Source organism: Ixodes scapularis, unplaced genomic scaffold (genome assembly GCF_016920785.2).
Source record: "Ixodes scapularis isolate PalLabHiFi unplaced genomic scaffold, ASM1692078v2 PGA_scaffold2__306_contigs__length_199485367, whole genome shotgun sequence".
Classification (NCBI taxonomy): domain Eukaryota; kingdom Metazoa; phylum Arthropoda; class Arachnida; order Ixodida; family Ixodidae; genus Ixodes; species Ixodes scapularis.
In genome coordinates this window covers 88,822,926-88,967,104 of record NW_024609857.1, presented here as the reverse complement: position 1 = coordinate 88,967,104, position 144,179 = coordinate 88,822,926, and the positions used below count along the sequence as shown (strand labels likewise).

Sequence of the window (144,179 nt, the reverse complement as noted above, 5' to 3'; positions counted from 1 at the left end):
TGCTCCGCCGTCACGGTGAGGACCCGGCCACCTGATCTGGGGATTCGCGTCATTGGCTCCTGATGAAACTGGCCATTTAAGGCGGGGCAAAAGGGCGGTGTGTCAGTCGTGGTCATTTCACACGGAGCTTTAGTCATCGGGTGCTTTCGTGCACCACCCGATCGTACATAGATCATCAACATTCTGTAAAGCGGTCTCCTTCGTGGAACTTCGAAGTCCACTGTAATAAGTGTTCATGTGATCCTTTACTGGATAAAATACAGATTCCGGGGAAGTAGGAACCCAAAACAGAGGAGAAATTTTTGAGGCGTTCAAAATCAGTGTAAATGAGTATGACGGTTGCATCAGTGCGTTGTCACTCGTTTCATCAAATAAGGAATTCAGGTTCATTTGGGGTGAGGTATAATAAAGTGTGTAATATGTTAGTTTTTTTTTTTTTCAAAATAAAATTTTGTTGCTTGTAGCGCTCCGAGTGTACATGCCTACTTCTTTGTGCTCATTTTCTTTGCGTCTTTAAGTATAATAGCGAGTTCGTTTCACAACACTCGTGTCCACGCGTGCCCACTCGCGGCGTGAAGCGAGTTCGTTTCGGCAGGCACTCCACGAGTGGTTGCACTCTCCGAGTTCGTTTCAGCGGCGGCACCCCACGCGTGCATGGACTCGCTGCACCGAGAAAATCGGACGTGCGCCAAAATGCAATCCCGTCATGCCTCGCTCCGGCAAGGCCGGCGAGGAGCGGGAGCAGACGACGGAGGGTTCGTGTGCTACGATGTGTCGCGGAACCGAAAAGAAAAAAAGTAGATTTTCTGATAGAAATCGCGTCCCGCGTGCAACATAATCAAACGCGAGCTTGAATTGTGAGTGTCTGCTATTTTATGAAGAAGCAATTAACAACCCGTGCTTTATTTGCAGGTTTTAACTCGCTCTGTTGCCGTACAGACGCTGAAATACCAGTGTGTCAAGAAATGCTCAGAACAAACGTATGAGCGGCCCCCGAGATGTTTTTCCCCATCCGTGTGCGGATGAAAAAGTGAACATTATTTGACAAAACTCTCCCAACAGATACCTCTGACTGCCCAATAAGCATACGAGAAAGCTAAACGTAGTGACTTTACTCGAGGCTTGGGTAACATCATCATGTTTAACATTTACCTATGTCAGCAAACTTGCCCCGTCGTATTTTGTTCGAGAAAGCTCTCATTCTCGGCTGATATCTGATCCACTTGTAATGACGATCGAAATCGAAAGTCCCACGAAAAGCTTTGCTGGATATTCCCACAGACTAGTTTCAAGCCACACCCTTTCAGTGGTTCACGCATAATACCATGCTCGAACGGATCAAGCTTCTGCTGGGACAGCCCCCCCCCCCCCCCCCCCCCCCCCCATCATCAGTTTTCTTCACTGTAAACGCAACCAGCTGCTTTGTAGACAGCTGGATGCGGAAATTTACGCCGTCTGTAACTATCTCTACGACAGCCGAGTTACTTGAAGTCATCGCAACTATAAACCACAGGTTGCAGCGTTCAACGTTTGTAGATAAACGTTGGTAGTGACTGCACTCTCGCATTCCCACCCATCACTCTGAACAGAAAGGCGCTAGTTTCAGTTTGAGGTCGGTACTCTTTCTGCAACATAGGTGGCGGCATCATCAGTCTTCTGCACTCGGTGCATTTGGCGTGTTCGTTGGAGTCCAGTTCTCCGGGCAACACTCTGCGAGTGCGATCCATTCTGGGGATTCTGGGAGAGAACTCGAACGGTGCCAGTGCGTGTGAAACGAACTCGCTATTAGAGTTTGCACCTGACGTCACTTCCGGTTAGACTCGAAATCGAAACGATCGAAACCAACATTGTCGTCTGCTATCAGTGCCTTGACGCCATGTTAAAGGCATTCTGCGTCTTATTGTGGCAGCGGTAGTGCCGTAGTCAGAGAGCCGTCTTTTAGGGCGCAGCTCTTAGGGGCCCGTTTCCAGCCTGAGCGGCGTCGGCGTCGCCGTCGGCGTCGGCGTAACCGGGGGGGGGGGGTGGTCACGTGACCCCCGAGGTCACGTGATTCCCCGAGGTCACGTGACCCACCCAGGTCACGTGACCTCAACGGGGTCACGTGACCCCAAGAAGTCGCGTGACCCCCTGAAGTCACGTGACCCCGTTGAGGTCACGTGACCCCCTAAGGTCACGTGACCCCCTAAGGTCACGTGACCCCCCGAGGTCACGTGACCCCCTGAGGTCACGTGACCTCAAGGAGTCACCTATCCCTCAGTACGCTTCCATCTTCCTCCTCAAGAGCCGCGCTCTAACCGGCGTTACAGGGAATTGTAAACGGCTCCCATTTTTTTTATAATCACATTTCAGAATATATTTTTCCCTGGTCAATCGCAAAGAGGTTCCTCATCTGACCCGAAGTGTTGTCCATAAACCTGTAGGTGGGGTACGAAGCTTGTCTGTCGGGATTATAGAGTCAACATAATAATCTAAAGCGAAAGTCCCATGCATTTGGCCACGACGGAATGGCGAGGCATAGACGCGTGGACATAACGGCGGCCCTAGTTGGCGGTCCCGATGAACCCATTTTGGTTGCAACGCCTTAATATGCACAAAGAAACAGCAAAACGTATATAATTTCTATATCATGCTATTTGCTTTTTTACTTTGCAAAAAGAGACCTGAATCGCGCGTTGACAAAATTAAATAAAGTTTACAAGTGCTCGAGCAACTTCAACTTCTCGTGGCAAAGCTAACACGCCTAAACCAGCCTAATTAAGCATGCTTCCAGTAATAAGCTAAAGGTATTTCCAGACTAACATTGACCGTTATATGCCACTGTGCTCTTGCAGTGTCGATGAGTTGACTCTGCCTAACCTTTATGTGAGCGTTTAGCGTGACGTAAGAACATTGAAAAAGCGAAGTTACCGAAGGGTGACTTCACTTCTTCGGTCACTCTTCAGGTTTAAAAACTTCGGTTCACGAAGTTCCTTGGGCGTGGCACAAGGGTGCTCCGGCATACCTTGAGTTAAGCAAGCTTGATCTCATCAGCTCAACTCAATATCGGTGACCTAAATTTTGGTCCTAAATCATCGCTTCGCCTGTTATGGCTTATCTGGTTACACCTTTGTATGGTATGGGGTACCAGTTCTCCAGCCTGGTAGCCAAAAAAATTAGGTGAGCTTTTGTCCGGTTACCTAGTGAGCTCGTGCACAAATAGAAACTCATGGTATATTCGGCTGGTCACTTTCGAGCATTCCAATCATCCGAGTCGTAGCTACCAGATCCCGGAGCGCCTCCGCATCGGAGCGAGAGAATCGGCGCGCCCAGCCGAACGTTCTTCAACTTTTCAGAGCGGCAAGCCGAGCGGATAGAGGGTGGCGTGCGCCACTAGAGGACGGCGCGAGCCGCCCTCTAGCGGAACTTTTGCTCTTTGGATTCAAAGGGTTGAGCAGTATTCAGTGATCCATCCATCCGTAAAGCCTTGAAAAATGGCAACCGTCAACGCGGACGCTGATAAGGTCATCGCAAGTCAGCCGTGCCAAGCGGAAGTTCCTGCGAAACTATCAAAAAAGACAACATTACAGCTTGAAAACTCTCGTACTTTTGTACTTACCGCTTTGTCCGAGTAGGTTCGCACTATAAAAAACATAGGCCTTGACCTTGGGCACCGTACAAGGCAACGTTGGTACAAGACAACGTTAGGTACAAGGTGCGTCAAACAACTCGGCAAACTTCGCTTCGCAAACACGGTCCTCGTCGTCGTAGTCCGAGCTGCTGGTGTTGTCGCTGTCTGTTAGCTTCGCCAGCAGCACTGGCGGTGCCACCACTAACATTAAACGTCTTCGTTTCAACGACATTTCACCTCAATTCGGGGAGCACAACACAACGGTGACGGCGTCGAGACTGACGGCTGTTTTTCGCAGCCCTCTTTTTGCGGAGTAGCTGCGTTCTCGCCGTCCGCTTCCGACACAAAAGCAAAATGGCGGAATGGCTGGAGTCACGTGACCGGTCGGCAGCCAGATCTCTCGCGCGCTCCCACTTCCAAGTCAGAGCGCCTCAAACCGCTCCGATTCGGAGGCCGGCGAGAGTCGGAGCTTCGAGAGCGCTCCGAAAGAACCAGGTGAATATACTTGGAGCGCCTGGCATCGAGCAGCCGAATGCACACCGGCTTTTCAGAGCGCTCCAAGAGGCCGAAAAACGACCGGCCGAATATACCATCAGTGCGACGTCAATTGCTTTCTCACAGAAACGCGGTTAATCAATCTTAATTCTTTTTTTTACTCCCCTCGCAATTTTTTTACATCTCTTTTAAGCAGCTCTGATTGTTCTTCCCCACCATGGTAATTCCGTCGCTTTTGCTTTATGACATACCGCCCCCGACTACGTAATCTTTCAGGATTTTCTTGATAAAATTCATACCTGAACGTTAATCCGGGGTCACACTGCTCATAAATCCTACGAAGGACGGTCTGCAGACAGATTTGAACGCGAGTCACCGCGAGGTCCGTGCTTCGAATGCTGCAGGGCAATGGGTTTGAAGAAGAAACATGGCACGCGGCATTCGAAACACGGATCTCGCGGTGACTCGATCGTGTCTGTCAGACTGTCTTTCGTATGAAGTGTGAGTGATGGGACCCGGGTTTCGATATAGAATTCCACGTCGGGCCTTTGGATCAAAAAGTAACAAATCCCATTCCGTCACCTGATTTGTTTTGTATCCAAACGTTTGCTTAGTAGACGTTTTCTTTGCAAATTACCTAGATCGGTCGCATACATAATTCGGAGTGCACAGAATGTGTAATATGTGCGATAGGCTTAGCTGCCCTCGTAGGAGTATTTTGCACCTTTGTTTGGCCACCTCAGACACCACACATCAAGTGTACTCCGAATTTATCCGTGGGATCATGGTAAGTTTATTTTTCTTCTGTTGGCAGGGATGCAGAAAAAACTTCGAGGTTTTGCCTCTTGCTTTTGACTGTGAGGGCTTATAAAGTCGGAAGTAGTTGTACGCGACGAAATGAAGCTTCTGACCATGCCGCGTGAAGACACTGCGCCAGTCAGCCGGGGAGGAGCCAAGAGGCTTCTATTCAAACATAGCTTGTGCCCGCGCTCTATGGTGCAAGCACGTAAAAGGCAAAGATGTTGAGACAATTTAGGAGCCCCGTGTATTATAGCGAAGGCTAGAGCACGAGTTCACAGCACGGCAAGATGATCCGGCTGTACGAGAGCTCATGCAGCGGGATTACGTTATTTCGCTTTTCCGGACTTCACTCTGCCGTGACAATCGCTCGCTCGGTCGCTCAAAATGTGTGTTAAAAAAACAAACAAAAAAATGAAAGCCGTTTACAATTCCCTGTAACGCCGGTTAGAGCGCAGCTCTTGAGGAGGAAGATGGAAGCGTACTGAAAGTAGGTGACTCCTTGAGGTCACGTGACCTCAAGGGGGTCACGTGACTTCAGGGGGTCACGTGACCTCTGGGGGTCACGTGACCTTAGGGGGTCACGTGATCCCCAGAAGTCACGTGACCTCAAGGCGGTCACGTGACTTCTGGGGGTCACGTGACCTCAAGGGGTCAGGTGACCTCAGGGGGTCACGTGACCTAAGGGGGTCACGTGACCTAAGGGGGTCACGTGACCTCAAGGGGGTCACGTGACTTCTGGGGGTGACCTAAGGGGGTCACGTGACCTCGGGGGTCACGTGACCTCGCGGTTACGCCGACGGCGACGCCGACGCCGCTCAAGCCAGAAACGGGCCCCTAAGAGCTGCGCTCTAAAAACGACAGGTTTTTAGGCCACGGTGGAAGAAACACATTTTTCTTCCACCGTGATCCACGCCATACTCGTCAAACCAAACAGGTCTCCAAGCAGAAAGGAGCGAAAACAGGGCGCGCCATCTATCGGTTTTCTTCCCAACGAATTCCCAAGACGACGAAGGAGCCACTCGTGCACTGATCGCTCTAATCCCCACCCCCGTTCTCGGCCCTTACGCTTCCCTTAGCATTGCCGCCGTACCCGGCCTTCCCCCCTCTTTCGGCCTCAACACCCCTCCCGGCCTTTTCGCAGTCGTCGGCCTAGCCCCCGCACTCGGCAGTTCCGGCTCGCTCGGCCCTAATCCACGCTCGGCCCTTCCGCGAGGGTCGGCCCAGGGGGGATGCTGCCGCACCGGGTCTGCTGCATTGTTCATGTAGGCTTGAGTGGTAACAAAAGAGACCCTTCCCCCCCGGGAGCATCCCGCTAAGGCCGATAGTCGCCTTACGGCCGAGAGTGCATGAGGGCCGATAGGGACTGTAGGGCCGGAAGTGGCTCTGAGGGCCGAGAACTGCATTAAGACCGATAGTCTTCGAATGGCCAGGTACAGCCTCCTTCTCGGGGGTCGCGTTGTGGGTGACAACCTTAATAAGATTGGTGGCGCCGCGCCGAGCATGACGGATGAAACGTCATTCTCAGTGTCACAACCCAAACTTCATTTTTAAGCTTAACATATTTTCAATCTTGCCATTCGTCGACGACTCTTCGCAGAGCGCAATGATTGGCGCTCTGAGTATTCTACGGGAAAGTAGACGAGTGGGCATTTTTAAGAGTGTGTCTGTCGGTGACTGCAAATACTACGGTTTTGGGTTTGTTTTCACTCTTCACGGCCGGTACCAGTTGGTACTCCAGCCTTGCCTAGCCGAATTTTTTATTTATTTATTTGCTTTTCCGCGCTTTATCATTCCTTATTTGTTGAATCACTAGTTCTGCCATCTGCATATTTGGAATATTTACACACACACACAAGCGTATTTCCAAGTACTGTAAACGACTTATTTTTCGCGGGCTCAATATTTCGCGATTTAGTTGAAAGCTGAAATTTTGGAATATTTCGCGGGTTCTAATTTTCGCGAAGCGGTGGGATCTCAATGCAGATTCCAATGTGTTTACATTTTACCGGAACTGTTCGCAGGACGTATTTTTTTGCGAATCGTAGGCGATTCGCGAAAATTAGGTCCTCGCGAAAGTTAGGTCGTTTACAGTATATGCTATGAATTTAGGGCGCCGTTTGGGTTTAATATTCCTATATTCTAATAATCGGCTTATTAAGAGCTCAGTGAAAAATTTAGTGCGTTTTTTTTCAATTTCCAGCACTCCAACTAAATTAGTTAGTATGTCTCTGGTTCTTCCGGGCGGCTACGAAAACGATGAGTGACGTTGATTTTATAAATTTTATTTTCAATCTTTCTACAGCGAAACGGCTTTGATGAAACGGCTTTCGTTCAAATGTCCGGTCCCACTCCGAACGCTAACATATCTGGGCAAGAATCAGCGTAGCCAACCACCAGTTTCGGCATGAATCTTTTTTTTCCCTTCTTGATGAAGGTATTGGGCATTGGAATGTAAGCAGTATCTTTGCTGTATCTGATGAGTTTTGTCATATAATTTAACCATCGGTGCTATGAAAGAGCTTGCAAAATAACTGTCGTGTACTTAGTTATGACTTGCTAAAAATAAAACATACAAATTTCCACAGAAGATGGCCGCCGTGAGAGCAAAGCCAGCATACCATGGCAAGCAGCAACACTTCCTGCAGTGCAAATCAATCAGAACCTGAGAACATGACAACTCACCATAGGAGGGCATTCTTGCCTTAGAGGAGTGTCACGTGCTTCGTTCTGTCTCTCTAATTGGCTCACGGGGGCATAGCCTTCGTCCCTTGCCAAATAATGTTAACACGGAGTGTAGCAAAAAAGAAAAGCTAGTCGAAACTGTCAAAGTACTACATGTTTAATTAACCGTAAAGAATGAAGCAATAAAACCAAAAACGCAGTATTTGCCGTCGCCGAGAGAAACAATGTGCACTTACCAATAAAATAAATATGTGGTGCCATCTATCCAATATGGTGGCAACTACGGTCGTCAACCACAACGCAAATGCCGAGGCGGCGGCCACACCAGCCCATTCGGAAACTATCGGCCATAATGCAGTCCTCGGCCGTTATACCCTATCCGGCCTGAAAGCCACTCCCGGCCCTTCCGCCCCTCTCGGCCGTAACACGACAGTCGGCCGAAATGACAGTGACCCTTCTCCCCTCACCGGAGAACACGAACTCCAGCCGAACGCTGACGCCGCGTTCGGTTATGTCAGCCGAGTGCTGAGACATTGTATTCGTTGTCCCCATCCGTATAGTTCTAAAGTTAACCGCTTGGGGCGCCACGGTCTGATCTCCTCCCCAATAGCTAAAGCGACCTCTTGTTGTCCCAGAAATGTTTTGCAACATGTATCAGTATTAGGAAATTTCAGTAGGCAGTTTTTCTCCTCTGCTACGGTATCCGTGAAGAAAATGACACAGCTGCGCACGCGCGCCGCCAGCCTTGTCTGCATAGTTCAAGGTCTTATGGCAGATTACGGAGTGCTATCCGGGTGCTTAGCGGGCTGCGGAAACGGTCTACTACAATTCCCCATTCCTACGCACGTTGCCAAATAAGCGCATGACCAAATTAAAAAAAAAAAAAAAAAAGCGTGGCCGAATGCCTATCGCGCTTGGCTCTCGCGCGGAGGCTCCGGGTTCGATTCCAGGGAGCGGACTCCTCTTTTATTTATTTTTTCAACTTGACATTCTCGTATGTTCCAGAGCCTTGTCGTTTGATCAAGCTACGAATGTTATACGCGCCGACCTTTCTACGCCGAATGTTACAGAAACCCACGCAGGTACGAAAGGTGCTCCGCGCGGCGATCCGGAGTCAGACTCGCCCCGGCGCTCGATCCTGCTGTTTCGCCGACATCTACGCCTGCGACGCTAGCCTTTCACTATTGGTTTGGGCACAAGTTCGCCCGATTGAACGTTTAGTTTTTTCAGCTATTCGCTACCTCATCATTTGTCATTCGTGACAATATCCCGCTTCTTATAGTGGGACTACATAAAATAGCTGTACGGTACTTTTTTTTTTTCGTTTTATGTTGTTGCGTGCTAATAAAGCATTGTGGTAAACCAGATTTGCGCAGCTGTAAAATTGTCATTGTCACTGACGTCGATACAGATTACGCAATGCGGAAATATCTTCAAAAGTAACTGAATTAAATTTCTAAGTATTTGTACTGTACTCAAGATACTTTACGGTGAAAGTAACCTGAGCAGTATTTTAAATACTTTACGAAGCAGGTATCTGGTAACTTAAATACTTTTATCGAGTATTTTGTCCAACACTGCTCTGGACCCACAGTGCCATGACCCCGGTGCGCAGCCACTACATGTGGTGGGACGCTGACCCCGACTGCCAGGCTTGCGGCGAGTAGGCCGACACCGGCCACCATCTCCCTGAATGCGCCAAACGCGATGGTGCTCAAGCGGTGCTGAAGGCTGCCAACGCCGAACTGGGGTTCACCTGCGGAACCAAGGAAGAGGCTGCACGGATCAAAACAGACCAAGGGGCGAGCCCTCTAAGCCATGCTTATCTTCCTGGTGGAAACCAGTCCGCTAAAGACATCCACGGCGATGTGGGTTGCTGTTCGTGTGCTTTGACGACGAAAAGAAAGGACGTCCGACTTTGGGGAAAAGCAAAATGGTTCTATTTATTTTCTTCTTTTTGGGGAGCGTCTCCCGCGGAGGAACCGGTTCCCGGAACGGGTCGCTGCCTCTTCCCCCTAGCCATCTCCCCCGTGTCCCTGTTCCTAGGTAACGCGCCGCTCTCGGCTTGTCCGCGGAAATGTTGCATGATGCTTCGCCGCTCGGAGCCTGCTGGCCGTTTGTCGCCGGCTGGGCGGTCACCGGCGGAGGCCACCACAGCGGTAACATCAAGCAAACCGCCCACGAGCGGAGACACACAACACTCCCTCCCGCGGACCGCTAGAGAAGGGCCTGGTGGCCCTGCATTTTCTCTCCATCGCCGGGCGGAGAGAAGCGCAGCACTCCTTCGCCGTGCAGGCTCGCGCTAGCTCACACAGCTGTAGCCTTGGCCATTGAAACGCGCTCGAGGAGTAAGGGAGAGAGGAGGAAGCAAAAAGGGAAAGTAAGAAGAGAGTGTGCGCCACGGTAGAAGGTGGGCGGAAGGGCGGAAGGAGAGAGTTTTGTAGGGGCCAACTTAATTTATACACCACGCCTGCCGCTAGGGGCGCAAATAGTCGAAGGAATGCAGAGCATGGACGAATAGACTTATACGGCTGGCTCCTTTGAATTGGGCGTTGACTCGCGCCACCTAGCCAGTGTTCTGTGGCGAACGGGTGGCTCCGGTGGTTTGCGCCCGCTCGCTTCCCTTTCTCCACTTTTTTTTCTTGTATCCCTTTAGATATGTATGCGTAATTTTTTTTTTTGCGTGCACAAAAAAAACAGAAGCAGGTTTTTTTTTTTTTCACGTGTATTACAATGTTTTTATTTTTTTCGTGAACATGGTAACACAGAAATGATAGCACTGAATTACTTACACACCACAAGGTACAGCAAATGAACCCAAATTTACATATTAATACACTGATTTATATAGCACAATATTCCAGACCCTTTCAAATAAATGTTTAAAGAACAAAAAGACGAGGGGTTAATTAGGCGGTGCATTTGTTTGCAAATGTTAAAACTGCCAACTTAATTAAAAGTCACATAGAAGGACGACACTTTTTGCAAACCAAAAAAGATTTTGTTCTCCTGCCATTGAAAAAAAAAAAACTTTTTTTTTTAAAGACATGGTTCTTCGCAACTATGTCTTAAAAAAAGAAGAAAAAAAAAAAAACGGGAAGGAAGAAAAGCTGAAAACAGCCTTATCTCAAGTTCGAGTCCTGCTTAGCCAAATGCCAAAAGTGTAAACGGTAAAGTTACGGCGTTGTTTTTTAAGCGCTTTTCGTTTATAAAATCGTCCGCCGAAAAATGAGCCAAACAGAGATAGCGCTCTTTTGTTCTCTTGTGATCTTTTAGCAAATTGGTGTACGGTGCCCATGTCTCGTACCTTAAATTAATAATAATAACATATACAAAGAACTTACGTTCACCAGACTTCCTAGTAGCAAAGTGAAGAACTTATTAGAATTGCCGCACCATCTCGCAGAGCAGTACCTTCCAGGCATGATTGACACTTCGTCTATCACCAGACGCGCCACCGCGACTTTCTTCACACAAACCAAAACTAGCCGACCGACACTGGCGACCCGTCTCTGCCGTCACCGTACAACCAGCAGAACTTCGGCGAGTTGGGCGGATCCGACCGACGAGTCAGTGACCGTTGCTCCCTGTCAACTAGGGATGCCGCGAACTTTTTTCGAATCGAAGTTTCGATGATCGAATCAAGCGGTTCGAAAGGTTCGAAAGATTTCGATTTTTCGAATTGTCTATATCGTAAAATTCGACGGAGGTCGAATTTTCGAACTTGTTAAGCTAAGAAGTTCGACGCTTTTCGAACCGTCGAACTTATTAGGCTAAAAAATTCGATCTTTTTCGAACTTTCGAATTTATTGCGCTGCAAGGTTCGATGCTTGTCGAACTTTCGAACTTGACTGACCAAAAAATTCGATGAATTTCGAACTTTCGAACTTATTTATCAAGAGAATTCGAAAAGTTTAGAACTTTCGAATTCTGCAAAGTCAGAAGTTCGATGAACTTCGAACTTTTAGGGTAAAAGTTCGATGTTCGTCGAACTTCGAAAGACCGGCGGACGGTTTCATTTGATTTCAAGTAGTGGGGTACATTCGTAATTTTTTTTTTCTCGAACTTTTACTCGCGGTGCTGCGTTCCTTACGAAAGACAATGTCGTTTATTTCAATGTTCTGGTATGCTTAGGTTTAAAGAAATAAATCCCCGAAGGGGCGAGGAAGGACGACGGGTTTTTGACGATTATCGTTTGTGCCAGATTTGAAGCACGCTGCAGCCGGAGCTATTGATGGTAGATAAGTTATACTTTTTTAAGAATGATCTATGTATAGCCTAGGTAATTGCCGTCTTAAGATGTGATTATTGTTATTCAACGTGAGTTTCGAAGAAATGTCCAAACATGTATCTGCATGCAATTATGACCTAAACTTGATATTTATTTTCGTCTCAGTTGTTTGAGGTATCACATTTAAATTAACACCACAGAGAGTACATATCATTGCCATCTGCAGAATACAAAATAATATATTTATTGTTTTTTCACGTTAAGGAATAAATTAACTCATGGGAGAAGATTTCTAGTAGTGTTCAAGCACGTCATTAAAAGAAAACTTTTTTTTTTTTTTTCGCTTCACGTTCCTGGGACGTGTTTCTTTTAGCCTGTACACATTTTGGTAAAAGAAACTTGTTTCGAAGTTCTGAACCTCTGAATATGCAAGAAAAGAACACTTCCGACGAATTCTTGATAGTTTTTTTTTTCTCCTGCTTTTTATTCCCACATTTATTCTTTTTTTTTTTTTTTGTTACTATCGGCACAGGTGTTTAGGTCGAAAAGACAGCTTTGAACTTCCGAACCACTAAGCATGTGACGAGCAGTGCCTTCTGACAACGAGTTTCTAACAATGACCATCTACGCTACCTTTTATGCAGTGAAGAGCGACATTAGCTATACATATGCATAAATAATTTCAGATTAAAATAAGCTTGACCACGCCCTCTTTCCCCGTATTGTTTTCTTTAACAGTCCGAAATATCTGGAAGGGGGGAAGGAAACCGAAGCCCCCCCCCCCCCCCCCCCCCCCGCTACCCTCTTTCCCCCGTTTTTCCTCTTCCGACGCCACTTGCATGGTAAAACGCTCCTCGACCTCGAGTTGTGTCGGCTTTTTGCGAGGCGATTGCTCCGTTCCTGAAAATAAACCTCCAGAACAATTACAAACTTAACTTACTATATGCCAGCGTCATTCGGGTGGCGTTCGATCGGATTACTACCAGCGTGCAAGGGGTGGCGAGGTAGTTGCCAGGTCGCTACAAGGTTTTTCTGAGCCTCAACCAACTGCTCGCCCCTGGCCGTTTCGAACTGGATGAGTCTCGTAAAACAGTCTGTTCGTGTGATCACTACTGCGTGATGCAGGTTAAAGTCCCCCCTCCGGGCTGGCGGTCACAATTACTGATCTATGGTCACACGTCACTCTGCACTGCCAAATATTCCAGCACCATCCGGGACACTCGTCGTCTCATTTAATTGCCTGACCAACTTCGCAGAATCTAGATATCACACCCTAACTTTTCTAAACTTGATTTTGTGAAAACCAGTGAGTCGTGAAAACGTTACTTGAAACTGAAACTGTGGAAAAACTTGAAAATCGGACTTCGAACTTCAAAAACTTGGATTAGAAAAAAATTCAAAATCTTCGAAGTTTTTTTTTTTTTTTTTTTTAATTTAGCGTTAAAAGAGAATCGAAACCTTCGAACTTTTCGAACTTTATGCAAAAAGAAGTTCGAAATCTTCGATTGTTCGAACTTCATGTCTATAAAAATTCGAAGCGTTCGAAGTTTTCGAATTTTTTTACAAATAATTTTGAAATCTTCGAATTTACCGAACCTGAAGTAAAAAAATATTCGAAATATTCGAATTCGAAATTTTAGAAACCGTGAAAGCTTCGAACTTTTCGAATTCGAAACTCCGCTGTGGACAAAAGTTCCGAATTTTTCGAAATCGAACCTCGGTCGGTACGAAAATATCGAAATTTTTCGAAATCGAACCTCAGTTCGCTTCGCAAATATCGAAACCTTTCGAAATCGAACCTAGGGTGGTTCGCGACATCCCTACTGTCAACCCGTCTTTGCCGTCACCGCCGTCACCGTAGAACCAGCAGCACTCCTTCGAGTCCGTCGCATCCGAAACTGACGAGACAATGACCGTTGCTCCCCACGCGACAAAACGCCACGACAACGACGTGTTTGTAGGGGTGCTGTTCCCATAATCATTTGCACGACGGTGCTGGCCCCTACGGTATTTCTCCGAACGCCGGGAGCTGCGTTCGCCTGGCCGTGCTATGGTTGGCGCGGGGAGCGGGGGAAGACCGAGCGGAAAGGATTGCGTTCGCTTCCAAACACCGCTCGGTCCGCGCCTCGTCAATTCTCCACAATGGCCGGTCGTCCCCAGTGGCCTCCTTGGCGACCGAACACCCGGGAAGTGACAGACGGGTTCAGGAGCGACACCCACGATTGCCTCTGTTTCCTCTTCCAACTACATCGGCCGATTTAAAAATGGCTAAGCGGCTTCCTTGATGCACCTGTTCTGAAGGGTCACGCGATCTCTACCACAAACCCGTTAAAACAATTTTAAATGGGTGGTGTGGTTTCACGGACAGGATCGGGACAGACCTCACAGGCCTCTCTAAAAGCTATGACGGGTCTCTTACACCTTTTACGGAGTTCCTAAAGGGTACGTCAGGCTCATTAGAAAACTTTAAGGGACATTTTAAACACATGAAACATCTTTGATGGGTACGTCAGAACATTTCAGATATCATGATGGGCCCCATAGATGGATCTTCAATAGGGTGTGCACGCAGCCCCAAAAAGCAGTACTGTGCTATTTTGCCTCTAGAACTAACAGCCCCAAACAAAAGTACAAAAATGGACACGCAATTGTTTCGAAAGGAAATATGTACTGTAAAGGGCTTAATTTTTGCCAGGACCTAATTTTTGTGAATCTCCTGAGTCGTCTACGATTCGCGAAAAATTGGTTCCGCAAAGAGCAGAAAGAAGGATGTGTAATGCGTGGCGAGGGATACGGCCGGCATCGTAGTTGCGGATCGCCTGTTGTGAGTCACTGATGACGACTTCGGTAATAGGGTCGGTTAGCGCTAGCGCAATGGCGACTTCCTCTGCTACGGTGACCGTTTCTGCGTTGCGAATGCTGCAGGCTGTGTGCCAGCTGCGGTGAGGGGCGAGGGCTACCGCCACCATTGCTGGCTTCGAGTGGTGGTAACAAGCGTCGGTATACGTGACGTCCGGATGTCCGCTGAAGCATTTCTCCAGTTGACGTGCACGGTCGGCCCGTCTCTCGGCGTGGTGTTCCGGGTGCATCCGTTTGGGAATGGGAGGAATGCGGAGGCTTTGGCGATATTCCGGGGCAAGGTCAGCGTAACTGGGAGCCGCCCTCATCGGTGATATCCCCACCTGCTGCAGTACCGCTCGGCCAGCGTGTGTGAGTGAGAGCCGCTCGTATTGGGCTGTGAGGGTAGCTTCGATTAATTCGTTCACGGTGTTGGAGATGCCGAGAGCCATAAGCTTGTGAGTGGCTGTGGACATAGGAAGACCCAGGGCCGTCTTGTAAGCTTTGCGAAGTGACGCCTCTAGCCGTTCGCTTTCGGCACGAGTGAGACGTAGGTAGGGTGCAGGGTATGTGACGCGGGAGCAGATGAAGGCTTGAACGAGGCGCAGGAGGTTGGACTCTCGCATACCTAGCTTGTTGGAGACTCGCTTAACGAGGCGTCCGATCTGTACCACCGACTGGTCAATGCGTTGGAGCAAGATGTTGTTGCTGCCGTTCGCTTGTAGGGGTAATCCCAAGATCCTGATGTGATCCGTACGAGGGATGCAGTTACCTTGGACCTGGAGGGTGAGTTCCGGAAGTATCTTTGGTGGGCGTCGTCCCGGGGACGGGATGATTATATATTCTGATTTAGTAGCCGAGCAGGTAAGGCCAACTGTATCGAGATAGTCTCCGACCCTATCGATGGCGGTCTGGAGGGTCCCTCCTATCTGGCCGTCACTGCCGCGCGTGATCCAAAGAGTGAGGTCGTCAGCATATAGGCTATGGTGTAGATGGGGAATGTCAGCCAGTAGCTTGGGCAGGCCTATCAGTGCAACGTTAAAAGGGCGTCGGCGAGAGCACGGAGCCCTGCGGCGTGCCACGGTTTCCCGGAGAACTGATGGATCTCCGGTGCCGGCGCTGAGTTGCACTGTGCGGCCGGTAAGAAAGCCTCGGATGTACGCGTAGGTGCGATGTCCGACGCCAAGAGTTTGTAGTTGCTGAAGAGTCGCTTCATGGAGGACGTTGTCGAAAGCCTTGGCAACATCGAGGCCGACAATGACTTTCGTGTCTAGTGTGCGGCGCATGACGACCTGGTGATGAAGAAGAAGCATAATGTCCGGGGCCGCTAAATGAGGGCGGAAGCCGAACATCGTGTCTGGTAGGAGGTGGCTGTCTTCGAGGTAGCGAAGGAGTCTGGTCTGGATGACGTGTTCCATCAGCTTCCCAACGCAGGATGTAAGAGAGATGGGACGAAGGTTGGCCAAGGTGGGTGGTTTGCCCGGCTTAGGGATGAGGACTAGATTGGCGCATTTCCATTCCTGCGGGATGGTACCGCTGTACCAGCACTTTTGAAGAAAGTCGTTGAGGGCTTGAATTGAGGCGTCGTCTAGATTCCTCAGCATCTTATTAGAAATACGGTCGGGACCGGCCGCCGAGGTGGTCTTAAGGCGATTAAGTTCTGCTCGTACCTCCGCTAGAGTGATTGGAGCGTCTAGACCGGGTGTTGTCCGGGCCCTGATAGGAGGGGAGGGTAGTTGCCGGGCCGGGGCGGATGTAAGTGTCTATAATTTCTCGTTTGAGTTCCTCTGGCGTGCCAGGATACCGGTGGACGATTCGCTCGAGCTGTTGGCGTGCTTGGAGTTTGCCTTCAGCCGGGTCCAGTAGATGCCGGAGGAGTTTCCACGTGTTACGAGTGTTTGGAGTCTTGTTCATCTGGTCGCAAATGTTGTGCCAGCTCTGGCGAGTTAGTTCAATTGCGTAATTCTCGATGGTCGTGTTGGCGCGCGCCAGTCGACGGCGGATATTGCGGTCCCATTTCCGAGTGGCGAGGAGAGCTTCGAGTGATTTCTTACGCTCCCAAAGATGGGCATAATGGCGGTCGCAGTGAGGGACCGTGTCCTCTAACTCGACGGTTTGCGTGGCGTGAGCCACTTGTTTGACAATTTGGGTTGTCCATGCTTTGATGTCAGTAATGATGGGAGGTGTGTCCTGCTCTTGCCTATGCACCCTAAAGGAGTCCCAGTCGATCACCTGAGCCGGCCGTGTACGTTGCCTCGTGGGCTCTTGTATAACAATTTCGAGCATTATTATGATTGAGGTTTAATGGCGCAAGAGCGACTGTGGCCATATTGCGCCAAGAAAGTTAATTTAAAAAGCCTAGCATGCAGTTATGTCTAAACTTACTTGTCTACTTATATCAGATGCAAAAAGCCAATTGCATGTAGGAAACTTAAAACGCGAGCAAATGGTACCAAAGGTCTATCTCCAAGCAAAAAATAAGGATGAAATGGAAGGTGGTTTCTGAAAAGTTCAGGAAAATACCTTCGACGTTGATGATCGAGAAATCTACAGTTCCAAAGGATGTGAAGGACGGTTAACACTTTCCCACACTTTTCGCAGAGCTTTACATCTTCACCGCAGAGCAAGTGCAGGTGCGTCAATCGAGAATGACCGATTCTCAAGCGGCACAAAAGGACTTCCGAACGGCGGTCCTTATGGGAGGAACTCTCCCATACTTCTAAGTTGGGCTTAATAATGTGGAGTTTGTTATCGATCTGTGTATCCCAGTCCAGCTGCCATAACTTAATAATTGACTTGTTTAAGGCTGGCTTGAGGTCTTGGTGTGGCAGGCCAAAAGACGTTTCCGTGTAGTTTTTGCACTAAGTGCAAGGTGGTCTGCATTCTCGTTACCAGGAATGCCCACATGACTGGGCACCCAGCAAAATTTTATAAGTTGTCCTAGATGGAAAGCTTTGTTTATCTGAAAGCGAACCTGTTGCACAAGGGCGTTCTTGCTGTCTGCTAAAGATGAAATGGCTAAGAGAACGCTTTGGGAATCAACAAACAGAACCGCTTTGTTCATGTTATTTTTTAGAATATATTCAACAGCTATCAGGATACCATACAATTCAGCAGTAAAAATAGTTGCTAGAGGGTTGAGTTGCCTGACTTCACTGAAAGCGAGAGAACAAACTGCACAGCCTACGCAAGTCAATGTTTTCGAGCCATCAGTGTAAAAGTGGAGATAGTCACTATATTCCTGCTCTAGCTCTGCGAACTCCCGCAAAAGAACGAAAGGAGGAACAACCTTTTTGCTGTACCTTGAAAGGGACCAATCACAAGAGATTGGCACCAAGTCCCAAGGAGCAACCCTATAGGCCTGTCTCAACAAAGGAGGCTCATCAAAAGAAAGGTGCAGCGACTTTGCCATGCTCTCAGCCCGAAAGCTCAAGGGCCGAACAATACTGGGCTTATTCTCAAAAAGGCGCAGTGATGCAGAGGTCTGCAGAGCGGAGACCGAAGGGTGGTGCAAATCACTATAAACTTTGTAGACATAACCGAGACTATAAGATATTGTCTGCGTCGCTCAAGCGACATCTGATGCGTTTCAGCATACAGACTCAGCACGGGCGACGTGCGAAAAGCACCTGTGGCTAGACGCAGCCCCAAGTGATGGATTGGGTCTAACGTCTTCAAAGCAGATGGTCGTGCCGACGCATATACCGGTGCACCGTAATCCAACCGGGACCGCACTAGAGAGTTATAAATTCGCAGCAGACATCGTCTGTCAGACCCCCAAGTTGTGTGTGACAGCACTTTAAGAATATTGGAAGATCATAGGCATTTTTGTTTTAGTTCTTTCAAGTGGGGTATGAATGTGAGCTTTTTGTCAAATACCACACCTAGGAACTTATGCGCCTCCTTTACAGTAATGGCATGATTATTCAGATGCAAGGTAGGATCTGGTGATAACCCTCGACGCAGTGAAAAAAGAACACATACGGTTTTGTCAGGGGAAAAACGAAACCCATTTTTGGCTGCCCACTTGCTCATCCTGTTGATTGTCACTTGCAGTTGACGTTCGCAACTACGCAGATTGCAAGAAGAAACTGAAATTTGCACATCATCCACATAGAGAGAATAAGATACTGTCGGTGGTATCACCTTAGCCAGGCTATTGATTTTAACAGCAAAAAGTGTGACACTCAGCACCCCTCCCTGAGGGACACCACATTCTTGAGAAAACACGTCCGATAAGGTGGAGCCCAGACGCACTTGGAAGGTACGTCCCATTAAGAAGTTTTGTATACATCGCAACATGCGACCCTGAACACCGTAAGCATAGAGATCCCGTAGGATCCCATAGCGCCAGGTCGTGTCGTACGCCTTTTGCAGATCAAAGAACACAGAGAGACAGAACTGGCGGTGTACAAATGCCTCCCGAATAGAGGTTTCAAGGCGGACTAAGTGGTCAAGGGTGGAACGTCCAGCCCGAAAACCACATTGATTATTGTCAAGCACATTCTCGGTCTCCAGGAAATGAACGAGACGTCGATTAATCATTCTTTCGTAGGTTTTTCCCAAGCAGCTTGTGAGTGCAATGGGGCGGTCGCTAGTTGGTTGAGAAGAATCCTTACCAGGCTTCAGAAGAGCGATTACATGTGCTCTTTTCCAAATCTCGGGGAATGAGAGCAGTGCCATAATGAGTTATAAAAAGTCAGCAAACTGCCTAGAGAATCAGGTGACAGGTGCCTTAGCATCTCATAATGAATATTGTCTGGTCCAGGAGCAGACTGCTTTTTTACACTGAGAGCCACTTCGAGCTCGGAGAGTGTAAAAGGGCTGTTGTACGGAGCGTCACGAGCACCAGACAGAATGATCGGCTGTTTCTCTGCTGTCGAACTAAACTTTTTAAATGCTTCACTGCAGTTGCGTAAACTAGAAACGTCTTGGAAATGTTCCCCAAGAACATTCGCTTGATCTTTCAGGGACGTTAAAGATGATGCAGGGAAAAGGGGAATTCTGAAGGGTAAGTAGTCACCCCTAACCTTTCTAAGCCGATCCCACGCTTCTTTTGCAGGTACAAAACTACTCAAGGACGTCAAATACTTCCTCCAGGAGCTTCCCTTCGCCTGGCGTCTTGTCCAGCAAGCTTTAGCTCTTCTTTTCTTAAACTCAAGTAGGTTCCTAGAAGTTGGATATCTACGAAAGATGCATCAAGCTTTGTTCTGGGACTTTCGTGTTGTTTTACAGTCATCATTCCACCAAGGCTTGCGTCTTTTAGGAAGACGACCAGACGTTTGAACAATACTCCGTGTGGCAGCGCTTATTATAACCTCTGTGACATACAGTGTTGCTTCCTCTGGGTTCATGTTCGAGATTATAGAAGAATCGATTAGTGCCTCCAATCGAAAGATGGACCAATCTGCCTTGTCTACCTTCCAACGGGGCATTCGCGTTAAAAGAGTCGGAAGAGAGACAGTACTCTCTAAAACGATAGAGAAGTGATCGCTCCCAAAAGGATTATTAAAAACCTTCCATGAAAAGCATGGAAGTAATGAAGGTGAAGTAAAAGAAAGGTCAATAGATGTAAATGAATTGTGAGCAGAACTGAAAAAAGTAGGTTCTCTCTCGTTAAAAATACACAAGTTAGATGATAGTAAAAACCGCTCGATTACTCGGCCTCGAGAATCGAGGCGAGTACTGCCCCACATAGGGTGATGGGCCTTAAAATCTAAAATTAAAAAGGGTTGAGGGAGTTGCCCTACAAGCCCTTGGAGTTCGTGAAGTTGCAATGGAACGTTTGGTGGCAAATAAATGGAAACAATTGTTATGAGGCGGTCTAAAAGAAGGCGTACCGCTACAGCTTCGAGCGGTGTGCAAAGAGGAACCTCCGAGCAGGCAACCCCACTCTGCACACCGCCAGAACTGGAGTTCGAACGGTCTTTGCGGAACACTTGATGATGTCGCAAAATTTGTGTGTGATGTGTTTGAAGATGAGTTTCTTGTAAAGAGAGGGCAATAGGCCGAAGCTCATCCATAAAATAATTAACATCATCGATGTTGGGTAAGAGACCTCGACAGTTCCATTGCATAAAATGCAAGTTTCTCATTTAGGTAAAAAAGTATACGAATAAATTAATAAAAAGGAAAGAGAAAAAGAAAATTAATACTCGCGATTAAAGGGGTAAATTGGTATAATCTATTTGGGAGCAGTCACAGGTTTCTTCCCTTTCGATTTACGGTTTGAGGTTTGCCACTCCATGTCTTCATGGTCGGACGCAGGAGTAGCCGGATCAGTAGCCTCGTCCATCGCCTCTACCTCCTCGGACGAGACTTTTCCTAGAGTTTTGGGTAGGTCCGCAGCACGGGGTGGAAAACCCCGTCCACGACCACCTCCCACTGAAGAGGCAGGGGAGATACTGGGCGTGATATTGCCCGAGTCTCTCTGTTCCTGCCCCTGAGATCCTGAAGGGGCAGCCCGATGCTGCCCTTTGGATGAGGAGGACCTCTCCAGCGAGTTTTGGCGAGAGTGCCGCTCCTCACCAGAGGAAGTCCTCAAACCACGGACAGGCATTGCCTGCCCATTCTGACTCCGGGAGTCAGCTGGTGTGCTTCCCCCCGAAGCCGGAGTTTTCTTGGGTGAGGAAGTTTTCTTCTGAGAGGAGGAGCGAGGAGCTCGCTCGCTCCCTTTCGAGGACGACCTGCGAGTTGTGGGCAATGGAGTCACCTCTATTGCCTCAATGGCACCCGAGTCTTTGGAATGACCGGGTGCCTCGGCTGCCTTGGCAGCCGAGAGGGAATGCCCAGGAAGAGAAAGCTTCAACCTGGGCGTAGAGGACTGGAGTGGTTTCCCAGGGTTCCCAAGGGACACCTGGGTTGCCACCGATATCTTGGACGGTGCAGGTCCCCTGCTGGACACCGCCTCGGCAAAAGAGCCCCTCTGGAAAGCGGAAAGGCGACGCTTTGCATCCTGGTAGGTTATGTTCTCTTTAATCTTAAGTGCAAGGATTTCCTTTTCTTTTTTGAAGTGCTCACATGATCTGGAGTAGGCAGGATGGTTGCCACCGCAATTGGCACATTTGTTTTCAGCTTTGCAGCCATCAGCGGTATGGTCCCTGCCGCCACACCTGGCGCATGTCTCACGACCGCGGCAAGTGCGCGATCCGTGACCGTACCGCTGGCACCGAAAGCAGCGGAGTGGATTCGGGACGTAAGGTCGCACCTTGCAATTGATGTAGCCTGCCTTAATAGACGGAGGCAAAGTGTGCCTCTCGAAGGTCAAAACGACATGTTTAGTGGGTCGTTCCTCACCATCTCGACGGATTGTGATGCGCTTTGCAGCAACAACTCCTTGGGATTGCAGGCCTTCTACAATTTCTTCCTCGGTACTGTCTATCTAATCGTCTTTCGAGATCACACCGCGGATGGTGTTCAGTGTTCGATGGGCTGACACTGTCACTTTGAGATCGTGGATTGCTTGGAGATTCATTAAAGCCGTAGCTTGGTATTTCTCGTAAACCTCCCCAAGAAGGTCACCTGAGAAGAGGTTTTTGGCGTTATACTTCGCTCCTAGCGTGCCTTGAAGCACTTTGGCGACAAGGAACGGAGATATTTTTGAAAGTGGTTTAGATGCATCGTCAGAGTGGAGAACAAAAAATCTTATAAAATGGTCATTTACATTGTCAGTGGAGAGAAATGTTGGCAGTGCTTCGGTGCGGGTCCTTTTCAGGGCCCGATCAGGTAGTTTAGTTTTGGTACCCATAAAGATGGGAAAGAAAGTTCAGTGCCCGGGTGCACCGCCCACCACGGAGCCCAACAAGGGGGTAGGTAATGTACCATAACAAGAAAGGCTTGGCTGACACAATTACTCTACCAGTGCTGCCCGGGCACTATAACCGAGTGTGGATGCAGGGACAGAACCTGTTTCCACTCAAGGTTAGCCCTTGCCGCCTAAGAAGGTGAAACAGGAAGGAAGAGAGTGCAGAAGAAAAGAGAAAGAGGTGGGAGGAAAAGTGAAAGAAGGAAGAAGAGGGTAGAAGAGGCGACTGACTGAATCATCCTGGTCGGGCCAAGCCAGGACACCCGTCTACGAGAAGCAGGGGTCGAAGCGGTGTATTGCCTCGCCCGGGGGGCCCCGAAGGGTCCAAACATACCCCGGGCTCAGCTCAACCACCAGGTTCCCCTTTTCCCCGGACACGGGTACGCCACGCACAGCCAGACGTGGGTGGGCGAACCCACATGGCTCGGGGTTCGTAGTGACGCCACTCACCAAGCACCTACAAAAGTAGGTGCCCCCTGCGTGCGGGTATGGTGGCCCACGTGGCTGGGGTCCGTGGTGACGCTACTCACCAAGCACCTAGCACCTAAGGTGCAGGTGCCCCCTGCGGGGCCCGGGGTCCGTGGAGACGCCACTCTCCAAACACCTGCTTTCACAGGTGCCCCCTGCGGGGCAATTTCGAGCATGAAGTGGTCGCTTCCAAAGTTTTCGTGAGTGTGGCACCAGGTAGCTTTGACTCCGGAGCTCGTAAAGGCGAGATCCGGCGTCGTATCTCGGTGTAGGCCCGTACCAAGCCTAATGGGGTAGGAGACGTCCGTGATGAGGGTAAGCTGGTGCGTATGCCAGTCATCCCAGAGCCGTCTGCCTTTAGCCGAGTCGTAGTGATAGCCCCAAGCGCGGTGGTGCGCGTTACAGTCACCGAGGATGAGGAGGGGTTGCGCCTGCGCTAGCTGCTGGGCTTTGAGGAAGAGGGGCCCGAAGACGTCTTTATGGGCCCGGGGAGGGCTGTATATATTAATCGCAAACAGACTAGTGTGACGTTTGCGCGAAGGTCGAGGCAATATTTCTAAAAAAACGTGTTCGGGAAGAGTGGGATCTAATTTGTGGTGGAGAACAGTGAGGTTTCGTTTGACAAGAGTGGCTACTCGAGGCTTTTCTCGTTCCGATAAGTAGGTAGTGAAACCGGCGAGTTGCGTGTTCTTGCCACCTCCCTGGAGGACTATTAATTCAGGGCGATCGCGCGCGGTGAGGAACTGTTGGAGGACCGGACGCTTACGCGCAAACCCGCGACAGTTCCACTGCCAGATGGTGGTGTTACCCGACCTGATCGCCATGATTGAGCTTGGAAAGTTCTGGCGTTGGAGCGAGTGCCGGCGGAGAGGCCGCGAGTACAGCGACAGCAAGGAGTTTGCCCTGCGCTTCTATAGCTTTCCTCAGGGTCTCGAGCTGTTGATTGACTTGTGAGCCGAGTGTGTAGAGTGAGCGATCGATTTGTTCTTCTAAAGATTTGATGCGAGTGTGGCTGAGTTCGCATCTTTCCTCGACTCTGGCGAAACGTGTCGGTCAATCCTCCACCGGGGAGTCGTTATCTGCTATGGCTTTGCGTTTGTGTGTGGGTCCGTTGGAGAGTGTGATCTCCATAGGTTGCGCCAAAGTTGAAACCTGTGGAGCAGAAGGAGACGTAGTGAGTGTAGCGGTTGGTTTTTCGAGAGCCTCTACTCGGAGTATGAGTTGTTGGATGACTGCTGTCAGTTCCTTAATCGCTTTTTTTGTGTCTGGAGTACTGGGAGTCCCTTCCTGCGTACTTACCGATTGTTGATGTTCTCGTTGGACTGGCGTTGATAGTAATGGCTGGGGTGGCTGCAGCAGTTGAGGAGAGGCCCGGGTCTGCTGGACGCCTGCAGGTGGCTCGGGTCTGGTCCGGAAGGTATTTCGAGGCCCCCTCCGTGTAGAGGGAGACTCGAGCGGTGGAAAAGAGCTCGATCGGTCCCGGGGCTGCCTCTGCTGGCTATCGGAGCGTTGCCGGTCCCATCGGCTGGTGTGCTGGAGCGTGACCCGCCTGTTGGGCTCTTGGGTTTTGAGTCTGTCTGCCTCGGCTCTTTGAGTGTGCTCCCATGCACTGCCTGCGCTTGACCGTGTAAGGGGTCCTGAAGATTTCCTTGCAGCGACTATCGCCCGTGAGATGTTCCTTGCCACACAGGCGGCAGATTGGTTTGCACGTGTGGTCGTTTGGCGGATCGGATAGCAAGCAGCCTCTGCATTTGGTAGTTGGGCTAGCGCAGACGTCAGCTCGATGACCGAGCTCGCCACAGCGATAGCACACTTCGTACTTCTTCTTGAATAAGTTGCATCTGTGTCGACTGTTGCAGAAGTAGACCCAGGTCGGCACTTGGGGCTGAGCGAACGTGATGAGCACTGCGGTGGTGTTCCCTAGCCGCCGAAAGTCCACGATGGGTGGGTTGCGGTTGTCTTGTAACTCTGCTTGAATTGTATATCGATCCAGGCGGAGGTCGACGCCGCGAATCACACCGCGACCCGAGCTATCGTCTGGAACGCAGTAGACCGAGACCTCATACGTCTTGTTGTCGACGACGATCGTTTTGAGTCGTAGGACCCGTTCAGCTCTTTCGACGACTGAGGTGCAGTACGCGAAGGTGTTTTGAAGCAGGTTAGCTTGTATTAGGTCTTCGTGACGCACGGCGTCCCTGGTGAAGTGAGCAGCCGTGCAGGTCGCTTCAAGTAGTTGGTAGGTTGAAATCTTGGAAAGTTGCAGTCCGCCGCGTGGGCGCACGATCAGCTTGAGAGCGTCGCTGGGTAAGCGAGGCTGTTTCGAAGCTACAGAATTCTTGGCTAGTAAGCGTCCTCGCTGTTGAGGAGTGAGTTCGGTTTCCATCTTCCTCGCAGGTACACTCGAGGCCCGACCTTTGTTGATTTGGGACGGTTGGTCCGGTCCTGCTTTGTCTCCGGGAAAATCGGGTACGGCTGGCTCTGGTGTTGTTCGCGCTTCCCGGAGCGTGTTAACTTTAGTCAACCATCCACTGGCTGCTAATTCTTCCCGAGAAATGGGGATGCCTTCTACGGCGACCCTCATGGTGAACAATGGCGCGCGGGCTCAGTCGACGGCGCGGCGCAGCTGGCGAATGCAACCGCGGCTCGGAGCCTTCGGCGGAGCGCGGTAGGCCTAGCGAGGCATCCGGCGTGCTCGCGGGGAAAAGTTGACCGAAAATGGTGAAAAACTTGTCGTACGTACTTCTGGTTGGTGTCTCTGGATTCCTCTCGTTGTTAGGAAGCCGATGATTTCAATGAGAGTAATCTAGGATCCGAATATGCGGGGTGAAGGCACGAAATCAGCGGAGCCCAAGTGAATTGCGTCCGTTGTCGCTCGCGCTCGCAGCGCCTCCTCTCATAAATTCCCGGCACATAGAATAATAGCAATCTGGCATTGTCCACACAATAAAATCTAAAAATAAACATGATCACAAGGTATACAAGATTTGTAATAAAAGCGGATGCACGAAAAATGCTGGTTAAAATATTTAAAAATGTATTTCGACTTATCTATAGAATTATCAACTCGATGACAATCAAAAAGGAGCGTATATTTTTTTTAATGTAGATTGGTTAGCAGTAATTATGAAATTATTACCGACTGCAATTAGGAGCTGGGAAACCTGAAAATCGATCATTTGTTTTTCGTAGTTAGCCCTTACAGATGGTAGCCTGTATCTCATTGTTGTCCTTAAATTATATTCAGACAAATTTGCAGGAATGAGGTCAAAGCCGCTTACTCCGTTTCTATGAATAAGCTACCCAAGCTTATAACGGTAAAGTTTAGAAAGTGGAAGGATATTTAATCTGTCAAATAGGCTTTCTGCTTCACTGCTGTGATTCGAGTTGGCCATTATTCATCCATCATAGTCCATGTCCATCATAGTTGGTTTTAACCGTGGTGCCCCAAACTAGTCAACAGTAATAACATTTTTGATAAAAGAGGGTGTAGTATATTTGTACCTCCAACCATGTCGGTAGCGAGAAGGAATTTATTAGTTTCGAACTAGAGGCGCAACATCTCGTACACAATAAGGCCCAAGTAGTGGATCCTCTACGTCATTGATCGGAGGCCAGGGCGCGGCACAAATTGAACATGACTGTCTTATAAATTATTCCTATTGTTCTAGAGAGGTCACTTTTCATATGCTCAGTTTGTGTTGTCCAGGATAGTTTGTCATTAAACCATACCCCTAGGAATTTGCAATCAGTTATACGATCTGTAATGCAGTTGTTTGTTGTCAAACATGGCAGTTTATAGATCTTTTTATTTTTTGGCGTAAATAACATATAGTTTGTTTTTGCAGCATTTAATTTCTTTTTATTTATGTCGAGCCACCTGTTTAAATCCCATAGGTAGTTATTAGCTTCTTGTTCTATTTCATCTACAGAGGTACCAGGAAAAAAGACTAGTATCATCAGCATACATGACTAAGTTTGGAGAAACTGAGATGTTTACAATATCGCCTAAATAGATTATAAAAAGCAGAGGTCGTAATACTGATCCCTGTAGGACCCCATATTTCACGGTCTAACGATCAGAATGGATGTCATTGATTTGTACGAACTGCTCGCGATTTTGTAGGAATCTCTTTATTAAATCCAATGCTTTATCCCCAATGCTATAACGGGGAAGTTTTTGTAGTAGGATATCATAATAGATACTGTCGAATGCTTTTCGAAAATCTAAGTATATGCCAAGAGTGAGAAGTTTATTTTCATTGTTATTTAAAATTTTATCTTTTATATGTAACAAGGCATCTTCTGTTGATTTACCCTTTTGAAATCCGTACTGAGCTGTGGGTAGAACTGAGAATTTTATTAAGAAAGCTTGAATTCGACTCTTTATTAATTTTTCAAAAACCTTCGATATATTGGACGGCAATTGCTAATATCCTTTTTATCGCCATTTTTATGAATGACAGTTACTCGCAGTTTTTAAGACATGTGAGAAACTACCTGTTTCAAATATCGGATTCATGATATGTTGCAAGGGCTCGCTTATAATGTAAGGCACGTATTGGATCGGTTCGGCTTTTATGTTATCACCCCCGCAAGCGCTTTTATTTTTTAGTGATTTTATAACAGCCTCAACCTCAAAAGAAGTGACAGGATTCAGTATAATAGTATGTTCTAGGTGGGCTCTTGAAAAAATGCTCGATGACGTGGTATTCAAGCGATTGTATGCACCAACGTTTATAAAATAATCATTGATCGCATCGGTCATGTCACGTCCACTGGAAACGTCTGACCCAATCTGCAGTTCATTAAGGGGCGTATGGTTAAAATTGGGCTTGATGATAGAATTTAAAGCGTTCCAGGTGCGCTTAGGATCATATTGAATGTTATTAAACTTGCTAACATGGTAATGCGATTTAGCTTTTTTTTATGTCACGGTTCAGCGCATTTCGAAATTGCTTATATTCTAGTAGTACGCAGTTATCCCTAGAGTTTTGGAACTTTTCGAACAGTCTGTTTTTCTTGTTGACACGTTGTAAAGATTCTATCGATATCCATGGTTTTCGACACTTATATCGCCGTGTTCTAAATTGTTGTAGCACTTCAAAGCTGTCAAGAAAGCGAAATAGGATTCATCAACATCGCGACGAGTCATCACAATATCCCAGTTAGTACCAGACACCATTTTGTGAAGTGCCTCTAAGCTATGTTTATTGATCTTTTAAAACAAATAGTTCCTGGTTGAGGTAAATTATGACTATTTCTAAAATGTCATAGAAAGCAAAATAAGGGGGAATGATCGCTGATATCAGCAAGGAATACTCCTGGCCCAGCGTGCGATTGGTTAATATTTGTGATGCAAACATCCATAAGCGTGCTGCTGTGTAACATTACTCTTGTTGGGACACTTATCAAGTTCTTGCACCCATAGGACTCTATTATATTGTTAAGTTGACGTTGATTGCTAGTGTTGAGAGTAAATCAATATTGATGTCTCTCATTATTATTTTCGTGTTTTGATGCAAAAAATATGATAGCATGCTTTCAAGAAGGGAACAGAATTTCGCAAACTTTCCGGTGAGGGGGCGATATACCACTACGAAGCATGTGTCACGGTGTTGCGCAGCGAGACACTCAAGATCAGCAGTAGATACAGAGCATTTATCAATTTCGGTCATTTGTAGCGCTGACTTGTGATAGATAGCAGCACCGCCACCGGGCTTGTTATCTCGATCGATATGTAGGCATGTATAGCTGGGGAATTGCATTGGTAATGCTTTCGTTGAGTATCATGTTTCTGTAAACATTAATACATCGAACTGAATTTTTAGGGGCGTCAAAAATATCTCGATATCGTATTTTTTTATTTTGCAAGTTTCTTGCATTCATATGAAAAGTGGAAATGCCAATTTTATCAACAATGTCAAGTTTAAAGGTGTCTGTGTTGTAATACCCAGAGGGCTCTTCTGGTTCAGGAAAGTTGAAACCTACCATTTTTTAGACCACCTGAGACTGGTTGGAAGCAACACGATGTCATCGTGTTTCTTCCACCCAGTCTCAGGTGGTCTAAAAAATGGTAAACTTACACCAGTTCGCCTGCGCCCTGACTGTTTTTTGAAACCTACGTCTGCCATGGCGTACTAAGTAATTTTTGCAATGTCTGATACAGCTTTTATATCTATAATCCTAGAGTTTTCTGCTTTTCTAGCATGCACCTTTCCATTCCTTGTCCATACAAATTTCTAGTTCTTATTCTTTCTTGCCTTGATCGCTTCACTCAAGAGCATCTTGTTCAGCATAGTGAGATGTTCATTTACAAGTATTGGAGACGGTTGACTAGGAATATCGATCATCGTGGATGTTAATCGTTTCTTTTTAGCAGCATAGAACAGTGCGTCTCTTTTTTGGCGTGTGGTAAACTGCACTACGATATGCTGCTGGCCGGGTTTTTTAGTGGGCACCCTGTGACAGGTGTCCACGTCTGGCAGCTCTAGAGGAACCGACAGTGCTTCAGACACCCGTTTCACCACACCACGAACATGTTCGTTTGGGCTGAGAGAGATACCTTTTATTTCTAAGTTCTTTAGTCTCCTGTACTGCCCCAGCTCAGCGATTTGATTCATCGATTCCTCTAGGTTGCTCCTCGGTTCCTTGTTCTCGCTGAGTAATTGCTGATTTCCGGTATTTAGCTGGCATAACTGTGCCTTGATGCTTCTTAGCTCTCCGATGGCGACCTTGAACTCATGAAATAATTTGCAGCAAAAATCGGTGCTCTCCTTTAGGTCGGCGATTTCTGATTTTAGTTCCTTCTTCAGCTCATCTACGGCAGTTAAGACTGTGCGCGTATCCATTCTTAGACTTTCCTTTGGGAACAAGCGTGGGTTAAGAACAACAAAGATGTATAGACATACAATCAAGAATAAACAAAAGTAAAACAGTTTGCTGTAGTTCTGCAGTCCAGCGGTTACATAGAGGTAAGCATACTCGTGCCTCTTCGGGTCAACATACATGACGGCAAAAGACAGTGTTAGCCCTGTTGCGTTGGCTGCTGGACTGCGCCGCTCTCTGGATCGGTAGCTGCTTTTGTGCCCACGAATCGTCAGTAGGTGTCGTTGCAGTGGAACCCGTGAATGCTGACTGTGGCACCCATATCTGGTGCGTCACGCTTGCTGGCAGGGTCAGAGTGGTTGGGCCGCCTCCGCTCGCAGGTGTGAAGCGCTCGCGGATCCACTTGTAATCAGCTCCTGACGGCAAAAAACAGTGTTAGCCCTGTTGCTTGGGCCGCTGGACTGCCGACACTACGGAAGCTATATTCCAGTCGCTAAAATTACAACCCGCGAATAACTATAAACTTTCAGCTTTGGCCCGATTGACGAAAATTCTGTCATTTAGAGTATGTCTAACCAGTCTGTTCCGATGACAACTGTCCGATTCAGACTGCTGCATACTGCCTAAGCTTAAGAGAGGTGGGGGAAGGGACCTACGTCGGCCTATAACAAAAACGTTTTTTTTTTTTTTTTTTTTTGGTTTTTTCTTTAGGTTTTTGGAGGCTCGAATATGTATCGCTGGTATATTGTCATTCTACCTGTTTCCGAAATTTGCAGTCGACGTTAAGGCCTGCCAGTACATTTCAAAAAAGATATGAGCACCGACAAAACTGTCTTATCACAAGCAGCCTTCTAGATGCTGAAAAAACCTCTGCTTTGAGTTTCTGTTGACAACAAATAACGTTGAACAGTTCTACCATGGAGTGATGTCCTGGCGAGTGCTTCCTCACAGCACCTGTTGCGCATTAAAATTGCTCAGTTTTAAAGGGGCAGGGAAACTAAATGATGTGAGCGCAAGCTCTCTGCCCCTCGCTTCAAAGCGGGCCAGCGAGAAGCGGAATGTGTATCCCGCTCCTGAGGTTAATAATCCTGCACGGCCAAGTGTTCGTATAAAACGGATGAGTGCGTGAACCGAAAAAAGCAGACGAGCTGTACTCGTCCTGAACGGTTTAGGGACGGCTCCACGTTGTTGAGCTAACCTCGTCCAAAACGGTGAATGGGTTAACATATACAACATAGTAAACACATTAGCATTCTCTGTCCAGTCCCATTTAGGACTAAGTAACTCAGTGAGCGAGCCTTACTGCCACGAACTGGCACTCCTTCTTAGCAACTTCTGACGTGGCGGCATTTCAACGAAGCTTAACAGACAGCAACCAGACGCAATTCGAGATTTGTTAATTTGTTTTAAAAATAGTTTACTCAAATTTTCTGTCCGTAGCTCAAAAACACTAGCCTAAAGTAACACCTTTTGGCGGGCTAGTTCGTTCATGATTTGTAGAAATAAATGAACTGCGCAAAGGACGAGGACAGAGGTAGAAACGAGTACGACACACGGAGCGCAGACACAACAGTATACATAACAGCAGTAATCAGTTTGCGGTGAAATAAGGTTTAAACATGACCATCCAAAAAAGAAAATTCCTTGTCTGATAGTGAAACAGATTGCATGCTTATGCAGTCGTGACCTTTCTTTTTAATGAAGTAGGCTTCTACGAGTTTTCTTTCCGTTGCCTCATTTGCTCTTGCGAGAACACGTGTCCTTTGCAAATCAGGATGACAGCCGCATTTCAAACAATCTACAGGCAGATGTCCGCCTGTGTTGTTTTTTAAAACAACACAGGCGCACATCTGCTTTGAAATGCGGTTGTCATCCTGATTTGCAAAGGACACGTGTTCTCGCAAGAGCAAATGAGGCAACGGAAAGAAAACTCGTAGAAGCCTACTTCATTAAAAAGAAAGGTCACGACTGCATAAGGATGCAATCTGTTTCACTATCAGACAAGGAATTTTCTTTTTTGGATGGTCATGTTTAAACCTTATTTCGCCGCAAACTGATTACTGCTGTTATGTATACTGTTGTGTCTGCGCCAAATAAACAGTTGGAAGTCTGCGCTCTGTGTGTCGTACTCGTTTCTACCTCTGTCCTCGTCCTTTGCGCAGTTTATTTATTTCTACACTAGCCTAGACTACTGTTTCTGGGCTGCCGGCACAACATAGACCACATCTAAAAAAAAATAAGTGAAGAGATCTAAGTTTCCGTATCCCTTTAAAGAAGGCTCAGAGAGTTGTCCACTAGAACTTCTAGGTCGTGGATCGGCAGTAAAGCACATATAATCTCAGAATTTGGGGTAAAATATTGACTTGAAAAATACCCTTCGATTTTGCACAAAAAATAAGCTCCGAAATCACAGAATCCTACCTATAAGACATTATCTGTTAAAAATGCAGAACCAGCAGAGGAAAATCACTTTCCGTAGCTGCTGGAAGCATATGTTGTTGACGAAGTCATTATATAGAGCGACGTTCACACCTACACAATTTTTTTTCTGGCAAAAACCTGCATGCGAGTTGAACAGATGGGCACTGCCAGCATCGAAGCTGTCCTCCTAAATGCCGAAACAGAGAAGACGTCCAGCAAGTTTAATACTGTAGAAACATGCAAAGTAAGGAATGATCTCAAGATGGTTACTGCAGACATACAGGAAAAGTTACTTTTATCATGAACACCCTGAATATAATGTGTATGGTCATGATCCATATATGAGGGTAAAGCGGCACCGTTTAACGCTTCATACTGCTACGCCACAAGCACAAAAAGGAGCGATCGACAGTGATATGTTCGCCTCTTACGAATAAGGAATATACGAGAGGCATTAAAAAAATATCTTACCTAAATTTGTTCCGCGAAAACAAATGAAGCGCGGACAGCGTCCTCTAGCGGGGAGGTGGAGGGAACATGAATGCGCATGCACGATTTTTAGCGGGCTTGCAGTTAATGTGAGCAGCTGGCAATCAGCCTGAGTGAGGAAATGTAGTCAGTGCTCGTCATATTTTTTTTCTTTTAGGCAAAATGGAAAAAAAAACAAAAAAAAAACGAATGGCTTGCGGGCCATTCTGCAAATTGATGGAACCGCCCGCGACTCCCATTTTCTGCTGGCTTGATAAAATTCATGCATGCGCATTAATGTTTCCTCTACCTCCCCACCAGAGGATATTGTTTGTGCTCCACGTATTTCTGAGGAACAAATTCAGGTCACATGCTTTGTGAACAACCTCGTACTGTCGTCAACTGCAGCCATACGACTTCCCACAGTGGAACGCTAACAGGGGTCGTGAAAATACCGCATGCTCATGGCTCACCAAGGACGAATTGTATGGTCTGCTGACATGGTGAGAGCTGAACTCCTCGAGCTTCCCAAGAAGGTCAACGCAACCTACACTGTATACCGGATTGACACCCTGCCGGCTCCCCACGGCCACGAAGTCCTGCGACTCCCTCAGAACCACTGTGAATTCAACCCCGTTGAGCTGGTATGAAGCAAGGTGAAAGGCTACGTGGCGAGCATGAACAAACTTTTTACGCTGCGAGAAATAGAGCATCTTCTGCCAGAAGCATTGCCATATGTCACCCAAAATGGACTGGCAAAACTGTTGTACTTACGTTGAGCGTGTTGAACATGAAGCATGGGAGCTGGACATGATTGTCGACAGTGACATTGAGCCGGTGGTCTTCTCAATTGGAGACATCTCGTCCTCCGACAAATCCAGCGCATATTTCAGCGGCATCGTGGAACTTGAATAACGTGCACTCTGCCAGTGTGGAATATGTAAAACAACGGCCCTTTTCAGGGCCACAATAATTTGTGTAAATAGGGCATTTCTCAATGTCGTCTAATTCCCTTGTTAAAAAAAAGAAAGAAATTGCGAATGTAGGAGGAATCGATTGTCATCATTGCAGGTGTTCAAGAAATCCCCGTGTTAAATATAATTTTTTTGCGAGCTATTACTCCAAGAAAGACTTGCAGGTCAAGCAGGAACCCAGAGAGCAGGCAACGGCACACATTTGTTTCGTTTTTCCACTGCATTCGTTTCGCACTGTAAATACTTTGTAATCAACTGTGAACGAGTATTGTAGTCTTAGCAGTAAACTACCTGCCAGTGATGTAAAGAAAAAAGCCCTCTTTTGTCCATAAAATGTCACCCCCAGAAAGATGTCTCTTGCTTGGTGGTGTTTCGCTCCAGTATATACTTGTACTGCACTTCGTATGTTTAAGTATATACAGGATGTTTCACAAAAAGTGGACAAATCTGATAAGGCAAACACTACGCGTCGCAAAAAAAAAGGCCTGTTGTGTTTTGGTTTTTTGGCCAGGGGCCTATTTAGAAAAATTACTAAAGTTTGGGATATTTAAGTTGTTAATTAGTGCAACCAGCCTCTGCTGCGTTGCGCGAGGACAGCACAGCAGAGGTTGGTTGCACTAGTATTTCGCCACGGGGTGCGGTGCCGTCGGTGCCGACAGGCCTTCCGATTGCAAACCGAAACTTAAAACCCGTCGAAGTTGTGCGTTTTTTTTTCAGAAAACCGTAAAATTCTGTGCGTACCTTCTATCGTTCTGCAATTTATTGATTTAGTGTTTTTCGATAATGCTTAGCAATTTTCTCATTGAAACCATGCCCTTGAACAGAATATTAAAAAAACTAATTACGCAAAAATAAATAACCTAATTATCCCAAACTTTAATAATTTTCCTAAATGGGCCCCTGGCGCAGGACCAAAACAACGCAATCCTTTTTTTTTTTGTTGCGACAGTTTTCGCAATGTCGGATTTGTCCACTTTTCGTAAAATACCCTGATTATGACTCAAATCCTAACAAGTTTTATCATACTACCTCTTGGAGCGCGTGACATATGCGCGTCCAAACTGTCCGATCGGACGTGCGAACCGCCGGAACGACGTTCGGTGGCGAGGGTTTTCGTCGCACCGGAGCGTCGGTCGGACGGGGGCTCCGTCCGGCGCCGGCGTGCGACCGACCAACTTGCCAGATATCGCCGCACCGTTGTCCGATTTTCGGAGGGCCGCAGCCAATGGCAGCACGAATGGCGCGAAGGTCATGTTGCCACGTGACTTTCGGACCAATCGGGCGAGGAGGCGCTACGTGGCTCGGGGAAGCGGTCCGGATGTGGCGGTGCCGCGGTGCGCGGTGCGTCACGCGACGCGAGTCGTGGTTGTGAAGAAAACAGACGCCATCGAGTTTTCCCGAGCTCAAAAACGAGCTGCTGACTTCGCGCGCCAAAGCAAGCCGGCCTTCTGGGACCGATCGAGACCGCCGTAACCCGAATATACTTCGTTTCACCTCACGATGGACAGCAGCGGACGCTACGAGCCATTCCAATGTCATGTGAGTGTCACGTGAACTTCGGGAGAGACGCAGCAATGTGCGCGGTACGTAGTCACGTGATTTGTACGCAGCGCTCGCTTCGCTGGGATGGCTCCTAAGGTCAGCTGCGGTCCATCGCGATTAAGTGATGTTGAGCAGAACAGTAGCCTCACGGAAAATCTTCACACACGCACACTTTAATAGAATGTAATAAAAATATTGTGTTTGTTTTAAAGTCAGAAAAACCAAGAAGGGCGAGGGAAGTATTTTAGTTTTCTATGCTAGGTGGCGCGAGCTACCGCCCGTTATAAATATAGCCATTAGCATCCAACCATCCATTCGGTAGAGGGATACCCGAAACTGGGCGGAGCTGAACGGAGCGACGCAACGATGCGTCGGAAACCACGTGTCGCGAACCGTCCGCAGCCATCTTCCCGACAGTTTGCACGCCGGATCGGACAGTTTTGACGCGCATGTGTTTCGCGCTTTAGGCGTCCGTTTCCGGCCTCAGCGGCGTCGCCGTCGCCGTAACCGTGCGTTGCCTTATCGGACGTGTCCCATAATGACGTCACCACGAGGGCAAAAATTTCCCGCTAAATTTGTCGGGAATTTTTTCCGCTAAACTGAGTGAGAAAATTCCCCCTCTAAATTTAGCGGAAAACTTTTTCCTCCAAATTTTGCGGAAAACTTTTCCCGGGTTGAGTGCGTCACGAAGTTAAAACTTCCCGCTAAATTTAGCGGAAAAAAGTTCCGTCAATTTTAGCGGGAAAAGTTTGCCCACGGGACATCACACGTGACGCACTCAACCCGATAATATTTTTCCGCTAAATTTGGCGGGAAACATTTTTGCTATGTTTAGCGGGGAAAAGTTTCCCACTAAATTTATCAAAACAATTTTTCCTCTATATTTAGCAGAAAAAGTTTACCACTAAATTTAGCGGAAACATTTCCCGCAAAATTTATTAAAAACCTTCCTCGAAAAATTTAGCGGAAAAGTTTACCCTCGTGACGTCCCGTATGACGTCACACGTGACCCTTCACTCCGTGCCTTCCCCTCCTCCTCCTCAATAGCTGCGCTCTAATTCGGCATTACGGAGAATTGTAGACGTCTTTTATTTTTAATTGGTTTTTCAAATTCTTTTTTACAGTGATGCGAGTGGAGCTATAAGATTGTGCCTCAAATTTGAGCATATTGGCTACTCCAGCGAAATCGACGCCGCGTAGCGGCAACACCGAGAAGCTCAGAAGAGGAGGTGGTTTCGACTCCTTCGTCTGCTATCGCTGCTTGGTTCTCGTAGGCAACATAGAAACAAACATCGTTTCCATTAATTATTATTATGCTTCCGCCGTGTCGTTCCTACGCACTGACTATACTGCGTTTCAAACATCGCGTGCAACGCTGGGAAAGCTACTGAAGTAGTGCGCATGAAAAAACACACAAAATTGTGTTACTCCGCGAGATTTCGTGGACGAGCGGTACAAGGCGCTGCTCTGGCGATGCCGGCGATGCCGGCGATGCCCACATCTCGGTGGCGGTGGTTCGAATCCACTTAGGGCGCAAAGGTTTTTTGTTTTTGTTTTTTTTCCTCGACCTATTTTTTGTGCAAGATTGTGCGTATTGCGGAAGTGCATATTTCAATTCCTCTTTTCTTGTTGATTTTTATTTATAAGAAGGTAGACTAGTGGCTTGTGTTCCGCTCGAACTTGCGCCGGCCTCGTCAAAACGGAAGAACGGTCGAGATCCAGTGCGTCTCTATTTAAAGCCGTTTATTTAGATGGTAGCGTGAAAATCAGAGAGTACCTTGAGAGTGTGGTGGACGGTCCTTTATATAACGAATATTGTGATTAGGGGACCGCACTGCCATTGTTCAGACGGCTTGGCATTCCCTCACGTGATGTGACTTCATGGAAGTTTCCTTCAGAGTCAGAATACTCGCCGGTGTATGGAAGAAGTCATCCAGACGGCAGTATCTCGGTGCTCTGGTGCCGGCGCCCCCATGAAGCGGGAGTGATTCACAATAGACGCGTACACAGCACACGGCACTCGAGATCAGGATCGAGTGTTGTTTCCTTTTCGAGGAAAGCAGGGGCCTTGGAATACAGGCACGGGCATGTGCGTTGTTTACTTAGCCGACCAAGGTTAAGGTGCCTCAGGCAGACGGAGCCGACCATGGTTACGGTCCCGCAGGCAGAAGAACCCAGACGCTTCGGAATGCAATCACGGGCACCGCCTGCTGTAAGGTCCCGCAAGCAGACGGAGCCGTGGGCACGATTCATCACCGACACAGTTCCTTCTTGAGGCTTGTTTCACTTTGAAGCCATAAGGCCGATTTCAACACCAGAAATAACAGGTGGCAGTTCACAACACTGTCCGCGTGCTCGGAACTTTCACGTTGCGAGGTCTTCGCTTCGGGGACGCCACCTTCCCAGACACTCCGGTGTCGTTACTGACCGTCTCCAGGACCTCACGGACCGACGTCTCCGAGAAACACGTTCTTGAACTCGCGTACACGTTGGCGATCACCTGCTTGCACTTTTGCGAGATCTTCACACAACGAATCTTCAAAAATATCCGAGCAGGAAAAGAAAGCTTCCCGCGTAAGACGCCATCTTCACGAACCCGGCGAGGCAGGGGCAGCCGCACAACCCGAAAACCCGAAGCGAGTGCGAGTGCCGCACGAACGAAAACGGAAAATAATTTGGAGTAGTTTACATTATCTTTTCCTTTTTATTGAAAAAGAATCGGTGTTCCCTCGAAATCATAACGCCACTATTAGTTACTAGCTACAAAGATGTACACTTTCCGACTTTTTTTTTTTTTTTTTTCAGGGGCCGCACTATTTTGTGGAGCGAGCGTAGTCGCGGTCGGCTGTGCAAACCGGCGCGCTAGCTTTGACTACGTTGCACGCTATGTTTGAAACGGAGTATAGACGAAGGTTTTCACCATCGAAAAATTGCTTTGCGTTCATATGTAACATTGATTTAAGGCTGCAGTGCGAGAAATATATGGTGGTCCGCGTGCTGAACGACGAAAACGACCTCCTTTCGTCCGCCATTTTGCCTGATTAGCGCGCCCCCTATAGTTCGCTGGAGTCGCCGCCAACCGTAACTGTTGGATTTCCATTTGCATTTACAACAACTAGACACGAGATCCAGAGTTACCCCAACCTCGGTGGAGTAACATGTCTCTGTTATGTTATGAAGCACGTGATGGAAGAAACGAATGGACACAATTGAAAACAGCTTCCTCAAAATAAATTTTACAGCCCACAACTAATAATACCACTTGTCTGCTAACTTTTAATCATAGTGCTGAAACCCGGGGGCAAGACTCGATGGAATTCCTCATTCTATGCTGCATGTATAAAAAAAAAAATGACTTGGTGCTGGATTCAAATGTCAGTTACAAAGCAGAAGGGGAAATGAAATACTGTAAACAACTTATTTTTCACCGGCTCAATATTTTGCGATTTAGGTCAAAGCTGAAGTTCTGGAATAATTCGCAAATTGTAATTTTCGCGACGCGGTGGGATCTCAATATAGGTTTCAATGTGTTTATATTTTACCGGAATTGTTCGCGCGGGACCTATTTTTCGCGAATTGTAGGCGATTTGCGGGATTCGCGAAAATGAACTCGGTTACAGTATTTATTTCCGGAAGATGCACACACTTAACATACATCTAAAAAAAAGTTTGTTTGGAAAGTGGATTTGAAAAGAGGCCGGTAGGACGCCGCGATCGCGGGAGGTAGCGCGTTAGACCGCTCCACGAAATGCGCGGAATAACACTTTTTGTTTTCATGCGCACTACTTCCGTGTCTTTCTCAGTGTTGCACGCTATGTATGAGACGGCGTATGGGGCAACGATACTGGATGCATAGCCAAGTAGCTATACTTCGTTTCAGCTTAGGTCCGAGCGCGGCCTATGCTATGAGCCGAAGGGCCAATCATACAGCGCAAAAAGCGCAGCGTCATGGCGTGCTCTCTGCGCTTTTGAGAACTAGCCGGCAGAGGAGCACGCACAGAGAAACGGCGAATACCGGCTGGTCCTGTCAACTGCAGAAAGCACGCCATGACGTTGTGCCTCTTTCGCTGTTTGATTGACCATAAGGCTCATAACATCGGCCGTGGTCGGACCTAAGTTGAAACGAAGTATATCAAAGCTCGCCCAGAGAGAGGTATTAAAGATTCCCCAAATAATTTAGAGTGCTTTCCATACTCAGGATAAAGAGGAAAAATATAAAACGAAGACTGGATTATTATCTAAACAAGAAATCACTTATCACAATTTTCGTAAGCCATTTCCAGAATAATTTTGAGCTTCCATTTGATTTTTGTAGTCGCTACCAAAACAAGATAGATCAATTTTACGTTAAGCTATCGTGATAAAGGGAACAATGACCATATTGGTAGTGTTCCGAACTATTCAAAGAACAGTTTGTAGCAAACTCCGAATTATGCTTCCATATTATGCCTTATGAAGCAAGCGAAACAAAACATGACCAATATAGAGCGCCGTATAATTAATGAATCTTTAACGGCCAGACATTTGTTGATCGGAGGTTTTCATGCGGAAAACTGCATGACACCGACACAATTATGGGTGGCTCCAAGAAAAGTAATTGTAAAGTAATTGCCTTACTTTCGGAAAGTAATGCCTACTTGTAATAAATTTTCGTGCACTTAAAATTCTAATTATATTTGACTATTTTCAGAGAAAAGTATTTGTAATCATAATTAAATTATATTGGCAGAGTAATTTACCCAAGTATAAATAGCAGTCTGTGCAACCATAAACAACACTTTCTGGCTGGTATGACCAGCAAACGGAAAAACGATACGATACACCCGAGTTCCGGTGATGCTAGAAGTTCATGTGACGTCAAATATGTTTCCAAAACACAAACAAAAAATATGGAAAAAAACAAACAAACTTAGGGGACGTTTAAGCTTCGCCTTTAAGAGTGGAACGCGATAGCGCTGTCGGGCCCTGTTCGCAAAGCCGTTCGCCAAGTTTAGTAACAAAGCCCGTAACAAGACGGAAAGAGAGATAGTCGGGGCGTTTTTTATGAGAGCATAGGGTGGACAGCTGCGTCAGCAGGCCATCTATTGCCCTTAGTGACAGAGGGGCTTCTTATCGGAACAGGTTCAGATAAGAAACCGTTCAGACACGTCTCTGGGTAGAATTGTGCCATTTATATTTTTTTAATCTGAAGTGGGAGGCATGAGTGCAACTTTGTTCACGCACGCGCGCTGGTTGGAAGGACTGGGATAAAATATAACTTGCAAGTTAGCACCTGTCTATTTCGTGTGTTTTCTTCTTCGTCTTTTTTTTTTGCGTTTGAAATTCATGAACGAACTGGCTTAAACCAGTCTTAATTCTCATATAAACCCGCGCTCGTTCCAAGCCGTGCAAGCGTGTTTGTGGTCTAGTCGCTAGCGTCACGTGACGCGTGACGTCACACGTTGTGACGTATGACGCTATCGACCCGCTAAGTTTAGCGGAAAATTATCTCCTAAATTTGGCAGGTCAATAAAGGTCATGTCGTTAGTCGCGTGTTACGTCAGATGCGTGCCGTCACGTGTTACGTCAGACGTGGCTGCGCGTGTTGCATTATGAGATTTTTTTTGTCACGCCGACGCCGGATTTCCTGCGACACGAGCTCTTAAACGCTATCACGTTAAAAACAGTGGCGCCAGATTTTGCGAAACTCGAATTTCGCTCGCAATGTAGGCACCTTTTTAAACCTTCTAGGATGGTTGATGTACCTCACGATTTCAAAGTTTTTAACTATAGATGTCGAATAATTATCCTCCACGAACCGCGTCCAACTGCCCGCACCTCAAACATTAGATTGTTCGTGCTCATAAACTGCCCTTGCAATCAAGGGCGCGCTCTTAGGATTATCTGCGTGTCTATTGCGCTTATCTTTACCTCCATGCGAGAATCAAAAGAGATACAACTGGGCGGCTCTTCTCAGACATTACAAACCAGAGTTTGGCGTTCGGTAAGTCAACACTCACTGCTCATTCGTCGAATGTATCTGCTTGAAGTTTTATCTTTAACTGCAATTATAGCCCAGGTCAAAATTTTGAATTGTTGCGCTTTGCAGAAACTGATAAGGCACTTGAGTGTCCTTGTATGGCACAGTTTGTTATTCAATAACGCGCACTATGCAGCTTAATATACAACTTCTTTCCCCGAAAAGAAAATAAAGTGTTTTTGTGCAGCGCAAAAATAAAGTGCGCAACGCCGAGCATTCAGCCTTCGTCCAAATGTAGTGCTAGAGGTTCGGACCAGATGCCAAAGTTTCAGGGAAAACCGTTGTCTTATTCAACTGTTATGAGTGATTTTCTGAAACTTTCAATGGGAATAGGGGGTCCGTTCTCGATAGTTTGCCCCACTCAGCCCTGTCTATTCGTGCGCTTCGTAGGCCACTACTTTACCATTAACAATTTATAAAAATCTTCGATAAATTTTGATTAATATGATTGTTTGCTCCGTTTGGGCATCTGATACGGACCGCTAACGCTGCATTTGGGACCTAACTGAGTGTTCGACGGTGCGTAGTTCATTTTTGCGACTGCAAAAACACACTAAATGTTTCTTTATTTCTTTTTCTTCTTTTTTTTTTTTTTTGGGGGGGGGGGGGGGGGGGAGTGACTTTTTGTAGATACCTTTGCAACTTTAGGATAATAGGTCATCATATACTAAAGTTGCGAAGAATTTCAATTTTCGTTTTTATAAATAATTAAGGCATCTCGAAAATAACCTCTTCGAAAACAAGCTGCCAGCCCCGACCAATGTTAGGCAACTCAAGAAGGTAAGGCGAAGGTAAGGCGGGCTGGGGAGGAGGAAGCAGACGGAACGCTGGAGAAGAGAGGGGGAAACCTTTTCTCCTTAGCGTTCCGTCTGCTTCCTCCTCCCCGGCCCGTCTTGCCCTCGCCCCACCTTCTTGAGTTAATTACGTAAAATTCACTGTTTAGCTTTTTAATGAGAGAATAAACATATGGTTCTGATTAGAAACCTACTGGGAGTAATCGAAAAATACTAAATCGGCCAATTTCAGAATGACTTGGAGAAAGTGGGAAGCGCGGTGCTGCGCTAAAGGTACCGCTTCTGTAACAGACGCAAGGATGGCGGTGCGAAAACACGAATGATAAGAAACGGAAAAACCGCTCGACCTTGTCAAAGTTGGACGTATTTTTCGGGACCCAGAAAAGCGAAGCACGTGCAGCGCATATTTTTACGATTCACTGATTTAGTGGTTTCTGATGATGCCCATCAAGTTTCTACGTTGAACTATTTTATTTTCATTCCTTAAAACAGTTCTTAGCGAATTTGTATCAACTAGTCAGCCAATTTGTGTTTTTCTTTGTTGTGTTTTTGAAATTCCTAACGTCTACTGTGGCTGGTAATTTCTTTCCGAAAAGATTTTTTTTTTCTTTCGAACACCATGTTTTTACGAATTTCCAAAAGTCTTGCACATTCATACCTCGTTAATGTGGACCCCGTCATTAGCGACTTTTAGTAGATCGTTTTGTCCTTTCCGCTACGCGGTCCTCAATTCGCGACCTTTCCAACGCTTATCACCCAGGCGAAAAATGCTGAGTCACTGGACTGTTGGCGCATGCACGGCGTCTCGTATTTCGTAGAAGAGAGCTACTGCGCACGCTTAGGACGCGTTTTACAGCCCAGTAGACAATGATGGCAGCGCCAAGAAGGCGTCTACTGGAAAGGTCTACATGTATCGTAGCAGGGCCAACGTTCGCAAGTCCTCTGCAGAATATAGCGCCGCGACAGCTAATGCAACGTCACGACGACTCTTGGACACTAAAGCTCGTGTTTAAAACAAACAATAGTGAAGCAATTCTTAGTAATCGTTTATTCACGTCGCTATCTAAATATAATACGTATTAACTTTTTATTGAGTACAACGTCCATCTTTGCTTCTTTTATAAGTAAATAATTATAGTGCTTGTAATTCAATACAATTGACGGCCGAAACGGTACCATGCAATCAAGGAAAAGCTGTCGTAAACTACAACAACCGTCGCTCTTCTTGTATCGTTGTGGTCGTGCTCATTTCTCTTCCTCACTGTTCACGAAAAATGAAGCGCCGCGGAATTTGGCCAGAATCAGATCCGCTCGCTCGCTCGCTCGCTCGCTCGCTCGCTTCATGGGTTCGCTTTGTCCTATACGATGAAAGTGGCCGAGCAGGAGGTCGCATCTTGCGCGCACAGCACAGATTGTGAAGTCGGCCATGATCCACCGTCACCTGTCGCAGTTCTGGAACGAATTGACCCTTTCCGAAATTCAGTGCCATCTGGTGACTGAAATGGCGGTTTAACTTTTGCCGTGCTAATAGCGGCAATGAACCTGTAGCCCGCAGTATTCTATCGGGCACAGTCACTTTCGCAAGTCAACGGGAAATGAGAATGTGCTCTTCGCTGTACAATTCTTTTTCGATCATCTTTCTGTGTCGATGTCTACAAAAAGTAAACCAGTCAGAACGAAGCGCCAACCTCGATAGACGCCGTGATAAAGTTCTATACATCAAGGGGCTTTGAAGTCGATTCTGTGCTACTAGCAGATTAACTGGGCCCGAGTTATTAAAATGAACGCTTGCGCAGCTCTTTCAATGAATTCGTGCTTCGCAACGTGCTAACGTCTCGACTGTATAGGTATCGAATCCTCAGTTTAGGTGTATCTTCAACTTGTTCCTTCATTAGTAAACAGAAGGCCGCCATTAGTAAGGCACATATGCCATTCTTCAGGAGGTGATGATAGCGATCAAAGTGGCCAGACTGAATTTCGGAAAGGGTCAATGCATCGCGGCTACTTCTCGTAACAGCAAGGTATCAGGATCTACATTGGAAAAGCGCGGTCGCGAGGGTGTCACATGCGGCGTGGCGGACATCTTGAATTGCGCTCTCTTCTTTGCTTCTTCCTAATCTTGCGAATATTCGTTTCCGCGAAACCCACCCTGCCACGCCACCCTATACACTTCCCGCTATATTAGTAAAATAGTGGGCTTCCGCTAGCTCCCGCAGTTCCGCAAATTCTCAGCTAGCAGCGCACATGCGCAGTAGTGGCGCCGTTTTGGCGTATGGCTAAAGTTCCGTGTTTTCGAAGGTTATTTTTCGTCAAATTCGGAAGGCATTTTTCGCAATCTGTTTTTTTCCCAAATTCGGAGTTTATTGGAGTTTATTTTCGTTTGATTCCCAATTCTCTAAAATTCTGAGTCTAATTTGGCAATGTTTCTGTTTAGAAATAAATATTTAAATCAATAAATAATATCCGGATGTAAACGCATGCTAGATAAAAAATTAAAACGGGGTTGGATTAATTAATATATCTTTCGCTTGATTTGCGTTTATGCCATTGCAATTGCCAATAGTCATTTGTCCCACCACAAATTTTGCACGCAAGTGTTACTTCAATAAACATCGATATCTTAAAATCAATAAACTCCTGGAGGTAGTCACTGGAGAGCTCGTTTGCATCCCATCGTATTCTATCAATCTGACCCGCACCCACGCGAGGTGGAGAAGTTTCAACTGCTCCTTTTCCCGATTTTATATTACCTCTATGGTCGATAGCAGTCACTAAAAACATAACCTCTCCATCCTCTAAAACAGAAATAGTATAACACGACCTGGAAACTAAAAAAAAAGTGATTCCCCTTTTGACAGTGGTCCAAAATTTTAAATATAACTGTGGTGGCATTTACCTAGGACCACTGTCCTGCGCTGATCAAGTTGTAAATCACCGCCTTTTTTTTTTTTGGGGGGGGGGGGGGGGAAGGGAATTTTACATGAAAATTTGGAGTTTATAGGGTAAATCCGAATTGACCAAAACTTTACCGGCGGGTGTTTTTCGGATTTTTTCGTATACATCCGGAAACACAGAACCGTACTATCTGCCAAAACGTTCTAATATGAATATCCCGCTTTATAGACAATATTTTCGGCAACCGACTTGTCCCCATACAATTCTACCTCGGTAAATAAAGAAATCTGCAGTGCGGACTACAGAAAGTTTGCTTGTGAACAAGCAGGATAAATACAGCTCTCTAAAGACGGAAGATAAACGCGAGAAAAGATTAGTGAAGCCCCTGGATCACAAAGAAAACACGGAGCTTTGTTATTGTTTGTTTGCTCGTTGCCCTTTCTGAGGAAGAGATAAGACAGGGGAATCGACAAAGATTACTCTTTTCCGGGCTTTCTGTCCAAATGAGCCAATTCCCCGGCTTCCCTGCCTATCTGTGTGGCGGCCTCGGATGACAAATCTAAAGAACATTTGTAGGTCATCCGTACCCTCGTGTGCATAAATAGGCGGTTTCTTTTGTGGCCACGCTTGTTTAATATTTCTAATCCTGACCTTCGTTCGTTTAGTACGAACGACTAACATTATGGAGGATTGTTCTGGGGAAGGAGGCATTCATATTAACGAGACATGACTGTAATCGCAGTGCAGGAATAGTCGTTTAAACGAGAAAAAAAGACCATGTTAATGGGTCACAAGACCTATAATTTCGTGAAAACACGTTTCATGGCCAATTTTTCGTGGACAGACGTATCGTCGACACTGCGATGTTTCGTGGCCACGTGCTTCTACGATGTTTCATCGAGAACGTATTTTTTTTCTTTTACCGAGTAGATTTGATCAGATTACTGGATTCATTTTTGTTCACTGGAAGCATACCAAAACTATATCGGACTCACAAAAACGGCTCCAGTAGATGAAAAAAAAAAAAAAAAAAAAATCCCGAGCCCTAATTTTATTGCAACTTTCAGCGAAGGTGGTATACCGCAATGTGAGAATCCCGCTTTCTAGCTCTTGGATGAGCGGCTTCACACTAAGGTTGCTTACCTACACCTTCCTGACGTGAAAAAATAAAGTAAGGCTCTAATACCGCTCGTATATAGCAAAACTAGAATTACGCGTCGCAGACTCGGCCTCGTACTGCTATTCTACGACGATCATCCAGATGACGGGCATTTTGGTATAGGCACCAGTGCGCCCCCTACATTTCGTGCAAGTTGCGAATGCTTTAGAACAGTCCGCGCTACGCGCAGACACCCCTGGCTACGCTTGGGGACGCTTTAATGTCATCTCAGGCCCGAGCTTGCACCAGGCCTCACTGGAACCGCCAAGGGATCGGCTAGCTAGGCCACCATCCGGATGCCGGTGACCGAGGCAATGTGCGCGGAAAGGTGCTTTCGACCAATCGTCGCAAGGCATCTTTGAAAGGAACGCGGGAACCTTTCTCTCGGCTCCATTAGATTGTGGCGTCGGCTGCGGTTGGACTGTACTTCGTGTCAGCTTAGGTGCGAGCGTGGCCGATGTTATGAGCCGAAGGGCCAATTAAACAGCGAAAGAGGCACAACGTCATGGCGTGCCCTCTACAGTTGATAGGAATAGCCGGTATTCGCCGTCTCTCTGTGCGTGCACCACCACCGGCTAGTCTTATCAAGCGCAGAGAGTACGCCATGATGTTGCGCTTTTTGCGCTGTTTGATAGGCCTTTCCGCTCATAACATCGGCCACGCTCGGACATAAGGTGAAACGAAGTATAGAAGGGAAGCGGATTAATTGCGTACAGTGGCTAGCGATACAAGCTAGGATGAGACAGCGGCGCAGATGATATAAGCGACATAAGTTAGGATGACACAGCAGTACAGACCACGCTGTCGCACGGCTGCCGTGAGTGAAGCCGCGTACTCCACTAAAACCGAGTTTAATGATGCGACCGCTGCTCTTTAGTGAGCAGCAAGCGGGTTAGATTTTAGTCAAGGAACAGTGGCACAGCACCCTTCTGACGTCACATCGCGGCCGTGCGGCTATACGGCGAAAGAAGCCGGAAATCTTCTGTTCCCACAGCATAGCCACTGCCAAGACACGGGATGCTACGAATGTGAAATGCTGGCTTCTAACGACAGAATGGATTCAGCCTTCACTAAAGGCGAATTCCAAACAGCCCTCACAAGCGGTAAACAGCGGACAGCACCCGGTCACGACAAAGTTATAGTACAAATGCTCAGGAACCTGCCGTAGGAAACGAAGGAGGCCCTCCTTGAGAAAATCAACGAAGTGGGGGAACGTCGGGAGATCCACACCGAATGGAAACATTCAATAGTTATACCAATCCCGAAAGCGGGTAAAGATCACACAGTCCTTGCCAACTACAGGCCTATCTCGTGAACGCCATGTGTTTGTAAACCCATGGAACGTATGGTCCTCGACAGGCTCAACTGGTACCTGGAAACGAACACCAAAGCCTTCCACCCTGCCCAAACCGGCTTTCGTGCCAACATAGGTACACAGCAAAAATTGTTCCTTATCTCAAGAGACATGTCCAAGGCAGAGAAGCCACTAGGCACTGATGCAAAGACCATTGTAGCAATCGATGTTCGAAAGGCATTCGATTCCGTGCCCCAGTCACCAGAGAATCGATAAAGTTGGGAGTACACGGCCGGGCACTCAACTTTATTAAATCGTTTCTCGAAAACCAAACATACTACATTCGCTACGGAGAATGTAGTATGTTCCAACGAGAAACGGAGTCGGAGTACCACAGGGCTCCGTCCTGTCACGCCTCCTCTTTAACATAGCTATGGCCCATTTGCCGAAGCTACTTCACAAGATCCCCAGCCTGAAGTTCACAGTGTACGCAGATGACGTGACGATCTGGACTACCCACGGGGACCTAACGACGCATCAATCCAGCTACAGAGCGGACTCGATGCTGTCGATTCCCATCTCAACGAGGTTGGTCCTAGAGCGTCCTCAGAAAAGACCACGTATATGGTGGTGGCCTGAAGGAAACAAAGAATAGCGGACGTCAAGAATAGGATCGTTCTGTCGCTAGATGGGAAACGTATCCAACCCTCAGAGACCATCAAAATGCTCGCAGTCGCATTTGAGGACACCGGCGGCGCGGAAGAATGGATCAGTGCACCACAGAAACGCTGCCACGCGGCGCTTGGAATCATCAGACGAATCTGCTCAATACATGGCAGAGCATCGGAAGAAGTAGCGCGACGAATGGTCAAGGCACTATTCGTTTCAAGGGTGTGTTACGGCGCACAACATTTCAAACTGACAAAACGTCAGTGGTCCGAGCTAGAGACTTTAAAGCGATAGTTCAACGAAATTTGAAATATTCACGTCGTGTTCAAAAATAGGTTGAATATGATCCACAATATCCGTAAATGACAATCGCACGTTTGTATTTTGAGCCTGGTGGCTGTATTTTTCGTTATAAACGGCCCACTCTGGCAAGCGCTCGGAAAAGGCACAGCGGAGACCACGTGACATCCAACGCAATCGTGACGTAGGTCGTCTCAGGACGAGCAAAGCTACGGCGAGGCTGACGTCGAGAGGATGGCCTAGCCGTTCCAGCCGTCGAAGCGGCTGCTTTTATATGAATTTTGAGTGACGGGTTAATCTTCTGTAATCTTGTAGGGGGACAATAGAGACTTTTGCGACACACAAAAGGCATTCTCGGGAAGAGGGGAGTTCCTCCTGCCCCTCTTCTCTCGTCGTGGCCGGAGGCGAGACAACCTCCGTCACTAGCTGTCACGGTTCCTAGACGGGCATTACGAGCGAGGCGTTAGCGACATCCACCAGGTGCTCTTTGCTAACCCCGCAGGGGGCGCCTGCATTTTAGGTGCTAGGTGCTTGGTTAGTAGCGTCACCGCAGACCCCAGCCACATTGGCGACACCACAGACCCTGAGTAAAAAGTGGCTAAGACCCACCCACGTCTGGCTGTGCGTGGCGAGCCCGTGTCCGGGGAAAAGGGCATCCTGGTGGTTGAGCCGAGCCCGGGGTAGGTTTGGACCCTTCGAAGCGCCCCGGGCGAGGCAATACACCACTTCGGCCCCCGCTTCTCGTAGACGGGAGTCCTGGTAAGGCCCGGCCAGGATGATTCAGCCTAGTCGCCATTTCTTCTACTATCCCCTCTTTCTCTTTTCTCCCCTTCCCGCTCCCTCACTTTCACCTTCTTTGGTGGCAAGGGCCAACTTTGTGTGGTGGCAGATACCCTTATCCTAATCACACTTGGGTATAGCACCTGGGCAAGTGCTAATAGATCAGCGGTTCCAGCAAAGCCCATTTTCTTATGGGCTGCTGACTACTCCCTAAGTTGGGCTCGATGGTGGGCGGCACACCGCAGGTGCCGAAATCCTTTTCCCATTCATATGGGTACCAGAACTAAATCTTTTCTTGATCGGGCCCCGAAAAGGGTCCGGACCGAAGAGACAACATCAACTAACCCTACCTTGCCAGTCATGAATTTTCCTAAATTTATTGTAATGCACTCGGAAAACAAAGATCAACCACTTGCAAAGTTTTCCCCGTTCTTGGTCGTAAAGACCCTAGAAACTGTGATAGGAAAATCGTTTAAAGCCAAAAAACTTCCATCTGGCGACCTGCTTGTGGAGGTCACAAATGCTGAACAAAGCAAAGCACTTCTTGCACTCAAACAAGTAAGAGATTACAAAGTGTCAGTGACTCCACATCGCTCACTGAACAGCACGCAGGGTGTCATCTGTGAAGATGATCTCCTTGGAATATCTACCGACGAGATACTCGAGCGACTTCAAGATCAAGAGGTAGTCGCTGTGCGACGTATCACTATACGTCGCGACGGTGAAGAACGGGACACAAAACACATTGTGCTAACGTTCAACTCGACAACGCTCCCCTCCACAGTTAAAGCCGGGAATCTCAACTGCAAAGTTCGCCCCTACGTCCCCAATCCAAGGCGTTGCTTCCGCTGCCAGCGCTTTGGACATGGGTCACTAACCTGCAGAGGAAAAGCCACCTGTGCAAAATGTGCAAGCACGGACCACCCTTCCGACAACTGTGGCAACAATACCCATCTTTGCGTCAACTGCCGAGGAACACACCCAGCATATTCTCGCAGCTGTCCCCTGTGGAAGAGAGAGAAGGAAATTCTCTCACTAAAGGCCAAAGAAAATATTTCTTACCTAGAGGCACGGAAAAGATATTCTTTTATTTCTCAAGGCTCTTATGCCGAGGCCGCGCGCATGGGACCGGCGCGGGAGACGGCGTCAACAGGAACGCAGACGTCAACGGACGACCTGCGTCCCCCCCCCCCCCCCCCCCCTCAGTCCCCCTCAACCTCATCTGGAGTGACACAAACCACTTCAACCCCAAAACGAAAGGTAGATCCTATCGTTTCGGGGCCCATTCAAGCGCAGGGTTCTTCAATCCCTGCACCATCCAAAACCCAGGTGCTTCAAGGTCGGGGACTTCCTTCTCGACCCTCTGAAGCCGCCCGAAAACCTGGTGAGCCGTCGGGGTCACAGGCCCTTATGGGTCAGCCAGAGGCAGCCCCCGATTAGCCGATGGACGAGAGCGGGCCCAAGTCCAAGGACGACAGGCCCTACTTAAGCACGGAGTCCTTACCTTCGACTTCCTGTGGTAGCACAGATAAGCCGAAGAACACATCTAAAAAGAAAAATGCACCCCGCAGCGAAATTGATTTTTAGGTCTTGATGAATGGTCTTTCTTCTAATTCATGCATAATGGCAGCATTCCTGCAGTGGAACTGTCGAGGGTTGCTTCGAAACTAAGACGACGTACACTCTCTGTTAGACCAGCATCATCCTATAGCATTTTGTCTTCAGGAAACGCACTTAAACAATAGTCACTCTAATATCCTAAGACGCTTTCAGGTTTTTCGCAGGGACAGACCTCTTCTGTCGCACAGTTCTGGTGGAGTAGCTATAGTTGTCCAGCCGTCTACGCCATGTGTTGAGCTTCCTTTGAATACCACTCTGGAAGCCGGGGCAGTTCGTGTTCTGTTGGATTGTTTAATAACCGTCTGTTCGCTTTACATTCCCCCAAACTATCCTGTATCCCGCGAAGTGCTTGAATCACTTCATGACCAATTACCCCAACCTGCCCTAATTCTCGGTGACTTCAACGCTCATAATCATCTTTGGGTTAGTAGAATACGAGATACACGTGGCTCGATGATAGAGCGTTTTCTTTGCTCAACAGCTATATGCTTGCTTAACAAAGCAGAGTCTACGTATTTCAGTGCCCCAACTCATTCTTTTACATCTATTAATCTGTCTATTTGCAATCCAACATTATTTCCTTTGTTTTCCTGGGCTGTCGATCCTAACCCCTATGGGAGCGATCACTTTCGTATCATTCAGAACCGACTAAATCCACCTATTACAGTGCCTACACGAACTCCCCGTTGGAAGTTTGAGGAAGCAAACTGGTCTGTCTTCAGCCAGGCAACCCAGCTCGCTTGTACATCGCTTTACAAACTGTCTATCGATGAAGTCACCAATTTGCTTACCGCCCACATCCTCAATGCTGCGATTTTAGCTATCCCTATGACTTCATCTCGCTTACACCGCCGCCCTAAACCATGGTGGAATGCCGACTGTGAAAAATCAAGAAAAAAGTAGAACAGAGCATGGGGCATATTTAGACGTTACCCAACAGTGACTAATCTCATCAGTTTCAAGCGGATGAAGGCTCATGCGAGGTACATCCGTTGCGTCTCACAACGTCAAACTTTCCAAGGTTATACTTCCTCTATTAACAGCACCGCCACCACCAAGGAAGTATGGGATAGAGTACATAAAGTCAATGGGCATTATTGGGCTTACTCAGTACCGCTTCTTTCAGAAAACGGACTGTGCCCTGAGAGCCTAGAAGAACAGGCAGATCTCCTTGGGAAACACTTTGAAAGTGTTTTCAGCTCTCAGAATTGTTCATCTGCTTTTCTGAAACACAAGAGACAAGCAGAACTCCAATCCGTGCGGACATCCGGTGGAGCTCGAGAAGCATACAACTTACCTCTCACACTGAATGAACTGGAACGGGTACTTCATGAAACTAAACCTACGTCTGCTGGACCAGATGGAATTCACTACCATATGCTTACTCACCTTCACCCTTCCACACTCGACATAATTCTGTATTTGTTTAATCGCATTTCTCAGGAGAGTACATTTCCATCGTCTTGGAGAGTGGCAACCGTCATTCCTTTCCTAAAGCCTGGAAAGGATGCATCGTGTGCATCCAGTTACCGCCCAATAGCGCTAACAAGCTGTCTTAGCAAAAAAAAAAAAAAAAACTCTGGAGAGAATGCTTAACAAGCGACTTATGTACTTTTTAGAAAAAGAAAATGTTCTTGATAAATATCAGTGTGGCTTCCGTTCGTCACGATCTACATTGGACAATCATGTCCGCTTGAAGTCTACCGTCCGTGAGGCCTTCGTAAATAAACAGTACTGCCTCTCTGTCTTTTTCGATTTAGAAAAGGCTTACGACACTGCCTGGCGGCATGGCATCCTACAAGGTATGTATAGCTATGGCATTTGAGGCAAGATGCTAGCATTCGTAAAGAGCTATTTGGCGATACGTACCTTTTGTGTCAAATTAGGCACTACCTACTCTCGAGAGTTCTGCCGGGAAAACGGTGTTCCCCAGGGAGGCGTATTGAGTGTCACCCTTTTTATAATAAAAATAAACTCGATAGCCCGGGCCATCCCATCATCCGTACAGTATTCACTTTATGTTGATGATCTTCAGATATCCGTCTCATTCTGTAACATTGCTTTCTGTGAACGTAGGATCCAATTAGCAGTAAACAATCTGCTCAAGTGGGCTGATCAAAACGGCTTTAGGTTTTCACCAGAGAAAACAGTTTCTGTTTGCTTTTTTCGCTTACGGGGAGCTACAGTACATCCATCGGTGACCATGCACTCCACTCCAATTCCAACAAAACCGGAAGAGAGGTTCTTAGGGCTTATTTTCGACAGTAAACTGTCCTTTCTTTCTCATATTAGGTATCTTAAGGTAAAATGCCAGAAAGCACTAAACATTCTTAAAGTCCTTTCTCATACCTCATGGGGCTCTGATCGTCTCTGCCTTCTCCGAATTTACAGTTCGGTGGTTCGCTCACGCCTCGACTATGGTAGCTGTGTATATGGATCGGCAAGGCCCTCAGCTCTTCGAATGCTTGACCCCATTCATCACCAGGGATTGCGACTGTCTACAGGTGCATTTCGCACGTCGCCTGTCCCCAGCCTTTATGCAGATACAAATGAATGGTCTCTGGAGAAGCGAAGGTTTGCTTTGGGGTTTGTGTGTTCCCTTATAATACGTTCATTCACCCTGCACCCTGCACGCGAGGCAGTAGAAGAAACAAGGTATAAGCGCACCTTTGACAACAAGCCCTCTGTAATCCCGCCTTTTAGTATAAGAAATGCAGCTGCAGCAGATTCGGTTGGACTGAGCACTACAATGCCCGTGACCCCCGTACCTCAAGCAATAGCTCCGTGGGAATATAGCCTCATTTTGTGTGACTTTTCACTGACTAAGTACAGAAAGAAAGACACCCTACCAGAATGCATCAAACAGGAATTTTATGAAATCCATGGTAGATACGCTGGACACAGCTCATATTACACAGATGGCACCAAGACAGAAACGTTCGTTGGATGTGCTGTGGTTGGCCCCTCTGTTCGCTATGTTCAACGAATTGCATATACAGCCACTATTTTAACAGCTGAACTATGTGGTATCCGCGTAGCAGTTAATCATATTATAGAAACGAAGAGCATGAAGTCAGTTATTGTTTATACTGATTCACTTAGTTCACTGAGAGCGCTCTCACCACTAAATACCTCTAGACACCCAATAATCATAGAGTTGCAGAATAAAATCATCGATGCTTCCAAAAGGAACATTAAAATAGTCTTTTGCAGGGTCCCTAGCCATGTTGGTATACCGGGTAATGAGGAAGCAGACCTTGCAGCCAGTTCTGCTGGTGACAAAGAAGTCGAACTGCATGACATTCCATATAAAGACTATCACAGACTTTTAAGGCATCGTATAAGAGAAAAGTGGCAGCAAGAATGGGATGAAGAAGTAAATAACAAGCTGCATACTGTAAAGCCACTGCTTAGTGAGTGGGAGAGTGCAAGACACCGTGAACGCTTTTATGAGGCTGTCCTGTGTCGGCTAAGGATAGGTCATACGCACCTCACCCATGGCCACCTTCTGCGCAGGGAGGAAGCCCCAGAGTGCGAGCACTGCAATAATCCTTTAACTGTCGCACACATATTACTAGAATGCCCTGCTTATGACCTAGACCGACGGAAACATTTTTCTCAGCTATATAAAGAGCATACTCCTTTAAACCTCCCTATTTTGCTTGGCAACGAACCATTAGTTCCTCATCACTGCGTTTTAGCTTCTTGAAAGCTATCGGCCTTTTACACCGACTATGACTTCACACCGAACTTCATGCCCATAACTACTTACAAGTCATACACATAGTTTTAACCTATCATCAACTACTAAAGTTCTATCCTCTTCGAAACCCTATCTGCAATAGTGTATGTACCTGGCGCATCATTGCCTAAGATGCTTTTGTGCCATAAAACCCCAACCAACCAACCAACCAACCTCTTTGCTAATCGTTTAATTCGTCTTAAAATTCCTTTTCGTAACTTTTTTAACAAGATATTGGTATTTTCGATGTGATGCTGCTTTATTGAACACATATAGACCTAAAAATGAGCGCCGTAATTTTGTTGTAGTGTCCCTTTAAACAATCATGCCATCAGGGTGATCACGGGTCTGCCGCGATTCACTTTCTTGAACAAGCTACGACAATATGCCCAACTCAACTCCATGCGGGAAACTGTGGAGACAAGAGAGAAGTCACACATAAAGCGGCTGAAACACACAGCTGCCGGGAGAGGCATACTTGGACAAACAAACATGGCATACATGGTGTACACGTTGCCTTCACTACCAAGAGAGAATCCGGCGTGGATATCGCATTTCGACATCACGGACGGAAGACCAACAACGGAACCGAACGCGAACCCGCAGAACCAGGCAAGAGGAGAAAGGCTAGCAAAGGCCCATCATAAGATGATCCAAAGCTGGGAAGACCCCTCGAAGATCCTCGGAATATACACGGACGCGGCGCATGATGCCGGTGAGAATGTGATATGTGCTGCAGTAGTCATACCCAGACCTTGCAAGGCGCAATTCAAATTCCTTCCCAAGGGGACAACTGTCAAGGGTAGGGAACTCTCCGCAATTTCCCTAGCACTCAAATCTGTCAGGGACCTACGGAAATCAGAAGCAGCGACGCCGCAAGACATCCGCATCTTTGCGGATTCAGCCGAAGCTATTTTGGAATGCAGCGAAAGATCCAGCGCCAGCAGAAAGGTGAAGCTGATCAAGAAATTGATCGGTGAACTTCGACAGCTGGGCACCAATACAAAGATATCCTGGGTTCCCGCACACGTGGGAATCGAGGGCAACGAGAATGCTCACGCACTGGCTCGCGCGTCTCTTCTGTCTCCCCTCCGCGAGACCAGACGTGAGATTCCACATTTAACAAACCATGACTACGCACGGCCTCCGATAGAGGCAGATCGTGCCAGAGAAATTGAGACTAATTATGACCCGGAAGAAAAGCGGCAATTTGTCAAGCTCGAGTGTAGGGAGAAACTCAGAGAAATCCTCCCAGACGCACCGGGAACAATTCCTCGAGGTTTCGGCCGGAGAGAAAAAATTATTCTAACGAGATTACAAACAAACCCAACATATACACCAGCGCGAATAGCCTCATGGTCGCGATCACCATCCTCTTCAAACCAAAGCCGATGCAATTTCTGCAACGACAAAACGAAGAAGGCCGACCAAACACACCTCATCTGGGATTGTCCCGGACTAGAGGCATGCAGAAGCAAACACAAACCGACGGAAATCGTCGCACTAGAGGGGTGGACTCACCCGCCAGGTTCCTGTGACAAATCAAGAAAAACGAGACTGAACTCGCTGCTTAAGTTCATCTTCGAGGCGGGCATCGACGTCTACTGCTATTTTTTTTTTTTAAATATCCAAAATGTGCAGCGTCCAAGCCAAGAGCTACTCGACGCACTCCCCTATTGCCTTTACCCTGTACTATGGTCAATAAAGCGCTTACAACACACAACACGGCTATTGTGGCTGGAAGAGGAAGTGTGACGAGCGGGAGCGAAGGGCTGCGCAGAGTTACGATGCAAACGACTGGCCTGAAGACTGCTGCGCCCCTCGTGGTGGCGAGGATTTTCATCGCACCACACACGCTGCCCTCAGTGCATGTGTTAAAAGGTCATATAGTGCGTTTTTTTTTTATATTTTAACTCAGGTTTGCGCAACTGCATCAGCTGCGCACGTTTCACCCGTTAAATCGTTCGTGCGCATAAATTTCGCGATGAAAATTACACGAAGAAATTTTCGGGGACCGCTAGGGTGCTGCAGTCAGCAGACGAGTTAAGCAGTGCCAAAAATTTTGAGAGAGCGTGGGATACAGAGTTTCCAACGGCTCGAACGCAGTGTCGAGGCCCGTTCACACTCTTGCGACCGAGTAAGACCGAGAAAGACCAGACGGGTTTTTAACCCTTTGGCGACTTCTTAGGACCGGATGCGCTAGAGCGGAGCTGGTCCTAAGAGATCGCAAGAGGCTTAAAAAGCGGTCTGGTCTCTCTCGGTCTTACTCGGTCGCAAGAGTGTGAACGGGCCTTCGTGGTGCGTGGGCCGCGTTTGTAATACGAGCTGCGAGGGGGTGACGAACGCGTTGGTCGCCTGCTAGCGTCTCAGCCTTTCCGCCTGCTTTCCTCCTCGCCACGCGAAAACGCAGCGCATGCGTACTTGCGACCAATCTTTGCCGGTGGCGTCCGCCGTTAATTGCAAAAGCACCCCGTAGTTTGAGATGGACCCTCTCTATAATGGCGGCACTCTCAAAGTTTCCATCGCCCCTCGCGCCCCTTTTCATCATTGCGAGCATACGGTGCCCGTCAGACATTTCCTTCTAGCCACCATAGTACGGCTGATGATCAGTGTTGACATCCCTCGGTTCTCAATCATTGATGTGTCGCGGATCCCTTGTGGATCGGCGGATATGATGGAGGACCCCGTTTGTGTTCAGGGAAAGGGGAAGGTTTAATTTAATTATGATAATGAGTTAATAAACGAATAAAGCTAAGAGCTGAAATAGACTTCTCTCATTGGCCTGCACACGAGAAAACTCACCCGAAATTTGGATCGTTTCATGTCAAAATATGAAAAACATACAGCTTTTAATTGCCGGGCTTGACTCATGGGGCAGAGCTTCGCGGACCCCTAGAATGCCTTTGCGGACCCCAAAAAGTCCACGGACACCCACTTTAAATAAACTTAACGAACCGTAATAAACCGTTTATGCTATTCCACTCTCGTGTGGTAAGAAATATATCGGACGAACTGGCCGGTGCTTAAATGATCGATTAAGAGAACACAGTTATAGCACCTACAAAGTCATTTCTGGACATCTTGGCATCCACTGCAGGGATTGCGGGTGCTCAGCAGATTTTGAGAAAGGTACCATAATAGCTAGGAGTAGGAACCCGCTCAAAAGAGAAAGAGTAGCGCAGAGATGATCGCGCACCTAGAAGATAATTGTGAATAGCTAGGAGTAGGAACCCGCTCACCAGAGAAAGAGTAGCGCAGAGATGATCGCGCACCTAGAAGATAATTGTGCCAGTAGCCCATCCCCGCAGTGTCCATCCCTAACGCTATCTGAAAAATAATTATAAAAATATTTAGCCCGGTGATTGCAATGGCTTTTGAGAAGACTTGAATAGACCGATCTCACTAAGCGTTGGGCGCATGCGTAAAGCCGCCATAACTTTAGTTCACAGGAGACAGACGGGCGTGCACGCGAGGGCTCGTGCCTTCTTGTGCTCTACACGCGCAGAGCTCCAGCGAGGTTGTCGCACGTGCAAAAAGACTAAAGTTTCCTGGATGCATTGCGGCAGCGGTGGCGTAGTCAAACTGGCTGGTGAGATCGGTCTATTTTTCCTTGTTTTCATTTATAACCATGTTGTATTTAAACTAGTTTCGTAAAGAGGAAGTAGAAGAAGAATAGAAAGAAGTTGTAACTCAGCGGTTGTGTTTGTCTCTTTGTGTCTCTCTCGTTTTGTCCTTGTCTTGCGCGCTGTAAACTCAAAATGAATCACCAACTCGCCCAAGCTTCCGTATTATCTCGACTCGCTCGCTCTTCAGTGGAGTAGAGTTTGCAGATATTTTGTGTATGTTTACTTTTCTGCCTGTTTGCAGGAGATAACTTGTAGCGAACTGAAGAACGCGGCCGTCGACAGCAATATTCTCTTCAACGGTTGGTCGTAAAAGTTTCATGTCGCCTAGTTGTACAACTGAGACGATAATGTTGACCGGAAGCACGTGGCCAATTCGTGAAGTATCTGTAAACAGTAATCCAACAGTGCCCATCTGAGCATACGGGGAGCGGTTAAAGAAAGATGCGGCTAAATCAGCGAGTACATGAGCGATTAAAACGGGCGCCGCGTGGCAGTATCAAAACAACCGGTGCTGGCGTTCCTACGTCACTTCCGCGCGTCGCGGCGTCGCTCGCATCTGGTAGATGCAGATAAAGCCGCGCGCTGCGCCTGTGGCGCGCCTAGTGGCGAGCGGCAAAGGGCGCGCAGCGCCCAGTTTCACCTCTTATGTGTTCCATGCTTAAAGCGCGAAACACATGTGCGACGAAACCTTCCGATCCGACGTGCGGAGTGCCGGAATGACCTTGGGGTGAGAGGGTTTTCGCAGCATCGGAGAGCGTGGAAAATTCTCGCTTCCGACCGTCGTATTGCGTGGTCGGACGTCGGATCGGACGGTTTCGTCGTACATATGTTTCGCGCTTAACGCGTCGCGATTAGCAGCGCTTGCATGTGGTAACTATTTTTGCTACATTGCTGGATTGACATGTTTGTAAGCGCTGTATTTCACACAGCCCCTCGCTGAGAAATTGACTTGCTTTTCTCGCTTTCTTATTATGTATGTAAACGCCCTACTGTTTTGATCCATTTGGGGCCTGAGTTATTGTGAAATTAATGAATTCTCATTCATATGTGCAGTCGGCAGCAAAGGTTTGCGGGGCACGAAAGCGCCAGCCGAAAAGACTGGCTGCGCCGTCTGACCGCGCGTTGCCGCTCTCAAGGCTCACGGTTTGCGCATGCGCTTGATTTCGTGTTCGCAGTCATGATTTATTTTTCCCGCTCGTTTCCGGTCGACGCTTACTAGATAACAGCACAAGGTGCCGCGAAATGTTATCTGTATCACGTGAGCTCCATGACCCTTCACGGTAACTTGAGACAGGCGCGCGGCATGACGGCTGCCAAACCGGCACCTTGTGCCGGCCCCGGTTATCTTCTGCGCGTCGGATGGAAGCGAGTAAAAGAACACATGATTGCGAGCACTAAAGGAAGCTTATTCTCGAAGAGTGAAACTTGAGAGCGTCCGCGCGCCGTGAGAAAGCGCAACCAGTCATTTCGGCTGGTGCTCCCGGCCGCGCTCCACAAAATTTTGCTGGCGACTGTACTGGTCGGTCCAAGGAACGCAGGTAAGCATTTTCCTGCATAAAGTACACATTGCCCCCCAAAAAGTTAATTTGACGTATTATTAACTGCGAGAATCTACTAAATCTTTATAAAAAATATAAAAAAACTTTATGTAAACAAAACGCTCGGAATAATTAACTGTTTAATTATATTGAGCAACAACTTTGAGTCGTAAAAAATAGAAGTGTGGTTTCGACAAAACGCGTGTTGTACAGCAACAGGAACTACAAAATATGCATTTTAAAATAGAATTCAGTAAAACGCCGAAGAAGGTTGTTAGAAAACACACTGAATTAAATACCTTACAGGGAAACTCCGCTAGAAAACGAAACCAAAATAAATTGCTGGTATCGCTTTAGTGACCCGAAATATCATGTCAAAGTGAAGCCGCGTACTGTACGAAAACCGGTTTCAAAGATGCGAGCAGCTGCTCTTTAGCGGGCAGTGAGCGGGTTGGTTTTTAGTCAAGGAACACTAACGCAGCACCCTCGTGACGTTACTTCGCGGTGGAACTTCGGTCGATTGGTTGTACCACGTATAGCTACACCCTTGCTTCGTCACGTCGCTGCCGTACGGCTGATGACCAGTGTTGCCGTCCCTCTAGCAGATAGCTTCGGTTTTGCAGTAGACGCCCGAAACCAAAGTTTGACGCGGGATATGCATAAAACTGCACAGAATATCGAGAAAAAAAAAGTACTCCTTGTAACTCAGGGACACTGTCTTATCTAAAAACAGTCCTTATTCCAAATTTTTAAATATTGACCGGAGTTGCCCTTTAATAAAGAGCCGCCTCTGGTGCTCCGATGCGAGAGCGCTGGCCTACGGATCCCCATGTGGTGGGTTCGAATCCCGGCCGAGGTGCCCGCATTCTGACGGAGGCTTATTGCGGAGAAGGCGCCGTGTAACCGAGCTTTCGGTTGCACGTCAAAAGATCCCCAGGTGGCCGAAATGAATCCACAGTCCTCTGCTGGGGCGTGCCAGATGCCCGTCGGTAATTTGGCACGTAAAATCCCTAAATTTTAACTTAAAAAAAAAATAAAACCACGTCTTTCCAGCCACCTCACTTTCTCTCTAAAAATAAAATTTCCTTATCTAACAAGGCCGCAGACGGCTCACTGATACACTTATCGGCGCCCCTTGTCTCGAAGACAAACGCTTCGTGAATTTCCCTACTCTTTTCCCTGTGCCGCCCTAGGATGGTTGTGTCTGACATTAAGTGGGTTCACGGGCATCGATCGCAATCTACTGCCAAATGCCCAATCGGCGTCTATTTGATGGCTAAAAAAAAACGTGCCCTCTCGCACGGTCATTTACTAACCTGCCTGTCTGCCCTACGTAGGTGCGCCCGCAGACGACAAAAGTTGTACATTCAAAAGCGTTTTTTGGTGTTTCTTTTTGCATTCGTCACTATTTCTCTCTAGAGCATTGATCCTCTTGCACAATGCCAAAAGCATTACCTGGGCCGAAAACAGGACCGGAACATTGTAACGCTCCGCAACTTTCTTCAAGTTGGGGGAGATAGCACGAAGGTAACGAGTGATGGCCGGTCTTGCTTTTTGCCGTTCGTGAACTTTTTGTGGAACAGCTCTATACTTTCTTCCAGACCACCCGCCACATCAGTCAATCGATCGTCTATTAAGTGCGGATTTCCCGCATAAGTCCCTGACTGATGATTTTTCACCTTCACTTTGCCTCTGTCCTTCGGGGCTTCTATCCAGTCATGAACCAACTAGCCCAACTCAACGTTTGTCCAAATAGGTTACTCAGTCATCGGTACCGTGTTCTAAAGTATGCAAGCTCCACCAACATTCAAAGAAGTCACTACAATGCAGTACGCGCATTATATAGCTGTTTTTTTTTTTAATATCGTTTATATTGAATAAATTTACACGTTCTAAAAATGAATAGTAAAACATAACCATTTATTTCTCTCCAGATACGTCCTTTAGCATTAGTCGACAACGCATTGTACGTTGCAGCATCTCGGTTTCCGTTTTGTAAAGCATTTTGGTAAGGGTGCCAACAAAATTCCAGACGTTTACACTTCTCTGTAATGCGAAATTAGAGCGCAACCCTTGATGAGTTTTGATTGTGCGATATACCGTAGGGTAAAGAGTGCGATATATTGTACATATATTGATAGTTTGATTTTTTTTTCTTTTAGGATAGGGCAGAAAGGACGAGGAGGCTAGGGTGGGTGCCCCATAATGCAACGCGTGCAGTGTTGCATTATGGGACTCTTAGCCGACCTTTCCCATAGCGGTTAGTCCGACGCCGCTATATGCAGGATCGGGTGCTAAGAGCTGCGCTGTTAAGCTGGGTAACGTATAACAAAACCTTTCCGCTACGATATATTGCTCAAGGATTGCTCGATCTCAATATTCAATGTGCTTTCAACAGTTACCTTTTAGCGATCTTCATCCGAAGAAAACCTTTTCACGAAGCGATTTGTCCCCTCAGGTCTGAAGCATGAAGTGCCGAATCGAGGATGGCGTCGTGTACTCGCCCTTTCCCAGCTGCGAGATTCCCCGCTGCTCGTTCTACACAATGGTCAAGGAATGGTTGGCCAAGACACCCTCCAAGCGGGCCCTGGTAAGATTCTGTTGTGTTGTATCACACAGAGCCGTTTACACTGAAAGTGTTTGGCCTTGCCTAAGGAGATTTTGACAGTCTGGAAACCACAGCAGCGTAGTCTGACGACCGGGGGACAGCGGGCAAGCATTGGATCGCAGATAACGCTGCGATCCAATGGAGCTGATCGCGCAGCACCGAGAGTGTATTGCCGTGGCGCTTGTCGTTTTTTGTACGTTTCCTATCACTGGCTAAAGCAATCACTGTGCGTCATTGGTTGAGCAGGTGGTAGAAAACACGCAAAGACTGCAACCGCCATGACAATACACTTTTGTATTGAACCGTGGTTAAAAGCGCTAAAAAAGACATGCACAAGATAAAAGACAAACACGGGCGCTCGCATGGTTAAAAGCGCCCATGTGTGTTTTCTATCTTGTGTACGTCTTTGTTTAGCGCTTTTAACTATGGTTCAATACAGTCAACACCAAGGTGTAAGATAGACAGGCGGCGAAACGGCCCATAAGCTTACCGCAGCGCCGTGACCGGATTGTGTACTCGTCTGCTTGCGGGTACCCCCGACTTGCGACAGATGGCGCTGCGGCGCGAGGGAAAAAGATCGGAATCGGATTTGCGTGGAACTTTATGGGAGAGTGCGCAAAATAAACCGAGAGCACGACAGTCCTCAATTGAAAATCCACGAGAAACTATCTCCGTCAGTTTAGCCGGTCGCCATCGGTCGCCCACCCGGAGTGAGAGTTCGCGGTGCTCCACATAGATGGCGCCACAAAAAAAGAGAAAACCGAGGGGGACACAATGCGGTCGCTCATTTGGCTCTCGTTTCCCCACCTGTCTATCTTACACCCTAATCAACACCAACTAGCCCAGCAACAAGTTCTTTTATGATACACTGTTGGTGCTGCGAGATTACCTCCATCGGATCCTCTGGTCGGAGTTCAACGTGAAACCGAGTATATCTGTATATAATACGGGGTGTTGGTTTTCTTTTTTTTTTACTGTACTTTTTGGTGAAATAATGTAGTTAGTGTACTGACACTCGACCTGATTACAGTCTAGACGTGAAGCGAAATTTACTTTCAAGCTTCGTAGTTGGAGACCCATCATTACAGAATGTCATCCTTCCACACGAATTGAAACCGAATCTAACCGGCGAAGTGCCAACACCTCCTAGGTAACAAGGCCGTAGTGCTGATAGAGATGTCTTCATCAGCGAAGGCCAACGCTGGACGCACATTGGACACGACGTTTGGGTCGACGCTCGGCTCAAACTTCACTCGAAGCCGAGCGATGACGCAGCACTCGCTTCCAATCTGTGTCCAGCGTTTGCCTTCGCTGGTGACGCAAAAATGGCAGCACTACGGCCTTGTCTTCTAGGTGGTGTTAAAAGTGTGCCCGTGACGTCGATCCCGGTCCTGCACCTCCGCAACCCACGTGTCCACGGCGCCGAGCACGTCTGTAGGGTGCTGACTTCGCTGGTTCGGTTCGGTTTGAAGCCGTGCGTAAGGAGGACAGCACCCGCTTCCGTAGACTCCTCTATACTAACAAAGCCTGGGAGATCGCCACGAGACGCTGCCGCCGAAAGTGAAAAGGTAGAGCGACAGACAATAGGCATATAACGGGCGCCCCGCTGCGGCGAGACGCCGAAAAACACTTCTCCCGAGTGATGGAATGTCCTCTCGTGCTTCTCGCATTCCTCGCTTCTTTTCTCGTCGGGTTTGAAAACCATGTTTCGGGTACTCGCCGCTGCAAAAGCTGTGCGCTGACTACAGGCCCCCCGAGAAATGCTCTGTGCTACCAGATCATCGCGCTCCAAATCTGCGACCGGGCACTCTATGGCTCCGTCATCGAACTGCCAGGCTTTGTGAGTATAAAGGAGGCTATGACACTATTAATAGTTCTAGCCGAAATTTCACTGCACAACTAGGCTCTAAAGATGTCGAGTCAGGTCTCCGACTACATACATTCTGCTCCCAGAAATAAAAAAAAAGCTAAAACGTTCATGAAATCACACGGGTAATTGGTTACCCAATTAACCCATTTCATCTATGTCCTTATGGCCCCGGTAACACCAAACTTAGCCCCATGGCCAGAAAACCTTCACGCAAGCTCACTTTTTACGAAAGTTCCGATCCTTCTATAATATACCCTGTAGAAGCACTATCACTAAGTGGAAGCAATATAATGTATCAGATGGGCATCTGTGCCTTCGATGACCCTCAACTTATATCATCTTTGGTGTGTGTCTAAACCATTGAGAACTGCACGTGATCACAGAGAAATAAGTGAGCGCGACTCAAGTTGGTCAGTTTTTGATCGGCGGTTTTCGGGCGGAAAAAAAAAACAACAAATTTCCAACTGCAAATTGTGTTCTGGTGGGTAGTTGGGCTCTCATATGTCACGTACAAATAAAAACCTTGGCGAGTATAAATGCCCTGTTAGTGTCCCTTTAAGGGGTCTCCAAACCTAAAACGGAAAGCGCGAAGCGTGCCCTTTTAGCGGAGAGCGGGAACGCTTCTTTCTGTTTTTAAGTTTAGATATGATTTTTGTCGGTCGTCAGAAAGATGTCAGTCATGACAGGCCGAAGAAAATGTATCTGTCCACCTGCTCCTTCGCTTTTACCATCTCTCCACTTCCCTCGTCCTTGTGATTGGTTGTGCCAGTGGTTTCGACACGCAACCATTCCAAGGACCCACCCAGGTGCCCCCCGTCAAAATGCGGGACGAAGCGGAACGCGTCTGGAAAGCTCTCCGCTAAAAGTGCACGCTTCCCGCTTTCCGGTTTTTGGTTTGGAAATTCCTTCACTTATGATCATTAACCCTGATACAAGGGAGAAAACGGAAACAGGGAAGAAAGAGGACAACACAACGACGTTTGAGACGTCGCTGTGTTGTCCCCCTTTCTCCTTCTTTCCATTTTTTATCTTGTTTCGGTGTTTATAAGTATGAGCGTTCGCCATCTAGCCTGCGCCATTACCCTTATTTTGTGCATAGGTCACTTAACGTCAATTTCCCCGCTAAATTTAGCGAGGGAAACTGAATTGGTGTATAAATGACGTGACGTTAATTACTCCTCTAGATTTAGCGGGGAAACTAAATATTTGTATAGGTCACGTGACGTCCATTCCTATTTGCTAAGTTCAGCAGAAAATGAACCGACGGACGGACTGACCAACTTCATTATTTAATATCGTTTCTTTTGCTGTGTTCTAGACTCTTGCTTTCGAAATTGTTCACAGGTGGACGAAGCCATTACTTTGACCCGCCAAGAGCTGTTTCAGCGTCTGCAACGCTACGGCGCTGGGTTTCAGGAGCACGGCATCCTTCCTGGAGACAGGATCTGCATTCATCTCAGCAACTCCGTCGAAAACTTCGTTGCGATGTTCGGCTGTATTATGGCAGGTGCCACCGTAATTCTGGCCAAAACAACTTTGACTGCAAGTAAGTTTCGCACCTGCCGTTCTAGTATGAATATTTTTAATTAGCTCTACAAATAATCTTTTTCCTTGCAAATCACCGCAACAAAAATAATTAAATGCAAAACATTAATTTCTAATGTCCTGGTTGAAAAATCCTCAATACCCGAAAGAGGCTTCTAGACAATACTGAAATAATAGTGTTGATCTATACATCAAAGTAGCGGTACAAAATTATCGATAGTACTATTGATAACGGAAGCCGAATCTAACTATTGATAGCGTAAAAACGGCGGCTGCCTTTAAAGTTCTACAATGCATGAAACGCAGTATTTAACGTGATCGTTTTAATTTAAATAGAAGAATATTATCAGTCTTGTGTAGTGTGGCTAACGTGACATCCATATATATTTATAAAAGTATACGTCGGGCGACGTCGGGTTACGTGACGTCGATTTTCCAGCTAAATTTAGCGGGTAAACTAAATTGGTGTATAGTTCACTCGACGCCACTTTCCCCGCCAAATGCAGCGGGGAAACTGAATTTATATAAAGTTCACGTGACGTTAGTCACGAGACATAATTTGTTCCACAAAATTTACCAGGGAAAGTGAATAGACTGATCTCACTAGCAACGAAACCAACAGCTTCTGCGATGCACCGAGGAAACATTAGTATTTTTGCACGTGCGACAACCTCGCTGGAGTTCTGCGTGTGCACAGCACGAGACGGCAAGAGATGTCTTGTTTACTGCGACCTGCCTCCTGTGAACTAAAATTATGGCGGTTTCAAGCATGCACCGAACGCTTAGCGACTTCGGTCTACAGGGCTGTGCGACTGAAGTTTCGCTGTGCATACGCAGCGCCTCTCCGCCTGGCGAAGCGCGCCCATACTTGTTAGCAGTACGAGGAGCAGACAACGCGGGAGGCTGGTGCGCTTGTCGTGCTGACCTCGCGCTTCGTAAACTAATGTACGGAATGCAAAAAAGCAGGGAACCAAGTATTGTGGTGTACTCAAGCAACATATCATCGTATTAAACAGTAAGGTAGATATGTGTCTCCCGAAAAGTTTATTTGATTCCCGGGTGGTGATTCAAGAAAGATCGCCAGAAGCATGAATCGCCAGCTTTGCGAAGGACAGGGTTCATTATTAGACAGTTTTAGTGGACCGAACGCTATAGCTTTGCGTACGCAAGGAGATTGCGGGTCGTGAGTGGGCATGCGCAGAACGCAAAAGAAGGGCTAGCGCATTGCGGACGCACGCAACGCTGGGGATTTTGCGTTGCTGGCTAGCGGGCCTTGCGGGACGCTCTTGAGAGATCTTGGATCCAACGAGAGCACCAGTTTCAAGATGGCGGTTGCCTCGAGTGGCGCAACAGGGGCGACGTGGTGTTTTCGAAGTTCTGTGTTACGTGAAATTGCGTGGTGTTCAGTTCGGCGGTTCTTTCTAGGACCTACCGCGGTCGAATCAGATCGCCCTGCAGCTGCAGGAGTGCACAGTAGAAATGTTCGCCGCTCGCAGTGTGCGTCGACGCTGCGATCTGTTTAACGCTAAGCCTATTCCCACAGTTCATCGCCGACGGACGAACGACTCTAAAAGAAATCGCCGAAGTTCTCGCTATGCACTGGACATCAGGGTCATGAATTTCATTCCGCGATAGCATTGATAAAAGGTGCCGTTTCCACGGGACGACTGACGGAGGCTCCGTGATCGAATTTGGCTACGCACTCGTACTCGTAGCCTCTGCACCCCGCAGAAAAGCGCGATTGACGAGGCAGCTGTGGCTTGATTTAATCTGAAATAAAATGATAGGACACTTTTTCTTTTTCAATATTTCTTTCCAGGATCATGGTTGCGCTATAAGCACGCGGAATTCTACGGCTCTAGCAAATTTAACCAAGATCATGCGCGGTGTTCACTCGAAAACGTAACGCACAAGTAAATTCGGTCCGAGCAGGTTATTTCTAGCGTACGCTATACTATTGCGTATTGCCCACGTAAGACCCAGCAACGCTATACTAAACCTGTCTAATGTTTTTCTATCTTGGCGCATGATTCAGTAATGCAGCTATGCTTACTAGTCACGTTAATACAGACCTTTTTTAGATATCGCGCAAGAGCAGGTAAGAGTTTTGCGTTGATTGGGGGAGCCGTCACTTTGAGGAGCGGACATTCATAAGTCCCTAATGTAGTAGCTACGATGATTCCCCGTGGCTATCGACGAAAGAAACCCGAATATAAAGTTACCGTTTTTGAAACAACTTTAAATTTGAGAACCAAGCTCACTTTGCTTACCCACCAATTTTGTTCCCCGATGCTTACAAGAGAAGGCGAGTAAGCGGCAAAAGACTTCGAGGCAGGATAAAAATCGGAGCAACTATGGCGTACTAACTTGAATGTATATTTGAAAAGAAATTGACGGCTAGGAGTAGTTTTTTATATATATTATTAAAACAATGTAGTTAGCCCACAACAGTATAAATACTTTCCAAGGAACTCTAAAAATTAGACACTAGAACATTCCTGGATCGACGAATTAGAGCTTGATGACAGTGTTGCATGTGTAAAATGGAAGTAACATAATGGGGATCAAGAGAGGACAACAGACAAAGGTGAATAACTGCAAATGTATGACTTAAGTTCATAATAAATTACATTTTCCGCAGAAAAAAAAAGGTAATATTGACGATCTTTTTCTGGCGCAGGGTGTTCTAGATATATAAAGTATAACTGCGCCTAAATAGCAAACAAAACAAGAAATCACCAACAAAGCTTGCTTGTAGTCACCCGCAACTCTTTTCAGAGTTATCATTCTTGCGTAACATAATAAAGGCAAAAAAGAAGACAACAATACTGGCGGAAATGTGAGTCGATTGGCGACCACTCTTTTTACTCATAAAAGTATGAGAGAGTTACTGAAGTACGTGCGCGAATTACGATTTTACCGCTTGAACGGCAGCGGTACACGGGCGCAAACTCAACAAGCTTTCACGGTGGGTAGTAAAAGTTGTAGGAATTCGCCATTAAGCCCTGGTCCTCATTGAGTTGAATACCCACTCCGTAGTCCGCTCTTTGCGCGGCTACGGCCGGGTCCGTCCATTGACTTCCTTTCTGGGGCACCGGTGAACGAGGGACACCACAAACACAGTGAGTCCGTTTTTGACGTGTTTATTGACTCAAATGCCAACACGCTTTGCTCTTAGACATGAAGAGTCTGGGCGCTGGCTCAATTGCCAGTATCACCCGATCGGTTTCCAGCGCTGCCGCAATAGACATATTCACGGGAAGTCGGAGGCCCACAGAGAAAAACCGAGCTCCGTAGAGCCAGGGCCTCCGCCGACGAGAACCCCCGGCCCTCCTTCGGGGCCGGCTTACGTAGCCTCGGACATATGGACGCGCCCGGGGAGGCCGCTAGCAGTCGCGTCCGCTATCACTTGCAAGGGTGTGCCAGTCGGTTGGGTCTGGCTCATTTGTTTCTTAAACAAGTTGATTTATGTTTTTGCGGGTTCGGAGAAAGGGCTTTTTATAGTGTGTAGTGCAGGTCAGATTGCGTGATGCATTACCTCAAATAGTTGTTTCGACAAGTGATAATAAATTTCCTGCACGAAGTTGTTGAGGCTTTCAATTTTCTACAGGTTCGTTCTTCTTTAGAATACCTGAGTGAGGTCACCCGAAAGCTCTTCTATAAGGATTTGCTTGAATTCGTGTTACCAGTGCCTTTATATCGCGCTTTATACTCTGAGGGCCGCGAAAAAGATGTGCTCAAATGAGTTAAAAGAATGCCGGTGTGGCCATCCGTTAAAACGTCCTTTTTGCAACTCAATAGCAGCACCCTCCCCTTTAAACCCTGGCTAGAAGAAAAGGGATTATTCGTTCCCTTGTCAACTAACTGTCTTCTCTACCGTCAACCTGAAACGATAAAACACATCTTTCTGGACTTCTGGGATGCAATATTTTATTGGGACATTCTACAGTGAACACTAAAAAAAGGCATTATCACCCCTCGCCATTTGGTTTCTTGCTGTAGACAACGATTGGGGTGTGCCCTATGACATGTTCATGGCACTGTCTGTACACAGCACGTGGCGGTCAAGGATGGCTGTGAGGCACGCTGGTGTTGAGGCTCGTCCCGTCAGGAACTATTTTATTGAGAGTGTGGCATATGGGGTGCGAGAAGTGTATAGAGGACGAAGTGTTCCCCCTGAATGATTTCGTGTGTTTCATAAACTGCTCGACCTTAAAGGACCCATGAAACGAATTTTGGGCTGGAGTAAATAAATTTATATTGGGATTTTACTAATAGCACATCGTTCAGTGGGCCAAAGGAACAAAGGTAAAAAGTCAGAAGCCTGACTTTCGCTACGAAAATTCGCAAAACATAGCGGACTATTTCGTACCTCCTTCCCTTCGTAAACTCTCCGCCTTTTCACTGTGATACATCCGCGGACCCCGCAGCGCGTCACCGGGCTACTAGCCACCATAACCGGGCCCCCGCAGCGCGTCACCAGGACCCAAGCGCACGTCACGCGACACCGGACCTCACTTAATCCCTTTACCCCTAAACTGACTTTGCGGTGGAAGCTACGCGCTTGCCAGACCAATCAGCCGCCTCCCTTTCATCACCTGACCCATAGCCTCCTCTATACGGAGAAAGCCTGGCACATCGACGACGGAGCCATAGAGCGCGCGGCCGCAGGAAAAAGGAGAGGAGGAGCACGCCGAACGGTGACCAATATGGTAGCGCAGAGCAGAAAGGGCAGACCTAGACAGCGAGCGCTTGGGTCATGAGCGGCCGCTCCCCGAACCACGCTTGTTCTTGTGTTTTCGTCACCGTCGTTTTTGTACTCCGGGAGAAACGGGCGCGGCGATTCGAAAGGGCGCAGGGAGAAACGGGAAAGCGTGGACGTTGAGTTTCTCCTCTCCGCGATGGCGACAAGAAAAGAGAGAAAAAAAAAAAGATTGTTTCTGCGTTTGGCCGCTCGCTCTTTTGTGGCGCTAGCGGGCAAGGTTCTCTCCGCTCCCGTTTCTCCGCCCCTCCTTTCCCATTTACGGCGGCCGTCTTTTCACGCGACGCGCCAGGCTTTCTATAGAGGAGGCTATGCCTGACCTCATTCTCTGCGGGTCGGTATGTGCGGGAGAGCGTGATCACGTGGAAAATGTGCGGCTGGCCCAACGAGCACGTAGCTTCCACAGCACTCTCAGCTTCGGGGTGAACGAGGTGGGGAAAGCAACTAGTCGGAATTTTGAGCGACGGGCTAATCTTCTAGGGGGACAATGGTTGTGTCAGGCTCTTCAACACAAGCGAGATTCCGAGCAAGAGGGGGCTCTCCCCTTTTCGACTTCTTGAACTGTTTGGTACAATGCGCGATTAATGAGTTGAGGAGGAAAGCTAAACAGAAAAAAGTTGAAAAAGCGTTTCATGACTCCTTTAAGGGGATACTACAACGAAATTTCGGCGTTCATTTTTCCCTCTATATGTGTTCAAAGGAGCCGTATCACATCGAACACACCAATATCTTGTTAAAAAAGTCACGAAAAGGAATTTTAAAACGAATTCAACGATTAGCAAAGAGTACCTGGTGGATGTCGCTAACGCCTCGTTTTTAATGCCCGTCTATATAGGAACCTTGACAGCTAGTAACTGTGAGTGTCTCGCCTCCGGCCACGACGAGAGAAGAGGGGAAGGAGGAACTCCCGTCTTCCCGAGAATCCCTCTTGTGTGTCCCAGGAGTAGCTATTGTCCCCCTACAAGATTACAGAAGATTAACCCGCCACTCGAAATTCGTACAAAAGAGGGAGGAAGTGGCCGAGTGGGCTAACGCGTCTCAGCTCGGAGCGTGGAGCGAAAGCTTGCGCTGGGAACCTCCTGGGTTCGATCCCCGCCGCCTCCGCCCGTTTCGATCTGGATGAGTTTCGTACCGGCACGCGTTCGTGTGATCACTACTGCGTGATGCACGTTAAAAATCCCAGGTTAGCGGTTGTACCGCACTGGCTAAATTTCTCATCTACAGCTAAGAGACCGATTACCCGTTGAGGCGCATCTCCATCAAGGCTGTATCAAAGAGCAAGCCAATTTTTTTTCGTACAAAAGCAGCCGCTTTGGTGGCTGGAAGGACTAGGGGTCACTAGGCCATCCCCTCGACGTCAGCCTCGCGGTAGCTTTGCTCGTCCCGAGACGACCTACGTCACGATTGCGTCGGATGTGACGTGCTCTAAGCTGGGCCTTCTCCGAGCGCTTGCTAGAGTGTGCCGTTTATAACAAAAAAATACAGCCACCAGGCTCAAAATACAAACGTGCGATTGTCATTTACGGATATTGTGAATCATATTCAACCTATTCTTGAACACGAAGGATATATTTCAAATTTCGTTGAAGCATTTTACCCGTGTCCGGCCAGCCGGGGTGTCATTGGCGGTTTCAGTGCCTCATGCCTGATTTATTTGTTCCTTGTGCAAACAGGAAAGAAAAAAAAAGGGGGGGGGGGGGGGGAGGCGAGACCTGGGATCATGCAAAGACACTCGTTTATAAATCCAAACGACTTAGGTTCGATTACTACCGAGTTACAAATGATTTTTTTTCAACTTAAAGCTTGTTATTTGGCAGCACTCGGGGGTCATAATTTAGGAACTGGCCCCACGCTGACGTCACGTAGGTCCGCCTAAAAACCGTACCGCCTTTCTAGATCAAAGGTTCACCCTAAATTGTGGGCCAACACCGACCAACCGGGTGGTGTAACAGCACCACACTGCCCGACCGGGTGACGTCACAAAGGCAGCAGAAATTTGGACACGGTACCCCACCCGAAATTCGGGCAGGCCCGAACAATTTGGGACACGGGCCACCGCCAAAGTATTCTGACTATGACGTGTGTCAGACACTTAAGAGCTATTAAGCAGCGAGGTCACGGGGTCCGTGGATTGACGTCACAAATGCAGCAGAAATTTGGACCCGGGACCCTGGGCAGGACCCGATATTGGGGACATAGGCCACCGCCAGAGGATCCTGCCGACATCAAACACCTATGCAACACGAAGCAGCAAGTCACGGCTTGACTACACAAATACTCATTAGATCGTTTTCGGCCGATTTGTTCTATTTGGTATACTTTATATGCTAGTTATCTCTAACTACATATATTGAGGACGCAGCGTTATTTTTGGTTTTCTTTCGATTTCATGTTTTTTTCCCAGAGCCCCGCGATGTCTTGCCGTACATATCCGTCGTGATTCACCGTTTTGGCTGTAGTTTCATTTTCGTAACACTATAGGTTTCTGAAAGTTCACTTTCGACATAGACAGCCGAGAGCCAACTATTGATAGTATTATCGATAGTACTATCATGGCACTTTCGAGGCACTTTCGACGGCACTATTGATAGCCGACTATCAATAGAACTATCGATTGTCAACTGTTAATAGTTTTTGACATTATTGATAGTTTCTTTTTAACTATGGATAGTATCGATAGTAAATTTTTTGATAATTTTGCAGCACTCCCTAATTGACCTTTTTGAAAAAGGGAGATATGATAAAGCGATGCAAAGAGGTGAGTCGAGGGTTTCTTTGCAGGAGAGCTGCACTATCAGATGCAAGACGGAGATGCTACCCATGTTTTGACGGATACGGGGTACGTTGAGAAGGTTCTCGCTGCGAGTTCTACGCTACAGCTCAAGGTGAGCTGATCGTTTTTTTTAGTGATCTCAAATTCAGAATTTATTTTGCTGTATGCTCTGCTATAAAATAGGAGTAAAGCTATACGCACGACGTCGTGCACTTCAACTGGAAATGCTATACGCACGACGCGAGGCTCGTATAAAACGAATGGTTAAAACCAGACTTGTACACGTTACTGAAAAATTGTAAGGAATTACAGTTACAATTGCTCAAGGCTAAATTGTAATTTTTTTACAATTACAATTACCCTCTCCTAAAAATAAGTGACAGTTACCCCGAAAAGTAATCCGTTACTTTCGTGGCGTTACTTTCAACTATATTTTCCTCAATTAAGAAACAAAGGGAAGAAGGTTGTTCAAGTTCTTATTGTTGTCACCTGTTCCATTCATTGACCTTCACTATTTTGAGTAGCAGCTGATTCTCAAAAGTCTCGTCAGACATATTGCGTTATTTTTTACTGAAGATGACTGCTACGCTGAACACCCTTTGAACTTAGGCACTGGATGTGAGTGCCATATTGTGCCTCACGAATATTTAATGCTCTGCATTGAGCTTTTTCAGCGAAGCAATGGAAGTACTATTTAGCTTGAACATAGAGCAAAGCTTCATTGTAGCTTTGCTACAATGAAGCTTGGCTGATATTCTTGTTTTAGTAGAGTTGGTAACATTAAGGTGATAATAAAATAATAAATAAGGCTTGGCTCGATATTCTTTCTTCTTCGGTTCTGAACAGGTCGAGACTCGGTTGAGACGTTGGTGAATAAGTTTCCAATATATAAATATAAGTTATCGAGAAAAAAAAAAACACCAGGACACTCATAACAACAATTAATTAGAACGTTGGTTAAAGCAAGGAAATGCAAACGCACGTTTGCTGTGTGTACCTTTCTTGCTGCCGTTCAAAAACGCACAGACCACGGACCGACTGCAGTTTACTCCTGTGTTCTCCAGATAGACGTCCGCTGATGCCACGGGCAGTGAAGGGTAGAGTACTAAGTAAGCCACACCATGGCCCCACTCTTGAGTTTCACTCTCTCCTCAAGCCCAGATTATCAAGTCTACGTCAGCCACCTTTATGTTTTATTTTAAAAATATCTGCTTGAGAAAAGATGCTTCCTGCTGGGGTAAAAACAGGAAGAAGAAAAAGTGAAGACTATTACTATTTTCGAAGTGCTCGGAAAAAGCTGACTCAGAAAAAGGGTAACTGAGATGCCGATAACCTGGCTGGAATTCACAAATAAAGTGGGCCAACCCTAGAAGTTGGACTACAAAAAAGTAAGTAGTTTTTAAAACAGGGTCAAATAAGGTGAAAACAGCAGAAAAAATACATCCTGTTTTCGAAGAAAAGATGATAAGTGTGCAGCAACGAACGAGGATGCTTGAGGCGATAACACCTTCACATATTATCACGTCTCTTTTAGTGGATTTTAGGGCAGACGGAGCGTTGTTTCGTGTTGTGACATTATGAAAATGGTCGTAGTCACTATAACGGAGAAGGACGTTGTTAATTCTTGTCTGTGCACTTACCGCCTCGAGCTTCTCGAAGAGGCACACAATCACTTGGTTAATCGTAGTCTGCTGCTTCGATATCAAGTTGCACAATAAGATATACTCGAAAATTTTGGCCTGTTCCTCCGTCCAACTGCACGTCCGTTGCTTACGCACGTCACGTGGTTCACACATATAATTACTATGTCGAGCACGTGTGGGTTGTGCGATAAGCAGTGCTGGTTTGCATTTTGAGCAGCTGAAAGCCATTCAGAATATATGAAGGACGCTATCTTCAGAAACATAGGGTACTTGCTTTTTGATTCTCATTAAGGCTCACAGAGTTTCAAGTTTTCGCATCTGTTACACTATTATCCCATCTACCTAGGTCCCTAACCACTCATGTTCATCTGTGCTGCCAAGCACGATTGAAATTGCTTCCGCGCTTGTCTAAGACACAAGCTGAAGTGCAATAAAAACTGATCTGAGCTGCTCCTAGCCTGCTCCAGAACGTAGTTTTAACTGCTCCCAACCTGCTCCAAAACAGCTGTTTCAGCTGCTCCCGTGGCTGCTCCCAAGTACATTTCATGAGTTCCACCCCTATTTTTCTAAATTTCCCAAGCACCGAGTTACATGCTACTAGTGCAGTTACTCACGTTGCACGTGCTGGCGTCTGCAGTAGTAATTTTTCTAAAGCAAAAAGTCTAAAACAAAGTTTGCCTCGCACGCACGTTCGTCAAAGCCTTATTATGATTATTTACTTCGAATCTTTTCTGAGAGGAAGGCCATCGCGAGCGGACCGTAGAATTACACTTCTAGCGTTTTCCTCGACGCTTGGGTAATTTAGAAAAAGGTCTATAAACCTATTGCTTATTACCCAAGCATCAAGGATAATGCAGAATTGGTGTTCCACGCGCCACCTACGCACGCCTTCCCCGTATAAAAGATTCGAAGTAAATAACCATAATAAAGCGTCGAGGAACGCGCTTGCAAGGTGTCATTTGTTTTAGGTATTTTCTTCAGAAAAGTTACTACTGCCGACGCCAGCACGTGCAGCGGGTGGAACACCAATCCCTACATTCTTCTTGATGCTTGGGTAAAATAGCAAAACATTTATTGGGACGCTGTCTGCTTTTGTATGCTATCAATACCCGACCGATTTAGTCAAGGCAATCCGCTTTCCAAAGACGTTGCTATGCCGACAATTATCGCGTTCATTTAGGCTTAGGAATGGCCAGAATCGAAAGACTATCTAAGAAATGCGGCGAGGTCATTGCTCGTGCTTGGCGATTTAAGTGAGTTAAAGCAAGGCGAAAGCCTCCTGCACCATTCGTTGCTGACTAACGCGCCCGGTATTGCAGCTACAACGGCATACGAGCAATATAAGTTCCGAAGCGAGCGGCGCTCACTCACCGGGGCACCGCCATGTTTCCCCGCATCCCTACCGAGCCAGTCACGTGATTTCAAAATGCCTCTCCTAGGTATTGCGGCTAGCTTTAGCCGCGGTTAGCGCTTCGAGCAAACGGGCCCTGATTACCGGCGCACATCAACGTGTCGGCTAAACACTTGAAAAGAAATGTTAGCATACCGAATCCCAAAGCGTCTAAATGTATTGCATTCTGAAGGTGTGTTTATAGATAGGTTAACTCTGGGTGAATCGCGCTGTCATGCATGATTTTGTATATATGAATTCATGTGATAAAATTTTTTTTTTCTCAGTTTAAGCTTATGTTTTGTGTTGATTTACAAATGTCGACTAATATAGTGCTGAGTGACTTTTTCTGTTTTTTTGTTTATTTTTTTGGTATCCACTGCGATTATGCACGATTTTGTTTGGATATTGATTTTTCCGAACATTCTGGAGTATGTACTGGGGCTGAGATCTTGTCAAGCCGCGCAGCGCGGCTTTTTTTCTCGGCTCCACCATTACGTGTGATGGAAATAAACTATTATTATTATTATTATTATTATTATTATTATTATTATCGTCCATATTTTTGACTTAAAACTCTACCGATAAGGTGGCACATCGCTTTAGTTCGCCAGCCACGGCACACCGACTGCAATCAGCTCCGGAGCGCTGTGACGCAAAATAGTGACGCAAGTTTTGTCATTAGCACGTAACCCTCCGGCTTCAAACGAGGGTTGTCCTTCCGGCGGGCATCGCGCGTCTGGTTTCGGTATCGGCAGATATCCAGAACACAATTTGACAATGAATGACTCGAGCCGCGTGCTTGATTCAGAACTTTTAAACCAAGGCTGGCACTCAACGCTGATTGCCTCAATTTCTTCAAAGTAAGCATGTATCCCAAAACGTGTCATTAAAAAAGTAATTATAGTAAGTTACAGCTAAAGAAGGAGGGGCGAGGGAAGTGAAGGCTGGGGAAGAAGAAGCAGACGGACCGCTGGAGATGAGAGGGAGAAACCTCCTCCTCTCTCCTGTGTTCCACCTGCTTCCTCTTCGCTGGCCTTCCTTTCCCTCGCTCTACCATCTTGAGTTGCAACGGACTACTGGCTGGCAGATCGAACTATAGGGGGCGCTGTGACCCGTTGTTGCCCCACACCTTGGTGTTTACCCAACACAAGGCCTGTGGACATGCCCGCAGGCCTTGTGGGCATGTTGACGACTTAACGCAAAAATGCTAACAATAAACGAAGTGGCGATTATTTTTAGTGCCGGATCTCTGCCGAACAATGTCGTCAGGGCATGCGAGCTTGACCCACTCCAGCTTTTGTGCTGAGCTGGGCATATGCACCCTGCACGCTGCATTTTTAATGGAGGCCGGATTTGTAACAAAGAAGCCTCCTCTTCCCCTCAGTCGACCGGAGAACACGAACTCCAGCCGAACGCTGACGCGGTGTGGGGTTAAGTCCGCCGAGCACTGAGTCATTGTTATTTGTTGTACCCATTCATGTAGTTCTAAATTTAACCTCTTGGGGAGCCACACTCTGATCTTCTCCCCATTTATTACTTTGGTCCTTTCTTGAACATTATGTCCGCCTAGCCGTATAAGTCACTTTCGCAGACCGCATTTTCGTAACTTTCAGGGCTTTTTTTTTTTTTTTTTTTTAAATGTGTATACGTGTAAGAAAACGCCTCGTATCAACCCCGAAAAACATTTCCGAATTTCCATTTATAAAAAGAAAAACAAAAAACAAAACAAAAAAAAGAAACACGGAACCCTGCCTCTGAAGTTGAAGTCTTTGATTTCGAACAAACAGCAAAAGTTGTAATGTGGAAACTTTACAAATTATGTATTCAGTTCTATTTCTATCCTATTAGTAGGGGCGTCGTAATAGCGACTAAAATTTCGACGTAGACCCGCCCGTTGCGGTTTACCGGCGGTAGGAAAGCGCTAGAGCGGAGAGAAAAAAAAATTCCGAGGATACCTAAGCACTTCTTATGAGTTCTGGATGCGGAAGCACTCTCGGCGCCGATAGGAGCAGGAGCGGCCGCAGCGCCGGCAAGGAGTGCGGCAGTGCGTCGCGCAGACCGCCCTGCGGCTCGCTGGTGACTGTTGCGCCGGTGGGTGAGGCAGCGGCGGGAGTGCGAAGCTCGGCGCGGCGCGTGCTGAAATTACGTGTCCTCTTATCATCATCATCGCCCTGTGCGGGTACCGGTTGACGACGTTAGACATCAAAGCGTAACGTTAGGACTAACGTCAAGCCAGCGCATACCCGCGTCCCCTTTTCCCGCTGCGCCGCCCTAAGTTTGGCTGGCTCTTTAGCAACGATCACTCCGTTGCTATGGGGCCACATGACGCGTCGCAAGCAATAAAAATTAAGTCTTTTTATTTATTTCATTTTAGAAGATTCTAGCTTAGTGTATCAAGTTGGCATTAGTTCACTTTTGGTACAAGGTTGTTTCAGAACTTGAACGTTAGTCTCCTCGACGGAGGACGCTGTGAATTGAAACGATGATAGTAATCAACGATCGACTTCAAAACGTTATCTACATATTTTTAGGGCATTTTCGTCATGGGCGATGCGCCGGGATTTGTGTCAGCTTTGAAGTTTAAAGACTGCAGTGAAAAGAACTTCAAAGAGGTGGAGATTCCAGACCCTGAAAACAGTGTGCTGGCAATAACCTACACCTCGGGCACTACGGGTCTTCCGAAGGGTGTAGAAATCACCCACTACAGCTACGTTGGAAACGTCTACACGTCAGGGTGAGTGAAATACTTTTGAGGCAACTCGTGATTAGCCCTTCCCTTCAGAAAAGCACCACCCATGCGCAAGGCTAGTTCACACGTTTCCGTTTTGCTGTGAACGAGTAAATTGTGATCCCGTGTAACCGCCTATGCAACACGCTGGCAGGCTGGTGTAATCTATTGGATAGACCTGGAACACTTCCGAACTGCACTCTAAAAAAAAAGAATGTAATGGGGTACACCCATGAAGGGTCTAAGTGCCAGTGTGCTTGTCACATATACTACACCCTTTGGGGGAATATTTGTACACCCGAAAGATTGGAGTATGCGTACTCCCGTTGGTGTGGTGCACATGTACATCTTTTTCTACACAAATCTCACTCGAAGGAAACACGGGTGCACTCCATTCATTGGTGTACGGCTACACCTCTTTCTGCACCCAATGAAACGAAATGGAACTCAGATGCATCCCACTCATTAGTGTACCATTACTCCCTTTTCTACACCTACTGCCCTCAAAGAGAACACTGGAGCACCCCGTTCACTGGTGTACTGTTACACCTCTTTCTACACCCACTGAATTCGACGGGAACGTAGATGCACCCGATTCAAAGGTGCACCGGTTTATGCAGTTAGTTTATGAACTAACATCATAAACCTATTGAAGACATCGAGGAAACCCTTAAAAAATGTATGCGCCCCGGTGATTGCAATAAGGCAGGTAAACAGAGATGGGATTGTTTTAAATCCCCTAGAAGTTTATTGGACAGCCTATTCCGTAAAGAAGTACAAACGTGCAAGCAATTCGTGATATGTGAAGAGGTACAAAGAAGCTGTTGCACTATTGAGAAGATCACTAAGCAAACAACAACGGGGGTGAGTCTTAGGTATCTATTTCCCCATTAGCGGGCAGAATTATTTCTCTGAAATTCCACCGGCAGTCGCCACTCAATGGCGGTACAATCACTTCATCGAACGGCGTTTCATCGACACGCGATGTTTCATAGACAGCTAAAATTAGCTTTCCTATGTTAGCTTCTTTTTTTTTCTTGTAATGAGCCTTTTCAGACCGTATCCGTGAAGTGACGTGTATGGGTGGGACAGGTAGGATAACATTTTTGTATTCAGCCGCCGCAGACTGTTGCCACGAAGCGGCGTGAACGTGTGGGCTGCAGGTTGGTGAGCACGGGAGATACGCGCGCGACGAAATGTCCCTACAGCGTGCATTTCGCGTAACGAGTGACGATGAAACGTTAGTGTCGACGAAACGTGCCTTCAAAACACGTATCAACGAAAAGGTGTCCATGAAACGTGCGTTCACAAAACGCCGGGAAATTAAGAAAGTCAGTATTTTACCTGCAGTTGTCACATGATTGTAGACAGCTAATGACAGGCGACTGCCGGTAGAATTTTGGGGAAATTATTCTCCCGGCTGTTAGGATATTGACACCGCCTAATTCTAGAGGTAATCTGGAACGGAACGGTCAATTGTTGCAAAGGAGTAGGTGCAGCGCACTTACGATGAAAATACCGGACTTGAAATATGTATTCCGAGATATATGCCGACACGGGCACTGCAGAACTACCACACAAACAAAACCCAAAAGAAACGGGCCTGTGAAGATTCAACACAATGTGGCAGAAACAGTAATTTGCCGAACCGAACACTAAACGCATCACATGAATTCCTTGGGCTTTTTTAAAGAAATCGCTTGTTGCCGATATACGCGGAGGACGTTTTAAACACTCGAAGCCTTGGTAAAGTTGAACACGTTGTCGCGGGCGAAATCTCCGGCAGCCCCGCTGGTCCCAGCACAGCACACAAGAAACTAGGTCGGGAAGCAGACATTCCGGGATCGGAAAGATCTACTACGTCATCCGTGAAACCTTTACCACTTGATCACGCTCCTGCCGGTACCCGCGCCTCAACAACGGAGTCAAGGAATAAAAAGAGCCTGCGGTTCATTGGTCCGGAGACTGCGCACCTTCTTCTACGCTTTCAGCTTAGGGAGAGACAGAAAAAGGAAGGAGTAGGAAAATAGCAGCTCCTTCAAGGCCAAAAGGGGGGGTGCCCTCGTAAGGTATTTTCTTCAGGGGCATCCCAACAATGAACACAACGAGAAGATTTGTCACTTATATCCTCTTGAAAGTTGAACCCAAAGTTAATAGTGCAGTGGATGCTATCCGTGGCCTTGGCCTTCAGGCAGGTTCCGTGCTATGCCTTATCTCTAGCTTGGAGACTGCAGTCACGTGATCCTGCCCGGAGTTCGGATTGGCCTAAAACAAGCATAGCGTCTACTCTACTGTCCATACCGTGTGATAGGACAGCTACATACTTCCAAAGAAACTGCTCAACCCAAAAGTGGCCCCCAGGGGCAATCCAAGCACAAGCTCATCGGGGCGCGCGGCTAGCGTGGCGGTGCACTGCTACACCTAAAGCAGGATGCTCATTGTTGGTGTACAAGTACACTGGCTGGGTAATGGAGGGTGCATCTTTCAGAAAAAGGGTGCATGGGCGCCTGATCCACCCGACTACACGCTTTTGTTCTTAGACTGTGCGTTAAGTCCAGACGCAGCCAACGCTACCAGTCGATGGGACCAATCAGAACCTCAAAAGGGCACCATCATGGTGCTTGTCGTGCTTCTGTGCGTGCTCTATCGTCGTTGAACCAACCATAAACATAAAATGCCCAGTGAGTTGCAATTTTGACGCTGCTTGATTGGCCCCTCTACCTCTTAGCGTCGGCTGCGTCGGGACTTAAAGACAGTTTGTGTCGGTCCCCTTTTTCGTCCGTCGTCTCCGGTTTTTAATAAAATGTGAAACATAAACCAGCTCGCCTGTCTACTCGCTCCATCTTCAATAGACTGAATGTTTGCAGTAGTGCCTAAAGTTCCTTGATACTTCTTTTGCGACTGACGATAACCAATACAAATGACAAAGCACATCTCGCTGGTACAAAATGGCGGCACTAAGTTCGAACCTCTGCTGTGCGCCGCCCTTCGCTTCCCAAAACCTGCACTGCCACGCAGTCGGCGCTTCAAAGAATGTCGCTACTTGTAAGAAGCTCTTATCTGGGGACTTAAGTATTGGCGATATGAAAGCTGCGCACTCCCTATGAAAATAGTCGCATATAACATTTTCGCAAATATTTATACAGTGTTAATTATGCCTTATAAAACTGAAATAAGCTATAAATGTTATAAAATTCAAAAAGTCGTGAAAGCTGCGTTAATCTCATCTGTGCTGGTGATCTATACGGCCATGGGGGCGTAATTTAGGGGGCTAATCATTGCGGTATGTCGAATAGTAACTAAAATTTGAATATTAGCTTTCTCATTAGCGAAAATAAACATGATTTCAATTAGAAACTTTCTGAACGTCATCAAAAACCACCAAATCAGTATATTTTAAGAAAGACTTGGAGCGCGTGGGAACCACTGTAGTGTACCACTGTAGCAGCGCGCTAAAGTTACCACTCGAGCAACAGGCGCAAAATTTGCGGTGTGAAACCTCGAATGAAAAATGATGAGAAAACCGTGCGGGCGCCTTTTCGAACCCACAGTCTTGCGCCTGTTTGACGGGTGCTAACTTTAGCGCACCACTGCTGTTCCCACGAGCTCCCATTCTTCCTAAAACTGGGTTTTGTAGAAATGGGTGAAGCTCGGCAAGTTTCTTATTCAAAACATATTTTTATTTTCACTAATTCAAAACGTAATAATAAGTTTCTTTTTTCTTTTGAATAATAAGTCTTTTTTTTTCTTTTTTTTTAATCAGGCTGCAAGTTTGAAAACACGTGACGGCTTGAAGCTGAGCTGGTTGGTTCATGCTTGTTAAAGTTAGAGCTGAACGTTTTCACACCGCTGGACTACCAACAACAACTACCAACTACCAACAATTGTCTATTAGAGAATTGCAAGCATGGTGCCACAACTGGTGCCCCATGCGTGCAAGCGCGTGCAACGCGCGGGTGAACGTAGCTTTGGCAAGCACGTAGTCGCACGGGCGTGCCTGCTCGAGCAGAGACATGGCGGCGGCCAGTCGCCCAGCTTGCAATCGTCTATATATTGCGCTAAACGGATTCTTCCTCTTCTATATCTGAACCTTCGCCTTCCACTCTTCCTCTTCATTCATGTGCCTGTTAAGTGTGCGACTCTTCGCAGCTATGCCAGTTCCTTGTGGTGCAGCGCGATTGACGGTGCACTCACGCAATGATCTCCCTTCGCGTCAATAGCAAAGGCCTCGAGAATTTCTCGACCAACCCCGGTGCGATTTTTCCCAGTATGTCAATGTTGTCAAGGTTTGGCGCACATGTGCACATCCGACAAGGGGCCGCGAGGTGCCCTGCTGCTGTGATGGCCTTCACCGACGCTGCGTGGTCTCTCGATCTGTCATTAATGCACCTTTCCGTTTGACCAATGTAGCATTTGCCACATGACAAAGGAATCTGGTACACGACTTGTTTTGTTCATTCGGTGTATCTGGTCTTGTGAGATGTGCTGCAACCTGTCTCTTCGTTGTTGTCCTATCTGTTCACCTTCCGGCACACGGAGTATGCCTTATTGGGCGCAGAGCATATCACCTGTACGCCCTGTTTGCCAGCAATCTTCTTAAGTCGATGGGTGAACCCGTGGGCCGTGGATATAAGGAGTGACCACATAAGGTGTTCGAGGCTTCTTTGTTGTTATTGTTCCATCTCCCTCAGGTTGGCGCTTGATATTTGCACATATGTTTTCACAAGTCGAAACAAGGAGTGTCCTAGGGTAGCCAGCATCCTGGAGCCTGGAGATCTGCGTCGCGAAACTCCGCCGCACCTGATGCTCACATGACCTCTTAAGGGCGGAATTGAGCGCTGTGGTCGCAACTGCTCTTTTCACATTTTTTGTATGTTCGGAGCTAAAAGGAAGAAACCCTTTGCAGGATCTCCCCTGATATCTCCAGCACACATGTCTATTCCTAAACTCTAAGGAGAGATCCAGGACTTTTATGCAGTTGTTAACGACGAGTTCATGGGTGAAGGTAAGATCGGTGCGGCTTTGATAGAAACGCCTCATGACTGCTTCTTTACATCCGTTGGTTGCTTCATGAACCTCAGCGTTGCACAAGATTAGAAAATCATCCGCATACCTAAATATGGCCTCTACTCGGGGATCTTTTAAGTTGTGTTGGATAGCAGGGCCGCATGCTGCGAGGTAGATATCACAGAGGTAGGGAGCTACCCGGGATCCTATGCAGATAACGCTTCGTTATGCGTACTGCCTATTTTGATGTACTACTGCCGTCGCCTTTAGGTAGATGCTTAGAAGCTCTAAGAAGCTATTCAAGTTGAAGCCGGCCGCCTTTTTAAATAATTTTTGTCTTCGTCTCTGTGAGTGTGTCCTTAAAACGTTCAGCTGGAACTTTAACAAATTTAAAAACACCTTGTACACGCCGTTCACGAATGAACGGTGCTGAAATGTTTTAATAGACCTCGTGCAGTTTTACCCAAGTGCCTTAGCGTGCGCCCGAGAAATCCTGGGTATGACGTTCTATCTCCTGGGTGCTCTCTCTTCGGATCGCCTTACATCGCCGTTGACGTCTTCTTAATCTTCCGTTTCTTTTAGCTTTAATTATCACTTTTTACTTATTTCAGTGTATTCGTATTTTTGTAAGTAGTTATTTTTGTTATGCGTGCTGTATATTTGTATATTTAGAACTTCTAGGTATATTTCGTCATTCCTGAGGTTGGCGTCGACGGACATCACGCCGCTGCTTACGCTGCTGCCGACGTGAGTACTCACGACGCTCTATCGCGCTGTAATCTTGTCTATTTGACCCGCGTGCACTCTTGAGAGAGCCGTTTTGAATGTCAGTGCTCATGTCATCATTGTATGCAGTTAAGGAAGTTGCAATCACGACGCGGGAACCGACTGCGCACGGATCTGGCCGAACACGCTCGCTCTGCTGAATTGTGAGCGTGGAACTCTCGAGCACTTTAACTTGCTGAAGATGCAATACACTGCTTTGTCGTCGCTCATCCTTTGCCCTTCGAAAGCCTGCGAAGCTGTTCCAGCGCTCGGCAAGCCTTTCGGAGTGCCTTGCAACAACCGCCCGCGCAGCATCGCAACCTTCTGTCTGCGAGAGCCGGCGGTTCATCGTCGGGGGGTTCATTCCTTAATAATAATGACTTTATTTACCATACAAGTATGGTGGGAGCTGAGGGAAAAAGCTGCGCAAGCAGCTTGACTGGTCCTCAGCCCCCCCCACAGGTACACAGCATTGGGGAAGTCATACACAAGAATTTATATAATACAAAATGCTTAACAAAAAAATAACGAAACAAAAACAAAAGCAAAAATCTGCTAGCTAATCAACAGCAGTAAGGATTGTTTAATTAGAAAGAAAATAATCCTTAAGCGCACACATATTGGAAGATTCGACATCAAAATTAGAGCCCATAAGAGTGTTCAGTAATGTTGGCAAGGTTATTTTAATCATTTGGAGTCCATGATCTGTTCGTGACGTTTCTACTGCCTAAACATCCGAGTGACGGGTGGAATATATTGCAGATTTTTTTCGAAGTGATGATAATGAAAATAAAAAAAAAACTGTTTAACTCGCGACATTCCTGTTTATACTTTATGCTAAGCCTGAAAGCATAGTGATCAAATATCTTCACTACACGCAGCTCTCTGAAAAGTTGGTCAGTGTGAGAATCATAAGGCACGTTACACACAATTCGTAACACTCTTTTCTGCAATAGAAATAGTTTCTGCAGATCGCTTTTTGTCTTCGTCCCCCAAGCTAAATGGCAATTATTCAGATGAGATAAAAGCAATGAGTTATACAAAAGCAACTTAACTTCTTTTGGAAGATCATGACGATGTCTATGCAGCATACCAGTGATACGAGAGAGCTTAGAAATAATATAGTCAACGTGTTCAGGCCAAGACATGTGCCTAGAGAAAAACACCCCCAAAGTCTTAAGCGTGCTTACCACTTCGATAGGCGAAGAGTCTAGAAAAATATCACTCGTAAGTTCAGGGTTCTTATTTTTGGGGCAAAAAAAGGTCGCCTTAGTTTTCTTCTTATTATGAGATTATTTGATTTAGCACATGTGTGTAGAGCTTGTATGGTGTCATTAGCTACCTGCGAAATTTCATTATAATTCTTACCTGAAAAAAAGAGGCTGTTGTCATCCGCGTAAATGATAAACTTCACTTGCTGCGCAATGTTAACGATGTCACTAATATATATATTAAAGAGCAATGGCCCAAGTATGCTTCCTTGTGGTACCCCAGACTTAATTGGCTTGATATCAGAAAAGTGACCTTGAATACTAACATACTGACGCCGTTTTTCTAAATACGACTTAATGAGAAGCGCTGCATGTCCCCTAATACCATTAAACTCTAATTTTTGAATGAGCAACTCATGGTTAATGTAGTCAAACGCTTTTGTAAAATCGATGAATATGCCCAGTACTATATTCTTATCTTAAAAGTTGCGCAGTATAAATTCTTTTTCGTCAAGCAAAGCTAGTTCCGTAGAACGTTTCTTTCTAAATCCGAACTGAGATTCTGTAATGACGTTATGCTTTTCCAAAAACACAATAAAACGATTATGTATAATCTTTTCTAGGCCTTTCGAAAATACTGGGAGAAGTGACAAAGGTCTGTAGTTGTTCATGTCACTTCTATCGCCTTTCTTATAAAGCACTATCACCTTGGCTATCTGCATCCTTTGGGGGAATGTAGCCGTTTCTAAACAGAGATTAAAAATGTACGCCAGGTAACGGCCGATAATGTCAAAACGTATAGTACTGGGCGTATCTGTATACCATCGGCGTCGCAACTGTGACTAACGTTTACGTTACGAAACACTGACACCACTTCATCTTCACATTCTTCAGTGACTGGATTAAAATAGAAAGTTTCCATAATTCTTCCGTTCATATAACTGCAAGCATTAGTTGTATTGGAGTCCCCCCCTAGATTTACAAAAAAGTCGTTAAATACATCAGCGAGAGAACGACCAGTCAATTCAACGTTATTTTGTGTTATAGATTCAATGCTGTTTTGCGTGTCGTTGCGATTTAAAACAGAATTCAACTTCCTCCACATCACGTCAGTGCGGCCGGGAATTGGGCTGAACAAATTGTGGTAGTAGACGGTTTTGCATTTCTTTAGTTCCTTGTTCAAATTGTTCCTGAACGCCTTAAAAATTTTAAGCTTGTCTGGGTCTTTTGTTTTAATGAAAGCTTGATATAGCTTGTTTTTTATTTGTACCTTTGCAATTAATTCTGCCGTTATCCATGGTTTCCGGGCTTTTTTTAGTCTCCTTACTTTTCGATTGGGAAAGTGGTTCACGTAAATAGTTTTGAAAATATGGAGAAATTCATCCTAAGCTTCATTCGCGTCAGTTTTGTCTAAAACCCCTTCCCGGGGTTTAATCGAGTTCTTGCATTCAAGTCCTGACGATGAACCCTGGGCGCTTGCTGAATGACAACAGGTGCCAGAAATGCTGCATGCGATGCTTTGCGGGCCGTTGTTGACAGGCGCTGTAGTCTACACGGAGCGCTGGGACGGCTTAGGAAGTGTTCGAAGGGCAAAGGACCCTTTCCCGCCCACGGAGGACGAGTCACATGTTTTACAAGAAGACCCTGAAGCAATCCTACACACAACGAATGCAGACAGTGCCTACATTACACCCCCAGCTCACTACCTCACAAATACACTCACTGAGAGCCATCCAGCTTAACACACTCATCGCCCCCACCCGACTTTTCCTTTATCGTTTCAGATCAGATCCCTCCCGTCCCAATTGCTACGTCGTTGCTCTCCCTACAGTAGTGACATGTGCGCTGACATTCGAGACAGCTCTCTCATGGCTGCATGCCGGTCAAATGGACGAGTCTATAGCGCGATAGAGTGTTGCAACAACAGCAGTACTCACCTTGGCAGCGGCGTAAGCAGCGGCGTGCTCTTTGACGACGCCCGCGTGGGAAACTATGAAATATACACGAAACGTCACTACGTAAAAATACAGCACGCACAACAAAATAAATTCACTTACGAGAAATAAAAATACACTGGAATAGACACAAATATATTATTAAAGCTAAACAAACCATCAAAATCCCGGAATATAGAGAATACCTCAACGGCGATGTAAGGCGATCCGAAGGGAGAGCAGAGAGGATCTAAGACGTCGTACCCAGAATTCCACGGGCGCGGGCTAAAGGGTACTTGGGTAAAAATGCAATATATAAATTGAGTGGGGCACCTAGACAAACCCTTTATTTGAACAATCAACTAATCTTCGACCACAAATACAGTACAGAAACAGTAAGGCTAAGCATTTGAACAGTATTCTTACAAATTGAGTCAGAAGTCTATCCAGTGCTCCATCTATCGGGCAGGCGACACATTGGCGCCATCTACCCGATTGATGGCACCATTTCGCGAATGCGTCAACAATATATCACAACGCACTCAATCGCATTGAAACAGAAATGAGTGATCAGATCACTCTTCCAAGTCTACTCTCAAGATGTACTGAGGACAGAACCTCATGGAATCCCTTACGCCGCATTCACACTGGCGGTCGAACCGCCTTCGGCCAAGCGGTTGTGAACGCAGTTGATAAAGTTCGAACAATATTTCACGCGCGTTTGTTGATTAAAACGAGCGGATCAGCTTCGCGGCGGCGATTCGAACGCCTGTGTACTTGGACCTTTAGTGTGATTTTAAACCGAACGATGGCTCATTTTTGAGCTAAATACTATGTACAATGCAGCTCTGATGTTAGATTTGTGAAGTAACTGGGTGTATAGTGTCACACTGTATGAGAAACAAGATCCCTCCTTAGACACACTTTGGAGTCGCTCCTTTAAAAGTTCTTGTCCGTCCTTGAATATTTTTCAGGCCTTGCATGTCATCGGATGACACGGACGTTGTCCTTGGAAACTTCCCGATCACGCACGCCTCTGGCCTTGTGGTCAACATGGGAGTAGTTCTCCAGGGTGGTGTATCTGTCATAGCTTCACCGTTTCTCAGCCCTGAAGAAGTATGCGATATCGTCAACAAACATAAGGTAAAACAGTCGTACATCACGATAAACGTATATCCCCATAGGAAGCTTTTACCTCACCACCACATGTGCGCTGCGCGACACTGTTAGCGCAAACAAGCAATCGCCGATCTTTCGTATTCTTTTTCTTTTGGCTCATATTCTTACATCAGCATTTTTGCATCGCCTACGTTGTGCATGATGCTGCATGAGTGGCGCATCCCCGCACTTCCTACGTGCTTCAAGTCGTCCTAAAATTGACTGATTTAGGGGTTTTCGATGAGGCTCTAAATGTATTTTCACTAGTCGAAAATCGAATTAGTAAGCTTGAGGCCGCAAGTTTGCAAATTAGTATGTGCTTTGTAATCCCTGACGCCCACCGTGGCTAATAATTGGTTCCCCCCAAAAAATGTTTTTTTTTCTTACAGTGGAGCTGTTAAAGGGATACTGAACCAAAGAATTTAGTGCCCATAATAAGTGGCGCACGTTATTTCTACGATTCAGCAGCCGCCGGTGTGCGCGAGCACACGCAACGAAAATAACGTCAAAGACCTCCATTCTCGCTTAAGAGGACAGTGAAATGCATGGGCTTTGGGCCAAAGGAGGATAAAGACAGGCTTTTCATCTCTACAAGTGAAAGCTACGTGCTTGTTAGACCAATTAATCGCTTACCTTTTACACCAGACACCAATGTGTAGATGAAAAACTTGTCTTTATTCTCCTTTGGCCCGAAGCCCATAGATTTCACTGTCATCTTAACCGCGAATGGAGGTCTTTGACGTCATTTTTGTTGCGTGTGCTCGCGCACACCGGCGGCTGCTGGCTCGGGGAAAGAACGTGCGCCACTTATTATGAACACTAAAGTTTTTGGTAGTGTATTCATTTAAGGGCTAGTTTCCCCAAGATCGTGTCCGGTACCAAACAAATGTCGACACCCATGGCCGAACAAAACACTCTGGTTGCCGCCATCGCTCATAGATGGCGGTAGCTGTCGAGAGTGTTGTGTTTGCCGGTTGTCTGCTTACCGCCGTCGCTCATAGATCTCGGCAGCATTTCTTCGGAGGAAGAAGAGCCAGAGTGGAACGAGCGGCGATGTGCGCAGCAGTGCGAATGATTTCGCAACCGCCGCGAGGCCGCTAACGCCTAAAGTTCAACTGCATCGAGCGCTTTAGATTCTTTCACAAGGGAATCCCTTGTGAAAGAAGAGCAAATCGCTCGCTTGGAAAGCCACCGCCGAGAACTGAAGCTACAGCTCCGCTGCTCTTCCTTCTTCACCAGAGTGGAAATGCTGAAAGTCTTTTAACACATTATTTATAGGGTTGGGATCTTTGAAAGCCTTCACAGAAACGTGACTCAGTACAATGGAACGCAAGCTCCAGGTTGAAAGTAAAGGAATATAGTCTGTTGCAGGGTAAGAATAGCAGGGCAAGCCTTTAGAGGATACTCCGGCGATTTTTTGAGCTACCCAACTAACTATATTTTCGGAATCGCCGGCCTTTATCCCATCCGGTATGCTATTTAGTGGCACGAAGTTCAGATCAGTTATGAAATCGGCAAGTGAAAATGATGCCAACAACCGTCATTCAAATATGCCCGCGCTTTCATTCTCGAGACGTCGGGGGAAGGCAGGCTTGCAGGTTGAAAGGGATGTCTAAAAATGAATAATACGGATCATTTTTGTTTCGTGCTGCTGCGTGGGTGCTGGAGCGAGCTTCCAAGGCATTCATGTGACACAGTGAAGCTGCTTGTAATCAGTTGGAAACAAAGTGTACAGTTAAAAGATCGAACCCTGCATCCTGCCGACGTCACTTTTTTATTGTTGCTAGTAGAGACTTTTACTTTGAATAACACTGCGAGTACCAAAACTTTAAATGCAATAACTTCGCGAAAAACTATTTATTTGGGCCCAATATTTGGGTTACTATTTCAGCGATGTCTGTTGTTGTGTTTACCAAATTTTCACACAAGTCATTAACTATGATGAAAACGCCGGAGTACCTCTGTAAAGGGGTACTACAAGGAAACCATCAATATCTTGTTAAAAAAGACACGAAAAGGAATTTTAAAACAAATTAAACGATTAGCAAAGAGCACCGGCTGAATGCCGCGAAAGCCTCGTTTGTAATGCCCGTCTAGGACCCTTGATAGGTAGCGACGGTGAGTGTCTTGACAAGAACTATAGACGCTTTCCACACGCCCAAGGTTACAGCCGCCATCGCTGACCTTCCCTTGTCTTACGGAGATACCGAGCCACTGAAACGGGTATTGACGAGCCTCTAGAAAGGTCAATGCAGGGTAACCTGGCCTGCTATGGTCATGACGAAGTGAAGAAAATGGAATACGACGAAACAAAAATTGAAGGTCAGTTGTGGCGGCGCCCAGGCACAGCTGCTGCAACGCGACTGTACATGCTTTGAATCTGAGGTCATCCCGACAGCTCTACGGCCAGCACAAGAGAAGAGGGGAGGGAGGAACTTTTTGTTTTTGTCCTATAAAAGAGGAAAATTAAGATACTGAAGCTTATATTTTTGTATGGCTTTCTCCTTGCACGCACGTCGTGATGCTTCTCTTCTTTTGACGGCGCATGCTCGTCTTGCGTGTTTTATTTCCAGATTACGTCGATGTTTTTGTTCACGTCGCGGCTGCAAGCCCTCGTGCAGGTCATGCAGCGCACGGGAACCCGCCTCGGCAGCGTGCGAAGGATCGGGGTCGGCGGAAGCCTCCTGAGCGCCGAGCTCTTTGAGGAGGCGCTGTCGGTTTTCGAAGGGACCGAATGCCTGATGAACATGTACGGCCTGTCGGAGGCCTGCTCCATCATCTGCTCTCCGTCCATTCGCGGAGTCAAGCATGTTGACATGGGCTTCCCCGGTGCCATGACTGAAATCAGAGTGAGTCGGGTTTCCCTGGTCAAACATCCGTTTGTGTGTCGCGCGAGTCGAGGTGCGGCTCGCGGCTCCCTGGTAAGCGAACACCTCCCCCGCAAGGTCAGAAAATAAGGAATCCGAAGTAAAAGGCAGCCTGCGTTTTGGTAGCTTCGTCAGCGTACACTGGTGTGAGGCCCTCTTCACAACAACGAAGGCGGTAAGATTAGAACTGCCTGCAACCCTAATGTATAGTACAAACACCTAACTAAGCTGCTTGAGGGTGCAGCGAGGTCATTCGAGCCGAAATTTAGGGCGATGGTTTTGTAGCGGTCCATCGGCCTTTCGCCACCGATAAAGGACGACGACGTTACTTATCGGTACGAGCCGACGGCACGAGATTAAGCAGAGCGTTTTTACCTAAGCGCTGGTCGTTCGCACAATCTCTCCCGTTCTCAACAATTCGAACGCGCTACAGTTTCAAAAATTGGGACGCACAATGAGTTCAGAAACACAGGGGTATTCACTGGACGCCATATTTGAGGGCGATGTTTATAGCGCATGCCCAGAGCTATATCCTACATTAATAGCTGCTAAGACCGGCAGTCTTGATGGCGAGAAATGCGCGTTGCAGAAGAACTCTGCTCGCGTCAGCACGCGCTCGAGCAGTCGCGCACACAGCTATGGCCGCCGGTGAATACAACCAATTAGCGGCGAGATGTTTTGTTGGCGCCCTTTTATGGTTCCCTCTCGTGACGTCCTTTTCTTGCGAACAGCAAGTTTGACGGTGTTTGTAATTAACGTGATTGAAGCCTGAAATCATTGCGCTCTGAAATTAACACTGCCAACACCGCCAAAATGAGTTCTTCCATTACCCTTATCTCCATCGATAAAAAATCCTTTGCAGACGTCATCGTCAGCATTCGGCCAATCGTGGAAGGCCAATCTTAGTGATGCTTTCGAGTGCTCACGTCGTCAATAAAAGGTATTCACTTGCGGCGGCCATGGCTGTATGCACGACTGCTGAACGCGTGCTGACGGCGAACTGCCACAGTTCTTATGCAACTGTGGTGATTTCGGATTTCAATGTAGAAAAAAAGAAGACAACGACGAGGATGAATGCTGATGTGGCTGGTTGACTGTGTGTTTGTGTGCACGGAAAAAATTTGGCGCGAGTGGCCGGTGGTGGAAAAAGAAGAGGTAGAAGGAAGCCAGGAGCCGACCGTACAGGACAAGCGATCAGGGCCCGGTGGACGAAAAAACCGACCCGCAACGATAGGCGTGGTCGGCACGGCTTCAGTTCGTCGTCCACAAATACAGGCCTGGTGAGCGGGCCTCCGAGGCTGCCCTGTCGCTACTTCAAGCCACACTCTTCAAGCCATCCCGTCGTCCACTACCCGGCCCCAACGCGCCAATCTACCTGGCATCAAGACTTCGGAGAGTCAACCATGATCAGAACTCAGACCCGCTTCACGGGCACTGTGACGTACTCTTCTTTAATTACCCTTTAAGTGTTAGATTTTCCCATATTTTTTTTTTTTTGATTTGCTCATTCTTTAGTTATTTAACGCTTTAATATATTTTTGTACTGGCCCAAAAATGTCGCCTCTTTGTCCATACTCTTCGCGTCGCACTCCCACGCAAGCGTGAACACGGTCCACTACATATCTGGCGTCCGCGACAGGACCTTGCTCTTAACTGACACGCCATAGAGCTTCACGTTGCGAATCGGTGCGACGGCTGAGAATAGATACCGAGAAATTAATGAAAGTTGGCAAGGAGTTGGGGTTGTCCGGGGCAGCTTTGAAACAATGAATGGATGAAGAGCGAGCGCGCGAGAGGGACAAGCGTACAGCAGAACGCGAGGCTACTAAACAAGCAGAAGCCCTTGCTCGGGCTCGCTTAGAACTTCTAGGCTCTTACTCGTGCGCGCCTAGAGCCAGAACGCGCGGTACTGGAGCTCGAGTTTACGATTACAGGAGCGACAAGAAAGTGCAGTAGAGGGAATTCCGAACGCGTCTGGTGCGGGTACACCTGCTGGCTTTGCGCAGGGGTACTGGAGCCCACACAAGGTCATCCCCGCTTTCAATGAGAAATGCGACGAGCTTGACGCCTACATCCAACGATTCGAGCGGGTGGAAACGAGCCAAGAGTGGCCACAGGATAAATGGGCCTTGTCCCTGAGTCTATGCTTGACAGAGGAGGCATTAAGTGTAGTCGGACGCGTGGCTGCTGACGCTGCTAGAAACTGCACTGTGCTTAAAGGAGCTGTGCATCGATATTCAACTGGATTGTTTTTCTCTCTACAAGAGCTTACTGGCACACCTGGGACTCAAGGATACTCACACGCAACGCCATTGGCCAAGAAACTCCTTTGTGGCGGCGTAATTTCAAGGACAAAAGCGATCATTTTCATTCAATCTCTCCTTTGCAAAATTTGATGACGTAACTCGGGGATCGCAGTACACCCAAGTGACGATATTTGAATGCGGTTCATAGATTAGATTCGAGCATAGCGTGGGCACTCGACTTGGGCTCGTGACAATTGCTAGCTCGAGAAGCATTCGGGTAGTGACCCGTGTCCAATCGCTGCAACGACGACAACAGCCGAGCCATAACAATGTCTGGAACTCAGCGCGTGTCCTGCGCTTTGCCAACCCCAGCGCGTGGCTATGATCAACACTGGCGGCATATAATCGGCTCCAGATCACGTGGCCGCTTGTTCTGGCTGCGAGTTGAGGGGGTGAACGCTGCTCGTTTTTCTTACATTTTTTTCTGGGACTTATATTGCGTGGGGTGAAAAACGAACGCGTGTTTCATAGGTCATTAACGTTAGGGATCCGTTTTAAGAGGTATTTGTGCACAGTACAAAAATTGTTGCATCGCTCCTTTAAGCAGACTCTTCTCCAACGATTTCGGTATACGAAAGAAGGGTACCGGGCCAAGTTCAGAGAGGCAAGACCAGAGGAGGCAGAAACAGGCAGACAGTTTACTGGTCGTCTGTTGGGATATTTTGACCATTGGCAAGAAATGGTCAAAACTGAGCGTACTTACGACGCACTCCGGGACAAAATAGTGTCAGAACAGTTTCTTAAGAGATGTCACCAAAAACTGACCATCTATTTCAGGGAAAGGGGCTGCCGATCATTATCTTGAGGCTCAAGGACTAGTCCATCTTGGCAGAACAAATAAGGACCAAGAGGCGAAGCCATTGGGGAAAGCGAAGATTTCTAAGCCTTCTAATGCAACGGGGAGACCCGCGTGTTTTTTTTTTTGTTTTTTTTTTGCAATAAACAAGGTCATGGTGCAGCAGACTGTTGGTCCAAGTCAAGGGGATCCAACCCAAAGTCGACTGTTTGCTGGAAATGTCGCAAAAACGGGCATAAAGCAGAGTCTTGCCCTAACAAGACAGACGCGGGTGGACAAGCATTGTGTTCCCTGGCGCCTCAGAATGAGCCTGGGAAAGTTTGTTTGGTCAGCCATTCCCTTAAAAGAAATGTGAAAGCAGAGGTGGATGAAAGAAGAGTCGATGTTCAAAGAGATGGCATGCCAACGGCTGAAGGACTGGTTGAACGACAACCTGTCATTGTATTGCGTGATTCAGGATGCAACTCGGTCATGGTAAAGCGATCCCTAGTTTCTGACGACAAACTGACAGGAAGGAATCGATCGATCTAACTTCTTGACCGGACTGTTAGATGCCTACCTGAAGCGGAGGTGGACATCGGCTCTCCTTATTTCACGGGCAGAGTAAGGGCGACCTGCATGGAAAGCCCGCTTTATGATGTCGTCTTGGGCGATATCGATGGCGTACGGGATGCTTCTGCTCCTGGTGTCAAGTGGTGAGCAGACCAAAAGTTTCTTCCCCTGCAAGAAACGCCCCAAGAAAAAGACAAAATCTTAGGCAAATAACGAACTTGGGCAGGGACGACCTCCTCATCGAGCTCCGAAGACCAGAAAGGCGAGCTTGAGGCTAGTGTCGTAACTATGCGGACTTCGGCGAAAACTGCTGGCTATCAGTTGCAGAAATAAATCCACTAGACATCAACCCGGCGGAGCTAAGCACCAAGCAAAAGCAAGATGCTACACTCCAAAGATGCTTTGAAGCAGTGGGAAGCAAGGTTGCCTCAAGATCAGCCGACATCGAGTTCGTGCTGATGAACGGGATTCTTTTTCGACGGTACATACTTCCGTCACAAAAGGAAATGAAACAACTCGTTTTCCCAACTGGCCTCCGAACATTCGTTCTAAAAAGGGCACACGAAAGAATACTATATGCACATCAAGGAATCAAAAGAAGGACAGATCGAGTCCTCAAGGAGTTTTACTGGCTAGGGGTACAAGGGGATGTCACGGGGTTTGTGAAGTCATTCGACATCTGCCAAGAAACCGTTCCAAAACACTCGGTAGGCCGCATGCCTTTGGGAAAAATGCCCGTGTTCGAGACGCCTTTTCAACGGGTAGCAATTGACATCGTGGGACCACTGTCACCAGCCTCAGAGGAGGGCAACCGTTACGTACTAACCATGGTGGACTACGCGACCCGCTATTCTGATGCAGTTGCCCTACCAAGCATTGAGACGGAGAGGATTGCGGAAGCTCTCCTCGAGATGTTTTCCCGCGTGGGATTTCCTAGAGAAATCATCAGCGATCGGGGCAAATCATTCACATCCGGACTCATGAAGGAGTTTAGTCGTCTCCTCTCGTTTAAGCAGATTACAACCACGCCCTATCATCTCATGGCCAAAGGCCTCGTGAAACGGTTTAATGGCACACTGAAACAGATGATACGACGAATGTGTCAAGAGAGCCCGAAAATATGGGACCGATATTGGCGCCACTACTATTCGCGTATCGCGAAGTGCTGCGGGCCAGTGTTGGGTTTGCACCATTTGATGTCCTGTATGGCAGGTACGTCCGAGGACCGATGGTCGTATTAAAGGAAGTCTGGACAGGAGAGCACCTTGACGAAAACACGAAAACCTCGCACGGCTACATGGTCGAGCTCCGCTAGCGCTTAGAAGACATCTGCCGGATAGCACAGGAGCAGCTCAGAAAGGCGAAGCTAGTACAGAAGAAGTACTACGACAAGAGGACGAGGGTACGCCAGCTATCTGTTGGAGACAAGGTTTTACTTCTTCTCCCCTCCGGTAACAACGAGCTGATCCTGACCTGGAAAAGCCCCTTCAGGGTTTTGGAGAGAAGAAATGACATCGACTACGTCGTTGATCTAGGAGCAAGAACCAGTCTATTCCATATTAGCATGCTGAAAAAGTGCGAAGAGAGACCTGTTTCTAACCAAACACCCCAGCATGCCTCAGGCGCGGTTCAGCACGAGGAGGTAGAGGAAGAGGACATACCTTCTGTGACACTCCACAAGAAGGAAACTCACCAGAATGTGAAAGTCTCAAACGACCTAACAGCTTCTGAACAAGCGCAGGTCTCTATCCCCTTGGCTGCGCACAAGAAAAGTTTCACAGATGTCCAAAGAAAGGCCCGCCTGGTGGAGTGCAAACTGAAGACCAGCACCGACATTCCTATTCGAGTACAGCAATACCCGATACCGTTCGCTATCCAAGAAGCGGTGCAGGAGGAAGTCCAACAAAAGTTAGAGCGGGGCATAATTGAACCCTCCGAATTGCCGTACCAATATCCCATAGTGTTAATAAAGAAAAAGGATGAATCAATGCGGCTGTGCATTGACTTCAGGCAATTGAACAAGGTCCTCGTCCCCGACAATGAACCCATCCCGAGGGTGGACATGATGTTCGCTAAGTTGGGGGCCAGCCGATACTTCTCAAAGATCAACTTTTCAAAAGGTTATTGGCAGGTGCCGATGCACGAAGGATCAAAGCATATGACAGTTTTCCCTACGGCTTCCGGACTTTTCCAGTTTCGATTTATGCCTTTTGGCATCAAGACCGCACCGGCGGTATTTATCCGGCTCATGAGGAAGGTGGTCCAAGGCCTGCCAAACGTCTATCACTATTTTGACGACTTCCTCATTGCCACAGAAAACTGGGAAGAGCACCTGGAAACACTCAAGTCATCCTTTGAGCGGGTGAGAGATGCTGGTTTGACGATACGGCCAACAAAAAGCGAAGTCGGCTTTGCATCAGTCAAGTTCCTCGGTCACATCATTGGACATAACCTCCTGTGACCGCAAATCGAGACGCTAAAAAAGATTAAATTTTCCAAGCCACCCGAGACAAAAAAAGGGTGTCCGCTCGTTTCTTGGCCTGACAAGCTACTACAGAAATTTCGTTCCACAATACTCTGAAATTTCACAACCGCTAGCAGAGTTGACACGAAAAAGGGCTCCGAACAAAGTGATTTGGGGGGAAAAGGAACAACATGCTTTTGAGAAACTTAAGATGTGTCCAGTCGACACATCTTAAGGTCGACAGACTCTTCTGAATCTTCCGTGCTTAGTACGGATGCATCATTTACAAGCGTGGGGGCGGTTCTCATGCAGCGGCATAATAAAATACTCGATCCTGTAGCTTACGCGAGTCAAACTGCTACCTCGTGAAGCCGGCTATTCGACGATAGAGCGAGAGGGCCTGGCACTGATATGGGCAGTTAAAAAAATTTGTATGTACTTGTACGGGAAACCATTCATTCTGCAAAGCAACCATCAGCCTTTATTATTCATAAACTCCGCAAACCACACCAACAGCCGTGTGCTACGTTGGAGCTTGACGCTCATAGAGTACGACTTTACAGTCGAATATATCAAGGGCTGTGAAAATGTGGGCGTCGATTATATGAGTCGCATGTATGTTAAATAAGAATCTCAACCTTATTATTATGCTTTGTAGTGATGAATTGTGTACAATGGTCAAAACAGTTTTTTTTACTTATGAGTGTAACGCGCGTATGACAAGGTTGTTGGATCAATTACTTTGCTTATGTGTGTGTGTGGAAGAAACCAAACGTTTGAACGGACCAAGGAATAGAGCGTCGTGGGCGTCTTGATGGTGCTGACATTCCGCACCATCAAGATAGCCGGCCTTGGCAGCCTATTAATGTAAACTCGTTCTGAGCATGCGCTTTAAACATCGCCCTTGTGGCGTCCAGGGAATACCCCCTAAGAGCAGGTGCTTAAATGGAAACTGCATGAAGCGGTTCTCTACTTGAGGAAAAACAGTCCAGTCGTCTTCATTCAACCTCCAAGATCACGAATCTTGAGATGATGTTTAAGTTGGTGCACGGAGCCAGGAGAAATTAATTTTCAAAGTACCACTAAAGCCACTCCTTCCCGGGGCGTAACGTCATATTAGGAGTTATCGGAGTACGCGTTCTCGCACATCTAGACGCCTATCAAAGCTATAGACGCGCACCCTTGATATAGGCCTCCTGCGCTGAAGTTGAACGAATTGTGGTGCCCTTATTTTGGGTAGTACAAGCTCACCCGATTGAGCCTCGCAATACTTACAGAACGTTGGTTGAGCTTTATTTTTTTTTTTTCTGTGTGGTGCTGAAGAACGGAAGAACACATTTGGGCGCCCGAAATTGGATAGATTCAACGCCGTAAGGCAATCGATAGTGCCAAAATCATGCCACCAGCGCTAGGGTACGCGCCTTTTATCTCCGGTTAGGTGACGTGAGAACATCTCTATCGCTCCACTTTCATTTTTTTTTTGCTTTCTTTTTTTCTTTTATTTCTACTTTTGCCCGCGTGAAACGGCGTCTTTTGACTCACGCTCTCAGCGTCTTAGCTTTGACTTGTGCTTCGAGGGCGTCCGAATTTTTGTTGTTTCTTTGTATTTTTCTTGCCTCGCGTTCCGCACGAGCGCTGGCGCGTTTCTGCAAGCGTGACAGTTTGAGACGCTCAAATTTGTACTACCCAAAACAAGTCCCTTTTTGCAGCCCTGGGCGACGCAGGAGACCCATTTTCAAAACTTTGAGGAAAAACACTTCAATCGTTTCCATTTGCCCTCTAGGATCACGAATCTCGAGATTATTTTTCAATTTGGTGCACAGAGGCTGCAGAAAGTAATTTTCAAAGTACCACTGAAGCCACTGCTTCCCGGGGCGTGACGTCATATTAAAAGTTTTTGGAGTACCGGTTTTCGCACATCTACAGCGCCTATCAAAGCTATACACGCGCACTTTTAATATTAAAAAAAAATGAAAGCCGTTTACAATTCCCTGTAACGCCGGTTAGAGCGCAGCTCTTGAGGAGGAAGATGGAAGCGTACTGAGGGATAGGTGACTCCTTGAGGTCACGTGACCCCCTTAGGTCACGTGACCCCCTGAGGTCACGTGACCTCAGCCATGCGCTCCCGAGCATGCGTGACCCCCAAAGGTCACGTGAGCCCCTGAGGTCACGTGACCTGAAGGGTCACATGACCTTAGGGGGTCACGTGATCCCCAGAAGCCACGTGACTTCAGGGGTCACGTGACCTTAGGGGGTCACGTGACCTCAAGGCGGTCACGTGACTTTTGGGGGTCACGTGACTTCTGGGGGTCGCGTGACCTCGGGGTCACGTGACCTCGGGGGTCACGTGACCTGGGTGGGTCACGTGACCCCCAAAGGTCACGTGAGCCCCTGAGGTCACGTGACCTGAAGGGTCACATGACCTTAGAGGGTCACGTGATCCCCAGAAGTCACGTGACTTCAGGGGTCACGTGACCTTAGGGGGTCACGTGACCTCAAGGCGGTCACGTGACCTCAAGGGGTCACGTGATCTCAGGGGGTCACGTGACTTCTGGGGGTCACGTGACCTCGGGGGCGGGGGTCACGTGACCTCGGGGGGGTCACGTGACCTCGCGGTTACGCCGACGCCGACGCCGACGCCGACGCCGACGGCGACGCCGACGCCGCTCAAGCCGGAAACGGGCCCCTAAGAGCTGCGCTCTAAAAGTCAGAAAGAGACTTCACGACTGGTGTGAATGCGAGGGAAGCATTAGCAGCGAGATGTTTCGGTGGCGCCCTCGTTTGGTTACCTTTTGTGACGTAATTACCTTGTGAACAAAAAGTTCGATGGTGTTTGTATGGACATTGTGGAAGCCTGAAATCATAGCGCTCTCAAAGCAACACCGCCAATACCGTCTCAATCGAAGTTCTTACATTCCTCTTATTTCCGTCGATGAGACTTCCTTTGCTGACGTCATAGTCAGCATTCGGCCAATTGTGATGGATCGAACACAGCGACGCTTTCGTTCGCTCACGTCGCCAATGGACCTTTTCCGAGAAGCGTTCTGCGCACGCGCGAGCGCCCGATGCCAAGCGGTGGAAGTCGGCACGAAAAATCGAGGAAATTCGGAATGAGGCTGTATATCGACGAGTAAAACACGTACCGTATTCACTCGCATATTGGTCAATACGTCGTATAGGTGGACCCCCTAACTTCGGGACCCCCGAAAAAAAAAAAAGTTGAAAAATATAATACCGGGATTCGCGTATTGGTCGACCCCCCAGTTTTGATGAGGCGATTTTTGAAAAACAGGTCGACCTATACGCGAGTAAATACGGTAATTGCAGCATATATATAATCGTGTTACACAAAAAAAAAGAAAGTGGACGGAAAGAGAAACACGACGTTTGGGTGGACGCTACGGATTTCCCTCTTTAAAGTCGCGTTGGGCACGCGACGCAGCTCAGAGAGGGAAGCAACTGGTAGCGTAGGTTCCATTATCGATTGGTAGCGCAGGTAGGTCACTTCCTCGATTTTTAGTTCGTGCAGCCACCGCCTGGTGCCGTCGGTATTTGGAAAAGGTCCAATACCTGGCAAGCTTGCAATTGCACGCGCTTGCCGGCCAAGATATCCTTATGGTGTCACGAGTGGTCGGAGGTTTCTCGTGTTTTCTCGCGTTTAGTTGCATCTTCGGGGAAAACGAACCTGATATTCATATTCACTGCATTAAAACACGCCAGAATTCAGCTCTAACTTGTTTTTTTCAAGTGTTTCAGCTTCCCTTTAAATGTGTTCGGAAACGAAAATTTTGCCCTTATTTCTTTGTCATGAATGATAATTGATGAGGCTACGAAAACTGAAACAAACTCAACGTTTATTGGGCGAACTTGTGCCCAAAACAAAATGGAAACAGAAGATAACAATAGAGCGTCGTGCGCGTCGATGTCGGCGTAACAGCCGGATAGAGCGCTGGGGCGATACTGACTCCGGCTCGCTCTTTTGTACAGGCGTGGCTTCTGGAACAATCGGTGTAGAACATTCTAACCTCGAATCAGCAACTCGGTTTTTGAATTTAGCAGAACATCACATTACAGAGTCAACAAAAACGTGCACTCGCGACCAGGTATCGAATCTTGGCTTTTTGCGTGGAAGGCAAGCGCGATAATCGTTAGGCCACGAGCACGCTGCCTACTTGGTCAGCTGCGCGCGCGGCATTATTCCCCCCTTTAAAAAATCGCATCGTCCCGATGCAGCACGAAACCAAAACACAAATCCACAACAAAAGGACAGGAGAATTGCGAGCCGCAGTTCACTCGTTGACGAGAGTCCAAAGTTCTATCGTTCGTAATACGGCTGTAGTCGGACGACGTGCACCACCTCGGGTCGTGGATGGCGTCTTCCAGATGGGCGCGTTCCGTCGGGAAGAACTTCTCACTTCAGATCGCTGAGTCGTCGGATGATTTTGTATATGGTCCGAAATAGCGTTTCAGAAGCTTCTCGCTGAGACCGCGGCGCCGTATCTGTGTCCACACCCACACACGGTCTCCGGGTTGAAAAAGGACGTCCCGGCGACGAAGGTTATATTGGCGTCCGTCGACCCGCTGTTGATCTTGAATCTTGATTCTTGCCAGTTGACGAGCTTCCTCCGCTCGTTGAGATATCAGTTGAGCGTTGTTGTTGCCATCGTCGGTTGGCACGTGAGGCAGCATGGCGTCGAGAATCGTGTTAACCGTTCGGCAGTGTGCCAGTTGGAACGGCGTCATTCCCGTGGTTTCCTGAACCGCTGTGTTGTAAGCAAACGTAACGTACGGCAACACCTCGTCCCACGTCTTGTGCTCTACGTCGACGTATATGGAGATCATGTCGGCGATCGTCTTGTTTAACCGTTCCGTTTGCCCGTTGGTTTGCGGATGATAAGCGGTGGTTCGTCGATAGGTGGTGTGACTGAACCGAAGAGCCTCTTCATTTCATTTTATTGCATTTAAGTTCATTTCATTTATTATACTCTCAGGGCCCGAAGGCATTACAGAGAGGAGTGGAATTATACATCGATATAAAGTGAACAATGAAAACAAAACGCAAAAAACAAAACACAAGGTACAGAATCGCTATGGAACATTATTAAGAACACTAGTTATGGCGGTTTAAAAATCAGCAGCGTCAGTAAGTAAGACTACGGGTGCGGGAAGGCGATTCCAGTCGACGGAGGTCAGGGGTAAAAACGAGGCATAAAAAGTGGAGGTGATGCAGTAGGGGATTACTACTTTTAGCGGATGATCGGTGCGCGGCGATATGTATTATGGTTCTTAAAATAATGAAGTTCGAAGTGCTGGGTTAGAGTGATACAGTTTGTGAAATAAGCAGAGGCGAGCTATTCTTTTTTTACGAAAGAAGAGGTTGGGCAAAAATGGATACGCTTTTATGGAGGCGACGCTGGCTGTACGGTGATAGTTAGAAAGTATAAAAATGCGGAGCGATTTTGAGTGAATTTAATGGATGATGCCAGGGATACGCCAGGGGTCCAGATAGAGCCTGCATACTCAAGTTTGGTGCGCACTAAAATTTTATATAGGAGAAGTTTAAATGAAACAGGGGGCAAGGGAAAAGTTTCTTCTGAGATTGCCTAATAAGCGATTAGCGTTGTTAGTGATATATTCGACATGGATGTTCCAGGAGAGATCGTTAGTTATATGAACACCGCGGTTCCATGAAAGATGACCCTCAATTTGTGATTAGCACTTCAGGTGCGCCGCGTCGAAGGAGAATGGACTCGACGAAAAACTTGGCGACTTCAACCGCTGTTCCCGATGTAAGGGCTTTCGTCTCGGCGTATCGTGTAAGATAATCGGTCGCGACGATAATCCACCGGTTTCTTTACGTCGATGTTGGGAACGGCCCAAGTAAATCCATTCCGACCTGTTGGAAGGGCGTTGTCGGGGCAGATATCGGCTGCAGGAGTCCTGCTGGCTTCGTCGAGGGCTTCTAACGTCGTTGGCACTCATGGCACGACCGTGTGTATGGATGAACGTTTTCTTGAGCTCGGCCAATCGTACTTGTCACGAATTCGGGCGAGCGTCCTGCTGTAGCCAAGTTGTCCAGCCGTCGGGTCGTGGTGGCATACTTGAAAGATTTCTTCTCGCACGCTAGCAGGAACCAGCAGCCAGGCAAGGCTGCTGGTTCCGAAGTTCTTTTTGAAGAGCACGCCTCGCTGCAGAACGAAGCTTGACAACTCTCGGGCCAAGACTCGCGGAACTGAACTTCCTTGACCTTCGAGGTGGTCTATCACGGCGCGAAGGTCCGGGTCGTCCCGTTGAATTTCTCCCATGTCGGTATCTGTAACTGCGCCGAGAAAACGGGCGTCATCGTCGTCGTCAGTGCTGTCGGAAAAAGATTTGACTGTGGCTCTAGACAAACAGTCGGCGTCGTTATGCTTGCGGTTAGACTTATGCAGAATGGTTACATCGAATTCTCGCAATCGAAGACTTCAGCGAGCGAGGGCTCCTGACGGGTCCTTGAGCTATGCGAGCCAACAGAGAGCGTGGTGGTCCGTGACAACGCGGAAAGGGATTCCGTACAGGTACGGGCGGAACTTGGTTAACGCCCAGACGACAGCGAGACATTTCTTGTCGGTCGTTGAGTAATTGTTCTTGGCCTCGGATAGTGCCCGGCTTGCGTAAGCGATCACCCTCCCTGCTCAGTCTTGTCTTTGGACCAGTATCGCGCCGAGTCCGGCGTTGCCGGCGTCCGTGTGAACCCCCGTTTCCGCTGATGGATCGAAGTGTCCGAGGAGAGGGGGTGACTGGAGTCTTTCCTTCAGTTCTTTGGACGCTTGTTCTTGCTCCTCCCCCCACTGGAAGTTCACGTCGTCCTTCGTCAGATGCGTGAGCGGTGCAGAAATCTTGGCAAAATCGCGAACGAAACGTTTGTAGTAAGTGCACAGCCCAAGGGATCTTCTTACGGCTTTCTGTCTAAGGTGAAATAAACAAAAATAAAAATAACTCCACGCTCCTTTTTTACTTTGGCTCTTCACATACAAACGTTTTTTACTTTTTTTTTTTTTAGCTATTCAAGTTTAAACTCATTTCCGGAAGAGCGAGGCGTTACATTTTCTGGTATGCGATTCATTAGGGAGTTTACGTAGACCGCATTTCCTCCTCCGTATGGCCCTCCGCAAAATAGAAACCGCTACTGCGCCTGCGCGCCGATGGCCTTGACTGTAGAGTTCCTGGTATTGTAGTGGGTGCGGAGAGCGTTGCGGGACGGCGAAACCCATCTACGAAAACTGCCTATTATCTTTGAATACAGGATACTACGTGTAGTATTTTGAGTTCAGCGGTCGTACGGCTTGAATTCTGAACCAGAGAAGCGCGTGCCCCACATGCAGTGTCGCGTGCTCAGCTCGTGCATGCTAGTGTCGCTTTGGAACAGTTGACCTTGAGATTCGGAATAAACAAGTCGACAGTCACCGGTGTCCTTCCTCGCCCTCGGCGGGGTCCGCGCGGACGCGGGCCCCCGCCGTTACCTGGTCCCCTTCACGGATGAACCCGACTTCTACTCCCCGACCACGACGACGGCTGCAGCAGCGGCTGCCACCTCTTTCCCGACATTGACAAGGTACCCGACAGGACCTCTCGGACAACCACCTCACTACCAACATCGGCCACCTCCGAAAATACAATATGGCGACGAGGATGGGATTCCAAAAGGGCAACGACAGTTTTAAGGCAAGCACTGCGTCCCGGTCGCATAGTTGGCATGAACCGGCGCATCTTGGACGTTTCTTTCTTCGCAGCCTTGCGGCGTTTCGTTATCACTATTTCGGGCCAGTCGAGCTAGCGTTTGGTTTTTCTACTTTTGTCTGTTTCTTTTCGTGCGGCCTACTTCGAGCCAGGTAGTACTCGTTTCTCCGAACCAGAGCGTCTCGGAACTCCTGTACGCCTAGCGTTTCGAACGCCGAGTTCATTTTTTTCTTGTAGCTTTACTGTTCTTTTTTTTTTTTTTTTGGACGCAGCGCGTTCCAGAATCAATGTTCCAGGCAAGAAATAAGCCCTGAGAGAGTTAGCTGGTCTTGCGAGACAGCATTTTGTTTTCGGTTCCGTCCGCCCTGCGATGACGTGAACATTGTTGCAGGCGAGAAATAAGCCCTGGCCGAGCAGCTGGCCTTCAGAGGCAGCAATTTTTTTACATCCCGTCCGCCCTGCGATGACGTGGACTTTCTTCAAATCGAGTTTTGTTTTTGTGTTGTACGTTCAGGCTGAGGTCCGGAGGGTTCAGAAGTGTAGCGTAGTTACGCTCAAGCTGTTTTTTTTATCGTCGTGATGCTCCGACGCCGATCCAAGTCAGTGCCCAAGATGGCCGCAAGCTCCTGCCTCCCGACATGACTGTTTGAAAGATGGCCACCCGTCTTTATTGACACTTCGCCGAGATGAAAGAGTGCAGCGCCTGCTTTTCACGTGAGGCCCGGTTTTCTGCTGCATCTCATGTTCCTGCAGCGCCTGGTTCCCCTGCAAAGCCTGGGTATTCTGCTGCATATGACTTTCACGACACAACTTAGAGAAAGAGAACGCCCGCACGCGCCAAGAGATTTCGGACAAATCACCTTGCGTTGTGCTTCGCTTTTGCTGGTGAGCAGCTACGTTCCTTGGCACTGCCGTATGCGGAAGAATTAGCACCTCTTGCGTCCAAGACGAGTGGTGCCAGGAATAGGCTTAATTTTTGAAAGGAGTTTTGAGTTCGACTATCAAAGTAACAAAGTTTTGAGAGCAATAACGCTTGAACATTTTCAACGAACTAACATGCGCATGCATGAGCCGGCGTTTTCTTCAAATTGGAGTGAACCTATCGAAATGACACTTCCTTTTCACCGGACTTGACTTTTTACTTCTTGGGTCTTCATTACGAAACCAGAGTCGTGTTTTTGTAGTACTTAGCTTTTGTTTTAGAAAATGTTAAAATATTAAGAAAGGGAGAATAGGGGCTTGCTTCATAGTGCTTTGTGTTCTTTGTTTGGCTTTTTATTCTCCCATTATGTTTGTGTAAAAAAAAAATTATTAAGGAAGGGAGAATGTAGTATTTTGAGTTCAGCGGTCGTACGGCTTGAATTCTGAACCAGAGAAGCGCGTGCCCCACATGCAGTGTCGCGTGCTCAGCTCGTGCATGCTAGTGTCGCTTTGGAACAGTTTACCTTGAGATTCGGAATAAACAAGTCGACAGTCACCGGTGTCCTTCCTCGCCCTCGGCGGGGTCCGCGCGGACGCGGGCCCCCGCCGTTACCTGGTCCCCTTCACGGATGAACCCGACTTCTACTCCCCGACCACGACGACGGCTGCAGCAGCGGCTGCCACCTCTTTCCCGACATTGACAAGGTACCCGACAGGACCTCTCGGACAACCACCTCACTACCAACATCGGCCACTCCTCAAAAATACAATACTACGTGTACACAAACGTTGGTGTGCACTAAGGCTTCGTTCTCAAGATCTACTACGAAAGTGCTCGAAGCCGATGGAAGCTTTCAACAATACTCTGGGAAGACTGACTCATCTGAGGAAATCACAAAAAATCAAAAAATATGTTTTCACTATACTTTGCATGTATAGTTAAATCATATTTTGTGTCACTGTGGCGTTTATTTGGGCCAAATAAAGTAGAGAATGTCTAAGCCCATTGTATTTTATTTCCATTTTACAAATATTTCAGTCGTATTAAACGCCAGGATAGTGCAGAACGATTGTTTATGATTCTGATTGAATAGACAAAACCAGTTTTATCTCCTCTCTTTTGACTTCGGAAGTTTCAAGTATTCATACTCTCTATTAATGAATGGACCACTTTTGGGCACCTCTGTATTGAATCCCAGCGCGATACGTTGAGAACCCGATTTTTCCGGACCGTTCAAATTCGGATCGAAGCGTTAGTGTAGGTGCGGCAGTTACTGAGAAAACGGAAAATGAGGGTAATAGCAAAAACAGCATTCCAATTTTCCCGCGCTCTTTGGTGGGTGGCGTCACCTGTTGTATGAATTGCAAGCCGATCAGGCAGTCTAAGAAACCGCATTTTGCGCATGTTTTTCATTTGGCTGGCGTCGCATTTAACCAGCATTCATTGTACGCCATCAAACTTTTGTAACCTGGCGGAAAAAAACATGGAGTTTTTATAAAGTACTCCAGAGGTCCCACAAGCGCTAGTGGCTTGCTGCAAATTGAAGCAGACAGCAACCAGTCGGAAATTGACTTCCGGTAATGCATTTCTATGGGAAACGCTAGACCATGTTCACTGGCCCTTTCGTTAAGACACCGCCCAGTCTGTCCAATATACACGCGCCCGCACGTTAGCGGAATCTTGTAAACAACATTAGAGGCACAAGTTGTGTACTGAGTGACTTGCTTCTTCGAGAATTCAACACGTTTCTGTCTAGTCATCATAGGACACATTTTTGCCACCTTGCATGGAGCGGAGAAAACAGCATTGAGCCGTACTTAATTCCAATTTTTTTAAAGTTATGCGAAACCTTGTGTAAATTTGGTTTTTTAACTCTTTCTCGCTTACCGTCCCCTGTGTTGCCTTTACTTTTAATCTTTTGTAGGATGTTTTCACACACGCTGGTAATCAGGCAGGCGGGGTAGCCCGCCCTGTCTAAGTGCCCTACCTTCAGTTCAAAGCTAGTCGTCATGGCAGCTTTTTCGTCAGAGAAGCCTGAAGTCAGGTGAGAGCAATTCCTCGCCTTATCAGGTTAGAATGAGCGCTATCAAAAGACAAGTGGTTCTTTTTGAACGTGGTTTGTACAACCAGCACACGTGTTGATCTGTAAAAGTAACTTGTACGTCTAGAAACTGGATGCACGTGTTCATGGGAAGCTCCCAGGTAAACTTCAAGCCGTCCAACTTGGCCTCAAACAGGTTGACGACCTTTGTAACAACGTCATTAAAACTTATCCCCGAGTGATCATCCACAATAACCAGAAAATCGCCTACATATCTAAAAATCTTAAGCACATGCATCTTAAGGCCTTCCAGTATGCGCTTGTCCATGGATGCTAAAAACGATCACATAAAACTGGAGCTACCGAAGAACCAACACAAATACCCGCTTTTTGCACATAAAACTCATCGTTCAAGTTGACGACTTCGACCGCAGATATAATTCCAACAACGGTAAAAAACGGTCACTAACGCCTGTAATATTTTAAACACATTTTGTTTTATTGGTAGATTTTGTCGCGAACAGCATCAAAGAGTCCTCTGTGTGGTACTGAATAAAACAAATCCTCTACATCAATCGAGAATGCCGAATGCGCGTTCTTGATTCCCATGTAGCCACGTTGCTCTGATAGGAATGTTTATATCATTGTCATCTGTTGTTTGTGTATATGGGTTGCTTTTATAGGGTGTGGCTAACGTGATGGGAAAGAGTGTTCACGCATGTGCGTTGGGTGGTTTGCCTTGATTAAATCAGATGAAAGTTAGCACCAGTCCCTGTTGTATGTGTCTCTTTATCCGTGTTTTTTCTTGCGGTTTCTAGTCCTTTAGATCACGCTGACCCCCTACGGCGTGGCGCGGCTTCTTTTCAGCCTTCCCTGGGAGCTTAGAACATTAACGTCGACATTGTACCTGGTTCGTTCTGAAGGTATACTTTCTGAGCATGAACCAGCTACACGACTCTCCAACGTTCGAGAATCTCTACTTACTTAGAGGAAGAAGAAACGAAAAGCGGTAGCGGGATTCGAACCCCGGAAATCTGCGTGGGAGCGAAGTGCGCTGCCTACACTTGGCTAGCTGCGCGCGCGGCAATATAGGGCGACAGTTCTCCATAGTAGTTCTATCTCCTGCCTGCACAATACTGTTATTTTAGCGATTTGCATACCTATGGAAAACACGCCTGGCGTAGGAGCAAGGTTGTAAATATGTGGTAAACAAGGAAAACTAAAGTCGGTCACAAGCTTCACGGGTTTGACATATATGTCGTCAGCTCTCAACTGTAATTGTAGCGTAAATTTGTAATTGTAAATGATTCAGCTCTACGAGTAGAAATGCATCTGCTACGCGTCACACCGCAAAGTAACTATTTAGGAAACGTCAGTGCCGGTTAATGCACTTGAACTCGAGGTGTTCGCTAAACCAGGCTCGTGGAGTTCAACGTCTTAATATCGACATTTGTTTGTTCCTAGATCGTCGATGTGGACACTCGAAAGAAGTTAGGACCCAACAAAGTTGGCGAGCTAGAGTTCAGGAATCCTTGTGTCATGAGGGGCTACTACAAGAAACCCGAAGCCACCGCGGCGTTTAAAGACCGAGATGGATGGTGTCATTCAGGTAAGCGCAGTCCCGCGTAGAAACTTCTTCGTTTTCTTGAGGCTTGAGCCATTTTTCTCTTCGCTAAAAGCGCTCGAAGAGAACTCAAACTGTTTACTCGGGGAATATATCCCACTCTGCGAAAATCCAACGGACTTACCGCAACAGGCTTTTCGTAGTTGAAACGCTAGACTCACGCAGCCTCAAAGTCGTTTCGCACACCTGCATGAGTCGGACCCAGCGCGACTGCAACCGGTTTTTAATAGGGGTGTGCGGATATTCGAAATTTCGAATACGAATGGAATATTTTCCTTATTCGAAGCGTACTTGATTCGAAACTTACATATTCGGAAGTTCCCGAATATTCGGCCGTGGCCGAATATTCGGGAAAAACGGCGAATATTTGCACAAACTGCGAACATTTGAGCAGGTAACGAATAATCTGCCTGCTACGCATTCCCCTATGAATACGTATATTCACTGAGAAATGCGTATAATGCGTGCGTTACCGGTCTGTTCCGTCTCTGTCCGATGGGGGCAAGACAGGATCAGTGGCGGTTTCTTTTTCACCAAGCCCTTTATTGCATGGAACTTGTATAGCAATATTTCTTAATTGTACGATCTAGAAATTGATACTATAAAATAAACCATAAATGTTTGGATGTTAAAACCAAAAAAAGCTAGGTGCGAGCAAAACATTGCATCATCATCCACAACTCCCGCCACTCCCGCGCAGCTAAAGCCTGCGTAAGCAGCGTAACTCTCTTGGCGCTCATACCGAAGTGGCTGATACCGTCCTTGCTGGAGCGTGTTCTCTGAGAACGGCATCAACGGCGGATGATAAACTAGCGAGCAAGCAGAAAAAGAAAGCCGAAAAAAGTCTTCTTTGAAGTTACTACACAGGACTCTCGTCGTGGACAGCTCAGCGCAATTCGTGTGAACGTGTTCTTCAAACGCTGACGGGAACAGCCACAACTATTGAAAATCAGATGAAAAAGCACCCTTTGTCATTGGAAGAGAACAAAAAAGATGCAGTGAACACGCCGTCGAAGAGTGAACCCGTACTGGATGATATACTTGAATGAACAGAGAAAGCAGCCATTGTCACGTAAGAAAGAAAACGCACTTCATCAGAAAGTGGCAGATATGGTCGCATTAGATCTCAAATCTTACAAGCTTTGTTGAAGACCGGAGGCTCAAAGCACTCATGAACGAAGTCGTACCGCGGCTACAGTCTGCCATCTCGAACAAAATTATCGCGCGTGCCCGTCCCACGCCTGTACGGCGACACAAGAGCAAAGATACGGTTTGAACTGACAAAGGCACTTGATGACGGCACAAGCACTCTCTCTTTTACGAGTGATATCTGGACCTCGTGTGTCAACAGGAGTTTTTTAAGCCTTACGTGTCATTCCGTCACAGTGAAATTTGAGATAGAAAGGTTCACTTTGAACACGCGCGCGACATATGCCGGAGAGTAAGACAGCAGTAAACACTGCCGCTTCAGTGGAGCAACTATGCGCAAATTGGTAGAGACCGACCGACTGCGTGATGTACTATCGGGGAAAAATGAAATGCGAACAGAGAAGCGCGTGGCTCGCGGTACAGGCTGCGCCGCCTGGAAGTGAGCCTAGGGGCGAGGGTGCGTGGCCTGCTCCAACGTGTTCACGCCCCTCCCTCTGCACTCCCCAAGCTTCAGCAGTGCGCCTCTTAGTGCGCTGAAAGCTATCACCGCTATCTTTGCTGGCTCAGCGCGTGCGGTGCAAAGAAGCTCGCCGCAGTCGCCAAGCAGGCAAAGATAGCGGTGACAGCTTTCAGCGCACTGAGAGGCGCACTGCCGAAGCTGGGGGAGCGCCAATCGAGGGGCGTGAACACATCGAAGTAGGCCACGCACCCTCGCCCCTAGGCTCACTTCTAGGCGGCTCAGCCTGTACCGCGAGCCACGCGCTCCTCTGTTCGCATTTCATTTTTCCCCGATAGTACATCGTTACAAACAATGGCCGCAATATCCGTGTGGCTGCGAGGAGGCTGCCATGGTTCGAGCGAGCCTGTTTCGCGCACAGAGTTCATTTGGCGATCAGCGATGCGAGGAACTGTACCCCACAACAAAGTGTGCAAGAAGGCGAGATCGATTGTAAGACATTACAAGCACAACCCTAGAGCGCAGAAACGACTAGACGATCTCGAGACGCAGCTGAACAAATTCATTCTGTATGTTGTGCAGGATGTTGAGACAAGATATAATAGTCAGTACCTCATGCTCTCAAGGCTCCTCCAACTCAAAGAAGCCATCATTTTTGAGCTTGCCACTTCGGACACTACCATAGATGGATTTAACTGTGCCGAGTACAAAGATGAAGTGGAGTTTGTGGAGGCATTGAAGCTTTTGTTCGAGGCAACAGTGATCACAGTGCTGGAAAGTACCCTCATTGTCATGCCAAATTTTAATAATTTTGGAATGTTGAATTGTCTTGAAGGTTGCAAAAGTAACTCGGGGTTTGCTAACAATCTAAAAAAATGTATCAAGACTCGCTTTGCGGAGTGTGACTTTGATGATGTGGCCAGCCTGGCCATGTTTCTTGACCCTCGTTTTAAAGACACAGTTCATCAAGCGTTTGGCCATATGATCCGGCTGAAAGACCTTGTGACATGGGAGCTTTAGACAGCTGACGTGGAACCAAGTGGGGACACTGCCATGCCAGCGTCGTCTTCGTGTCCACTGGTATCATTTAATGAATGGCACGCTTTTGGCCATCTAGTGACAAACAAGGAGAAGGCTGAGTTGGCACCTGCCCCACAGAGGGAAGTTCCAGTGTGGCAGTGCATTGGCCACTTCAAGTACCCGCATTTAAGCAAACTCGCCCACAAGTACTTGGCCATCCCCGGTACATCAATCCCGAGTGAAAGGGTCTTTTATAGTGGCGGAAGTGTTGTCACGGTCCATAGGGAGCGCCTAGGTTTTGGACACGTCGATCAGTTAATTTTTGATACCTGATACTTTGCAATGAGTGCATTGCTAAAACTATATGTAACCTGCTGCAGCCCAGTAATATGCAGTTTCACTAGTTTATTTTAAAAGGGTACTAAAACCTGCTGTTACCTCGTGTTTTGCAATTTTTTTATTACTCGACACATATTCCATATTCGATTGGATATTCGAAGTCAGTTTTTCCTCTTATTCGTATTTGATTCGTATTCGAAAATTTCCATATTCGCACACCCCTAGTTTTTAAGCGTCTTGCGAGAGCTTTAGGCCGGGCCGCGCACGAACGATGGCGATCGTCAGCTGCTTGAAACTCCGTTTCGTTGGTCTCGGTCACAATCGGTTGCAGCAGTGTAAACCAAATTTCAAGGATTTTCCGTTTACTTTGCATTGATCATAACGGCATTCTTCCGTTTTACAGCCCACTTCGAATATTTTCTAGAGCTTTTGACATTTTACATAAATCACTTTTTTTTAAAGGATCTTTTTTTGCAAAAGGGGTGCATCTGCATTGGTTCTTGTGTGGCGCCTGTTTTCTTCAACATTTTCCTAAGTGTCTATACAGAAGAGTCATTCCAGAGAAGCGTCTTGACTTGAACAGCTCCAGTCTTCAGATATGTATATGATTTGCTCATTCTTAGCAAAAAGACTGACACACTAACTAGTCACGTGAAGGAGGTGTTGGAGTTTGTTCGGGTGGTGTTGTAGTGGCTTAAAATTCATTCATGAGGAGCCAGGAGACGGACGATTGCAGTTCCTGGACTTCTGGTTAGTGGGACAGTGACAGGGTATTAATGCTCGCCAAGCTGATTTAGTTGTACATGACATATGAGAGCGCAACTACCCAGAACACATTGTGCGGCTCGAAATTTGTTTCCTTTTCTCCCAAAAATCGGCCATCGTGAACTGGCCGGTTTGAGTCGCGCTCACAGTCTTCTCCGTGACCACCAGCCGTTTTCTATGGTTTAGACACAACCATCAAATATAATAAAAGGCGCGGGTCATCGAAGGCGCACGCTCAATATTAATATTAGAAAGAAATAAGATAGCAATTTTTCGTGCATTAAAAAAAAGCAAATACATTAATTGAAAAAAAAAAAGTTGCGTTACTTCCGCCAACTCTCTCCTCCTTTTGTATTTCTTTTCCTCCCCAGTCCAGTTTCGGTTTTGGTTTTGAGCAGTTGCGTTTTTTACTTTATTAAAAAATATACGTGACGCTGTAGCAAAATGTTGATTGGGTAGTCTTCTGACACCATAGTGAATCACCGGGCAAAAAATATGGCAAACATTTCGGGGTGTTTCAGTGTCCCTTTAAGTCTACAGACTTAAAGGGACACTGAATCTATAAGCTACGTTCAAAGAAGGGTGTACTTCTGTTCCACTCCCCCTATTCAAAAGTAGTAAAAAGAAGCATAGCCTATATGTTTCTAGAGCCAGTGTTGTGCAAAATATGCAAGATAGGATACTAAATAATTATTTGAAAATGTAAACAAAAGCTTCAGAGTTGTGTCACATCTCTGAAGCTTTTGTTTTGCCCCATCTTTGTTTCTGCACCTTTGGGCACTCACCTCAAGCGCATGTTCAAACTCTACGCTTAGAACACTAGCATCAAACACTGAATACAAAACAGTGAACCGCAACTTTCACGAACGATACATACACGAACGAAAAATAATTATTCCCGCATACTAGAGCCCGTATTGTTAAAAGCAGAAAATCAAAACACACGCGCAAGTCAAATACTCACGGGCTGTCATATGGATCTTGAGCTAGCTCGCTTGCTTTCTTTATTTACTTCATCACTGCGAAGCCGAAGGGCATACTCACAAGGTTAAACAATATAAAAATTAAATGCATACGAAGTACAGATAACGTTTTGTTAGAAAAAGATGTCAAAAATAGCTTTTGTTTTGTAAAAGCTATTTTTGTCTGTAAACCGCGATAGATAAAGTTTCATGTGTAAACTTTTACAAAGATTTTTTCATAATCAAACACTTCTGACACAAATAAATGTGCCACTAGTATCTTATTATATGTGTGTACATCAACTGTAGTCAACGACAGTCTAGGCAACACAGGGCCTATTATATTCACGATGCTTGCTTCGTGGTTGGTTCTTTGGCATTCTTATCGACTCATGCCGCAAATCTCATTGGCTGAAAGAATAATAAGCTGCTCGTGAGTCGCCACGCCCTGCAATTCTTATGCTGTTAGTGATTAGGGAAGGAATGAAAAACTGAACGAGAAAAGCGCGCATTAACACCTTTTAAACGTGACTCGCGACCCTGGGCAAGAGTAAAGAAAAAATGGCATTAGCTGTGGCATGCAATCGAGCAACTTACCTAACGTCTGCGAGTCTTCCGTGCTTTTTTATTTCTCAATTCCTAGGGGATCTGGCGTACTACGACGAGGACGGCAGGTTTTATTTCGTGGAGAGGATCAAAGAGATGATCAAATGCATGGACAACCAAGTGGTTCCGGCCGAGCTGGAAAACTTGCTGATGACCAGCCACGAAGGAATCGATGACGTGGCTGTCATCGGTTTACCCCATCCAGTCTACGGCGAAGCTCCCGCGGCAGTTGTCATCCTTAACGAACAATCCAAGGTCGGAGGCCACGTGACTGCCGAAGATATCCAGAAAGTCATTGCAGGTCAGTACGTAAATATATATATATATTTTTTTTTTCGCTGTTACAGATTTTCAGTGGCAACGCTTTGAGTAACTACCAAATCATAAAGCTGTTTTCTTTTTATTGAATGGGGTTTATTTTTAGATGCAGTCGAAGGCAACGACACGGGCTCTTCCATTCGTTCCATAAAGTGGGTTACCAGGGGTGGAAGCGCTGCGCGCATTGCGCCGTTGTGCGCCAATCCCCTTTCGCCGTGCCATCATGCCAAGCGCAAATACTGCGCCAAAACTAGCCAAAAAAAATATATATATATTTTTTTTATCTACATTCGATGTGGCTATGTCAACGTAAAAGCAAGTTATTCTCGTTCGATGAAAACAGGCGCCAAGTGGCTATTTTCATCTAACGAGAACGACTATGATTCATTCCGGACCAGATAAATAGACATAGTACGTCAACCACCTTCAAGCGCCAGCAGCGCGAGGGACAACACCGCGCGAGTTGGTTGTTCAAGTCGTCCATTTCAAACGCAAGGAATAGTAAATGCGTTTATTGTTGTGCAGAAATATACGTATTTGGACGAATAACAGCGATTTACAATGAAAGTCTTGTGCTTATTCGTACGTTCCCCGTACGAATGCTTTCGAAGCGCTTGTTCGGGCGCGTTTCGTTGTGCCATCAGTGCCCCAGCTCAACCGACAACGGCATGTAGGTGTCTGATCTCTGAGAATGCGTCATGCATAGATGTGGCTTTCTCAGAAGTACTAACATCTATTCGACAATTACTTATGTTTTTGCACAGAGCGACATATTGCACGCATTAAATCGCGTATATCGTGAAGTCTAGCACGAAAGCCCTGGTGGAGTTAAGTGGTCTTGAGTGACGAATTTGATTTCAATGTGAACATGAATAAAGGATCAACAAAATTGAGATTTAAACTAAATAACTTTTTCGTTCAATTTTAGAAGCCTGCGCACCGCACAAGCACCTGTCTGGAGGTGTGTTCTTCGCCGACTCACTCCCAAGAACAGAAACCGGAAAGATTATGAGAAAAGTTCTCGTGGATCAGTATTCCCGCCTGGCATGCTCCAGGATGCCGTGAGAAAGTGGCAGAAAGAGCGGTACCGATGATGCTTGAACAACTTGCTTGGTTTTTTGCTTAATAAAGCTTGTTTTTTCTTCATAGCCCATCATTGAAGCCTTTCGATCATGTTAGGTTTGACTATAGGAAAACCTTTTTCCCGGAAAAAAATATCTCGGAATAAATGGTCCCGACAAAAATATTCCCTAGTGCAAAAACGAAAAACATAGTCTCGTAAAGAGAGCGGACTCCAAATATATTGTCAATTTGCGTCATTTTTATAGAATGACGAATTTGTTTCCTTAGCTTGGGACTGACTGGACCGGACCTACAGATAGAAAAAAAACTATTCTTCTTTTCTAAATTTTGATTGTTTTATTCACGGCACTGAGGGAGAGTGAACACTTGAGGTGTGTAGCGGCTCCGCGGCGACAACGGTAACTATGTGGTTCATGAACCAAGCCACGTTAACAGCGCGCTCCAGGGCCGGTTTGCTCATCTTGCGGACCCGACCGCGGCTGCGGCCAAGAGGGATTTTTCTGCCACGTGACTAGCTCCATGGGGACAAGGAAGTACCTAGCGTCCCTGCTCTAATGGCGGAGAAATCCGTATCGCTTCAAGCGCAAAAGCCGAACTTCACTCGCAGCAACTGACTGCATGAACTTTCAACTGGAGTCCAATTGACCGCCCCTTTATACTGTAGGAGCGGCAGGTAAAGTTACGGCCAGGGAGGTTAAATATGAGCCAAAATAAAGAAAAAATAACCACGCGAGATAAAAGTGGCGGGAGTATATTTATATTCTTCCGCCAGCGGCGGCGGCTCGCGCCTTCTGCTGTGGCCGAGAGATTAGAGCGCCGGCACTTGACGTCGCGGCGTGAACGTCCCGAGTTCAGATCGCGCCAGGAACTCTCTTTTTTTTTTCTTCTTGTATTTGATGTGCACTCCCACTAAGAATGTAGACAAGGCCCTATGAGCTCTATAAAATCATTGGGTGGGTAGTTCTGACTCACCAGTTCGTTGTTCATGACCTCGGAAGAGCGCATGCATGTCTCTAGTTTACTTTACCAACTTCCCCCACGCCTACTGCATCTGCCGTACACTCCGCGGAAAGTTGACAATATCTTCCCATGCCCGTCTCTTCGTTCGCCAGGTAACTGTGCTGCTAAATTTCTCTAGAATTTGTTAATTCCGTCTTCCAACTGCTCTAATTAATTCCATTTGTTGATCCAAAGTCCTTTTAGGTGTTTGAGTTAGAGAGAGGGTTTGCGATGTCGACGCCTGATTTATTTTTACATTCAATTGTGATCGTCTGCTATTCCAACTAAAATTCAACAAGTAATGTGTTAACATTACAAAACGATTGTCACAGCAAAATGTAAAGAGTAAAGATATACCTTTTATCACATTCCATGCAAGTAAAAGTATGATCTCTTTCATTTTGGTTTTACTACTTTCTCAGACGTTTGACTTGCTGCCTTGCCTGTAGGATTTCGCTCAATCAATGCATCCACAGCTGCTAGTCTTCATTACTTTTGCTTATTTTGTGGAAGTTTCTTCTTTCAATTGTCACAACTGCGGTTTTTAGTGGTACTAAATAGGCGTCTCCTGTTATTGAAAGAAGTCGTAGCAAGAGCGTTGTATATTTAAGAACACTTAAAATTATAGTTGCTGGGGAAAGGATGCTTGTTTCGGCTCCGTTTGTGTGAAAGCCATACCCATGCAGTTACTTTGGTTTCCTTTTAATGAATATTATGAAACGATTGTATTTGCGCGTTAACTTGCCTTGATCTTTTTATTTCTTCGCGATGTTTCGATTGAGCAGGTGGGACTAACAGTAAAAACAGTGTAAGGCGAAGTAGTGCAAGTGGATGATTCGTAAAAAGGATCACAGTTCAAAAATGGAACACGCGCAAAATACAGAAAGAAAACAAGTTCTTAGCGCGATTTGAACCCGCGTCGACATGTACCTGCGCTCTAACCTCTCGACCATAGCATAAGGCGCAAGCCGCCAGCGCTGGCGGAGGTATATAAATATACTCCCACCGCTTTTATCTCACGTGGCTTTTTCTTTTATTTGGCTCATATTTACTCTTCCTGGTCGTAACTTTACCGGCCGCCCTTACAGTATAAAGGGGCGGTCAATTGGACTCCAGTTGAAAGTCCCTGCAGTCAGTTTATGCGAGCGAAATTAGGTTTTTGTGCCTGAAGCGATATGGACTTCCCCGCGATTACGCAGGGACGCTAGGTACAGGTCCCCTCAAAGTAAAACGGAGCGCCAGAGCGGTGACCGAACCAGAGCCGTTTATCGAGAGAGTTTGGCCATACATTGGTTTGAATAGGCGAGCATCTCGGGGCCAACCACAGGCCGCGAAACAGCCCCTAGCGGTGGTCGTGAGCTCTAAATTTGTGACACGACTAATTCAAGCCGTTTTAGCGTCGCTAGAGTTAAAAGGTGTGACTCTCAGTGACTGAAAACTTTGTGCGTGCGAGGTTTTCGTCACGCCAATATTCAAGTGTAGAATAAACGAACGTGCGCTCCAAACCAGGGCCGACTTGCTAGAAACAGCGTCTCAGCTGAGACGGTGAAAGAAAGCACTGCCAAAGCCAGCGCACGAGCTGAGCGGGACACCGCGTCTCCAGGACGCTGTTCTAACAAGCCAACATCAGCAGTGCAGAGAAAAGCATGGGCACGAGCGCGTGGCTTTGGAAAGTGGCTCCTACGCACGAGTTCACATACAAACGAAAGCGTTTTGCTGAGCTAGGTTCACGCGCGTGTACCTTTGTCTTCACTGCCGACATTTGTGAGATGGAGCAGAGTGGCCGAGATTGAACGCCTCTATTTCACGCTTTGAATGTCGTTTGCAATATTCTGACGTCGCGGTCTCCTGATTGGTCGACGCTGTGTCACAAATTTAGTTTACGCTCTAAGCGCGGGGGGAATATTCGGCGCTGGCGGCGGCCTTTGCTCCGCCTGTTGGCCAAACTCTCCCAATACACGGCTCTGGACCGAACTGCATCGCTGTGCTATCTAGCGGCGCCGGCAGCAACTGATAGGTGCCGTCTGGGCATGCGCGCGTGCCGTTCGCGGTGTCCTCCGTCTTTCTTGTTTGATCCTCGCGTTATCGGCGACTCGAGCTGCCAAACGCTGTACCGATAAACACCGCTAGGTGTTCGGCTCACACACGGAGATAACGCATAGGGCAAGTGGGAAAGGGCCAGTGTTGTCGATGAGCACCGCCCCTTGTGCTATCAGGCGTGGATATCAGGATGATTGTTGCGCCGCTCGAACCACCAATAACTTGTGGGTTGGAAGAAGAAAACGGAGGCCCCAGCGGAAGGCACGTTCGCATGCGCAGATGTAGCCTATCAGTTCCAGCCGGCACTGCTAGATAGCGCGGTGATGCAGTTCGGTCGCCGCTCCGGCGCTCCGTTTTACTTTGAGGGGACCTGTACTTCCTTGTCCCCGTGGAGCTGTTCGCGTGACAGAAAAATCTCTCTTGGCCGCAGCCGCGGCCGCAAGATGAGCAAACCGGCCCAGGTGGACACTCACACCTCGAGAGGTGCTAGCTCGAGACGGAACGTCGGCATCGTCCGGCTACTTCAACGGCCTAGCTCCCTGTCCGGCGACTACTCCTTCGTTTCTCTATTTTTTCTTTATAAATAAATGAAGGGCCACTTTGTAAACTTTAATTGGGGACCCGGAGATCAACACCGAAGGTAGACTTCATCGTCGAGCCATCAGCCAACGCATTGGCTGACCGCTAGCCCTCTGCCCCGCGCGAACGTCCCCTTCCTCTTCCGGACCGACCTTCAAAAGATGGAGCAGAGCCCTCCCGAACGTGGGACCGGACTATCTACACTCCAGGTTTGGCTTCCAACAATTTGGGTAAAGAACCTTCGCGGCATGGTTTGCTTAGATCAAAGCTCAATTTTACCTGAAGAGGATCAACGTTCACTGGCGCAGAGTTGTGCGTCGTCTCACACACAACAGCAGAGAGAAACAACTTGAACTGTGGCGTACGCTTGTTCACAGTCAATTGGACTCTTATACGAATCTATGGTTTGAGATCCCTGACCCTCGACTTAGGACTGTGTCGCACTTTCATGTGGATCTAATTATTATCGCTGACGTTAAGTGTCCCATCTTAGGATCGGTGCAGAGGGAACTCTCGGATCAACTCCTCCTCATGTGATCGGCATTCCACCGCAGCCGCCGCTGCTCTACATGTCCTCTCGCCAACGACACCCTCGTGTGTTTTCTGGTATCGGCGACGAAGATGTCGAAGAATGAGTGGATTTATACACAAGGGCAAGACTTCACAACAGGTGGAACGACCACACTAAATTGACGAACGTTGTTTTGTATCTCAGCGACGTCGCCAAGACACGGTTCCTTAACCATGAGTCCGATATCACATCATGGGAGACATTTTCATCTCGTGTTCACGACGTCTTCGGACGCCCTGAGGACCGTAAGGCCGCTGCGCGCAGGCGCTTGACTGTCCGGGCCCAGCTTCCCACTGAAGGATATACTTCCTACATTGAAGATATCCCTACCCTGTGCCGCAAAGTTGACCCTGCTATGCCTGAAGTATACCGTGTACGTCACGTTTTAAAAGGTATTGCCGAAGAAGCAGTCTTCCTTTTTGTACTGCAGCGTCCTGTTGACGTCAATTCTATCCGATCTCTCTGTCAATCATTAGAGGCAGCTCGAAGCAAAGGATCTCCAACAGCGATACGTTGCCGACATCCAAGGTGGCCATTTCTCTTTTGCTTTAGGGCGATCTGCTCCACAACATCTTCCGAACCATCATCCGAGAGGAACTCCCACGAAATTTTGGACCCTTCCCAACCCTCAACACCTCTCCCACCGCGGAACTGCGCACCGTTATTAGAGATGACCTTACTCAGGCTGGCCGTCCTTCCTTGGCTACACCTGCGTCATTCACCCCACAACCACCCGCCTACGAAGAGATTCAGCAGCCGCCTCTAGCACCCACTTCAAAGCAAGCTTCATCACACATCCCACAAGTCGCAGCTTTTACCTTCTCGAAATACGAACGTCCTTCACCGTTCAGGACGTACACCACACCAAATACCCGCGAATTGTGTTTTTACTGCGACATTCCTGGGCACATAGCACGATTTTGTCGACGTCGTCAAGCTCATGAAAATACCACCTGGCAAAGTAGACCAAGCTACGAAGGACATTACAACTCCCAGTCCTCTCAAGCATGGCGGAAGAGATACTACTTCAACAAAAATTACAACGACGAATACCAGCGCCCAGATTCACCTCCACGATACGAAATACCACGATCACCGTCTCCTCGTCATAGACATCGGTTGATCTCGGCAATGATCCCCGCACGCCACCGATCGTCTTCTCGTCCGGAAAACTAATCCTTGCAGTTTTCGGAGGTAAGGCTGCAAGCACTCTATTCCAATATAACCCTTCTCGTTCCCCCACAAACTTCATCGACATTACAATCAATAATCATCATTTCACTGCACTTGTGGATACGGGTGCGGCAGTATCTGTTATGCACATCGACGCCTGCAACCAACTGCGCAAAGTAAAACCTTTAATACCCCTGTCAGACGGCTAGTTTAGTGTCACTACAAGCGAGTGCACTTCAACCCGTCGAAACGCACTCCAAGTGTGTTGGTGCTGCACGGGAAAACTTAGTGTCACTCCAAGATGATGGCAATAACGATGGGTAAGTAATGGGCACGCAAAACATTACAGTGCATACGCATTTTTTCCTAAATAACTTCGTCGTCTTATTATAAACACGTTACCACACATCGTTGCGCTAAGTCACGAGCTTTAATCCAAATTTAAATCCAATTTGATCACTACGATCAGCTATTACAAGCCAGCGATACACGTCCGCACGCCGGTACGATGCTCATCTACACTCTGTTTCGCCTTATGATATGCCGCAGGAAAGGCTACAAGCGCGAGCTCCTTGCTCTAGGGCCCATCTCGGTGGCAAAAGCTCTCGTCCGTTAAGAGTAGCTCCCAGCACTATGAGCTCGCGCTTCCAGCCTTGTCTGCCATACAACATAAGGTGAAACGGAGTACAGATCGAAACAAGGAGAAGTAGGGAGTGAACCCAGGATTCCTGGGTTCTGCAGCGGGAGCTTTCGCTCCGCGTGCTCCGAGCTGGTGTGCGCGAGCCCACTCGGCCACAACGAAACATCATGGGGTGTGTGGAGGACGAGCTGGAGGGCGATATCCGCGATGTTGGACAGTGGAAGCGCGTGGTTGGGGCACTTTTCTCCGTGAGAGCCCAATGCCTTTCAGATGAGAGGCAGCTGGACCTGGATGCCGACGCACAGGCAAGGATTTCAAGTGACATCGATCAGCAGCTGCAGGCCAATGCCTTCACCATAGCCGCTCTCATGACCGACAACCTCCCGTGATCAGTCGAGAACGGTGGACTTTCCAGAGGAACGAACGGTGGTTCGAAGACACCTTGCCCCGTTTGGGCGAGTTCTATTTCAAGCAAGCCTTTCGCGTCCCTTCTGCCACCTTCAGATTCCTGGTGGAGTCTTGCAGGTGCCCCCTGCAGCCGTCGCTGGCCATCGCGCAGGGGCCAAGACTAGAAACTAGATTAGCGGCTTGTTTTTCTACAAAGCACTACTTTCCTGCCAACAGAAAACAAGTGCGCATATAATATTACTCCCATCAAAATAATGCCAATTTTACGTAGCGTTAATTTCTTGTATTATTTTTACTCGTTGAACACTGCTATCGAGATTACACACTCGGCCTACCGGAGCGAGCGTTGTGTGCTCCCCGAACTCACTTCATTGGAAGTGTGTTCTTCGGGCAGGGCTGGGGATTGAGCTCAGGATCACTGGGTTCTCCAGCGCGAGCTTTCTCTCCACGTACTCCGATTTGGTGTGCGCGAGCCCACTCGGCCACCGATACCCCTTAATAAAGACACGTTAAAAAAATTAGACGTTTACAATTCTCTGTAATGCCGAATTGGTGCGCAGCTCTTGAGAGGAGGGAGGAGGGGTACGAAGGGGAGGGTATGCCAGCTGCTCCCCCTCCGTACCCTCCCAACCTCCTCGCCTATTCCCATCCCCACTTAGCGTAAAAATTTCGCTAAATTTCCCGCTAAATTTAGCCGGGAAATTTTCCCGCTGAATTGACGTGTGACGTCACATGACACGTAATCTGAAATTTTAAGTGTGACGTCACGTGACGTCACACGGGTAAAATTTTTCTTCTAAATTGAGCGGAAAAATTTTCCGCCAAACTTAGGATCAACTTTTACCATAAAATGTAGCGGGAAAATTTTACCCTCGAGAAGTCACACGTGACGTCACGGGTGACGTCATTTCGAGAAACAGCCCTAAATGCAACGCGCGGTTGCATTAAGGGCTGTTTCCCTCAACTCAGAAACGGGTGTCCAGGAGCTGTGCTCTAAATCTATGTTACATTAATTAAGATAAAGAACGAAGCATATCCAACTTTGGCGTTCCGCTTCGTTCCGCGGAAGTCTACGAGGAGGCCCTGACGCTGCCTTATCAGATCAGAATTATCCTGTTGTCTCGAGTAGTTACATGCTGAAACATAAGTAGGCTCTATCATTCTCTGCTAACCAAGATAGCCATGAATAACTGACTTTGTCGTCGTCTTTAATCCATTCACCGCTGCGCTAATCTTGATTCAGATCAGCCTAAACTCCAAGTCCACCCCAGACTTGTACACGTTACTGAAAAATAGTAAAGAATTACATTTACAATTACTCAGGGCTAAATTGTAATTTATTACAATTACAATTACCCTCCAATAAAAGTAAGTGACCGTTACCCCAAAAAGTAATCCGTTACTTTCGTGGCGTTACTTTCAACAATAATCTGTTCAATTAAGAAACAAAGGGAAGAGGGTTATTCAAATTCTTATGATTGCAACCTGTTGCATTTAATGACCTTGAGTATTTTGAGCACCAGCTGACTCTCGTAAGTCTTGTCAGACAGTTTGCGTTATTTTTAGAGCGCAGCTCTTAGGGGCCCGTTTCCGGCTTGAGCGGCGTCGGCGTCGCCGTCGGCGTAACCAAGGTCACCCCAAGGTCACGTGACCCCCAAGACACGTGACCCCCCAAGGTCACGTGACCCCCCTCAAGGTCACCCCAAGGTCACGTGACCCCTCCCAAGGTCACGTGACCCACAAGTCACGTGACTCCCCAGGTCACGTGACCCCCAGGTCACGTGACCCCCAGGTCACGTGATCCTCCCAAGGTCACGTGACCCCTCGAGGTCACGTGACCCCCCGAGATCACGTGGCCCCCAGGTCACGGGACCCCCTCCACGAGGTCACGTGACCCCCCTCCCCCCCCCCGAGGTCAGGTGACCCCCCGGAGCATATTAAAGGATGAGGGGGGGGTGGAGGAGAAGGAGGAGGAGGGGGGGGGGGGTATACCCTCCTCTCGGTACCCTTCCCTCCTACTCCTCAAGAGCTGCGCTCCAATTCGGCGTTACAGGGAGTTGCAAACCGCTTTCATTTTTTTTTACTGAAGATGTCGACTGCTACGCTGAGCACGTTTTGAAATGAGGCACTGGATGAAAGTGCCCTATTGTTCCTCACGAATGTTTTATACTCTGCTTTGAGCAACTTCAGCGAAAGAATGCAATTACTATTTACCTCGAAGATAGAGCAAAGCTTCTTCGTTGCAGCCGTTGCCCGATATTCGAGCGTTTTAGTAGATCGTTCCGATACATCCGATACCCCAATAACAATACGATGCATGCGCAAAGGCGGCGGCGGAGTATCGGATATCGTTATCGGAGTCATCGGAACGACCTGCTAAAATTCTCTATTGTCAAAATCGCGAAGCTGTATGAGTCATCATACATCTAGCCAAAACTAGAATAATAATTGATTTATGTCCATCTTACTATACCGGCATATATTGTCAGACAATAGCAGAACAGTTGTAGCAGCAAGGTGATAATTAAATAATAAATAAGGTTTGGCTCGATATCCTTCTTCCTTTGGTTCTGAACAGATCGAGCCTCGGGTGAGACGCTGGTGAATAAAAAGAAGTTTCCAGTCTTTATAAATATAAGTAATAAATAAAAAAATAAAAAAACAGGACACGGATAACAACAATTAATTAGAACATCGGTTAAAACAAGGAAATTTAAACGCACGTTTGCCGTGTGTACCTTTCCTGGTGCCGTTCAAAAACGCACGGAGCACGAACCGACTGCAGTTTACTCCGGTGCTCTCCAGATAGACGTCCACTGATGCCACAGGCAGCGAAGGGAGAGTGCTAAGTAAGCCGCGCTATGGCCCCACTCACGAGTTTCACTCTCCTCAAGCCCAGAATATCAAGCCTATGTCAGCCACCATTATGTTTTATTTGTAAAACTATCTGCTTGAGAGCGTCCTGCTGGGGTAAAAACAGGAATAACAAGAAAGGAACACTAATACCATTTTCGAAGTGCTCGCAAAAACCTGACTCACAAAAAGGGTGACAGACGCAGATAACCTGGCTGGAATTCATAAATAATGTGGGCCAAACCTAGAAGTTGGACTACAAAAAAGTAAGTAGCTCTTAAAACAGGTTCGAATAAAGTGAAAGAAACAGAAAAAAACATCCTGTTTTCTAAGAGAAGAATATAAGTGTGCAACAACGAACGAGGATGCTTGTGGCAATAAAACCTTCACATATTATCACATCTCTTTTAGCGGATCTTAGGGGAGACGGAGCGTTGTCTCGTGTTGTGACATTACGAAAATGGTCGTAGCCACTGTAACTGAGAAGGACATTGTTAATTCTTGTCTGTGCACTTAACGCCTCGAGCTTCTCGAAGAGGCACACAATCACTTGGTGTCCTCCTCTTCCCGTCTTCGATCGCAAAGAAAAAAAACAAATGGACTAAAAAAAAAGCAGATTTAACTTGCCCCCCCCCCCCTTTTTTTTGTAGAAATGTTTATTTGGATTTTTTTGACATTGTTGTAAGGGTCTAAAAAAACTATTCGGGGGCTTGGTGTTGCAAGAAAAAGGCTTTGCCGAACTGAAGAGCCTCCCTTGCTCTGGTCAATTCGCGTGACAGTGTCACTGCGCTCGACTTTACCAAAATAAAAACAAGCATTTCTTTAGAAAGGGGGGGGGGGGGGTGGTTGGTCCTGAAAAAAATGTAGCGGATTACAAGGAATCCGTTAAGTGAAAAATGTAAGGGAATGACTTTAAAATTACTCTAGAAAGTATGTAATTATTCCGTTACTAAATTACGAATAAATGTAAGGGATTACAAGTAATTTCGTTACTTGTAACGGATTACGTACAAGTCTGGTCCACCCCACTATTTTTCTGAAATGCCACTCTTCTACATGTCGTCTCTTTCACGAATTTCTTTTTCTTTATAAAATAAAACTCACTCCGCACTTTCGGTTTCTGTGTTGTTATGTTTTACTGCTGAAACACTCCTATTGCAGGTATCCGAAGTGAGTTCGTCAAACTCACTCCAAGCCAAGTGTGTTCCTCAGGGAGGAGCCGTGTGGCACACTACAGAAATGACACTAAGGGCAAAGTGCACTCGCTTGTAGTGACACTAAACTAGCCCGTCTGGCAAGGGTATTAGAAACTCTTTCCTACGCAGCGCTGGAAGCGAGTTGATTCCAGCCTCTGCAATCTGCACAGCCACCGTAGTCATCCAAGAAAGCATCTACATCGTAGAATTCATAGTCTTGCCGAAATCTATGTACGACATTATTCTTGGTTGTGACTTCTTCAATCTGCACATGCGATCATTGATAAAAGAACTTTACAATTATCGACAGACGCAGACACGTACGCTCACGCGGTTCATTCAGAACAAGACAACAAGCTACGCCTCATCGAAGATATAGAACTTCTGCCTCACCAGACGTCGTTGCTTTACTTGAAGACACGTACCCCCTTATTTGACAGGGGATATTCTTCTGGCACCACACCACGAAGTCCTTTTGGGCAAAGGAATAATTGTTCCCTATACACTCGCCACTGTTTCTTCGGGGCGTGTTACGCTCGCCGCCGCCAACATGACTAATCACCAAGTACTTTTACCAGTCAGCTTTTCTCTTGCAAATGCTGAGTCTACTCAGAATACAATTATCGCCACGCTTATTGAACAGGAAGCTGCAACGTAGACTAAAACGCCTTTCTCGCCGTCTACATCAAACCTACTTTAGAAAACAATTGATTCATCGCTATCGAGTGCAGAACAACACCAGCTATTTGCTGTATTGAACAAATACAGAAGTATATTTAAAAACTCAGCCGCTTTTCTCGGAAAAAACAATCTGGTAGAACACCGCATTGAAACCGGAGACTCCGCAGGTATCCGACACCAACCATACCGCGTTTCCCTTAGCGAGCGTAAGATAATTCAAGAACACGTTGACGAGATGCTTCATAAAGGTGTTGTACAACATTCTTCAAGTCCTTGGTCATCACCCGTAGCCGGTGACGAACAAGCGTTCGTCACCGGCACTCATCGGTCTCCTACAACCGCTAACTCCACCGCGCAAACCTTTCGACGTACTGGGCGTGGACCTCCTTGGACCTCTTCCCCTGTCCACCACAGGGAACCGTTTGATCCTCGTAGCCATCGATCACACTAACCGATTCGTGGAAACGGTAGCCCTTCCCGCCCTTTCCGGTGCAACTGCGGGGTGCGTTGCACGATACCTTCTGCACCACATCATCCTACGACATGGCACCATCCAGGTCCTAACACAGACAGGGTACACTCCTTTCTGGTACAAACAGTCGAAGCTCTCCTCCAAGCATGCAAGGTGGACCATCCTACGACATCGCCTTACCATCCTCAAAGAAACAGCCTCACCGAGCGCTTCAATCACACCCTAACAAAAATGATCGCAATGTATATCATTTCGGACCATTTCAACTGGGACACTATTTTTCCTTTTTCTTTCCGTTCGCATATAACACGGCAGTCGAGACAACGACTGGATTCTCCCCATTTTATTTGGTCTATGGCCGTGACCCATCCTCAACCCTCGTCACAATCCTACCTTATCCTAACGAACATCCCGACAACGACCTCATGACCCAATTCACTTCCAGTTCCGAATCCTCTCGTCAGCTTGCACGATCTCGCACACTGCCACACTAAGACGCATCAAAACGTCGTTACGACGCCCAACACCGTGACGTACACTACCTTTCATGTGAAATCGTTTTAATCTTCTTCCCGTTCCTTCAAACTAGTCGCTGTGAAAAATTTTTTCCCAAAGTTCAAGTGCCCGTACAAAGTCATTCGTCAGGCCTCCTCGGTCAACTACCTAGTTGAGCCTGTCAATCCACGATCCGATCGTCGAACCACCGGTCGACACATCGTACATGTTTGCCGCCTCAAGATGTTTTTTCCGCGCCTCCCTCCCTCCTGATCTCCTAAGGCCAGGATGGCCTTTTCGTCGAAGGGGGCATTTGTGGCGTGAGAAGCACAATCGTCAGTGCGCGGGATTGCGCGCTGCTGGGGCTGGGACACGAGACTCGGGTAGCTCGTGCTGGAATATATCTCGACCAGGAAACAACCGGCATTTGTCTCCTTCTTGAAGCGACCGAAAACACTGTCACAGTATCTACAAATCTTGACAACAGGGACGTCAGTCAAAGCCTGTGAAACAGTGCGATCGAAATTCGCGAGATAGATATCGCACAGTACCGGTGCAACAGTGGACCCGATACAAATCTCGCGTCCCTGCAAATAAACCTTGCCATTATAGCAGACGTGGGTGGGGTTCAGGTAGCAAGTAAGCACCTCCAGAAAGGAGTCAGTGTGTATTTCACACGTGTTCTGGAAGGCAACAGTACCCGATGCTTCAATCAGTTCTCTGACGGTGACCAAAAGTTCATCGTGTAGTACCTTGTAAAAACGTTCAACGCCAACAGAGAATGCGTTGTTTGCTCCGGTGAGGTTTGCCCCGGTGAGGTTTGCTCCTGTGACGTTTGCGAAATCTATCTCGCGATGTTCGACCGCACTGTTTCACAGGCTTTGACTGACGTCCCTGTTGTCAAGATGTGTAGATATGTGGATGACTTTGTTGTATTCGTTAGCGTACCCCCTTAAACATGCCTGGACTCAATCGCTCACCCTGTGCGACAAGTTTTTGAACAGTGCTCGAGCCACTTCCGTTTCATGCTGGAGTTACTGGCGGACGGTGCATTGCAGTACTTGGACTTACGTTTGTCCTTCAATAGTTCCGACCACATCTGTTTGATGTACTTGCCGCAAACCAAAAAGGCTATTTTACCATTTGACTCGGCGCACTCTAAATTAGTAAAACGGGGTATCGCCTACCTATGCCTCCGCTCGGCTTAAAAAATTCCTGTGCACACGCCGTACGTGAGAGCTTCGACCATCAGCTACATCGCCTGGAACTTTTGAGTTTCCCTCCTTTTCTGTTGAGAGGAGCGGCTGAATTCCTGCTAAAGAAGATAAAAAATCCTGCCACGGCAACTAGGAAAAGGCCGAAAAAGTTCAGCAGGCTTCCAAGAAAAGTTCGAACACCGCCTTCTTGTCCGCGTTCTTTTGGAGTTTCGGAAAGGTCGGGGGCTTTTCTTCTAAACATGCATGCTGTGTTGTATCCTGTTTGGGTAAAGTAGAGCATTTAAGCCAAATCTTAAACATTATGCTACAAATCAATATTCCAAATGAGGGAGAACCCTCGTTCGTAATTAATAATTTTGCAGCAATATACTCGATAAGCTGAAAATTAAACACATAAGAGGATTTTAATAGGGTGACGAATTGCCTTTTTACTAATTGCCCTATGACGAATTGCCCTATGCGACGAATTGCCCTGGTACGAGTTGCCCTACTACGAATTGTTTTGCGACGAATAGTCCTACTGCCGTACCTTGAGACAAGTTGAAAAACGTTCCTTTCAGAATCCTTTTTGTAATGAGCCACCGCAGACTGTTGCCGTGAAGCGATGTGAACGGGTAAGCCGGGTAGTTAACACGCGCCTCAGTGATACACGCGCGACTTGGTGATCGTCCCCCACTGCACCGTGAAAGCGGCAAAAGCTGCAGGTTGTTCACGATACTTTCTCCGGTTTCTATACCTTATTCATCCTTAAGCTGACAGTGCACGGGAGGCGGTGTGTTCGCCGGGCCAATCTTATCACTCAAGGGCAACAGTTTGAGGGGTTCATCAAGAGTGCAGCTTTTTTGTTATTTCTTTGCTACTTCTTTGTTATTTTGATTTCGCTTATCTTTTTTTTCGTAAAATCCAGAACAAAGTTTCAAGACTTACAATATAAAGTTTATAAAACCTATTGTAAACGGAGATGTGTATGCAGAGTTTCCGTTGCAAATAATTCTCTTCTCGTGAACTGACACCTGGGTGGTTCGCCTATCAAAATTACTGAAACATATTGTAACAGCTACAAGTTTAGACATTAAAAAACTTGACGGTGAAATGGGTGAATGACCCGAAAATGCACTCGATCCATGCATAAAAGAGCATCTTTCACACTCTTTATATAAAAGACATTCGATGAAACGGCCGTCAGCGATGCGACGAAACGGCGTTCGATGAAACGTCCATTTTTTCGATGAAACGGCGTTCGACGAAACGGCGTTCGATGAAATGTCCGGGAACCGGCGTGTATACCCACAGAAGTAGACAACGTCTACTGCAAAAGTAGAGCATATAAGGCAAATCTTAAACATGATGCTACAAATCTAAATTCCAAATGAGGGAGAACCCTCGTTCGTAATTCATAATTTTGCAGCAATATACTCGATAAACTGAAAATTAAACACATAAGAGGCTTTTAACAGGGTGACGAATTGCCTTTTTACTAATTGCCCTATGACGAATTGCCCTAGGCGACGAATTGCCCTGCTACGAGTTGCCCAGCTACGAATTGTCTTGCGACGAATAGTCCTACTGCCGTGCCATGAGACAAGTTGAGAAACGTTCATTTCAGAATCCTTTTTGTAATGAGCCACCGCAGACTGTTGCCGTGAAGCGATGTGAACGGGTAAGCCGGGTAGTTAACACGCGCCTCAGTGATACACGCCCGACTTGGTGATCGTCCCCCACTGCACCGTGAAAGCGGCAAAAGCTGCAAGTTGTTCTCTTCGACAAGAAAGAGCACACTGGAAGTCTATTACCGTGCGGCGATATTACGCATTGCTACAGGGCATGATTGTTTTTTTTTGTTTTTTTTTAAATTTCAGGACAAAAACGATATATTATGGCTTTGAAATAGCGGCGACCAGTTGGCCTTTTCGACGAGTTGCCCTGAGACGAATGGGCCTATTCGACGAATGGTCCGCCAACGAGTTGGCCGTCGACGAGTTGGCTTTCGACGAGTGCCCACAAGGCCTGTGGGCATGTGCACAGGCCTTGTGCTGGGTGAACACCGAGGTGTGGGGTGACAAGTGGGTCGGAGCGCCTCGCCAATAATGACATCGCTGAATTCACGTCCTGCGGCGCACCTTCAACGCATCGTTTCACTACAATCCATATTTCCTATATGGTGAGTTCACTATAAACGAACTTGGGATACAAAGACAACCCACATAATAGCCATGGCAGTGGTCGCACCTTCTTCAAGTGGGTTGCGTTCAGAAAGACACTCAGCGTTGGGGCGTTGGGGCGTTGGGGCGTTGGGGGAGGGGGGGGGGGGGGGGCGCTTTGTTGGGATTTTGAGAGGTCATCCAGCTTTTAGTTCGTTTCCTGTCCTGTTCTTTGCTTATCAATGTTCGCTTACAGACAGTGTTCGCGAAAGCAATAACTGACGGACTGATGACAAAAAGAAAATAAAAATAAAACCTCGACGTATTGCCCTAGCAAAATCAAATATACAAAAAACAAGACAAAAATGTCGTTTTTTTTGTGTGTGTGTGTGTCCACTTCCGATTTTCTTCGATTTGTTATTTTCTTGACACTCAAGTCTGCATTGCTGTCGTAGGTCGTTTCCCGGTCCGCGTTGCGCTCAGGGTAGCATCTTTACTTCCGTAAAACCACACCTTTTGTTCGAAGATTCTTTCGGGGAAAACTTAATGGAAACAAATGGTGCCTTTGGGTAGGCGAGGGGAAAACCTTCATTGTACGAACTTGCTGAAAGACGAGTCACAATCGGCAAAAAAGCGATGTTTGCACGAGCTCTATCAAAGTCACCGTAGCTAATTGGAGTTAAGAACAGGATTTGGTTTCTCGAAAGAATGTTCACGTTTGCTCGTGCCACGCCCACGCCACTTCATTCCGAAAAACTCGGAAAATGTCGGAATATCAAAAATGTATTTAAGATAATGAGTACAAGATACTTGGAATTGTAATTAAAATAGAGTATCAAACACTCTCGATCAAAGGTATTTGCAAGATACCAAGATACTTCAAATAGTATTTGAAATACAGTATCTTGAGTAGAGTATTTGAGATAGGCACAAGTCTGGAACTTTGGCTGCAGCAAGCGCTCGCGCAACAAAAAAAAAGCGGAAACTACACGGCCGGCTTCTACCGTACCCCGGCGATCGCGACATCGGCGTGCAATTCGACGGAGATGCTGTCCAGAAAAAGAAGGCACGAATGGTAGAGCCGGCTCAGGGCTGACGTCGATGATGCGGCCGCTCATTATTGAGTTTGCGAGGCGCATTTATTTGTTAGCGGTGTGTGACGCACTTTCATACCGTGTTTGTGAACGCTGTCAGCGCCAATAGGACATCGACGCGCTAAAGTTATTGGCTCCAGTGATGGCTTTCCCCTACACCACAAGTTTGTGTGGTAGAGAGAAACAGTCTAACGAGGTGCACCTTGCGTTGTTGAGCAGCGCTTCGCAAACTTGAAACGCAAGAAATGTGGTTATGGTTGAGTAGGAAGTCATTTCCTAATGTAAACAACTTCGTCATTTAAATAACATTCAATCTCGGCTCCTGCACCCAGCCGATCGTCAACTGGTTGTGTGTGCTTTCGAGTGTTTGCGTACAGTAAAGCTTCTTTTTCGGACAAGGTAATCAATCTCGTGACGTGCGCTCTACTGGTCATGCTCTCTTGTGACGTGCACTCCATTGGCAAGCGCGCTCCTGTCGCAGCGCTCTCGAGTCGTGCGTTCTAACGTCGGTGCTCTAGTTACAGTGAACTAGAATATAGACGCTTTACACACGCGCCAAATTACAGCCACCATTGCTGACCTTCTCTTGTCTTACCGAGATGCCGAGCAGCTGAAACGGCATTTGACGATCCTTTACAAAGGCCGATGCTTGAGAAAAATACACAGTTGAATATAATATAGCAAGAACCTGGCCTGCTATGGTAATGATGAAGTAAATTAAACGAAATAAGGAGGAAACAAAAACTGAGGGTCAGTTATGGCGGCGTCCATGCACAGCTGCTGCAAAGCGTCTGTAGGGGCAGTGGAAAAAGTGTCGGCGGCGCCCCATCGGCCGTGTGAAGCCAGAAGTGCAGACTGCCGCGAGTGGCGCTGTTGTCGAAATCCGGAGAACATGGCTACTGTAACATGGGTGGCGTCGCGTACGTTCTCAGATGGTTTCCGTGGTGTCCATGGTCGTTTTCGCAATTTGTTTTCGTGAATGTCAAGTGCTTGGCATTGTGATTACATAGTTTCGAGTCTTGTCGCTAAGCAATGAAAACGAAGAGAAAGAAGACGGATGCCCACCGCTACGCGCCAGCATGCAAGACTGGTTACCCCAGATCAGATCAGAAAACGTTTATTAAAATGATTGGGGTCCGCCACACCCCTTGACTAAAGTCATCTGGTGTGACGGGATGATTAGGGAGAGATGAAGGGTGTGAGGAGGAAAGGGGGGTTAGATGAGGTGTGTGAAGTTCAGTGCCTTAAATTAGGTGAGTAAAGAGTCCAGGATCTTGATCCTGTTTGCGTTTTCTTTCAGGGGCGTTACCCACTCTTCGTATGTTTGAGGTCCTGCATCTTCCGGAATGCTGAGGTGTGCGTCTTGTCTTGGTTGTTTGTTTGCTTCGCAGTCCCATAATAGATGTTTACAAGTAGCCGGAGTTTTGCAAGTCTTGCAGTTAAAGTCGGGACCAGGATCGTGTTCTTCGTGTGACCTATAAAATTTCCTTCTCAGCACAGGTGTTAGGGCTGTGTTGGTGGCAATGCGTCGAATGCATACCCTCTCCCACCTTGAGTAATTGGATGGAAGAGGGTAAGCCTCTTCTGGCGGCAGCGATCCCAGTCGTTGTTTCCGAGCTGTCCTAGTTGCCTCTTTCATTTCATTGAGGCCCAGATATTCTGGTTGGGTTGTGACGGGGGAGCCCTCGTGACCTGATGCGGCGTGGGATGCTTGTAGCTCAACCCGCGCGGTCTCGTGGGCCTCCTTGTTTCCCGGGATTCCCTGGTGTCCTGGAATCCATGCGATGTGCAAACTGCCTCCATTTAGGCGAAGGATCTTAGCTGTATGTTTGATGTCTTTCGCAATCTTATTCCTACAGTCGGTCCTTCTGCATGCCTTGACTGCTTCGCTGGAGTCCGTGCCGTACATGTGTGCGGCCGGATTGCACTGAACCTGCTCTTCAAGGGCCCAGTGTACGGCCAATAGTTCAGCAGTTTTTGTGCTGCTGCTATTGAGCAGGTATTTGCTTTTTGATTCGCAGGTGCCAGCTGAGTGCATTGCTATGGCCGTGGTTCCGTCCTCGTTCCTCGCGGCGTCGGTGTAAATTACTTCCGCGGTTCCCTGTTTAAGAATTGCCTCCACTTCTTTCCTGTGGCGTTTTGCTTTGCTTTCCCTGCGTTTTGGTTGGTTCCTGTTTTGATTCTTCGGTGTGGTTTCAGGTCCACTACCGCCTCATCCTCCCAGGGAGGGTTCGGTGGTGCGATGTGGAGGCTTTGTTGTGGTGACTGGTTACCCCGGTTTTCACTACATTGTAGAAGTAAGCTTTAAACAATATACTCATACACGTTGAAACACCCATAAAGCATACAAAGGCCACACTAATGAACCGCTAAGATCAAAACAGCTACGCTTGGCGCGAACTTCGCTGGCAGGAGTGCACCGGATTCGAACACCTGCGCTACCTGGTAGGTTCTACACGAAGCGCCTCACCTGGAGGCGGGCTGTTTTTCCCCTACTCCTATTCTAGTTCACTGTACTCTAGTGTCGTGCGCTCAAGAGGGCTTCTTCCGTCTGAGTCCACCCTTGGAGAGCGATAACTAAATAAATTCTGGACCACTTCAAAAGCACTCGGGCATATGGGTCATAGACCGAGAGGAGATTCCTTATAATGAATTATAGGCTGCTGGGTGTCGCACTTGATGGTACAATTGACACCGCGTTGCCCCAATTTGTGGGAAACACCTTCTTTTTGGTTGATTTTGGCGTCTGAGGTAAACTTTGGAGAGCGATAACTAAATAAAATCTGGGCCGCTGCAAGAGCACCCGGGGATACACGTCATAGACCTAGAAAAGATTTCTTATAATGATAGACTGCTGAGTGTCGCCATTGATGGTAAAATTGACGGGGCGTATGCCCAAATTTGTGGGAAACGCCCCCTCTTTGCCTAATTTTGACGTCTGAGGCAACCTTTAGAGCGTGATAACTAAATAAATTCTGGACCACTTCAAATGCACTCGGGCATATGCGTCATAGACCTAGAGGAGATTCCTTATAATGATTTATAGACTGCTGAGTGTCGCCATTGGTGCTACAATTGACGGCGCGTATGCCCAAATTTGTGGGGAACGGACCCTTTTTGCCTGATTTTGACGTCTGAGGAAACCTTTGGAGAGTGATAACTAAATAAATTCTGGACCACTTAAAAAACACTGGGGCATATGCGTCATAGACCTAGAGGAGATTCCTTATAATGATTTATAGACTGCTGAGTGTCGCCATTGATGCTACAATTGACGGCGCGTATGCCCAAATTTGTGGGGAACGGACCCTTTTTGCCTGATTTTGACGTCTGAGGCAACTTTTGGAGAGTGATAACTAAATAAATTCTGGACCACTTCAAAAGCACTCGGGCATACGCGTCATAGACCTAGAAAAGATTTCTTATAATGATTTATAGACTGCTGAGTGTCGCCATTGATGGTACAATTAACGGCGCGCATGCCCAAATTTGTGGGGAACGGACCCTTTTTGCCTGATTTTGACGTCTGAGGCAACTTTTGGAGAGTGATAACTACATAAATTCTGGACCACTTCAAAAGCACTCGGGCATACGCGTCATAGACCTAGAAAGGTTTCTTATAATGATTTATAGACTGCTGAGTGTCGCCATTGATGGTACAATTAACGGCGCGCATGCCCAAATTTGTGGGGAACTGACCCTTTTTGCCTGATTTTGACGTCTGAGGCAACTTTTGGAGAGTGATAACTAAATAAATTCTGGACCACTTCAAAAGCACTCGGGCATACGCGTCATAGACCTAGAAAGGTTTCTTATAATGATTTATAGACTGCTGAGTGTCGCCATTGATGGTACAATTATCGGCGCGCATGCCCAAATTTGTGGGGAACGGACCCTTTTTGCCTGATTTTGACGTCTGAGGCAACTTTTGGAGAGTGATAACTACATAAATTCTGGACCACTTCAAAAGCACTCGGGCATACGCGTCATAGACCTAGAAAAGATTTCTTATAATAATTTATAGACTGCTGAGTGTCGCCATTGATGGTACAACTGACGGCGCGTACGCCCAAATTTCTGGGACACGCCACTTTTTTGCCTGATCTTGACGTCCGAGGTAAACTTTGGAGAGCGATAACTAAATAAAATCTGGGCCGCTGCAAGACCATTCGGGGATGTGCGTCATAGACCTAGAAAAGATTTCTTATAATGATAGACTGCTGAGTGTCGCCATTGATGGTAAAATTGACGCCGCGTATGCCCAACTTTGTGGGAAACGCCCCCTCTTTGCCTAATTTTGACGTCTGAGGCAACCTTTGGAAAGTGATAACTAAATAAATTCTGGACCACTTCAAAAGCACTCGGGCATATGTGTCATAGACCTAGAGGAGACTCCTTATAATGATTTATAGACTGCTGAGTGTCGCCATTGATGGTACAATTGACGGCGCGTATGCCCAAATTTGTGGGGAACGCACCCTTTTTGCCTGATTTTGACATCTGAGGAAACATTTGGAGAGTGATAACTAAATAAATTCTGGACCACTTAAAAAACACTGGGGCATATGCGTCATAGACCTAGAGGAGATTCCTTATAATGATTTATAGACTGCTGAGTGTCGCCATTGATGGTACAATTGACGGCGCGTATGCCCAAATTTGTGGGGAACGGACCCTTTTTGCCTGATTTTGACGTCTGAGGCAACTTTTGGAGAGTGATAACTAAATAAATTCTGGATCACTTCAAAAGCACTCGGGCATATGCGTCATAGACCTAGAGGAGATTCCTTATAATGATTTATAGACTGCTGAGTGTCGCCATTGATGGTACAATTGACGGCGCGTATGCCCAAATTTGTGGGGAACGGACCCTTTTTGCCTGCTTTTGACGTCTGAGGCAACCTTTGGAGAGTGATAACTACATAAATTCTGGACCACTTCAAAAGCACTCGGGCATATGCGTCATAGACCTAGAGGAGATTCCTTATAATGATTTATAGACTGCTGAGTGTCGCCATTGATGGTACAACTGACGGCGCGTACGCCCAAATTTGTGGGGAACGGATCCTTTCTGCCTGATTTTGACGTCTGAGGCAACTTTTGGAGAGTGATAACTACATAAATTCTGGACCACTTCAAAAGCACTCGGGCATATGCGTCATAGACCTAGAGGAGATTCCTTATAATGATTTATAGACTGCTGAGTGTCGCCATTGATGGTACAACTGACGGCGCGTACGCCCAAATTTGTGGGGAACGGATCCTTTCTGCCTGATTTTGACGTCTGAGGCAACTTTTGGAGAGTGATAACTACATAAATTCTGGACCACTTCAAAAGCACTCGGGCATATGCGTCATAGACCTAGAGGAGATTCCTTATAATGATTTATAGACTGCTGAGTGTCGCCATTGATGGTACAACTGACGGCGCGTACGCCCAAATTTGTGGGGAACGGATCCTTTCTGCCTGATTTTGACGTCTGAGGCAACTTTTGGAGAGTGATAACTACATAAATTCTGGACCACTTCAAAAGCACTCGGGCATATGCGTCATAGACCTAGAGGAGATTCCTTATAATGATTTATAGACTGCTGAGTGTCGCCATTGATGGTACAACTGACGGCGCGTACGCCCAAATTTGTGGGGAACGGATCCTTTCTGCCTGATTTTGACGTCTGAGGCAACTTTTGGAGAGTGATAACTACATAAATTCTGGACCACTTCAAAAGCACTCGGGCATATGCGTCATAGACCTAGAGGAGATTCCTTATAATGATTTATAGACTGCTGAGTGTCGCCATTGATGGTACAACTGACGGCGCGTACGCCCAAATTTGTGGGGAACGGATCCTTTCTGCCTGATTTTGACGTCTGAGGCAACTTTTGGAGAGTGATAACTACATAAATTCTGGACCACTTCAAAAGCACTCGGGCATATGCGTCATAGACCTAGAGGAGATTCCTTATAATGATTTATAGACTGCTGAGTGTCGCCATTGATGGTACAACTGACGGCGCGTACGCCCAAATTTCTGGGACACGCCACTTTTTTGCCTGATTTTGACGTCTGAGGTAAACTTTGGAGAGCGATAACTGAATAAAATCTGGGCCGCTGCAAGACCACTCGGGGATATGCGTCATAAACCTAGAAAAGATTTCTTATAATGATAGACTGCTGAGTGTTGCCATTGATGGTAAAATTGACGGCGCGTATGCCCAACTTTGTGGGAAACGCCCCCTCTTTGCCTATTTTTGACGTCTGAGGCAACCTTTGGAGAGTGATAACTACATAAATTCTGGACCACTTCAAAAACACTCGGGCATATGCGTCATAGACCTAGAGGAGATTCCTTATAATGATTTAGAGGCTGCTGAGTGTCGCCATTGATGGTACAACTGACGGCGCGTACGCCCAAATTTCTGGGACACGCCACTTTTTTGCCTGATTTGGACGTCTGAGGCAACCTTTGGAGAGTGATAACGACATAAATTCTGGACCACTTCAAAAGCACTCGGGCATATGCGTCATAGACCTAGAGGAGATTCCTTATAATGATTTATAGACTGCTGAGTGTCGCCATTGATGGTACAATTGACGGCGCGTATGCCCAAATTTGTGGGGAACGGACCCTTTTTGCCTGATTTTGACGTCTGAGGCAACTTTTGGAGAGTGATAACTACATAAATTCTGGATCACTTCAAAAGCACTCGGGCATATGCGTCATAGACCTAGAGGAGATTCCTTATAATGATTTATAGACTGCTGAGTGTCGCCATTGATGGTACAACTGACGGCGCGTACGACCAAATTTGTGGGGAACGGACCCTTTCTGCCTGATTTTGACGTCTGAGGCAACTTTTGGAGAGTGATAACTACATAAATTCTGGACCACTTCAAAAGCACTCGGGCATATGCGTCATAGACCTAGAGGAGATTCCTTATAATGATTTCTAGACTGCTGAGTGTCGCCATTGATGGTACAACTGACGGCGCGTACGCCCAAATTTCTGGGACACGCCACTTTTTTGCCTGATTTTGACGTCTGAGGTTGTGATGACTTAAGACATACTGGGCCGCTGCAAAAGCTCTCGGGCGCGCGCGTGGCAAACCTACATAAGATTGATTAATTAGCAGTAACAACATGCTAAATGTCGCCATAAATGGTACTCGTCATGTCGAGTTTGCCAAAATGTCTGGACCACGCCCACTCATTTCGAAATTTTTTATCTTTAATACCATCCTTGAAGTGCAATAGCTGGAGAATGAAATGCTGACACTTTGTAATAGATAGTTCGGTTCAAAAACGTTTTGACTCCTTAATTATTGAGCACTTTAACTGTAATGTATTTGAGCTAATTACGCCCTGAGAACAAAAAATCCTGCATTCAGGCTCCGTGTTTATCATTAAATAAAATATTCAGTGTAGTTGCCGATTTGTTAGACATTATATATGTTGCTAAAAAATGTATTTAGGAATGCAACAACGTCACTGAATCCTCGAGTATCCTCACCAACTGCGACTTCTTTTTGGTATTTAAAGTCCTGGGGAACCACTTTAAAATAAAGTAATTTGAAAATAAATAATGTTTCCATGTAGCTAGACACATTGGCTATATATATAGCAAAATGCAACTAATTTGATGGTGTGGTTCTCTTGGGGTTTGCATTGAATGTTGAAAAGACGCATGATTTTTTTGCGGTTCTCCACAATAACCAATGAGTAGAAGCTTGGTTGCATTTTGGCGATACTTTATATAAACCCATGACCACGAAATGTCTCGTGCAGGTTGAGGGCAACGCAGTAAAAAGTGATACAAAAGTGGAAAGCGATTGAGTGATTACTTTTTTTTTGTATATAAAAAAGAAAAAATCGTTTTGGCCCATTGAATTACAGGCGCCGGCTAACGGCGGCCGATAGATGGCGTAAGTACTGGCGGCGCGCGCTTGTCCGGGAATCTTGAGGTTGGGGAAAATTGCTGTTTTTGAGAACATCACTGAACCACCCAAAGCACAAGAGTTATCATAGATAAAACGAAAGAGACTCCGGGTGCTATTTCGGATAAAAGAACGAAGAAGAATATGAAAAGTTCCGCCAGGGTATTGTGGACTAGAGGCAATATTCTTTACAAAGTATCAAAATATGTTACTCGTCGCTCGCAAATAAAAAAAGCACCCTTTACCGACTTACGTAACTTTAAAATAAAAGTAACAAGTTACTGTTACCGCTACCGAAAAACAAATAACGCACGATATAGTTGCGTTCCTTTTTAATTGGTAAAAGGACAGCGTTTTTCGACATTGGGGCGAGGAGCGTGGTCGTTTTTCTTTAAAGTGGGAGTGTTCGAAGGCAGAAAATATAGGCAAAAAGGTGAAGGTATGTGAAATAAGTGCAAGAATTGGTATAACAGTGCACTTAAAAGCAAAAAAAAAAAATGAAGGGTAATTTTTTTTAGATGTTTTGGCAAGACGATGTAACACGTAACCTAACTATGTCAGCTGTTACTCGAAATAAATAGTGTAAACACGTTATGCAATGCTGTTTAAAACAAAAAGGTAAACGATCACGTTAATCCTACCAGAAAAAGTAACGGGTTAGCGCCAACACTAAATGCACAGTTCTACTATGAACGCAGTGAAGCGCTGAACGTGCGCCTTTTCGTTGGCCGGCGAGAAGATATTTGATATCTGCGATCAATGAGCGTCTGCATACGCAACGCCAGTCCGCTATGCTCAATATTGGAGTATAACAGAGCCTTAAGGGGAGGTCTGACGCTCGCTCGGGCGAGAACTGTCCCGTGTTTGAAATTTACCTGGTATCCCAAATAGCAGCCAGGCTCTTTAAATCGACCGCAAAATTTGGTTTCTTAACCTATCGCGATACTATTTTCTGCAGCGTTCACAAAAACTGGTGAATTTTTTCAATATAAGCTTCAACGAGGGAACTTACCCGAGGATAAAATAAGGAAAGAAAAATACATAACTCCCATGGAAACACAGCGAAGCCACCGGTCATCAAACAATAGGGAGCCCCATTGTTGGAAGACCGGTAGCTTCGCTCCATTTCCGAGCCGCCTCGGTGGCTCCGAGGCGAGAGCGCTGGCCTACGGATTCCCATGTAGCGGGTTCGATTCGCGGCCGAGGTGCCGCAATCTGACGAAGGCTTATTGCGGAGGAGGCACCGCGTAACCGAGCTTTCGGTTGCACGTCAAAAGATCCCCAGGTGGTCCAAATTAATCCCCAGGCCTCCGCTGGGGCGTGCTAGATGCCCGTCGTTGGTTTCGGACGTAAAACCCCCAAATTTGATTTTCGCTTCATTTCCATAGGAGTTAAGTTTTTTCTTTACTTTCTTCTCATGTAAATTCGCTCTGCAAAATTTACCAAAAAAGAAATAGACCGTCTGTGGGCCAGGCTGCACAAATGGCACAAAACCGAAGCGCGATAGGTTAAGAAATCAAACTTCGCGGTCGAGTTAAAGAACAAGGCCGGTATTTTCGGGGAGACCCGCGGCATAGCGCAGCATAATCAGCGCCAGCTTGCACATAGGGCTAGGAAAGACAGCTAAGCTAACAAAAAAGGGGGATTTAGCGTTGCATAGACCCTTTGGAAAGTCGCGTGCCAATTAATAGGGGGTCGGAACTACGGCACAATGATGGAGCAACCGATACCGCTGAGCGCGCAGATGGAAAAGTATAGGAAACACAAGCACAAACGCACATACAAAAACTGTAAGGTCACGGTGATGCCCGCGATTGACTATTTGAGCCGATGATAACATACACTCTGGCAAACAAGGAGCGCCTTGACGTTGCCATTTTGGCGCTTAACGTTCACATCCATTGTTTCTTCGTTGGTTCTGCTGTCATCGGTATCCACCATTGTGCGGGGATTTCCTAGACTCCAATAGGAGGCCAAACTTTCGAAAGTGCTATATTACAAACTTTCGAGGTATTGTTGATTCGTAAATGAGAGCCCGGCCCCTGACCTTTTTTAAAATATTTCTTGCCCGCTCCATTTTATTTGGAGTGAAATTTTCTTAGGATTAACCGCTTTTGCCGTTGTGGCGCTATCAACCAAAAGATGGTACGATAGTCATATACACTCTCAAAGAAAGGTTAGTCGTAGGGTACTACATTTGGGGTAGTCAGAAGCCGTCACAGATATCGCTACCCCCTCTTAGTAATACTAACGACCCCATGCGTAGTCACGCGGCATGAAATCAACAGGTGGTCACAGTGAGCACCCCCAAAAGCAACATGGCGGCTGGCAAGCGACAGTGGAGGAGTACGAGTAAGGCCTAGCGAGCTGGACTGCTTTTTGCTAAAACACGATTCTCAAGTGCACATGCCCCTTCGCTGCCTTCCGTGCGCACTAAAACACTCCAAAACGCGCCTCGAAGCACCGGCACCGCACCTATTACGAGTAGAGGCGGCGGTGTGAGGGGGGGCATTCGAGGGGGTTTGTCCGCGACTGCTCTCGCGCGGCCGGCTGCATTTACTTCGCGGCCAGAAAACATTCAAAGAAGAAATCGTATAGCAACAAATGAAATGATGTCTTTATTAAACAGAGAATCTGCTTGCTGTGCTTGCCGCAAGTGATCCGGCGTTTTCGGTTGACAGCGGCGAGGCATCACCGATTCAAG

General features: G+C 47.0%; 1 protein-coding gene across 4 annotated transcripts; it reads left to right on the top strand.

Annotated features, from left to right (window-relative positions):
- The first annotated feature begins 41,073 nt into the window (after nt 1-41,073).
- Nucleotides 41,074-117,044, top strand: LOC8052424 (4-coumarate--CoA ligase 1). 4 transcript variants are annotated; one of them, XM_029969087.4, is made up of 10 exons: nt 41,074-41,139; nt 62,051-62,182; nt 65,415-65,616; nt 73,159-73,262; nt 78,718-78,920; nt 88,806-88,974; nt 91,563-91,838; nt 110,121-110,265; nt 115,616-115,879; nt 116,825-117,044. In XM_029969087.4, exons 2-10 carry the CDS (start codon nt 62,060-62,062, stop codon nt 116,959-116,961), a joined length of 1,623 nt encoding a protein of 540 aa, XP_029824947.2. In that variant the 5' UTR covers nt 41,074-41,139; nt 62,051-62,059; the 3' UTR covers nt 116,962-117,044. The 4 variants fall into 4 exon arrangements, with proteins under 4 accessions (XP_029824947.2, XP_040061906.1, XP_029824949.2 ...); XM_040205972.3 differs by lacking the exon at nt 41,074-41,139 and adding an exon at nt 58,001-58,017; XM_029969089.4 differs by lacking the exon at nt 41,074-41,139 and adding an exon at nt 59,156-59,592.
- The last annotated feature ends 27,135 nt before the right edge of the window (nt 117,045-144,179 follow it).

Excerpts from the sequence above, each read along its gene's own strand:
- LOC8052424 (XM_029969087.4), top strand. The coding sequence starts at position 62,060 with ATGAAGTGCCGAATCGAGGATGGCGTCGTGTACTCGCCCTTTCCCAGC. Across the intron at positions 62,183-65,414 it reads CACCCTCCAAGCGGGCCCTG|GTGGACGAAGCCATTACTTT; the intron begins GTAAGATTCTGT and ends AATTGTTCACAG. Across the intron at positions 115,880-116,824 it reads TATCCAGAAAGTCATTGCAG|AAGCCTGCGCACCGCACAAG; the intron begins GTCAGTACGTAA and ends GTTCAATTTTAG.